The sequence below is a fragment of the Bufo bufo genome, chromosome 6 (assembly GCF_905171765.1).
Source record: "Bufo bufo chromosome 6, aBufBuf1.1, whole genome shotgun sequence".
Taxonomy (NCBI): domain Eukaryota; kingdom Metazoa; phylum Chordata; class Amphibia; order Anura; family Bufonidae; genus Bufo; species Bufo bufo.
The window spans coordinates 221604120-221748298 of NC_053394.1; the positions used below are offsets into that span (position 1 = coordinate 221604120).

The 144179-nt window shown below is 43.8% G+C and overlaps 1 protein-coding gene across 4 annotated transcripts; it reads left to right on the top strand.

Moving 5' to 3' along the window:
• The first annotated feature begins 31765 nt into the window (after nt 1-31765).
• Nucleotides 31766-102992, top strand: PRXL2A (peroxiredoxin like 2A). 4 transcript variants are annotated; one of them, XM_040437377.1, is made up of 7 exons: nt 54107-54116; nt 55936-55940; nt 72574-72753; nt 76500-76591; nt 89572-89712; nt 92222-92386; nt 102461-102992. In XM_040437377.1, the coding sequence occupies exons 3-7, from the start codon at nt 72576-72578 to the stop codon at nt 102563-102565; spliced, it is 681 nt and encodes a 226-aa protein (XP_040293311.1). In that variant the 5' UTR covers nt 54107-54116; nt 55936-55940; nt 72574-72575; the 3' UTR covers nt 102566-102992. The 4 variants fall into 4 exon arrangements, with proteins under 4 accessions (XP_040293309.1, XP_040293310.1, XP_040293308.1 ...); XM_040437375.1 differs by lacking the exons at nt 54107-54116; nt 55936-55940 and adding an exon at nt 31766-31868; XM_040437376.1 differs by lacking the exons at nt 54107-54116; nt 55936-55940 and adding an exon at nt 31786-31864.
• The last annotated feature ends 41187 nt before the right edge of the window (nt 102993-144179 follow it).

Genomic DNA, 144179 nt, shown 5'->3' on the forward strand with positions numbered 1-144179 from the left:
CAAAAGACAACTTTTCCCATTTTTTTATACAAAGTTGTCATTTGACCAAGATATTTATCTCACCCAGCATGGGTATATGTAAAAAGACACCCCAAAACACATTCCTCAACTTCTCCTGAGTACGGGGATACCAGATGTGTGACACTTTTTTGCAGCCTAGGTGGGCAAAGGGGCCCATATTCCAAAGAGCACCTTTCGGATTTCACTCCTCATTTTTTCCTGAATTTGATTTCAAACTCCTTACCACACATTTGGGCCCCTAGAATACCAGGGCAGTATAACTACCCCACAAGTGACCCCATTTTGGAAAGAAGACACCCCAAGGTATTCCGTGAGGGGCATGGCGAGTTCCTAGAATTTTTTATTTTTTGTCACAAGTTAGTGGAAAATGATGATTTTTTTTTTTATTTTTTTTTTTCATACAAAGTCTCATATTCCACAAACTTGTGACAAAAAATAAAAACTTCCATGAACTCACTATGCCCATCAGCGAATACCTTGGGGTCTCTTCTTTCCAAAATGGGGTCACTTGTGGGGTAGTTATACTGCCCTGGCATTCTAGGGGCCCAAATGTGTGGTAAGTAGGTAAATGACCTGTGAAATCCGAAAGGTGCTCTTTGGAATGTGGGCCCCTTTGCCCACCTAGGCTGCAAAAAAGTGTCACACATCTGGTATCTCTGTATTCAGGAGAAGTTGAGGAATGTGTTTTGGGGTGTCTTTTTACATATACCCATGCTGGGTGAGATAAATATCTTGGTCAAATGCCAACTTTGTATAAAAAAATGGGAAAAGTTGTCTTTTGCCAAGATATTTCTCTCACCCAGCATGGGTATATGTAAAATGACACCCCAAAACACATTCCCCAACTTCTCCCGATTACGGAGATACCAGATGTGTGACACTTTTTTGCAGCCTAGGTGGGCAAAGGGGCCCATATTCAAAAGAGCACCTTTCGGATTTCACAGGTCATTTTTTACAGAATTTGATTTCAAACTCCTTACCACACATTTGGGCCCCTAGAATGCCAGGGCAGTATAACTACCCCACAAGTGACCCCATTTTGGAAAGAAGAGACCCCAAGGTATTCGCTGATGGGCATAGTGAGTTCATGGAACTTTTTATTTTTTGTCACAAGTTAGTGGAATATGAGACTTTGTATGAAAAAAAAAAAAAAAAAAATCATCATTTTCCACTAACTTGTGACAAAAAATAAAAAATTCTAGGAACTCGCCATGCCCCTCACGGAATACCTTGGGGTGTCTTCTTTCCAAAATGGGGTCACTTGTGGGGTAGTTATACTGCCCTGGCATTTTCCAGGGGCCCTAATGTGTGGTAAGTAGGTAAATGACCTGTGAAATCCTAAAGGTGCTCTTTGGAATATGGGCCCCTTTGCCCACCTAGGCTGCAAAAAAGTGTCACACATGTGGTATCGCCGTATTCAGGAGAAGTTGGGGAATGTGTTTTGGGGTGTCATTTTACATATACCCATGCTGGGTGAGAGAAATATCTTGGCAAAAGACAACTTTTCCCATTTTTTTATACAAAGTTGGCATTTGACCAAGATATTTCTCTCACCCAGCATGGGTATATGTAAAATGACACCCCAAAACACATTCCCCAACTTCTCCTGAGTACGGCGATACCAGATGTGTGACACTTTTTTGCAGCCTAGATGCGCAAAGGTGCCCAAATTCCTTTTAGGAGGGCATTTTTAGACATTTGGATACCAGACTTCTTCTCACGCTTTGGGGCCCCTAGAATGCCAGAGCAGTATAAATACCCCACATGTGACCCCATTTTGGAAAGAAGACACCCCAAGGTATTCAATGAGGGGCATGGCGAGTTCATAGAAATTTTTTTTTTTTGGCACAAGTTAGCGGAAATTGATATTTTTAATTTTTTTCTCACAAAGTCTCCCGTTCCGCTAACTTGGGACAAAAATTTCAATCTTTCATGGACTCAATATGCCCCTCACGGAATACCTGGGGGTGTCTTCTTTCCGAAATGGGGTCACATGTGGGGTATTTATACTGCCCTGGCATTCTAGGGGCCCTAAAGCGTGAGAAGAAGTCTGGAATATAAATGTCTAAAAAATTTTACGCATTTGGATTCCGTGAGGGGTATGGTGAGTTCATGTGAGATTTTATTTTTTGACACAAGTTAGTGGAATATGAGACTTTGTAAGAAAAAAAAAATAAATTCTGCTAACTTGGGCCAAAAAAATATCTGAATGGAGCCTTACAGAGGGGTGATCAATGACAGGGGGGTGATCAATGACAGGGGGGTGATCAATGACAGGGGGGGTGATCAATGACAGGGGGGTTGATCAATGACAGGGGGGTGATCAGGGAGTCTATATGGGGTGATCACCACAGTCATTGATCACGCCCCTGTAAGGCTTCATTCAGACGTCCGGATGCGTTTTGCGGATCCGATCCATCTATCAGTGCATCCGTAAAAATCATGCGGACATCTGAATGGAGCTTTACAGGGGGGTAATCAATGACAGGGGGGTGATCAGGGAGTCTATATGGGGTGATCACCACAGTCATTGATCACTCCCCTGTAAGGCTTCATTCAGACGTCCGGATGCGTTTTGCGGATCGGATCCATCTATCAGTGCATCCGTAAAAATCATGCGGACATCTGAATGGAGCTTTACAGGGGGGTGATCAGGGAGTCTATATGGGGTGATCACCACAGTCATTGATCACGCCCCTGTAAGGCTTCATTCAGACGTCCGGATGCGTTTTGCGGATCGGATCCATCTATCAGTGCATCCGTAAAAATCATGCGGACATCTGAATGGAGCTTTACAGGGGGTTGATCAATGACAGGGGTGTAATCAATGACAGGGGGGGTGATCAGGGAGTCTATATGGGGTGATAACCACAGTCATTGATCACGCCCCTGTAAGGCTTCATTCAGACGTCCGGATGCGTTTTGCGGATCCGATCCATCTATCAGTGGATCCGTAAAAATCATGCGGACATCTGAATGGAGCTTTACAGGGGGGTAATCAATGACAGGGGGGTGATCAATGACAGGGGGGTGATCAGGGAGTCTATATGGGGTGATCAGGGGTGATCAGGGGCTAATAAGGGGTTAATAAGTGACGGGGGGGGGGTGTAGTGTAGTGTAGTGGTGCTTGGTGGGACTTTACTGAGCTACCTGTGTCCTCTGGTGGTCGATCCAAACAAAGGGGACCACCAGAGGACCAGGTAGCAGGTATATTAGACGCTGTTATCAAAACAGCGTCTAATATACCTGTTAGGGGTTAAAAAAAACACATCTCCAGCCTGCCAGCGAACGATCGCCGCTGGCAGGCTGGAGATCAACTCTCTTACCTTCCGTTCCTGTGAGCGCGCGCGCCTGTGTGCGCGCGTTCACAGGAAATCTCGCCCATCGCGAGATGACGCATATATGCGTGACTCTGCGCAGGGCTGCCACCTCCGGAACGCGATCCTGCGTTAGGCGGTCCGGAGGTGGTTAAAAATCCTACAATGTGATTTTACTGATTTTTTTTTATTTATTCTGTCTCTCAGAGTGGGAATGCACCTACAATGTTAATTTCAGACCCCTCCATGATTTCTAAGTGGGAGAACTTGCAAAATCGCAGGGTGTCTAAATACTTCTGTTCCTCACTGTATATCACAGCATATAAAATGCTGTTAAAGGGTTTCTGTCACCAAGTTTTGGGCTATAGAGCTGCGGACATGCACGACTAGATCGCCGCTAGCATGTCCGCAATATACCTGTCCTATAGGGCTGTGTGCTTTTATTTTCTTTAAAAAAGGACTTTTGAGATATGTAAATTAGTCTTGTAGCTGCCCAAGGGGCTGTACGAACCTTCTTGGTGCCCAGCCACGCCCGCCTGTGAAGGATCCCAGCACTGCCTATGTCCTCCGAATCTCCTCCTTTCATCACCGATAGATTGCCGTAAACTGAACTATGTTCTGCCTCTTCTTTACAGGAACTTATAACAATTGCTGATATCCTAGGCAAATAGATGGCATCTCATGTAGTGCCTTGGAGCAGGGGTACTGTGAAGTCTGGACATTTGTGGACATTTGCCCCTGTTTCCTCAACTCCTTCTTTATTTAACTTGAAAGGGTTAACATGCACTGTTTAATACTGTTTAAAGGGTTTCTGTCACCAAGTTTTGGGCTATAGAGCTGCGGACATGCACGGCTAGATCGCCGCTAGCATGTCCGCAATATACCTGTCCTATAGGGCTGTGTGCTTTTATTTTCTTTAAAAAAGGACTTTTGAGATATGTAAATTAGTCTTGTAGCTGCCCAAGGGGCTGTACGAACCTTCTTGGTGCCCAGCCACGCCCGCCTGTGAAGGATCCCAGCACTGCCTATGTCCTCCGAATCTCCTCCTTTCATCACCGATAGATTCCCGTAATCTCACGATGCGAGAGCTCGCGCATGCGCAGTTCTTTTCCTGAGACTGATGCCAGCACAGGGAAGGAACACTATACCGGCACTGCACATGCGCGAGCTTGCGCTTTGCGAGATTACGGCAATCTATCGGTGATGAAAGGAGATTCGGGGGACATAGGCGGTGCTGGGCTCCTTCACAGGCGGGCGTGGCTGGGCACCAGGAAGGTTCGTACAGCCCCTTGGGCAGCTACAAGACTAATTTACATATCTCTAAAATCCTTTTTTAAAGAAAATAAATGCACACAGCCCTATAGGACCGGTATATTGCGGACATGCTAGCGGCGATCTAGCCGTGCATGTCCGCATCTCTATAGCCCAAAACTTGGTGACAGAATCCCTTTAAACAGTATTAAACAGTGCATGTTAACCCTTTCAAGTTAAATAAAGAAGGAGTTGAGGAAACAGGGGCAAATGTCCACAAATGTCCAGACTTCACAGTACCCCTGCTCCAAGGCACTACATGAGATGCCATCTATTTGCCTAGGATATCAGCAATTGTTATAAGTTCCTGTAAAGAAGAGGCAGAACATAGTTCAGTTTATATGTACAGAAAATGTGACAAACAAAAGTTTTGTTAAGAGTTTGAAAAATAATGAACTTAAGTTAATTGACTTTAAGAAAGAAGGAGGGTAAAAAAAAAAACTACAGAATAGATGTGTAGGAAGAAGTGCGTGTCCAAATCAGCAAAGCAGAAAGAGCCTGGAGTATAGGAAATTGCTGAACAGAAATTCACACAGGCATGACTGGAACATTTATTTTGGCGACTTTGCTTGGAGCGTGGGCTTCGTCAAACCTAGTACAATTAAACAAGCTTTGTTATAATACCACCCCACATGGAGGATATTAAGCTGAGCTCACATTTGTGTTGGGAATTCCATTTTTTCTCTTCCCTCACAGAAGAAGAAAAATGGAATTCAAGCTGAAATGGGGTCCAGTAGGATCAATCATAGATGCCAGCATTTTACTGGAAAAAATAGCTCTGCATGCTGCGCTATTTTATCTGGCAAATATGGCGAATCTGTAACTTAGCCTCCAATGCAGAACCTTAGTTATATAAGCAGAAAAACAATAAGACTGCATCAAAACCATGAAAAGCATTCTTGGACAGTGATGGCCAGTTCGCAGTGTTCACCCGCGAACACATGTGGGCTGCCATCTTGATTCACAAGTCCGGCGATGCACAGGTAAGCCCTTACCTGTGCCTGTGCCGGGAGCCGGTCTGAAATCAAATGCCGTTACCGGGAGCAGGCAGTTGCGAGAACAGCCGCCGGGGGCCTTCATCTGGCTGTTCTCGGAACTGCCTGCTCCCGGTGACGGCATTTGTTTCAGACCGGCTCCCGGCACAGGTAAGGGCTTACCTGCGCATCGCCGGACTTGTGAGTCAAGATGGCAGCCCGCATGTGTTCGCGGGTGAACACTGCGAACTGGCCATCACTGTTCTTGGCTAGAAAGCTCCAAAAGCTGAATTTCTATTTTGCAGTGCTTTCTTTAGCAAAATTATTTCTATTGGTATTTTCAACTCATAATATATGATTTATATTTGTGATGCATGGTCCAGCAGCAATGCTGTTACCATTATTTCACTTTTTGTTTATTTCTATGGAAATGGGGAATGATCACCAAGTAATGTGTTAATACACATTAAAACATACCTAACCACTCTCCCGTTTTTGTGGGATTGTTCAGCAAAATGGAACTCAACGGGTGATAATTACACAAATGTGTTTCAAAATGTACATTTCTGTGAGGTTTAATGGATGCTTAAAAGTTTTTGGAGGGCTGTGGAAAAGTGGTTTTCCTACACAGCAATTCTCCCTCCAGCTTTTTTCCTGCACTGCAGCGCTCCTGGCCATGCCCTGTGCAGGTAACATATTCTTCACACTGGTGGAACCACAGAGGTCAGAACCCCACTGATTATAATGTTATGGCTTTTACTGTTCTAACGATAGTAGGATAGTAGTTGTCAGATGACGGCTTTGTTCCTTCTGTGACAATGTCTACAATTTCGGACAGTCCTATTAAATCCAGGGTTATTAATTGTAAATAATAGTAAATTAGCATGACGAATGTCTCATACTATGTAACGCAGCTCAATAGTATGATGAATCGAATGTACTTCAATGAATAAAATTCATTTTTTATTAAATCTTTTCCCACACAACTACATATCAGTCTGATTCAGCACCTTTGCTCTCTAACATGCCTGTAGATTGCACTGCATTTTATGGTGACAGGTTCCCTGGACCTCTGTTGATCAGCTGAGTGATCACTGCACCAGCTTCCTTTTAAAAAGGTTTTTATTTGTGAGACAAGCCTTTTTTTTAAAGAAGCAAATGATAGAGAGCATGTTTTGGGGATAACTCTACAGTCTGGGAAGTAATACAACCCCTATCCATAAGGTATAAAAGGCCCTGAGTGTCCACCAAGAGGAAGAACAAAGATTTTGTAATAAAAAGACATGTTTGCTGGTACTCGTGGTGGATGCTGCGGCTCATATTCTGTTTATGCATACAAATATGTTTATGCATCAAGTATTAAGCCTGTATTACGCCTGATGATTTTACAGCAGATGATTGTTACCGAGCACTTGTTATCGATCATCTAACAGTGTAATACTGCAACCGATTGCCCAATGAACGAGCACAACGCTTGTTTATCAGGAAATACAAATCTTTTGACATGTTAAAAAATTATCGTTTGCAGGCGGCAGATCGTGGTGTCTAATAACGATCTGCCACGGCAAACCACTATACAGCATGGGGACGAACAATGGCATAACGATCTCTCCTCCCCATGATGCGGAGGAGATTGCTACATGTAATAACAGTGTTCTCCTCCGCCAGTGAGCAGGCGATTGCCGGGAGAGAACACTACACTCTTGACAATCGTCTGCCACATCGGCTGTGTGATACAGCCTTTAGTCACTATAATCCCTTAAAATAAGCTTTCATCTGATCGGATCCACGCCTTCTTTTGTTTCAGCTGTTAGGCTAGGGCTACACTGCGACTTTTTGTAGCGCGACTGATTGATTTTTACTATTGAATGTCAGCTGCAGTCCACAAGATTGCATTCAACTGAATCCATTAATTTGGATTGCAGCTGTAGTTGAATAGTTAAAATCAATCAGTTGCGCTACAAAAAATTGTAGTGTAGCCCTAGCCCTAGAGGGACAATCATCCAGCCATGATTCATCCAGTACCATCATGCATACTAGGGATGAGCGAATCGACTTCAGATGAAACATCCAAAGTCGATTCGAATAAAACTTTGTTTCAATACTGTACGGAGCTCCGATGAACCGAAGTTATTACTTCGCGAAGTCTCGCAAGACTTTGCATAATAACTTCAGAAATTTTTTTTTTACTGTAAAAAAACATTTCCCAAACTCGGGTTCTGTTCCAAGGTACCACTTGGAACCAAACCCGAGTTCGGGAAATGTTTTTTTTACAGTAGAAATTAATTTATGAAGTTATTGCGCGAAGTCTCACGAAACTTTGCAAAGCAATAACTTCGGCTCATCGGAGCCAATACATTCTAATACAGTATGGAGCGCTCACTCCGTACAGTATTGAAACAAAGTTTTATGCAAATCGACTTCTGATGTTTCATCCGAAGTCAATTCGCTCATCCCTAATGCGTACCAGCATGTATACATGTTATTATGTCTGTGTGTGTGCCATCAGTGTGTGTTCTGTCTATATAGATCCCCTTCATACTTGTGCAATTAATAACTAAACTGGCCATTCTGCTACGTGTCTGTAAAGAAAAAAAAAGGGGGTCAGTCAGCACATCCCAATGCGCAGGTGCACGTTGCTGTGGCTGAAAACACAAGGTAAAAAATCCAATGCAACAGCTCTCTGCAAACCACATAAAGTACAAAAAAGTATTATACATTTTTTGTACTTTATTTGGTTTGCAGAGAGCTATTGCATTGTATTTTTTACCTACATGTCTGTAGTAGCGTTGTGGTGCAGCTCTTCTCTTCTCAGATCCTATCCCTCGCATCAGCACTGGCTACTTAAAGCTAAAAATGATAAAATCATGAAGAATATAATTCTTGGCTATTTCAGTATATCCAGCTTACCATGCATGCTTTTTCTTACAGGTATTTTAACACAGCATTATAATGCATTGAATAACACTGGTATATTAACATAGTGTGGTAATGGGAGCTGGAAGGCGTGTATGTCCCACTCAGGTACCTTAGCTAGGTGAGACAACTAAAATCCAGAGAGCGGCAGTAGTCTCAGCAAAGCATAGTTTGCTGAGACAGTTTTGTTTATTAATTCTGGGCTGAATTTTATTTGGATTGGCAGATAGGACTGGAAGTGGGATCTGCCAATCCACACCCTTCCAGGACGGGTATTCCCTTCTACCTGAGTTGATAGCCGGTGAGGCCTGCTGTAATCAGGCTGGCATAAAGCACCTCCCAGTATGTCAGTCTGGGGGAGAGTGTGATCCTGGAACAGAGGCCTACAGAGGCTTTGTGTGGTCTCAGCTAGCAGGGCTTAGGGGCCACGAGTCTGTGTAACCAAATCTCTTCCCGGGGTGGAACTGTGCTTGGTGTAGTTACAGCCTGGAGGCTGCTAGACTGTTTGACTGAAAAGCCGGTCCTGATGTCACGTGTGAACTGTGTTCTGTAGGTGAGTCAGGGATACCATTTATGTACTAGGTAGTGCCTAGACGGGCAGGGGTTTATTTGAATTATTTTTGTTTATGCTAATGTGCCACAATAAGGCACAAGTTTGGACCTTAATCCTGGTGTCCGTGAAGAAGTATGTGGTTGCGACCCCCTGAAAGAAAAGCGATCCCTTACAATATTAGTATAATGCTTTGATTTGAGCAGTTTATGACCACATACGTGGTACTTCGGTACTTGAAAGAAAATTGTGTAACAGAATATTTGGTGCTTTTTCTCCTTTTAACCCATGCAGAAATGAAAAAAAAATTGCTATTAGAAAATAAATAGAATTTTTATTTTCTTGGTCTAATGTTAATGAACTCTATGAAACACCTATAGGGTCAAAACGATCATTACACCTCTAGCTGAATTCTGTGAGGGTGTTGTTTCAAAAATGGGGTTATTTCTTGGGGTTTTACACTGTACTGGTACCTCAAGTTTGACATGTCACTCAAATCCATTCCTGTAAAATATGAGTTTCAAAAGCTAATCGCTGTTCCATCTGAGCCCTCCTATGTGCTCAAACAGCAGGTTACAACCAGATATGACATATTGCCACCGTAACAATTTTTGAGGTGCTTTCTTTTCCTCTTTCTATTAACCCTTGAAACATTTTGAGCTAAAACTGCATATTATTGTTAACATGTATTTTTTTATTTCAAAGCCCTGATAAATGAAATAACACAACTGTGGGATCGAAATGTACATGTACACCTCTATATTAATTCCTTGAGACGAGATATAGTTTCCAAAATGGGGTCTTTTCGGGGTGAGTCTTATGTTTTAGAACCTCAAGGCCTCTGCATCCTGAAAAACTTCCTAAAAAAGGGGAGACCCCAAAATCCGCACAGTGTTCCTTCAATTCTGAGGCTGGTATTTGGGTCAAGTAGAAATCTAGGACCACAATGGGAAGTTTCTAAAAGATTGGAGTATTAGTTCCATTTTACCACCTGCTGTGTTCCAAAAATGGATTAAAATTCAAAGTCTGCAAAAAAATAAAAATAAAATGTCACTGGTCTAAGTGGGGAAATGTCCCTATACGGCTTATGACAACTGAGGTCACTGAATGACTCCAGCGGTCCATGTGACCATAGGTGGGACCCTCAGGGGCAGAGATCAGAAGCAGCAGTGACAGCAGCTTTGGCGCTAAAACAGAGAGGCTTTCAAGAGGTAAATGTGTTTTTTTTCTCTTTCATTTAAACAGAATTCTAGCAGTCAGTATTTTTTTTGTTGGGGGAGGGGTAAGACAACCCCTTTTGGTTGAGCTGTGATGTACCACAGATATATCCTTTCTAGACATAGACATCATATACTACAGAGTCTTCTGGATGCAGTTGTTACAGTTGTTAAAGTCTATATAAATAAATGAAACCTTTGTTTCAGCTATAACTAACTACCCCTGGAGAAAGCTTGCACTGCATTTGGTTTATTACTTTCTACTCTGCTCTTTATAATGTAGTTCATGAGGTTGGACAGATCTTTGTTCAGCGGTAACTTCTGACACATTTTTGTGACAGGAGTGTACTTGCTATAGATAGTATAGATATCCGTTACCATGTAATTTTCTGACTGATAAAGATGAAAGTTTTCAACAATGTGTCACTGAGCATTAGTCATTCAGCAAACAGATACTTACCAAAGCATTGTAGGACGTGCAGCAAAATATGAAATGTGTTTTTCTTTTTTTGAAGAGAAAATACCTCAGTCAGGTTAACTAAAGACCAGATGTCACATTCCTTTCCAAATTATGTAAGCGACTAAATGAAAAAATGTTCTCAAACTGCTTATATCATTATTTTCACAAAAATTCTGTTACCAAACAAATTCGAAGTTTTCTCAATTTCCTTTGGAATAATTGCGCAAAATACTGTTACGCCAATTTAATGTGAAAATTGGAGGGAATCAGGGCAGGGAGGAGGAAGATGGATGATCACATTACCTTGGGAGGGAGGGGGCTTGCCATGAATGGCTCATAGGCTGAAAGCCTATGTGCCAATCAGGGGGCAGGATTTTGTTAGGTCTTTCGGGCTCTGGGCTAACTCGGAAGCATAGAAGCAATTCTGAGATTAGACGCCCATGTGAAAAGACGTGTGTTGGATGTCAGAAAACAATTACAGACACAATATGACAATCTTAGATTGTTGCAGGGGTAGTTGAGGAACATATTTAGTTAGATAAATTCTTAAATAGGTAGAAAAGTCAGGGTTTTGTCAGAGAGGGAAAGCGTAGAGTCAGTCAGAGTTCTGTGTGTGTTTTATACTGAGGGCAACTGCTGGCAAGTAAAAAGCTTCATGCAATGCATTGAATTCAGAAAAATCCTGCACAAACCTTTATTTTTTATACATAATCAGCCAGTGTATTGTACTACTGCACTAATATACCAGTTTATTTCAAAGCATTGTACTACTGTGCTAATATACCAGTTTATTTCAAAGCATTGTACTACTGTGCTAATATACCAGTTCAATTCAAAGCATTTTACTACTGCACTAATATACCAGTTTAATTCAAAGCATTATACTACTGTATTAATATACCAATTCAAAACATTATACTGCTGTATTAATAAACAAATGAGAAGAAGAATGCATGGTAAACTATATATACAGAAATAGCCAACAATTCCATTCTTTATAATCTTATAATTTTTAGTTTGAAGTAGCCAGGGCTGAAGCGTAGGATAGGATCTGAGACAGGAGAAGAACTACACCAGAACGCTACCACAGACACGTAGAAGGATGGCCAGTTTAATTTTCAATTGCACAAGTATGAAGGGAAACCATATTGACAGAACATACACTGAAGTTACAGACATAATAACATGCATGCTGATACGCCAAAACCAGGTGTGGGTCAAAAACAGTGAACAAGTGTTCTTTCCCTTATACCCAGGGCCGTAGCTATAGTGGAAGCAGGGGAAGCAGCTGCTAGGGGGCCTAAACTCAGAAGGGGCTCAACCAGGAGGAGAACTAAATGATTTTATTACCATGACATTATATACAGTGACATGACATACAGTATATACATGTAGGAAACTGTCAGAGAAACTGTCTGGCCATGTCTGAGAGAGAGATCTTGACTACCCACAGGAGTGGGGGTTGCATGGCAAGAGGGGGTTGCGAAGAAGTTGCTTGTTGTACAGTGCTGGTTATTTAGCCCACTTGGGGCTTAAATGTATGTTCAAATGCTGGAAATGGTTAAAAAGCTATCTATCTAAAATATGTTTTACAAATTTTCCAGCATTTTTAAATGCTTCTGAACAAAAAACCTGAGTTTCAACCATTTTTCATCGCATTTTCTACATGCATTTTGTTGGGTTTATCGTTTTGTTAGATTTATAACATGAATTTTTATGCTGTTTTTCAAGCTCTTTTGAGAAGACTATTGGAAAAACATCAGAAAAAAAGTCATACCTTGATCATGTTAGGGTGGGTTCACATCAGCATTATGGATTCCATTATGGCTTTCCGTTATAACATGGTTATAACGGAAAATAATGGAATCCATAAGACTGAAGTCAAAACGGAAGCCTTTAAGAGGCCTGTGGGAGAATAGGGGCCTAGAGGAATTCTTTAAAATCACTGACTTTGGTTACTGGGCACGTAAGGGTATTAATAGGGTCTCTCACCTTTTTTATTTGGGCCATTTTAAGTCATTTTCAGAATTTGGTTCTATAGATAGTTCACCACTAGACTTATTTATGTATACACGATTAAAACACATATTTGAAGCCGCTAGGAATAGGGGCCGTATTCATCCACGAGAGAATATATTTTTTGACTACTGTGACGCCCAGAAGTACGAGAAAGTGAAGCTATCTAGATTATATGCTAAACTCCGAACAGCATTGGCAACTGTAACACCTTTTAAAAGCCCAAGTAAGTGGGAGCAAGAGCTGAATTGTTCTCCACTGCAATGGTCCACTATTTATAGGAATGTGAGAAAGAAGACCGTTTCTAGTGCTCATAGATTAATCCAATTCAAGATCCTTCATCGACTGTACTATACCCCTAAAATTCAAGGAAAATTTCCCCAAAATAGGGGCCGGGAGTGTTGCTGCCCTAAATGTGGTTATGTTAATGCGGACTATGTCCATCTGATTTGGAGCTGCAGCAAAATAAAAAAATATTGGGATGAGGTTTTCTGTACCTTACAAAAGGAGTCTTTAACGAACCATAATCCGGGGATTATGACAGTGATTTTGGGATATGATTCACCTGAAATTGAAGTCTCACGCCAGGTTAGACAGCTCTGGATGAGGGGATTGATGGTGGCTAGGGCTATATTGGTTAAGTATTGGGGTTCTGTCTCCCCGCCCTCGATTAGGGAATGGGTTTCATCCCTTCAACAAATTAGAATTTTTGAGGATATTGAAAGAAAGCGGAGAGGTACACGCATAACTACGTAGCGATATGTATGACATTCAAATTTTAATACGGCATGGTCGACAGCCAATGGGGAGGGTGGGGTGGGATATATATTCAGATTTTCTATTATCTTAGATGCGAACTTAAGTTGACGTACATAATTCGTTCATAATGATGTTTTGTAATTGATACACTATTTTATGCTATTGTGTTTAATACTGATTTGTGTACTAATATCTTGATTTAAGATAAAAAAAATAAAAAAAAGAGGCATTCCGTTTTGATCCTTCATAATACAAGTCTATGGACAGCAGAACGGATCCGTCCTGGTTTCCATTATGCAGGAGTATAGTCCTGCATAAAGGAAACGGGACGGATCCATTATGCTGCCCATAGACTTGTATTATGACGGAATGCAAAACGGAAGCCTTTAAAAGGCATTTCGTTTTGCTTTCCATCATAATAGAAGTCTATGGGAACCATAACGGATCAGTCCCATTTCCGTTATGCAGAATGGAGAAAAAAGTCCTCTCGACAGGATTTTGTTTTCCGTCTTGCATACCGGGAACCAGACGGATCCGTTATGATTGCAAATTGACTTCTATTATGACGAATCAAAACGGAATGCCTTTTAAAGGCTTCTGTTTTGACTTCCGTCTTATGGATTCCGTTATTTTCTGTTATAACTATGTTATAACGGAAATCCATAACGGAATCCATAACGCTGATGTGAACCCACCCAAGACAAAGTCCTGTCGACAGGACTTTTTTCTCCGTTATGCATAATGGAAACGGGGCGGAACCATAATGATTCCCATAGACTTCTATTATGACGGAAAGCAAAACGGAATGCCTTTTATAAAGGAAAGCCATAACGGAATCCATAACGCTGATGTGGACCCACCCTTACATTGCATACAAAAAAAAGCCACCAAAAATGCCACAAACCAAAATCCTGTGTGTAGTGTGTTTTGCTACAAACTGTAATGAAACATCTGTGTTCACAAAAATATAAGAAAAAAAGATGATGGTGCTCAATGATGAATGAGCAGGATCATCAGGAGATCATGTCGTTCTCGGAACCAAAATCATTGTTCCTGCGCAGCCGATCATGCTGTCTAAACAACGATCTGCTACCCAGGAACAATGATTTTCTCCAGGGACAAGCCTACAGCAGAGGTGATTGCTGCATGTAAGTGAAGCCCTCATCTCTGCTGATGGTCAAGCAATTATTGGGAACGTCTGCATGCAAATTTTGTGTGTTTTTTCAGAATGGATTTTAATGCAGAAAAATTACTGCATATTACAGTCCCAGCAAAGTGAATAAGATTTGCCAAATCTCATCTACACATTGCATATTTTGTATGTGTGAAAATTGAGCTGCCATGTGGATTTTAAAACTTATTTAGAGTTGTTTCCCCATAGACTTCAATGTGGTTGTTAAATAGAAAATCCAAAACAAATCAGATTTAGGGCTCATGCCCACGACAGTATTTTGCGTTCAGTATACTGGCCGTTTTTTGAGTTCAGTATGCGGAACATATACTGGACCATTCATTTCAATGGTTCAGCAAAAAAAACTGAAGTCTCTCCGTGTGCATTCCGTTTCAGTATTTCCGTATTTCCGTACCGTGAAAAGATAGAACATGTCCTATTCTTGTCCGCAAATCACGGTGCTTGGCTCCATTCAAGTCAATGGGTCCGCAAAAAAAACGGAACACATACAGAAATGCATCCGTATGCCTTCCGTATCCATTCCGCTTTTGCGGAACCATCTATTGAAAATGTTATGCTCAGCCCAATTTTTTCTATGTAATTACTGTATACTGTATGTGGTATATGGAAAAACGGAACGGAAAAACGGAAACACAGCGGAAACAAAAAACGGAACAACGGATCCGTAAAAAATGGACCGCAAAAGACTGAAAAAGCCATACGGTCGTGTGCATGAGCCCTTATGTGTGTGTTTTTACATGGTTTTATGTGGTTTTCTTGCAAATTTTCTGCATACAATATATGTGCAGGGAACCGTAGGGAGATCTTTTGACTCTAATTGTCCTCTGAATCACATGTATACACATCTACTGATTTATTGGGATCAATGGCGAAGGTACAGTATGTCCAATGTCAGCTTTATTTAAAGAAGTTGTTTCAGGAAGACAATCCCTTTTTAAAATTCTGCAGTAGGAGAACAGTAACATGACACAACGTTGATGACATTTAAATAGTCGTCCCAAAGTGGAAGCCCTCTAAGGGTATGACTATGTTCACATGGCGGATTTTGATGCTATCAAAATCTGCCATGGTTTTTGTCACAGTTTTTCACTTTGATTCATGAATGAACACCATTCTGGTAGATAGGCATGAGCCCTCTAATAACTTCCATATGTTTCGATAGGCCATATGGATAGGGGTTGAGACCCTGAGACATACCTTTTCATGGGCTTGTTGCATGACTCAAAGACCAGGTTAAGTGAATCAAGGACAGCACACATCCGTCTCCACTGTCAGCACACTTAAGCCTCATGCAGACGTCCATGGAACACGGTCCGTGAGATACCGGACTGGCATTGCAGGAGCGCACGGCATCATTGGTTGCTATGACGCCGTGCGCTCCTGCAATGCCAGTCCGGTATCTCACGGACCGTGTTCCACGGACGTTTGCATGAGGCTTTACCCAATTATTTTAACCCTTAGATTCTCAGCGCCGTACATGTAAGCACTGAGAGGGTCTTTAAATATTGTAACCGCTGCGCTTGCTAAACAGCAGAGGTCTGCGGCTAATGTCTGAGACAGGCAATCATGCCGATGACAGGCATTTAACTCTTTAGATGCTGTGGTCAAGCATGAATGATGCCTATGTGCGCTCCCATGGTCCCGGTCACCAGAGAGGCTGATGCTTTTTCCTATAGTGTGCAAGCATGACCACCACTGATGGATTGCAGGGTGGTCGTAACCATGGAAACGAAGAAGTGCATAATGTGATGGAAAAATGAATCTAGCCAGCAAAGGAAGCAATATGGATAATAACAATACATTAGTAAGTGCCTTGTATTAACTTTCTCTACATGATAAATGCAACTTACTGAAGCGAGACAACCCCTTTAAGGCTATGTGAAGACAGGGAAGAAAAATGAAAACGCTAAAACGAAAAAACCTCCTGTATCCAAGGGGATATTGTGGGTCTGTGGTGACACCAAGGAAGCATGACCTATTTTTGTCTGCGATTACAGATCCCTCATGAACATTTCAGTCTATGGGTCGATGTTTGGTCTGTGCTTTTCATGGATTGTTGCTAGGAGATTATCTAAAAACCAGTTTTCAGCCTATCAGTGTCTGTGGAATTCGGATGACACTTGGAGGGCAAAAAACAAACACAAAGACCAAACACAGATGAACCACTTCAGTAACGGATGTCATCACAGGCACGTATGCGTGAAAGAAGCCTAAGGCCTTTTCCGCAATTTGCGGAACGGAACAGACGGCCCATTATAGAAATGCCTATTCTTGTCCCAAAAACAGACAAGAATAGGACATGATCTATAATTTTTGCGGGACCATGGAATGGAGCAACGGATGCGGACAGCACACGGAGTGCTGTCCGCATCTTTTGCGGCCCCATTGAAGTGAATAGGTCCGCACCCAAGCCGCAAAAAATGCGGCTCGGATGCAGAACCAAACCACGGTCGTGTCCAAGAGGCCTAAGACAAATGCATCTGTAGCCTTTAACCAAGTGCCTGGACCTCTTTTCACAATATTACAGATTTTCTTCAGGTTTAGTTGGTTATAAGTGATCATTTTATCAGCAAGGACACAGGTAGTGTTGAGCAAAGCATTTGAAGCAGAATTCGGTCCAAAGTTTAGGAAAACTTCGATTCATAACAAATCCGACTTTCCTTGCTCTTCGTGGTAACCAATCAGGTTTTCCTAAAATGGCGGCTGCACGTGTTACAAAGTTAAAGTAGCCCGGGAACGTGAGATCAGCCATAATGCCATGCAGCCAGCCAATCCGCAGATCCCCTGTGATGACACAGTGCTATAAAACCTTGATCCCACCTGGTCGCTGCCATTTCACTGTGAGCTTAGCATAGGGAGAAACGTCTCATGCACTAGGGACAGTGTTGCGGAAAACTGTTTTGAAAAGGAATATTGGAGAGGGAGAGTGCAGGGAGATCGTAGAGAGAGTTTTTGAGACTGTAGGGGGAGTGTAAGGGAGACAGCAGGGAGACTGCAGATTGAGTATAATCGCCGTTTGCATCACGTTCTAGTGCACCCATATTCAGAGTTAATCTCTTATTTTAGTAATACAGAAATGTTGCTTCCGTGTTCCAGGACGGTGTACTTTTTTGGCATGTACATGTGTGCAGTGGAGTGAAATTGATTATAGCAAATTAATTCTGGTTTTCTGTTAGCTGTTGCGTTACATAGCATCAGTATGACATCACAGTTAAATACTTTGCCCTGTACATGTGTGCAGTGGAACTAAATTGATTATAGTGACTGCCTTCTGTTAGCTGTTGTGTTACATAGCCTCAGTATGACGCCGCGGTAAAATACCTCGTGTTGTTCATGTGTGCATTGGAACTGAATTGATTATAGCGAATGACTTATTTTAGCTGTTGTGTTACATAGCATCAGTATTAGGCCATGGCTAAATAATTCACCCTGTACATGTGTAAAGTGGAGCGAAATTTATCATAGCAAATGACTTTCGTTAGCGATTCAGTTGTCATACACTACGGCCAACAGAACGTTGACTGGGCCCTCCAAAGGAACAGGCAGTAGCAAAAATGATGCTGTAGCCAGCACAAGTAGCAGCAGAAGAAGGGCTGGTGGTAACAGCTGCAGCAACAGGTAAGAGGTGCCACTGTTATCCAGCAGTCGTGTTTTGACCAACAATTCAGCTGTACAGCAATGGTTGACTCGCTCTTCACAATAATCTAAAGTTACAACAGATACACACAGCCAGCAATTGGTGGGTTCTTTTGACACCACGCTTAGTTGGCATGGCCCAGGAACTGCCTCTATGCACTCAACCTGTCCTGAACCTGCCTCTTGCTTTTGCTGCTGCGTCGGCTAGCCAAGTAATGTTTGCCACTGGCTCTGCTCCGTTTTTCAGCAACTGTGTCCTTTGTGGGGACAGTCCGCAGTTACAGGCCAGCACAGACTTGGAGGAGAGGTCTGCTGCAGACTCTTTTTCAGTGTGCAACTACCGATGATGGGAGCATATGTGGGAGCACATGTTGTGAGAGGTCACGGATGTGCACAAGAGACAAGTAAGGCTACTTTCACACTAGCGCTTGATCGGATCCGTTCTGAACGGATCCGATCATATTAATGCAGACGGAGGCTCCGTTCAGTACGGATCCGTCTGCATTAATAACTTAGAAAAATTTCTAAGTGCGAAAGTAGCCTGAGCGGATCCGTTCAGACTTTCAATGTAAAGTCAATGGGGGACGGATCCGCTTGAAGATTGAGCCATATGGTGTCATCTTCAAGCGGATCCGTTCCCATTGATTTACATTGTAAGTCTGGACGGATCCGCACGCCTCCGCACGGCCAGGCGGACACCCGAACGCTGCAAGCAGCGTTCAGCTGTCCGCCTGGCCGTGCGGAGGCGAGCGGAGCGGAGGCTGAACGCCGCCAGACTGATGCAGTCTGAGCGGATCCGCATCCATTCAGACTGCATCAGGGCTGGACGGAAGCGTTCTGCTCCGCTCGTGAGCCCCTTCAAACGGAGCTCACGAGCGGACAGCAGAACGCTAGTGTGAAAGTAGCCTAAGGGTGACACAAGTAACTTGCAAACATATGTAGATGATGATGTAGCTAATTGAATGTAGGAGCAGGGTGAAGAGGGTTCATCAGGGGGGCGAGGGTGACAGCGTGCCTGTGAGAGAACAGGGCGGAAGCATGCTCGAGAGACAGCAGGGTGGAAGTGTGCTTGAGAGACAGCAGGGTGGAAGCATGCCTGTGAGACAGCAGGGTGGAAGCACTGGAAGATCAAGAGCCAAATGCGGGAGGAGTACACCGTCTGCTACTCGGGAGACTACCTGCGAGGAACACACTAACAGTACTCGGGTTCATAAAAGGGGCGGCAGGCAGGCATCATGCAATAGTGGAGGGAAAATGTAAATGTGGGAATATTTCACACAGTCACTGGGGGACGTTAGCGTGGCATTATGCAGGATGTTGCCCCGACAGCCCTGCATCAACACATGGAGCATCACCATAAAGTGCAGGCCATAACAGCAATAATTTGAATATTGTGCCAACCACCTAACCAGCCAAACCCCATGCTAGCAACAGCCCATGTTTAGCTAACATATTATATGGCTTCAGTCCCTTATGTTCGGCCCATCTGGTTTTTACCCTTATACATTTTTAAAGCGAAATACCATAGTATATATTTGTATAGTTTTTGATTTTACACTTGGTATGTGGAAATCTTTTTTTATGCACCCCTTTTATGTACCCCTCAATAACCATCCTCATCTTTTGCTGGTTTTACTTCTTCCAAATCATCCCTTGCTGTCTCCATGTCTAAAAAAAAGTCAGCAAGATGCAGAGAGAGGAGGAGCTTGATTTTCCTGATGACAGATCATCGGTATTAGATGATGTGAAAAAGGAGAAAAAGCAGAAGAAAAGTCTCCACCTGTGGGGCAGGAGAGCGGTAGGGGTTGGAGAAGTGGGTTCACAACTATGGGGGGATAAGGGGGGTTCTTCTTTTGTCACTCTGGGAATGCCCCACGACCGTTTTTCTCTCCTCTTTTATCAGTTCGTTGGATCCAACTGCAGGTCACCTGCTGCACCACAAAGTACTCTTCATATGTAGTTTCAGGATGCAAGGGTTAAAAGTAAGTATAACTTTAATAATTAGGTAAGATTTATATAGTGATCATCTATTGGCCCCATGTGGCCCCTTTATGTAATTCTCATGCAAAAGGGGCATTAACAGCAATAATTTGAATATTGTGCCATGCACCTAACCAGCCAAACCCCATATCAGCAACAACCACTGTTTAACCACCTCAGCCCCCAGTGCTTAAACACCCTGAAAGACCAGGCCATTTTTTACACTTCTGACCTACACTACTTTCACCGTTTATTGCTCGGTCATGCAACTTACCACCCAAATGAATTTTACCTCCTTTTCTTCTCACTAATAGAGCTTTCATTTGGTGGTATTTCATTGCTGCTGACATTTTTACTTTTTTTGTTATTAATCGAAATTTAATGATTTTTTTGCAAAAAAATGACATTTTTCACTTTCAGTTGTAAAATTTTGCAAAAAAAAACGACATCCATATATAAATTTTGCTCTAAATTTATTGTTCTACATGTCTTTGATTAAAAAAAAATGTTTGGGTAAAAAAAAAATGGTTTGGGTAAAAGTTATAGCGTTTACAAACTATGGTACAAAAATGTGAATTTCCGCTTTTTGAAGCAGCTCTGACTTTCTGAGCACCTGTCATGTTTCCTGAGGTTCTACAATGGCCAGACAGTACAAACACCCCACAAATGACCCCATTTCGGAAAATACACACCCTAAGGTATTCGCTGATGGGCATAGTGAGTTCATAGAACTTTTTATTTTTTGTCACAAGTTAGCGGAAAATGATGATTTTTTTCTTTTTTTTTTTTTTTCTTACAAAGTCTCATATTCCACTAACTTGTGACAAAAAATAAAAACTTCCATGAACTCACTATGCCCATCACGAAATACCTTGGGGTCTCTTCTTTCCAAAATGGGGTCACTTGTGGGGTAGTTATACTGCCCTGGCATTCTAGGGGCCCAAATGTGTGGTAAGGAGTTTGAAATCAAATTCTGTAAAAAATGACGAGTGAAATCCGAAAGGTGCTCTTTGGAATGTGGGCCCCTTTGCCCACCTAGGCTGCAAAAAAGTGTCACACATCTGGTATCTCCGTATTCAGTAGAAGTTGGGGAATGTGTTTTGGGGTGTCTTTTTACATATACCCATGCTGGGTGAGATAAGTATCTTGGTCAAATGCCAACTTTGTATAAAAAAATGGGAAAAGTTGTCTTTTGCCAAGATATTTCTCTCACCCAGCATGGGTATATGTAAAATGACACCCCAAAACACATTCCCCACCTTCTCCTGAGTACGGAGATACCACATGTGTGGCATTTTTTTGCAGCCTAGATGGGCAAAGGGGCCCACATTCCAAAGAGCACCTTTCGAATTTCACTCGTCATTTTTTACAGAATTTGATTTCAAACTCCTTACCACACATTTGGGCCCCTAGAATGCCAGGGCAGTATAACTACCCCACAAGTGACCCCATTTTGGAAAGAAGAGACCCCAGGGTATTCGCTGATGGGCATAGTGAGTTCATGGAAGATTTTATTTTTTGTCACAAGTTAGTGGAATATGAGACTTTGTATGAAAAAAAAAAAAAAAAAAAAAACATCATTTTCCACTAACTTGTGACAAAAAATAAAAAATTCTAGGAACTCGCCATGCCCCTCACGGAATACCTTGGGGTGTCTTCTTTCCAAAATGGGGTCACTTGTGGGGTAGTTATACTGCCCTGGCATTTTCCAGGGGCCCTAATGTGTGGTAAGTAGGTAAATGACCAGTGAAATCCGAAAGGTGCTCTTTGGAATGTGGGCCCCTTTGCCCACCTAGGCTGCAAAAAAGTGTCACACATCTAGTATCGCCGTATTCAGGAGACGTTGGGGAATGTGTTTTGGGGTGTCTTTTTACATATACCCATGCTGGGTGAGATAAATATCTTGGTCAAATGCCAACTTTGTATAAAAAAATGGGAAAAGTTGTCTTTTGCCAAGATATTTCTCTCACCCAGCATGGGTATATGTAAAATGACACCCCAAAACACATTCTCCACCTTCTCCTGAGTACGGAGATACCAGATGTGTGACACTTTTTTGCAGCCTAGGTGGGCAAAGGGGCCCATATTCCAAAGAGCACCTTTCGGATTTCACTCGTCATTTTTTACAGAATTTGATTTCAAACTCCTTACCACACATTTGGGCCCCTAGAATGCCAGGGCAGTATAACTACCCCACAAGTGACCCCATTTTGGAAAGAAGAGACCCCAGGGTATTCGCTGATGGGCATAGTGAGTTCATGGAAGTTTTTATTTTTTGTCACAAGTTAGTGGAATATGAGACTTTGTATGAAAAAAAAAAAAAAAAAAAAAATCATCATTTTCCACTAACTTGTGACAAAAAATAAAAAATTCTAGGAACTCGCCATGCCCCTCACGGAATACCTTGGGGTGTCTTCTTTCCAAAATGGGGTCACTTGTGGGGTAGTTATACTGCCCTGGCATTTTCCAGGGGCCCTAATGTGTGGTAAGTAGGTAAATGACCAGTGAAATCCGAAAGGTGCTCTTTGGAATGTGGGCCCCTTTGCCCACCTAGGCTGCAAAAAAGTGTCACACATCTGGTATCGCCGTATTCAGGAGACGTTGGGGAATGTGTTTTGGGGTGTCTTTTTACATATACCCATGCTGGGTGAGAGAAATATCTTGGCAAAAGACAACTTTTTCCATTTTTTTATACAAAGTTGGCATTTGACCAAGATATTTATCTCACCCAGCATGGGTATATGTAAAATGACACCCCAAAACACATTCCCCAACTTCTCCTGAGTACGGCGATACCAGATGTGTGACACTTTTTTGCAGCCTAGATGCGCAAAGGGGCCCAAATTCCTTTTAGGAGGGCATTTTTAGACATTTGGATACCAGACTTCTTCTCACGCTTTGGGGCCCCTAGAATGCCAGGGCAGTATAAATACCCCACATGTGACCCCATTTTGGAAAGAAGACACCCCAAGGTATTCAATGAGGGGCATGGCGAGTTCATAGAAATTTTTTTTTTTTGGCACAAGTTAGCGGAAATTGATATTTTTTATTTTTTTCTCACAAAGTCTCCCGTTCCGCTAACTTGGGACAAAAATTTCAATCTTTCATGGACTCAATATGCCCCTCACGGAATACCTGGGGGTGTCTTCTTTCCGAAATGGGGTCACATGTGGGGTATTTATACTGCCCTGGCATTCTAGGGGTCCTAAAGCGTGAGAAGAAGTCTGGAATATAAATGTCTAAAATATTTTACGCATTTGGATTCCGTGAGGGGTATGAGGAGTTCATGTGAGATTTTATTTTTTGTCACAAGTTAGTGGAATATGTGACTTTGTAAGAAAAAAAAAAAAATTCCGCTAACTTGGGCCAAAAAAAAGACTGAATGCAGCCTTACAGAGGGGGGGGATCAATGACAGGGGGGTGATCAATGACAGGGGGGGTGATCAATGACAGGGGGGTGATCAGGGAGTCTATATGGGGTGATCACCCAACTGTCATTGATCACCCCCCTGTAAGGCTGCATTCAGACGTCCGTATGATTTTTACGGATCCGATCAGTCTATCAGTGGATCCGTAAAAATCATGCGGACATCTGAATGGAGCTTTACAGGGGGGTGATCAATGACAGAGGGGTAATCAATGACAGGGGGGTGATCAGGGAGTCTATATGGGGTGATCACCACAGTCATTGATCACTCCCCTGTAAGGCTGCATTCAGACGTCCGTATGATTTTTACGGATCCGATCAGTCTATCAGTGGATCCGTAAAAATCATGCGGACATCTGAATGGAGCTTTACAGGGGGGTGATCAATGACAGAGGGGTAATCAATGACAGGGGGGTGATCAGGGAGTCTATATGGGGTGATCACCACAGTCATTGATCACTCCCCTGTAAGGCTGCATTCAGACGTCCGTATGATTTTTACGGATCTGATCAGTCTATCAGTGGATCCGTAAAAATCATGCGGACATCTGAATGGAGCTTTACAGGGGGGTGATCAATGACAGAGGGGTAATCAATGACAGGGGGGTGATCAGGGAGTCTATATGGGGTGATCACCACAGTCATTGATCACTCCCCTGTAAGGCTGCATTCAGACGTCCGTATGATTTTTACGGATCCGATCAGTCTATCAGTGGATCCGTAAAAATCATGCGGACATCTGAATGGAGCTTTACAGGGGGGTGATCAATGACAGAGGGGTAATCAATGACAGGGGGGTGATCAGGGAGTCTATATGGGGTGATCACCACAGTCATTGATCACTCCCCTGTAAGGCTGCATTCAGACGTCCGTATGATTTTTACGGATCCGATCAGTCTATCAGTGGATCCGTAAAAATCATGCGGACATCTGAATGGAGCTTTACAGGGGGGTGATCAATGACAGAGGGGTAATCAATGACAGGGGGGTGATCAGGGAGTCTATATGGGGTGATCACCACAGTCATTGATCACTCCCCTGTAAGGCTGCATTGAGACGTCCGTATGATTTTTACGGATCCGATCAGTCTATCAGTGGATCCGTAAAAATCATGCGGACATCTGAATGGAGCTTTACAGGGGGGTGATCAATGACAGAGGGGTAATCAATGACAGGGGGGTGATCAGGGAGTCTATATGGGGTGATCACCACAGTCATTGATCACTCCCCTGTAAGGCTGCATTCAGACGTCCGTATGATTTTTACGGATCCGATCAGTCTATCAGTGGATCCGTAAAAATCATGCGGACATCTGAATGGAGCTTTACAGGGGGGTGATCAATGACAGAGGGGTAATCAATGACAGGGGGGTGATCAGGGAGTCTATATGGGGTGATCACCACAGTCATTGATCACTCCCCTGTAAGGCTGCATTCAGACGTCCGTATGATTTTTACGGATCCGATCAGTCTATCAGTGGATCCGTAAAAATCATGCGGACATCTGAATGGAGCTTTACAGGGGGGTGATCAATGACAGGGGGGTAATCAATGACAGGGGGGTGATCAGGGAGTCTATATGGGGTGATCAGGGGTGATCAAGGGCTAATAAGGGGTTAATAAGTGACGGGGGGGGGGGGGGTGTAGTGTAGTGGTGCTTGGTGCAACATATTACTGAGCTGCCTGTGTCCTCTGGTGGTCGATCCAAACAAAGGGGACCACCAGAGGACCAGGTAGCAGGTATATTAGACGCTGTTATCAAAACAGCGTCTAATATACCTGTTAGGGGTTAAAAAAATCACATCTCCAGCCTGCCAGCGAACGATCGCCGCTGGCAGGCTGGAGATCCACTCGCTTACCTTCCGATCCTGTGAACGCGCGCGCCTGTGTGCGCGCGTTCACAGGAAATCTCGCGTCTCGCGAGAGGACGCACCGGCGCGTCCACCCAGAACAACAGGACCGCCGCAAAGACGCAATCCTGCGTACGGCGGTCCTGAGGTGGTTAACTAACATATTATATGGCAGCTACTAGTTTTCAGGCTCCTGTCCCATATGGCAATAATCCTGAGGCCATGTTTGATCCATCCACCATGTTTGGCCCATCTGGTATTAACCGTATTACATGTTTAAAGCAAAATACCATCTGGTTCATAGTATATATTAGTAAAGTTTTCGATTTTACACTTGAAATCTGTAAATCATATTTTTTTTAAAGGGATTCATGTCTACAGTGTTAAAAATAATTTCTGTACTCTCAGTAGTTTTCCATTTGACAGAACAGAACTATTTACAATTTTATTGTGTACATTTTTATATTTATTCTCAGTCCATTTTTGAAAGTTCTTCATTGTTTGTAGTTTTTTCAGAGCATATAGTACAGGGCCCATTTTTAGTTTTGCATTTTGGTCCCCCCTAACGTTCCAATAGCCATTATATTTTTTAATTTTCCATTCATATAGCCATATGAGAGCTTATTTTTGGGGGGATAAGTTGTACTATTTACCCACTACAGGACCGCCGTACGCAGGATTGCGTCTTTGCGGCGGCCCTGTTATTTTGAGTGGACGCGCCGGCGCGTCATCTTGCGAGACGCAAGATTTCCTGTGGACGCGCGCACACATGCGCGCGCGTTCACAGGAACTGCAGGTAATCGAGTGGATCTGCAGCCTGCCAGCGGCGATCATTTGCTGGCAGGCTGTGGATCCGATTTTTTTAACCCCTTAAAGGTATATTAGACGCTATTTTGATAACAGCGTCTAATATACCTGCTACCTGGTCCTCTGGTGGTCCCTTTTGCTTGGATCGACCACCAGAGGACACAGGCAGCTCTGTAAAGTAGCACCAAACACCACTACACTACACCCCCCCTGTCACTTATTAACCCCTGATCACCCCATATAGACTCCCTGATCACCCCCCTGTCACTGATCACCCCCCTGTCATTGATCACCCCCCTGTAAGGCTCCATTCAGACGTCCGTATGTGTTTTACGGATCAGCGGATCCACAGATCAGGATCCACCAAACACATACGGACGTCTGAATGGAGCCTGACAGGGGGGTGATCAATGACAGACTCCCTGATCACCCCCCTGTCATTGATCACCCCCTGTAAGGCTCCATTCAGACGTCCGTATGTGTTTTACGGATCCGCGGATACACAGATCAGGATCCACCAAACACATACGGACGTCTGAATGGAGCCTGACAGGGGGGTGATCAATGACAGACTCCCTGATCACCCCCCTGTCATTGATCCGCGGATCCACAGATCAGGATCCACCAAACACATACGGACGTCTGAATGGAGCCTGACAGGGGGGTGATCAATGACAGACTCCCTGATCACCCCCCTGTCATTGATCCGCGGATCCACAGATCAGGATCCACCAAACACATACGGACGTCTGAATGGAGCCTGACAGGGGGGTGATCAATGACAGACTCCCTGATCACCCCCCTGTCATTGATCACCCCCCTGTAAGGCTCCATTCAGACGTCCGTATGTGTTTTGCGGATCCGCGGATCCGCAAAACACGGACACCGCGGATCCGCAAAACACGGACACCGGCAATGTGCTTTCTGCATTTTGCGGATCCGCACATTGCCAGAACTATATAGAAAATGCCTTTTATTGTCCGCAATTGCGGACAAGAATAGGACATGTTCTATAGGCTCTACAAAAAACGCAGTGTTCGCCCGATCAGGCCTGATCTTGTGCGCACACTTGCGTTCAGTCCGCCCCACCGCAGTGACAGAATTTTTTTTTTTATGATCACTGCAAAAACACTGTAAAATCGCTGCGGCGCTATAAAAAGATCACTTTTGAGGGGCATGGCGAGTTCATAGAAGATTTTTTTTTTGTCGCAAGTTAGCGGAAATTGTTTTTTTGTTTTTTCTTACAAAGTCTCATAGTCCACTAACTTGTGACAAAAAATAAAATCTCACATGAACTCACCATACCCCTCACGGAATCCAAATGCGTAAAAATTTTTAGACATTTATATTCCAGACTTCTTCTCACGCTTTAGGGCCCCTAAAATGCCAGGGCAGTATAAATACCCCACAAGTGACCCCATTTCGGAAAGACGACACCCCAAGGTATTTCGTGAGGGGCATGGTGAGTTCATGTAAAATTTTATTTTTTGTCACAAGTTACTGCCCTGGCATTTTAGGGGACCTAAAGCGTGAGAAGTAGTTTGGAATCCAAATGCGTAAAAAATGCCCTGTGAAATCGTAAAGATTCTCATTGGAATTTGGGGCCCTTTGCGCACCTAGGCTGCAAAAAAGTGTCACACATGTGGTATCGCCCTACTCAGGAGAAGTAGGGCAATGTGTTTTGGCGTCTATTTTTACACATACCCATGCTGGGTAAGAGGAATATCTCTGTAAATTGACAACTTTGTATAAAAAAATTGAAAAGTTGTCATTTACAGAGATATTTCTCTCACCCAGCATGGGTATATGTAAAAATACACCCCAAAACACATTGCCCTACTTCTCCTGAGTACGGCGATACCACATGTGTGACACTTTTTTGCAGCCTAGGTGCGTAAAGGGGCCGAAAGTCCAACGAGTACCTTTAGGCTTTACAGGGTTGCTCACAATTTAGCCTTGCCCAAAATGCCAGAACAGTAAAAACACCCCACAAATGACCCGATTTCGGAAAGAAGACACCCCAAGGTATTCGCTGAGGGGCATATTGAGTCCATGAAAGATTGAACTTTTTGTCACAAGTTAGCGGAAAGGGAGACTTTGTGAGAAAAAACAAAAAAAAATCTATTTCTGCTAACTTGTGCAAAAAAAATAAAAATTCTAGGAACTCGCCATGCCCCTTACGGAATACCTTAGGGTGTCTTCTTTCCAAAATGGGGTCACATGTGGGGTATTTATACTGCCCTGGCATTTTAGGGGCCCTAAAGCGTGAGAAGAAGTCTGGAATCCAAATGTCTAAAAATGCCCTCCTAAAAGGAATTTGGGCCCCTTTGCCCATCTAGGCTGCAAAAAAGTGTCACACATGTGGTATCGCCGTACTCAGGAGAAGTTGGGCAATGTGTTTTGGGGTGTCAATTTACATATACCCATGCTGGGTGAGATAAATATATCGGTGAAATGCCAACTTTGTATAAAGAAATGGGAAAAGTTGTCTTTTAGAGAGATATTTCTCATACCCAGCATGGGTATATGTAGAAAGACACCCCAAAACACATTGCCCAACTTCTCCTGAGTACAGCAATACCACATGTATGACACTTTTTTGCAGCGTAGGTGGGCAAAGGGGCCCACATTCCAAAGAGCACCTTTAGGATTTCACAGGGCATTTTTTACACATTTTGATTTCAAACTACTTCTCACGCATTAGGGCCCCTAAAATGCCAGGGCAGTATAACTACCCCACAAGTGACCCCATTTTGGAAAGGTATTCCATGAGGAGCATGGCGAGTTCCTAGAATTTTTTATTTTTTGTCACAAGTTAGCGGAAAATGATGATTTTTTTTTTCTTACAAAGTCTCATATTCCACTAACTTGTGACAAAAAATAAAAACTTCCATAAACTCACTATGCGTGTTTTGTTAACAGCGTCTAATATACCTGCTACCTGGTCCTCTGGTGGTCCCTTTTGCTTGGATAGACCACCAGAGGACACAGGCAGCTCTGTAAGTAGCACCAAACACCACTACCCCCCCCCCCCTGTCACTTATCAACCCCTGATAACCCCATATTAGACTCCCGGATCCGCAAAACACATACGGACGTCTGAATGGAGCCTTACAGGGGGTGATCAATGACAGGGGGGTGATCACCCCATATAGACTCCCTGATCACCCCCCTGTCATTGATCACCCCCCTGTAAGGCTCCATTCAGATGTCCGTATGTGTTTTGAAGATCCGCGGATCCGCAAAACACATACGGACGTCTGAATGGAGCCTTACAGGGGGGTGATCACCCCATATAGACTCCCTGATTACCCCCCTGTCATTGATCACCCCCCTGTAAGGCTCCATTCAGACGTCCATATGTGTTTTGCGGATCTGCAGATCCACGGATCCGCAAAACACATACGGACGTCTGAATGGAGCCTTACAGGGGGGTGATCAATGACAGGGGGGGGTGATCACCCCATATAGACTCCCTAATCACTCCCTGTCATTGATCACCCCCCTGTAAGGCTCCATTCAGACGTCCGTATGTGTTTTGTGGATCCACGGATCCGCAAAACACATACGGACGTCTGAATGGAGCCTTACAGGGGGGTGATCAATGACAGGGGGGTGATCAGGGAGTCTGTATGGGGTGATCACCCCCCTGTAAGGCTCCATTCAGACGTCCGTATGTGTTTTGCGGATCCGTGGATCCGCAAAACACATACAGACGTCTGAATGGAGCCTTACAGGGGGGTGATCAGGGAGTCTATATGGGGTGATCACCCCCCTGTAAGGCTCCATTCAGATGTCCGTATGTGTTTTGCGGATCCGCGGACACCAGCAATGTGCTTACCGCATTTTGCGGATCCGCAAAATGCCAGAACTACATAGAAAATGCCTTTTCTTCTCCGCAATTGCGGACAAGAATAGGACATGTTCTATAGGCTCTACAAAAAACGCAGTGTTCGCCCGATCAGGCCTGATCTTGTGCGCACACTTGCGTTCAGTCTGATCACTGCAAAAACACCATAAAATCGCTGCGGCGCTATAATGATCACTTTTGAGAGGCATGGCGAGTTCATAGAATTTTTTTTGCGGAAATTGATTTTTATTTTTTATTTTTCTTAAAAAGTCTCATATTCCACTAACTTGTGACAAAAAATAAAATCTCACATGAACTCACCATACCCCTCACGGAATCCAAATGCGTAAATTTTTTTTGACATTTATGTCAAATGCCAGGGCAGTATAAATACCCCACATGTGACCCCATTTTGGAAAGAAGACACTCCAAGGTATTTTTTATTTTTTTTTGTATATTTTTATATGTAAAATTGGGAAAGGGTGATTTAAACTTTTTAAATGTATTTTTTGTTTTACTATCCCAGTGACAACTTTTAACCCCCATAGGGGGCTTGAACCTGGGTCTTTTGATCCCTTGTCTAATTAACCCTTAGAGATCTATTAGGGTGAATAGCATTTTGACACACTCCTTGATGAGCTGTGCCTCGTGCCAGACTGCCATGGTAACCGATCGGAGCTCCAATCACTGCTGGGGCTCGGATCAGAAGGAAGATGGAGCCACATTCCTCTGCCTTACCTCACAAATGCCGTGACTAGAGTTGATCACAGCATCTGAGGGGTTAAACATCGGGGTTCGGCATTCCCCGTCATTGTGGCTGGGTGTCTGCAGTATGATACAGCCAGGACTTGCTCCATACATTCATTTAGCCACCATGACATAGTAATGAATTTCTTGGCAAACGTCGGCGAATTGATCAAATCAATTTTTTCAAAACTTCGCTTGTCTCTAGACACAGGTATTGACTTTTTTTAAAATTGTATTAGACTCCATTCACACGTCCGCGAATGGGTCCGCATCCGTTCCGCAAAAGCGGACCCATTCATTCTCTATGGGGACGGAATGGATGCGGACAGCACACAGTGTGCTGTCCGCATCCGCATTTGCGGAGCGCGGCCCCGATCTTCCGGTCCGCAGCTCCGCAAAGATAGAACATATCCTATTCTTGTCCGCAGCTGCGGACAAGAATAAGCATTTCTATAGGGGTGCCGGGCGGGTGTGTTGCGGATCCACAATTTGGGGGTCCGCAACACACCATGGACGTGTGAATGGAGCCTTAACTGAATTGTTAGGGTTATATTTTATCTGCAATTTATAAATAATAGTTAGAAAAAATATTGCAATCTCATATTATCTGTCTATGAAGTAAAAGAAATATGCACGAGGCAACTCAACTCAACCTGTAACACAAGAATGAACACTGACATGGGTTCTGAACTTGAGACAGTGTGAGCCTCGGTTTGACTCATTGCCACGCCCACTGAATAGGCTCTATGAGCTACACAGTGACAGTCAGCAGTGTCGTAGGGGCTCCCTGGGAAATTATGCTGCTTTAGCTCCACCAGACGCCTGGGATTTATCGCGTATGTAAGTAGTAACTTGTGATCTTCTCATTCTTACATAAGCCTCAATGATCCTGTATGTTACATGAGGGTACTGTAGGTTATACAATGATATGGCTCTCTAGTTATTGTATAACGACAACTCCTAGCATGGCTAGTGCATGCAGTGCATTCTGGGATCTGTAGTTCTACAATCCATTAGCGCAGTAATTATGTGCACACCAAAATTCTAAGAAGCTGTCTCATTGAATGTTTGCCTCGGCGTGTCTCCAATTGATAAAGGTGCGCTCTCTCCCAGGAAGGCAGCAGTCTCTTCTGTGACGTCTGCCCTCATTCAGTCCCCCCATCCCCCCCTTGTGTATGTATGTCAGCCGAATAGGGGGAACCACTCTAGACATCTCCCCCCACTGATCTCATTGCCTTGATGTACAATAATATTACTAAAATAATGACATACTATAGAAGAGAATATATCACTGGATTCTCTATCCGTAAAGTACAGCGGCATGAGGGTAGAAAATACAATACCACCGCTCGGAATACTTTTTAGAACTCTTTTTTTGCTAAAAACAGTTAAACATTTCTTATTTTTTCATATGACGCTTCACATTTGTTATTCAGTTTATGCCAAAATGAGAAAAATGTATTTGGCGCACAGTTTACTGCTACAATCTTTTTTATAGACTGGCCCATAAAATGCCAGTCAGCCAGGGTGGGAGCCTCTACTAGTCAGTGGATCTCTGCTGTGGGGTCCCAAAGTGGGAGACCCCTTCTATGGTCACTGTATTCTCTAATAGAACAACGCCGAGGAAAAAGCCTTGCCCTGGCGATGGCACTGCGGTATACGTCAAGGTGACTGGTAGAGAAAAATAAAAACCATGCAGATATGTCTATAATTAGGAGCAATTTCCCGTGCTCTGTCAGTCAGGCCTCTTTCACACGACCGTATGGCTTTTTCAGTGTTTTTCGGGCCGTTTTTTCCGGATCCGTTGTTCCGTTTTTTTTTTCCGTTGTGTTTCCGTTTTGGTTCCGTTTTTCGGTTCCGTTTTTCCGTATGGCATATACAGTATACAGTAATTACATAGAGAAGATTGGGCTGGGCATAACATTTTCAATAGATGGTTCCGCAAAAAAAACGGAACTGATACGGAAGACATACGGATGCATTTCCGTATGTGTTCCGTTTTTTTTACGGACCCATTGACTTGAATGGAGCCACGGACTGTGATTTGCGCACAAGAATAGGACAAGACTCAAAATCTAGCGGAACGGAATTGCGGACATACGGAAACGGAATGCTCACTGAGTACATTCCTTTTTTTTGCGGACCCATTGAAATGAATGGTTCCGTATACGGACTGTATACGGAACGCAATAAACGGCCCGTATACGGAACGCAAAAAACGTTTGTGTGAACGAGCCCTTAGTCTGTCATTTACTGTACTTATTGCTGTTATTCTCCTACTCATTAGCATGTTAGGTTCTTCGTCATAGGTGGCTCTTTATTGCTGCAATCCCCAATTTTTTTTTATAATGCCTTGTCTGAACTGTTGTACAGATGTAGCAGGGGTAACACACACTCCTAACTCAAATTTCTTAACTCATCACGTTATCCTGAAACAAAAGCCATTGAAAAGCAATTGCTTAAAGGGGTTGTCGGGGTTCAGAGCTGAACCCGGACATACCCTTATTTTCACCCTGGCAGCCCCCCCTGAGGCTAGCATTGGAGCATCTCATGCTGCGATGCGCTCCCGTGCCCTGCGCTAAATCGCGCAGGGCACAGGCTCTTTTGTTTTCAATAACACACTGCCGGGCGGTAACTTCCGCCCGGCAGTGTGTTCGGTGACGTCACCGGCTCTGAGGGGCGGGCTTTAGCTCTGCCCTAGCCATTTTACTGGCTAGGGCAGAGCTAAATCCCGCCATCAGTGCCGGTGACATCACCAGGCTTCTTGGCATCCCCATGGAGAGCCCGGTACGTCACCGGAACTCCTAAAAATGCCTTTGCCCTGCGCAATTTAGCGCAGGGCAAAGGAGAGCATCGGAGCATGAACTGCTCCGATGCTCATGTCAGGGAGTCTGCCTGGGTGAAAATGGAGGGATGTCCGGGTTCAGCTCTAAACCCGGACAACCCCTTTAATGCGTTTAGTTTAGATAACATGTCTCATAAAGCATGAGTGTTAACCCTGCTACATCCGTACATTAAAAACTGAAATGTGTTTGCAGTCCACATCTATAGTATGTACACATTGCACTTGGTGTTGCACTGCCTGTCCCTGACTGAACACACAGGAGATTATTATTCTTCTCTTCCGCAAAAAGAACCAGATTGTTGGAAAGGAGATATGCCTTTTGTCAAAGCTTGAATCTTTGCTGTATTGTATGTATCTTTGTGCCTTCTATTGGGGATTATAAATCTAAATCACACTGGATACATGAATTTCAGTGCTGTCCCTTCACTCTATAGACAAAGAGCAGTTGCCAGCTTATGTGAAGAACAATCAAAATGACTATTGCACTACATCTAATGAAAATATTAACCGTAAGGCTACTTTCACACTTGCAAGCAGTTCCGTCGTAATCCGTGATCCGGCAATCTGCATGCAAACGGACAGCATTTGTAGACTGATCCAGATGAGGATCCGTATTACAAATACATTGCAAGGATGGATCCTTCTCTCCGCATGTCATCCGGAGAAACTGATCCGTTATAGATTTTTTTTCATATTGGATGGATTGCGGTATTTTGAATGCCGAATCTGGCACTGATACATTTCAATGTAAATTAATGCCGGATCCAGCATTCCGGCAACTGATCCGGAATTTTGGACGGAGAGAATACCACAGCATGCTGCGGTATTTCCTCCGTCCAAAACGCCCTTCAGGGACTGAACTGAAGACATCCTGAACGGATTTCTCTCCATTCACAATGCATCGGGAAGAAACTGATCAGTTCTTTTCCGGTATTGAGCCCCTAGGATGGAACTCTATGCCGGAAAAGAAAAACGCGAGTGTGAAAGTACCCTAAATAATAAATCATGACAAAGTTGCCTTGGAAATAATAAAAATACTTGTGAAATGTACAGTCATGAGAAAAACAAAGTGCACCCGCTTTGAATTCTATGGGTTTTCATATCAGGAAGGACATAGTAATAAAACATCTGATCCTTAGAAGGTAAATACAACCTCAGATGAACAACACTCAACAGATCCTATCATTTCATCATTTATTTAACAGAAATGAAGCCATGTGTGAAAACCAAAGTAGACCCCATGAATCAGTAGCTCGTAGAACGACGTTCATCAGCTATAACTTGAAGTGATCATTTCCTCTATGACTTTATCAGTTTCTCAAATCATTCTGGAGGAATTTACAACAATGCTTTGGTTGATTGAGGTTTCTGGGCATTCATTTATGCACAGCTCTCTGAGGCTAGGTCTACACGACGATATTTGTCGCGCGACAGATAGGGCACAACTACACTGCAACATTTGTCGCGCGACATTTTGTTGCACCAATGTCGCACGACAATTTTTATAATGATAGTCTATGGTGTCGCACTGCAACATGCGACATGCTGCGACTGCGACACGACAGTCGCAGAAAAATCCATCTTGAATGGATTTTTTGCGGCTGTCGTGTCGCAGTCACAGCATGTCGCATGTTGCAGTGCGACACTATAGACTATCATTATAAAAATTGTCGCGTGACATTGGTGCAACAAAACGTCGTTGTGTAGACCTAGCCTTAAGGTCCAGCCACAGCATTTCAATTGGGTTGGGGTCTGGACTTTTTCGGCCATTCTGTTGTAGATTTGCTGGTGTGGTTGATGTCATTGTCACGTTGCATGACCTAGTTTCAGCCTAGCATTAGCTGTTGGACAGATGGCCTCATATTTGACTCTAGAATACTTTGGTATACAGAGAAGTTCGTGGGCAACTCAATGACTGCAAGGTCCCTAGGTCCCGTGGATGCAGAAAAATTCCAAATCATCACTCCTCCATCACTGTGCTTGACAGTTAGGGCTCATGCACACGACCGTATGACTTTTTCAGTGTGTTGCAGGCCATTTTTAACGGATCCGTTTTTTGTTTCAGTAGTGTTTCTGGTTCCGTTTGGTTTTTCGTATGGCATATACAGTATACAGTAATTACATAGAAAAAATTGGGTTGGGCAAAAAAAAAATTCCAATAGATGTTTCTGCAAAAACGGAACAGATATGGAAGACATACAGAGTACATTCCGCACGTGTTCCTTTTTGTTTGCGGACCCATTGACTTGAATGGAGCCACGGAACGTGATTTGGGGGCAATAATAGGACATGTTCTATCTTTGAATGGAACGGAAAAATGGAAATACAGAAACGGAATGCACACGGAGACACTTAATTTTTTTTTTGCTGACCTATTGAAATGAATTGTTCAGTATAAGTAACGCATACTGAACTAAAAAAACGGCTAGTATACTGAACGCAAAAAACGTTTGTGTGCACGAGCCCTAAGTATGAAGTGATTGTGGTGATATGCTGTGTTTGGCATTCTGCATTATAGCCAAACATCTCCACTTTGGTCTCTTCTGTCCAAACAACATTGTTCCAGAAGTCGTGTTAAGCTACTTTCACACTGCCGTTTAGGTTTCCGTTTGTGAGATTCGTTTCAGGGCTCTCACAAGCAGTCCAAAACGGATCAGTTTTGCCCTAATGCATTCTGAATGGATAGGGATCCGCTCAGAATGCATCAGTTTGGCTCCTTTCAGCCTCCATTTCAGCTTTGGAGGCGGACACCAAAACGCTGCTTGCAGCATTTTGGTGTCCATCTGACAAAAACTGAGCCAATGTAATTCAATGGGGACGGATCCGTTTTCACTGACACAATCTGGCACAATAGAAAACAGATCCGTCCCCCTTGACTTTCAATGGTGTTCAAGACAGAGCCGTTTTGGCTATGTTAAAGATCCGTTCTGAATGGATGCATGCGGTTGTATTATCGGTGCGGATCCGTCTGTGCAGCTCCATGACGCATCAGCACCAAACGGCAGTGTGAAAGTAGCCTTATTTGTTCAGATGTAACTTTTGAAAACTTAAGCCGTGCTGCCATGTTCATTTTAGAAAGAAGAGGCTTTCTCCTGACAACCCTTCCAAACAAGCCATACTTGATCACCTTTTAATTGTACTGTCATAAACCTGAACATTTACCATGCTGAGGCCTGTAGAGCTTGTATTTACCTAATATGAACCACTTCCAGACCGGGCCATTTACCCCCTTCCTGACCAGGCCTAATTTTGCAAATCTGACATGTGTCACTTTATGTGGTAATAACTTTGGAACGCTTTTACTTATCCAGGCCATTCTGAGATTGTTTTCTCGTGACGCATTGTACTTCATGTTAATGGTAAATTTGAGTCAATATGTTTTACCTTTATTTCTAAAAAAAATCCAAAAGTTTATTAAAATGTGAAAAAATTCACTGTTTTCTAAATTAGAATTTCTCTGCTTTTAAGGTCTTTTTAACATGAACATGTGTCCCCCGTGGCTGTGCTTTGAACTGCAAATTGCGGTCCGCAATGCACGGGCACCTACCATGGGCCAGCCGCATTCACTTGAATGGGTTCCGCGATCCCTCCATTCCACAAAAAGATCAAGTTCTATCTTTTTGCAGAACGGAAGAACGGAACCCCACAGAAGCACTCCGTAGTGCTTCCGTCCCGTTGTTCCCTTCTGCACCGCATCTCTGGATTTGCTGACCCATTCGGGTGAATGGGTCCGCATCCGTGATGCAGAATGCACACGGCCGATGCCCCGTGTATTGCGGACCCGCCGTATGCGGGCCACAATACGGCTACGGGGGACACACATTCGTGTGAAAGAGGCCTAAGACAGATAGTGATGCCTCATAAAATATTTATTAATTAACATTCCTCATATGTCTACTTTATGTTGGCATCATTTTAGTAATGTAATTTTATATTTTTAGGATGCTAGAAGGTTTAGAATTTTAGAAGCCATTTTTTTAATTTTTAAGAAAATTTCCAAAGTCAACTTTTTTAAGGACCAGTTCAGTTCTGAAGTCACTTTGTGGGGCTTACATAATAGAACCAATCCATAAATGACCCCCTTTTAGAAATGACACCAATCAAACTATTCAAAACTGGTTTTAGAAATGTTGTTAATAAAAAAAAATCCTGGAACACATCAAGGGTTAACACCAAAACAAACCTCAATATTTATTACCTTGATTCTGCAGTTTTCAGAAACAGCCCATATGTGGTCGTATACCGCTGTTTGGGCACACGACAGGGCACAGAAGGCAAGGATCGCCATATGGTTTTTGAAGGGCAGATTTTGCTTGATGGTCTTTGGGCACCATGTTGCATTTGAAGAGACCCTGAGCTTTCCCCACAGTGAAAACACCCAAAAATTGACCACATTTTGTAAACTATACCACCCAAGGAATTTTAAAGGGGTGTAGTGAGCACTTCACTCAACAGCTATTTCATAGAATTTTTAATACTTGGGTGTGAAAATGACCCAATATGCAATATGGATAATAACAATACATTAGTAAGTGGATTGTATTAACTTTCTCTACATGATAAAGGCCACTTTCTGAAGTGAGACAACCCCTTTAACCTCTTAAGGACATAGGGCGTACAGGTACGCCCTTGTGCCCTGGTACTTAAGGACACAGGGCGTACATGTACGCCCTGTGTATTTTCGATCACTGCCGTGCGGCTGGCAGTGATCGGAACCCGGTGCCTGCTCAAATCATTGAGCAGGCACCTAGGCTAAATGCGCAGGGGGGTCCCGTGCCCCCCCCATGTCGGCGATCGCGGCAAACCGCAGGTCAATTCAGACCTGCGGTTTGCTGCGATTTCTGCAGTTTCTGGTCCCCGCGGTCCCTGACCGCGGGGATCAGAAACTTTATATGCCTAAAAAAAGTTTTATTCACCCCGCCCTGCACCCCCGAATGATTTTTATGGTGGCGGGAGGTGCAGGGGGAGGGTTGCGGGCGGTGCGGGAGGCGGGCGGTGCGGCAGGCGGGATCGCGATCCCCCGCCCGCCTCCCCTTGAAAATTCATTGGTGTTCAGTGGGTATACCAGGGTGCCAGCACATTGCTGGCACCCTGGTATAAACGGCTGACATCTGCGATGCCATGTCAGCCGTTTAACCCTTTCCATACAGCGGTCCGTAAGGTTAACAGCGCAGGGAGCTCCCTCCCTCTCCCATCGGGGGGCTGCTGTGCCTTTGCAGCCCCCCGATGGAGAGGGAGAGAGCCCCCAGACAGCCCCCCAAGAGATCCCCTCCTTACCCTTCCCCGTCTGCGAAGTTCTGAGCAGACGGGGAAGGTTCCCATGGCAACAGGACGCCTCTCAGGCGTCCTGCTGTCCATGGTGCTGAACAGATCTGTGCTGAAAGGCATAGATCTGTTCAGTGTAAGTAAAATACAGTGCAGTACAATATATATTGTTCTGTACTGTATTATACAGACATCAGACCCACTGGATCTTCAAGAACCAAGTGGGTCTGGGTCAAAAAAAAGTGAATAAAAGTGAAAAAAAAGTAAAAATCAAAAAACACATTTATCACTGATAAAAAATGAAAAAAATAAAATTCCCTACACATGTTTGGTATCGCCGCGTCCGTAACGACCTGATCTATAAAACGGTCATGTTACTTTACCCGAACGGTGAACACCATAAAAATAAAAAATAAAAAACTATGATGAAATTGAAATTTTGCCCACCTTACTTCCCAAAAAAGGTAATAAAAGTGATCAAAAAAGTCGCATGTACGCCAAAATTGTAACAATCATCCCGCAAAAATCATACCCTACCCAAGATAATCGCCCAAAAACTGAAAAAACTATGGCTCTTAGACTATGGAGACACTAAAACATGATTTTTTTTGTTTCAAAAATGAAATCATTGTGTAAAACTTACATAAATAAAAAAAAGTATACATATTAGGTATCGCCGCGTCCGTATCGCCCGGATCTATAAAAATATCACATGATCTAACCCCTCAGATGACCACCGTAAAAAAATAAAAATAAAAACGGTGTAAAAAAAGCCATTTTTTGTCATCTTACGTCACAAAAAGTGTAATAGCAAGCAATCAAAAAGTCATATGCACCCCAAAATAGATGCCAATCAAACCGTCATCTCATCCCGCAAAAAATGAGACCCTACTTAAGATAATCACCCAAAAACTGAAAAAACTATGGCTCTTAGACTATGGAGACACTAAAACATTTTTTGGGTTTTAAAAATGAAATCATTGTGTAAAACTTACATAAATAAAAAAAATTGTATACATATTAGGTATCGCCGCGTCCGTGACAACCTGCTCTATAAAATTACCACATGATCTAACCTGTCAGATGAATGTTGTAAATAACAAAAAAAAAAACGGTGCCAAAAAAGCTATTTCTTGTTACCTTGCCGCACAAAAAGTGTAATATAGAGCAACCAAAAATCATATGTACCCTAAACTAGTACCAACAAAACTGCCACCCTATCCCGTAGTTTCTAAAATGGGGTCACTTTTTTGGAGTTTCTACTCTAGGGGTGCATCAGGGGGGCTTCAAATGGGACATGGTGTAAAAAAAAACAGTCCAGCAAAACCTGCCTTCCAAAAACCATATGGTGTTCCTTTCCTTCTGCGCCCTGCCGTGTGCCCGTACAGCGGTTTACGACCACATATGGGGTGTTTCTGTAAACTACAGAATTAGGGCCATAAATAATGAGTTTTGTTTGGCTGTTAACCCTTGCTTTGTAACTGGAAAAAAAATATTAAAATGGGAAATCTGCCAAAAAAGTGAAATTTTGAAATTGTATCTCTATTTTCCATTAAATCTTGTGCAACACCTAAAGGGTTAACAAAGTTTGTAAAATCAGTTTTGAATACCTTGAGGGGTGTAGTTTCTTAAATGGGGTCACTTTTATGGAGTTTATAATCTAGGGGTGCATCAGGGGGGCTTCAAATGGGACATGGTGCCAAAAAAACAGTCCAGCAAAATCAGCCCTCCAAAAACCAAACGGCGCACCTTTCACTCTACGCCCCGCTGTGTGGCCGTACAGTAGTTTACGGCCACATATGGGGTGTTTCTGTAAACAGCAGAGTCAGGGCAATAAAGATACAGTCTTGTTTGGCTGTTAACCCTTGCTTTGTTAGTGGAAAAAATGGGTTAAAATGGAAAATTAGGCAAAAAAATGAAATTCTCAAATTTCATCGCCATTTGCCAATAACTCTTGTGCAACACCTAAAGGGTTAACGACGTATGTAAAATCAGTTTTGAATACCTTGAGGGGTGTAGTTTCTTAGATGGGGTCACTTTTAGGGAGTTTCTCCTCTAGGGGTGCATCAGGGGGCTTCAAATGGGACATGGTGTAAATAAACCAGTCCATAAAAATCAGCCTCCCAAAAACCAAACGGCGCACCTTTCCCTCTACGCCCCGCTGTGTGGCCGTACAGTAGTTTACGGCCACATATTGGGTGTTTCTGTAAACGGCAGAGTCAGGGCAATAAAGATACTGTCTTGTTTGGCTGTTAACCCTTGGTTTGTTAGTGGAAAAAATGGGTTAAAATGAAAAATTAGACAAAAAAATGAAATTCTCAAATTTCCTCCCCATTTGCCAATAACTCTTGTGCAACACCTAAAGGGTTAACAACGTATGCAAAATCAGTTTTGAATACCTTGAGGGGTGTAGTTTCTTAGATGGGGTCATTTTTGGGTGGTTTCTATAATGTAAGCCTCGCAAAGTGACTTGAGACCTGAACTGGTCCCTAAAAATAGAGTTTTTGTAAATTTCTGAAAAATTTCAAGATTTGCTTCTAAACTTCTAAGCCTTATAACATCCCCAAAAAATAAAATATCATTCCCAAAACAATTCAAACATGAAGTAGACATATGGGGAATGTAAAGTCATCACAATTTTTGGGGGTATTACTATGTATTACAGAAGTAGAGAAACTGTAACGTTGTAATTTGCAAATTTTTCCAAATTTTTGTTAAATTAGGTATTTTTTGGTGCAAAAAAAATTATTTTTTTGACTCCATTTTACCAGTGTCATGAAGTACAATATGTGACGAAAAAACAATCTCAGAACGGCCTGGATAAGTCAAAGCGTTTTAAAGTTATCAGCACTTAAAGGGACTCTGGTCAGATTTTCAAAAAATGGCCTGGTCCTAAGGTGTAAAAAGGCTGTGTCCTTAAGGGGTTAAGGCATTTTAAGGATCTGATACTTTTTTTCTGCCCTAATACATACAATTATAGAATTCAATATGGGGTACTTTGTTTTTATTTATAGATAGAAACTAAAAGGATATATATGATATGAAGCCATAAAGTTGTACAGGGATGTACAATGTCACTCTCTAAGATGTCACATAAGGAGTAGTTGTTCAGACATCTCAGGAGTAATCAATTAGCTCTGGGTTGCAAGCCACCCCCATCAGCATCAGATGAATATGCAGTGCCCAAATGAAGAAGGGGCCGCTACACCTCGCCTTACTGCCCATGTGCCACTCAAGATGGCTGGCAAGTCAGAACTACATGACTAACGTCCAGGATTGATTTGATGAAATAAACAACACTTGATTGAAGACACGTTTGCTGGGATCTTCTTTGTACATTCGTGGAGACTGCTTCCTATTCCGTGCAACGTGCAAACTGAGTGAGTGCCGACTGTTTCTTTTGGGAGAACTACATGACTGACACATCTGAATGACTACTCCTAATGTGACATTTTAGAGAGTGACATTTAGAGAGAGAGACCGGCACCACCCCTACATGACTATTCAAAGGTAGCATGTTTTTCCTTTATGCCGAAAGTGACATTTTAGACAGCGATATCTGTAGAAACATATTACCATCTTGTACAATGCTATGGTGGCTGTTTATGGACTTCACATGTGATGACAAGGTGTGTGTCTATATGTCCCCCAATAACCTATAGTAATGGTCTGTTTCCTGAGAGCCTTACTGCTTCTTTTTAGTGCACGCCAGTGTATCATAGAAAATCAATGAGGGTTTAGTGCACAATACTGGAAAAGAGGAAGGTTCTGAGAAAATAGCCTACTCACTTGTCTGTACTTTCCAGTGAATTTCTTCTTTATAAAAAAAAAAGAAAACATTGGACACAAAGCATATCATAAGTTGTGAATAGTGCAGGATCAAACAATAGTAAGTATTGTTAATAACAATATCCACCGATAATTAACTGAAAGTCTACAATAAAGAAGCGACTATCGGCAAAAGATAGTTCCTCCTTTCTTTATCAGACCTTTTGATATTTTGAGGAAGTCATCGTGGTTCACCAGATAGTTGAATCAGCTATCTGCTGTTGCATTATAATACTTTCAGGTATGGAATACATTTTACCACAGATATTCATGTCTAAAAGGAGCACTGCTTAATACCCTTAAGCTGTAAACATAAACAGGAACAGGGAGTGTCTGGTAGTATGAGTCATCAGTTTAGCTTATGTGAACCTCACACCATCTGCTTCCATGTGTTTCTAGCCAGGTGTGCGCTGGTGTCTTGGCAGAGATGTCTGGTAAGTTAAAAGATTTTCCACATAATGCACACATTACAGAAAACTGATCAGTAAACCGTATTACTGCAGTATGGCAATGATGTATTATATATTATTTTCCCTGGCGCCTCCCCCAATGGCACTGACAGGAGGGTGCTCCCCGCCCCCAGTACAGGAAACAACACGGAGGCTCAAACTTTAAAAGGGCCTCCTCCCCTTACCTAACCAGTGTTGTTTCCTGTCCAGGATAGCGTGGAAGCACCTCCTGTGTTCCTGAGCAGGTTCACTGTGAAGATAGCGCACAGCCTGGTCTCTTTCGCCACTAGTTGGGAGGGCCGTTGCAGTGGTCAGGGGCTCCGGGGATGCGCAACCTCCCTTCCCTGTACCTTTGGCATGTCCTCATGAAAGGCAGCCCCGGGCTTTATTTGGCTCGCTCCGTTTGGGGAGCGCAGCAGTTTCCTTGCGGCATCCGGTGGGCGGAGACTCCCTGGGCAGGAGTTGCTTGCGTCGTGACATCATTACGCTGCGACGCATGCATGTATGAATGTCATGATGTCACGGAAGTCTCTCAGGAGGTGCTGTTCCCTTCCCTGCAATGTCGGCACCTACTGACCCAGATACCGCCCGCAATCCTCTGGATTTGACCGCAAGCACCATCAGCCCGGTAAGCCTCCTTTCCTGACTTGGGCAGATATGGGTGTATGGCAATGTTATGCCTATTATCCACCTTGGGTGCCTGGTGCTGGTGTCTATTCCTGAGGGAGTTCTTAACCCTACTTATTTCTCAAGGGTTGTCTTGAGAAAGCTGTATAGTGAAACGTACGTCGGGATTGGAGGCTTTGGTCTGTATGCTTTTGATTATTACGGGTTATATTCTGGCTTGTTAGTATGTGATGTAATTCGATGTGCTTGTTTAGCTGTCCTTTTGTTCTGTTCTCTTTTTAGGACATGTATTATTTTTAATAAGTATTTCAACTTGCACTATGCCCTTTAGACGTATTTTTGTACAAATTTTGTGATCCTGAGATAGACTGGGACGCTATATTGAGATGGATGTAGCTCATTGAATATATATAACCATTTACTGCAAAAAGAGGTTGAAAGAAATCCAGCTCCACTTGGATAAACGAATGTGCGTTTATTCAGCTTGCGGTTAAAAACTCATCCATGAATTACAAAAATTAGCAGTCTTGTCTATGCGTTTCAGGCTACCAGAGACAATTCCAGCCCTTCTTCATGACACAGAAAGACATTAAAAGTGAGACCTTTTAAAGGGGAAGGTGCACCTGTGTTCACTGATTGTTTCCACAGGCCTGTAACCGCCCCCAAGAGAAGGTGCCACACCTTTAGTTAGCTCTTCTCATGAAAATTAAATAAAAAAATATATATATATAACCATACACATGCATAGAAAAAAAGATATATATAGTAGCTATGCAAGAGCTATGCTATGCAGAAGAGTATACATATAAGAAGGATACACATAGGGTATATGCTGAATATATAGCAGTGATTTAGCAGAATATGGTGGAACGTGATGGAAGTCAGATCAACAGAAATTTGGTTACTATAAAATTCCCAGAAAAAGGAGGGATTCATACACCAGATTATTGGTATATAGATTATTGCTGCAAGATCAGATCTAGGCGTTTATTAAGCCCCTCAGGTTGGCGCGTATTCAGCGAAAAAATCTTATGTCTAGAGAGCTCCGTACATGGTGGGATCTTACTTCCTTGAAAAAATATACGGATAAAGGAATGATCCCTAGAGGGCTCAGACTAAAGAAAAAACCTACCACTATATTTTCGGATACCTTTTTGAAGGAATGGGAAGTCATTTTGTCAAGGTGCTCTCTGAAACTGATGGACTTAATTATTACTAATGAGAGTCAAGCTCTTGTGAATTACAGGGCTAACATCAAAAAAACACAAGAAACTCTATGCACACAGATCAATAACCCTGAATTCATCAACCTGGATAACAAGTTAAAAGATGATCTTCAAAAAATGGAGGACGATCTCATTAAATTCAAGCAAAGGAAATTTAACCGTGATCTGCTTGACTATCAGTCCAACCAGGTGTATACATGGACAGACTCCAAACAGAATACACCTCGTTCAATCTCAAAAAAGCTGCGTAATAAAAAGAAAAGAAACAATCAGCAAAGGGTCTCCTTCAGCTCAACGGATTTGGACTCTGCCGACTCCGAACAGGATTTCACCTTGTCATCGACGCATGCTGTACAAAGTCGAGAGACTGTTTCACATAAAGCGGTTTCAAAAAACGGAGAGCAGGCCGAAAACATGGCAAACCGCCGATATCCGACAAGATACAAAAAGGACAGGATGAACTGGAAGTAATCAACTTATCCGCTTCCATATTGTCAGCTGATGATATCAGCATACTTAAAAGAGGTTTAACTTTTTCTCCTACCTGTCAATTTGATCTGTACAGGACGCTTCTGGATGTCAACAGGCTGGCCCGCGCCCTCACTCTCCGTCGGCATTTTCAGGTGGGTGGTAATGAGGTTTGTGCTGCGGAGGCTGGGGACGCTGATCACCCTGTTGCATCCACTAGTGATCCCACTGTCTGTGTTGATGCGAATACTTTAAATAATAGACATATGAGTTTCCATGAAATGATGCATGTATGTGAATTACAAGAGTCTAATACAGTTCTGGAGGATCTGGATCTGTATAACAGGTCTATGTATTTTCACACAAAGAATCAGGATTTTTATCCGATTCAGTCCAGATCTCCAGCACTGGATAGATACCAGGATTTGGTGGAACGTGATTTAGTTTTGCTGCATGATCAGATTAACCATGATCCTGGGGGTTGCAGCAATATTACTAAAAAAGAAAAAAAGGCACTCCAGGATTTGAAAACCAGTGTTGATGTTGTAATCAAACAATCTGATAAGGGGGGCGGAGTTGTCGTGCTGGACAGTGGTCTATACAGGACTCTGATTGAATCCATGCTCAGTGACACATCAGTTTATGTCACTCTTCGCGACAACCCTCTTCCCTCTTTTCAGAAGGAGCTTAGAGCCATCTTGGATTTAGGGATCCAATCAGGCTTCCTAACCAATAAAGAATCAGAGTACATCTACACTATGTCCCCGGTTATCCCAGTGTTTCATGCACTTCCAAAAACACATAAAAATGTTTTTCCACCTCCCCTCAGGCCAATTGTAGCGGGCATTGGCTCCTTTTCGGAAAGAATGTCACAATGGGGTTAATACCAGGCTATCTCAGGGACACTACGTCCGTTTTGCAAACAATTGATAATACTGAATGGTCCTCAAATTATGTTTGGATCACAGCGGACGTAGTGTCCTTGTATACCAATATTCCCCATGAACTGGCCATTAAATCCCTAACTTGGTTCCTACATGTATATGGGAATATCACTGTAGGTTTGCAGGAATATGTCCTGATGGTGGTGGACTTCCTCCTCAGGCACAATTTCTTCATGTTCAACAATAAATTTTATCTTCAGATATCGGGGGTGTCGATGGGGGCTAAATTCTCTCCCTCCATCGCCAATATTTTCATGGCATGGTGGGAGAGGTGTTTTCTCTTCATCGACACCCACCCTTTCTGGCACCACATCAGGTGGTATGGCCGTTACATCGATGACCTGATCCTGATTTGGACGGGCGATGTGGCGGCCATACCATACTTTTGTGGTTACATCAATTCCTGTGTGGACACGATTTCTTTTAGTGTCCACCATGATACATTGGTGGCTTTTTTGGATTTGCGCCTGAGGGGGGACCCCGCCACCAATCGGGTCTCTACCTGCACATACAGGAAACCTATGGCAGGTAATACTACATTACATGCGACATCTTGTCATCCAAAACATGTAACTGCCAATATACCCAGGGGGGAAATAATCTGTGCAAGAAGGAATTGCACGGAAGAAAAAAGCTTTATGGAGGAGGCTAGATATATTTCCCATAGACTGGGTAAAAGAGGCTATGGTGCAAAACATGTAGAGGATGCCATAGTACAGGTCTTAACCATTGAAAGGGGATCCCTCCTTTATCCTAGACAGGAACATCTATTGCAAAAGGAGGCTCCTTCATCTGATATAGGCACTAATAGTAAAAATAAAAACCATAATATCAAGGATAAGGGCAGAAGGAATAATCTGTTTGTGACACAATATAGTACAGAGTACCAACAGATATGTCATATTATAAAAAAGCATTTTCCTGTCCTGTCTTATGATAGAGAATGGACTGACATAGTTGCAGATGGGGTTAAATGCGCAGCTAGAAGGGCGCCCACAATTGCAAACTATGTCAGCCCCAGCCTATATCAAGAAGAGAAAAAGTCGCAACCAGTGTGGCTTAGGACCAAGGGGAGTTACAGGTGTGGACACCACAGATGTATTTGCTGCACACATATGATAAAATCCAAAACTTTTTCCTCAACTGCAAACAACAGAGTTTTTCCAATGAAAGCGTATCTTAACTGCAATACAACCCACGCTGTATATTTGATCACCTGCACAAAGTGCAAACTGCAATACGTGGGTTGTACTATTAATGCAATAAAATCTAGAATACGCAAACACATCTCTGATGTGCCCCACCATGGCAGTCGCAATGTGTCTGCAGCTAGTCTGCATTTTGCTGTCTGCCATGGTGGGGACACATCAGATATGGTAGTACAAGGCATAGAAAAAGTTTTTTTGCCTAAGCGTGGAGGAGACTATAGAAGAAAATTATTAAACAGAGAATCGTTTTGGATTTTTTCGCTGAATACACGCCAACCTGAGGGGCTTAATAAACGCCTAGATCTGATCTTGCAGCAATAATCTATATACCAATAATCTGGTGTATGAATCCCTCCTTTTTCTGGGAATTTTATAGTAACCAAATTTCTGTTGATCTGACTTCCATCACGTGCCACCATATTCTGCTAAATCACTGCTATATATTCAGCATATACCCTATGTGTATCCTTCTTATATGTATACTCTTCTGCATAGCATAGCTCTTGCATAGCTACTATATATATCTTTTTTTCTATGCATGTGTATGGTTATATATATATATTTTTTTATTTAATTTTCATGAGAAGAGCTAACTAAAGGTGTGGCACCTTCTCTTGGGGGCGGTTACAGGCCTGTGGAAACAATCAGTGAACACAGGCGCACCCTCCCCTTTAAAAGGTCTCACTTTTAATGTCTTTCTGTGTCATGAAGAAGGGCTGGAATTGTCTCTGGTAGCCCGAAACGCGTAGACAGGACTGCTAATTTTTGTAATTCATGGATGAGTTTTTAACCGCAAGCTGAATAAACGCACATTCCTTTATCCAAGTGGAGCTGGATTTCTTTCAACCTCTTTTTGCATTGCTGCCCATACCTGACACGTGCCATCCGTGCTCACAACTAAAGGAAGGGCAGGTGAGGGCTGCTAAACTTCTCTTTTCTTCATAACCATTTACTGCAGTACCAATGTATTCTCTTTGCTTGCACATGTATGCTGCTGTTGTGACTGTTTTTATATGTTCACGATTTTCATAATTTATTAAAGATATAGATTTTTGGTATTTGATTGTTCTTTATTAGTGGGGGGACATTCATTCTTTTTGGTGTATAGATTAGTCTGGCCCCACTGGATCCCACTGACAGCAATAGTATGTGAAGAGGTTAATGCTGCAGTGGAGTCTAGGTTACCTCCCTCTTCACCGCAAGCCTCTACGTCTCAAAAATACCAGAGTTCCCAGTTATTCGGATTGGATTTGGATGAAGGGGAAATTGCTTCCGACATAGACTCTGATTTATCTGACGATGCGCAGGGGAGACCATTGTTTTTCCCGGAAGATAGAGACAGTCTCTTAAAAACTATAAGGCCTGTGACGTGAACGCATAGCACCCGCACTGAATCCTGATCCATTAATTTCAATGGGTGAATGGGGCTTCAGTGAAAAACACATTGCATCCACAATAAAGTGAGGATGCAATGCCTTTTTTTCACTGATGTTTGCTAAGAGATGTTGTTTGTAAACCTTCAGTTTTTTTATCACGCGCGTGAAAAATGATATGAAAAAGCATTGCACCCACGCAGACAAAACTGACTAAACTTGCTTGCAAAATGGTGTGAGTTTCACTGAACGCACCCTGAACGCATTCGGAGCCAATGCGTCACGCTTGTGTGAAAGAGACCTAAGAGCTACTATGCACCTGGAGGAGTCTAAAGAAAGTCCCTCCATCCTGGATCAGATGTTTCAGGGTCTAGGAGAAAGGAAAAGACATGTCTTTCCGATCCATAATAATGACAAGGCCCTAATCTCGAGGGAGTGAAAGGGGCCCGAAAAGAGAACCCTGATTGCAAACACTTTTTTAAAAAAAGTGTCAGTTTTCGGACTCTGACTCAAATCTTTGGGATAAAACTCCAAAGATTGATGCTCCAGTGGCACAGATATCCAAAAAATCCTCCCTCCTGGTTGAGGACATGGGATTACTTTGTCATTCGATGGATAAGAAGTGTGAGAACTTACTAAAAAAGGCTTGGGAAGTAAATACAGCCATGTTCAGACCAAGCTTTGCATCCACCTGTACCACCAGATCCCTATCAGTATGGCTCAATCAGCTAGAGTATCATCTTGCAGCAGGAACCCCTAGGGAAGAGATTTTGGACTCCTTGCCCATGCTTAAAGAGGACCTTTCATGGGTCCGAACATTGTAAGATAACTATCTGGACATATAGAGCAGTGCCCAGGGATCTTACTGCACTTACTATTATCCCTGGGCGCCACTCCGTTCGCCCGCTGTGGCACTGTTACCTTCTCCCGCGCTGTATGGTAATTGCTACTATCGGGTCACCAGGGAGAAAAAAAACTCCCAGGCTGTGAGCTCTGTGCTGCGATTGGACAGTGCTACAGCCAGGGAGAAGGAACGCCCAGGGAGAAACAGGGAGAAGAAGTCGTCCCTTCAACTAAAGGTAAATCGGTTTTGCAGTCTAAGATCGACTACTATCAGAAACGTCATGACAATCCTGGGAATTCTGACATCCTCAATCCCTGCTGTCAGATGGGCACAAATCCACACCAGAATTCTGCAAGCCTTTCTTCTAGCATCTTGGGATGGCAACAGAAACTCTCTGGACAAAAAAGTTTCAATTACACCGTTCATAAAATGTTCCCTGGGTTGGTGGAGGATAAAAAGAAATCTGCATAGAGGTGTCTTCTGGCGTCAAGAAAATCTTCTAGTGGTGTCTACAGATGCTAGCAGACAAGGCTGGGGAGGCCATGCGGGGGACCTTATGGTTCAAGGAGTCTGGGACGATTCCATGTTAAATGCATCATCAAACCTAAGAGAGCTCAGAGCAGTCTACGAAGTTCTTTTAGCCCTTCACTCAAGAACCTCTCTCCATCATATCAAAATCCTTTTAGACAATATCACGACAGTCGCTTATATAAACAGGCACGGAGGTACCCAAAGCCGATCTTTGGCAGCAACATCAAGGGATATCTTTCTTTTTGCGGAAAAAAACACCTATCCTCTCTAACGGTCATGCATTTAAAAGGAAGCAGCAATATGGTGGCCGACTTCCTCAGCCATCAAACTCTAAAAGAGGGAGAATGGATTTTACATGCCTGGACTTTACATGCCTAAGTATTCCGGTTCTGGATTTATTCGCAGACCGGATGAACAGGAAAGTAGAAAAATTTTGTTCCCTGTCCCCCCTAGACAGTCCAGAGATAGTGGTCTACTATATGCATTCTCTCCATTCAGCCTGATTCTGAGAACCCTGATGAAGATGGCGGAAGAGGGCGCACAGGTCATCATTGCTCAATGTTGGCCAGAAAGGTTTCCCCTCTTACTCAGGCTATCGCCTGTTTCCAGGCCTTCTTCAACAAGGGCCAGTACACCATCCAGGGGTCTCTCAGCTGAAGTGGACGGCATTGAGATTGAACGCAAAAATCTGAAAAAGAAGGGTCTCTCTGACCCTGTAATCTCTACCTTACTAAAGGGTAGGAAAGTCATAACCTCCAAGATCTATCTCAGAACGTGGAAAGCTTTCCTTTTCCTTTTGTTTTCTAGTAACAGGATCCAGCAAAGTCCCTTACTCAACATACCTGTCATTTTAGAGTTTCTGCAGGCAGGTTTAAACAAGGGGCTTAAGCCATCCACCCTTAAAGTTCAAATCTCCACTTTAGCAGTTTTTCTAGACACAAATCTATCTGATCATCCTCTAATCAGGCGATTCATCAAGGGAGCAATCAGAGATTTTCCCAGATTACACTCTACCATTCCACCTTGGGACTTGAACTTAGTCCTTACGGCGCTGATGGGCTCTCCGTTTGAGCCTATTGAAGATATTTCTCTCAAACTTCTGACCTTAAAGACTACCTTCCTCCTGACCATAACAACGGCAAGAAGGGTGGGGGAAATACAGGCCTTCTCTTGCTGTCCTCCTTATCTTAGGATTCTAGACAACAGGATAATCTTAAGACATTGTACATCCTTTCTCCCGAAGGTAGTATCCAGATTTCACTGTAATCAGGAAATCATTTTACCATCATTCTGTCCATCACCTTCGACAGACCTGGAGAGGCGCTTTCATAATCTGGATGTGAGACGTTGTGTGCTTGCCTACTTAAAAATCTGGAGAAAAGAATAGAAAATCGGATCACCTCCTCCCTCAGTTTCAGGGGCCTAACAAAGGTCAGGCAGCCAGTAAAGCCACCATTGCAAGGTGGATAAAGCAGGCAATTTCTCTTTGTTATGCTCAAAAGAACTTAGATCTTCCGAAGTGACTCAGGGCCCATTTAACACGGGCTATGTCGACCTCTTGGGCAGAAAATGCAGCCATCTTTATTGAACAAATTTGTAAAGCAGCTGTGTGGTCAAATCCAATGACTTTCTTTAACCATTATAAATTAAATGTCATGCATAATCAGGATTTATCCTTTGGGCGCAGAATTCTTTCTGCCATAATCCCACCCTAGTAAAACTCCTCTGTTATTCCTCCTATCAGTGCCGTTGGGGGAGGCGCTGGGGAAAAGGGTTAATTACTCTTACCGGTAATTGGATTTTCCAATAGCTTCCCCAACGGCACTGGGGATTTTCCCACTCTTAATTATGGTTTTCCAGTTGGATTAATATAATTTTGTTCTTGCATCACTACCGTGTACTTTGTTATTTACTGGTTAGGTAAGGGGAGGAGGCCCTTTTAAAGTTTGAGCTTCCGTGTTAGTGCTGTTGGTGAGGCTATTGGAAAATCCAATTACCGGTATGAGTAATTAACCCTATGTATTTTTTGTTATCATTGTGTCTGAACTTCCAGACCTCTTTGGGTACCTAAGGCTGCCGCACTTCTAGGTTATGTACCAAGAGCTGGAGTGTTTCCATGCCAGGGGTGGGCACAGACAGTACGGGGAACCTGTGCAAAAATGTTAGGTGGGCCCCTTACTTTTAAGGCTCCCATGCACTTTAGTGTATAGTCAGACGATACTTTCTCTACTTTTAAACTGTTAACAGAGGGATTTGAACTCACAACCTCCCCTTTGAGAGACAAAATCCTTACCAGTTGTGCTACTCAGCACATTGTTGTCTATGGAAAAAATTTCTCTAGCTAAAACCCATTAGTATGAATGTACAATGCTCTATATACCAGTAGATATTAGTTAGAAAAAGTCCATCAGCTGGTCGTATGGCATAAAATGTATATATTACAGCTCCATATAAATGACATCAGCCCCTCCAATGCAGCCCCTGTAAATCACATTACTCCTTCCTCTCTTCAGCCCCTCCAACATACAGTCCCAGAAGCAAAGTGTACATGAATGAGATTTATCACATTAACATTGCTTGTACTGTATTAAGCTGCAGTTTCTCCATGGAGAAAAAAAGGATGCTTCCCACATTGTATGCAGGTAGCCTAATGCTAGCCAGTGCAAGCCAGGGGCTTATAAACCTGCAGCAGTCTAAGGCTCCATTCACACGTCCGCAAATGGGTCCGCATCCGTTCCGCAATTTTTCCCATTCATTTTCTATGGGGACAGAATGGATGCGGACAGCACACCGTGTGCTGTCAGTATCCGCATTTGCGGAGCGCGGCCCCGATCTTCAGGTCCGCAGCTCCGCAAAAGATAGAACATGTCCTATTCTTGTCCGCAGCTTGCGGACAAGAATAGGCATTTCTATAGGGGTGCCGGGCGGGTGTGTTGCGGATCCGCAATTTGCGGGTCCGCAACACACCATGGACGTGTGAATGGAGCCTAAGGCTGGGTTCAGGTCGGCATTGTGAACTCTGGCAGTCTGTTCCAGCAGAGGGTCAGACTGCCGGAGTTTACCAGATCCAGCATTGCCGGTTAAAACTGTTCACTGCTGGACCCATAAACTGTTATGGGGTCTGGCAGTGATGTGGCCGCTTTCCGGCATAAATGTCAGCGTTCAGCTAGACAAAAAGTGCATGCTGCAGCATTTTTTGTCTGGCTGACAGCCAGCATCCCTGCTGGAGCAGCCGCAGGCAGGGCTCAATAGGAGCTTTGCTATGGAAGGCCTGGGAACCTTTAAAAGGTTCCTGACTGCCATAGCAACTGAATGGCTCCTGCGATCTTGCCATGGGGAAGCCGTTTGGTCACCGGAAGCAGCCCGCTCCCAGTAAATGACCCTCAGATGCTGTGGTCGTAATTTACCATAACAACTGAAGGTTTAAATGTCAAGTATATCTATACCTGGCAGTGCAAAGTAGGGATCGACCGATTATCGGTTTTACCTATATTATCGGCCGATATTCAGGATTTTGACAGTTATCAGTATCGGCATCTATTTTGCCCATATACCGATAACGTATGGGGAACACAGAACGCGCTGCTCCTCTCAGCGCTCTCCGTGTTCCCTCAGCAGCACAGGGGAGAAGGAAGCAGTGTCTCCCTCCCCCTGTGCTGCTGCTGCCGCTGCCGCCAATGAGAGGAGAAAGCACAAAAGAAGGGGAGGGGCTGTGGCCACCGCTCCACCAATGAAGATAAGTCTTTCATTAATTCATATACAGGAGGCGGGAGCTGGCTGCAGAATCACATAGCCGGCTCCCGACCTCTATGAGCGGAAGCTGTGATCTGCGGTAGTTAACCCCTTAGGTGCCGCGGATCGCAGCTACTGCTCATAGAGGTCGGGAGCCGGCTATGTGATTCTGCAGCCAGCTCCCGCCTCCTGTATATGAATAAATGAGAGATTTATGTTCATTGGTGGAGCAGTGCGCCCCCCCAAGACCCCCAGTATTAATCATTGGTGGTGCAGTGCGCCCCACACCCCCATCCCAGTATTAAAAACGTTGGTGGCGCAGTGCGCCCCCCCCCCCCCACCCAGTATTAATCATTGGTGGCAGTGGCCACAGGATCCCCTCTCCCCTGCTCCTCTGATCGGAGCCCCAGCTTTGTAATCCTGGGGCTCCAATCGGTTACCATGGCAGCCAGGACGCTACTGAAGCCCTGGCTGCCATGTTCAGCTCCATGCTGCTGTGTGCACAAAGCACAGAGCAGCAGGGACAGTGTGAGCTCCTATTCACCCTGATAGAGATCTATCAGGGTGAATAGGACAAGGGTTCTAGTCCTTAAGGGGGCTAAAAGTTATTTTAAAAAATATATATATTAAGGATAAATGAAAAAGAAAAAAGATTTACAAAAAAAAATAATACACGTTAACAATAAACATATTAATTTTCAGCAGATTTGTGTAGGAATTTTTTTTTTTTCAAAAATGAGAATTCCCAGAATATCGGTATAAATTATCGGCTATCGGCCTGAAAGTTCACAAATTATCGGTATCGGCCCTAAAAAAATCAATATCGGTCGATCCCTAGTGCAAAGTAGCCCATTTAAGTGAACAGGGCTGGGAAAGCCAGACACAGTCTTACTCATGTCTTTCATTTGGTATTGCAGCGATCCAGCGAATGCTGCTGTCCATTATTTCTGCTGATCATTGCCATTTCTTGGAGTGGAATCCAATCATACATTGACGGCATATCCCAAAGAGTTGACAGCCAATGTACTTCATGCAGCTTTTCACACTACTGCCCTGACCCATGCACGTTTACTCATGTAGCCAATATGCAACCTGCTCTGATTTAGACTTTGGTATGACTACACTTATGTCATCTTGGTACCACGTTTTGTATTTCCAACCTGTTTGCAAGACAGCTGTTTGAAGAGACATCCAGTGATGCGATCTCAGGATTCTCTCTAGGAATGTCTATACTTCTTTGAAGTGATACATAGTGCCTTAAACTCTGATTCCCAGGTTAGCCAATGAGTGTCCTATCTTTCTGCTGGTAACTTTGTGTTTTCTGTTCCTGCTTTTTGTGTAAGAATTGTTATAAGTTCAGCGGTCTGCTGCATTTTCATCAGGAACACTTGAACAGCATGTTGTCTTTTTAGACACTGAGTCATCTGTCCATACAAATCTCTGGGCAAGTGTCATATTCTATTGATTATACAGGGTAAATAGTTTGTACACCCATTTAGTGAAGCATTGGGGTACCTGGTTGTACTATCTTGTTCTGGAAATAGAAGCCAGACCGGTCACCTATGAGAGTATGTTGTAGAAAACATTTCTGTTTTAGATTTCCCATATGGTAAAATTCCCTAATTTTGGGATAGTTTTCTACTGACGTTTCTAGAAGTTTGCAAATTAAACTTGTCCATGGATTGGTCTGTCTAGCACCTGTGCAGCGTACTCAAGTTAGGGTTAATAGTGTTCCTGGGTGTTGTAGTGCAATAGACACTAACCTGAGACGGCTGACTCTCTGCAAGGGCAGGTGATGATGAGAAATGTTCGTGACGCCAGTGCCAATTAAACGGTGGCACGCCGTTTGCTGATAGCAGGAATAACTGAGGAACCACGTGATGTTAAAGCAGAACTCAAACTTTAGTAGTCATCATATAGGGACATTAACGGAAACACAGTTCCTTTGCAGACAGTTGATTTTCAATACAATTGATGCAGGCAATATATGTATAGCAAGGTGACTTTAGAGTGTTAAACACAGGACTTGCAGTACAGGCAGCTTGCACTCTATTCCTGACTGATCCTGGAACATAGAAAATCTTCTCCAAGGCCCAATACCCTAGCCCCTAGCTCTGGCGTATATCCTTGGTTTTATCTTTATCAAGTACCTCCTCTGTTGTCTTGAGTACCTCTTGCTTTTCTGAGCTTTGCCTCTGTCTCTCTCTCAGCTTCCTCAGGCTCTTTAATTGAGGGGTTCCTGCTTCTGCATAGGTGAACTCAGGAGGGGAACCTTCTCTTTGAATCTGGAACCCGGTTACAGGGACTGCAATACCCTCTCCTGGTCTGCAGGCTTCAGGCCTGGACTTGACTCAGACATAGTCTGATCTCTAACTCAGTCTAAAGTCTCCTTCAACTACTCCTCCTTTCCCTGACTGGGCCTTATATAAACTAGGGCTCCCTAGCTCCCTCTAGTGACTCAGAGCTGGAATGACATCCCTAGCAGGCCTGTACATGCAAGTTTCACAGTAACAGGGAAATACATAGCATTACAGTTTATAAAGATGACTTATACCAACTTCCCCATAAATAAGGGGGGGAACGACAGCACACAAGTGACCCTCCTGTAGTGACGGGCATTACAGTCCCCGTACACTACACCTGCAGTGATGTATTGGTAAGCTTTGTAGAGGTAACGTCACATGTTATTTTGCTGTTTAACATTATTAAATTTCTTCTAATCCCAGTGGATTTATACACGCTCGGAATCGGGTTTTGTATTGAAATAAAGTTGATGTGGAATAATACTGGACATCAATAAGAGGCGTTAGGACAGTCTGCTCCGATGATTCTGTTTTTACCTTAAAGTTGAACAAACCAGCTGGATTGGTTTTGTATTTGAGTTTTAGTGATTTAGTGAACAAGAACAATTGCAGAGTACATTAGGCTTTCAACCATTTTAAGACAATATATGAGGGAGGTAGATTAAAAAAAAAAAATTCTAAAGTGGTGTAATGAATTTTGCATTCTTGTAGTATTAATGAATGATATGTAAAAGGATATAACATTTGGCCTGGTATAGCTCATAGAGTCCCATGGATTTCAGTATCACTTTTAGGCCCCTTTTACACGGGCGAGATTTCCGCGCGGTTGCAATGCGTGAGGTGAACGCATTGCACCCGCACTGAATCTGGACCCATTCATTTCTATGGGGCTGTGCACATGAGCGGTGATTTTCACGCATCACTTGCGTGAAAATCGCAGCATGCTTCTCTTTGTGCATTTTTCACGTAACGCAGGCCCCATAGAAGTGAATGGGGTTGCGTGAAAATCGTGAAGGATCATGTGACGGACCATGTGATGAGCGTAGTGATGTCATCAAAGGTCCTATTCCTCACAGAACAAGACAGAAGAGATGCCGGCTGCGCGAACAAGTGGATTAAGGTGAGTTAAATTATTTATTTTTTTAACCCCTCCAGCCCTATTGTACTATGCATTCTGTATTCAGAATGCTATTATTTTCCCTTATAACCATGTTTTAAGGGAAAATAATACAATCTACACTACAACTAACCCAAACCTGAACTTCTGTGAAGAAGTTCGGGTCTGGGTACCACAGTCAGTTTTTTATCACGCGTGTGCAAAACACATTGCACTTGCGCGATAAAAACTGAACATCAGAACGCAATCGAAGTCAAAACTGACTGCAATTGCGTACCTACTCGCGCAGGTTTGCCGCAATGCACCGGGATGCATCCGGACCTAATCCGGACACGCTCGTCTGCAAGGGGCCTTATGCTGACAACATGCAAATGTATCTCTCTGGTACAGATATCCCCACTGTACTATCTAGAATCCCACAATGCCTATTTTCTATATCCTCCTTCTCCCCTCACTTTCTAAAACGTAACATTGATAAAACATAATTTATCATCTTTCCCCATCTCACTCAAACCCCTAACAGACCTATCTATCACAATCAAAGGCTGCACACTCTCCCTAGTCAACCAAGTCTGCTCTCCCTAGTCATCCAAGCCCTTTCCACCACCTGCCGCCTCCAAGTCAAAAATATTTCTCTCATCCACGCGTTTCTCAGCCATGAGTTTGCAAAATTGCTTGTAACTGCCCTCATCATCTCCCACCTAGACTATTGTAACATCCTCCTATGTGGCCTTTCATCTAGCACCCCCGCACCCGTCCAATCTATCCTCAACTGTGCTGCCTGACTAATACACCTCTCCTCCCCCATTACTCTTCTGCCTCTCCCCTCTGCCAGTCCCTTCAATGGCTCGCTATTGCCCAGTGAATTCAGTTTAAAATACTAATAAATACATATGAGGCCGTCCACTTCTTGTCCCCTCCATACATTTCTGATCTACTTTCTCAATATATCCCCACACGTAATCTCCGATCCTCACAAGACCTTTTTCTCTACTCTCCTCTACACTCTGGAACTCTCTACCCCAACATAACGACAGGACTATTTTTTCTGTCATGTGTAATGGAACTAAACGGAACCGTTATGTGTCCCCATAGACATGTATTAGGACGGAGAAAGATGGAATGCCTCTACAAGGCTTCCGTTTTGCTTTCCGTCCTAGAATTCTGTTATAACTCTGTTATAACGAAACCGAAAACAGAATTCCAATGCCAACCCGCCGTTACCTGTTCTTTATTCTAGACATACTCCAATGCCACAAAAATGCAGAGTTGCTAGGTAATTTAGGCTACTATGAATTTTTTTTATACCAGTGCGTTGATATGATCACATGGCTGGAAAAATCCCAAGAACCTGGTAGTAAATGTAATGTGAGACAAATTTTCACAGAAATTTGTGACTTTTTTCCTTACTCGTTAGACAGCACATGCAAAGCACACAGATGGAGCAATTCTCACATCAGTTTTTCTACATGACCGTTGAAATCAGGAATAGTAAGTGGGGTTGAGAGCAGGGCCGGTGCAAGGATTTTTGCCAACACAAGCAAAGCTACATTTTGGCACCCCACCCCCCCCCTCCCCCCTCACAGCTCACCTGGCCCTGGTCCCGTCTGCAGCAGCTGGCTTCTCCTCTGTGTAGTCCTGGTATTTTCTCTCTGCTTCAGACCATCGCTAGTTTGAGGACCGTATTTTTTGCCCTCTAAGACGCACCTAGGTTTTAGAGGAGGATAAAAAGAAAAAAATATTTTCAATTACATCTCAGGTCAGACCAGCAATCAGACCCCCAATGTTAATCAGACCTAAGATCAGACCCCCAGGTCAGATATCAGCCCCCATCCATCAGCCCCCCATGTCAGCCATCATGCTCCCATGTCTGCCATCAGCCCCCCATGTCACATTTCTCCCCCTCCATGTCAAATCACCCCCCTATGTCACATCAGCCCTCCATCTCATTTCCCCCCTCCTTTTTACATAATCCCCTCTGTCACATCACCCCCATGTCACATTTCTCCCCCATGTCACATTTATCCCCCTTCATGTCAACTTTCTCCCCCTCAATGTCACATTTCACCCCCTCAATGTCACATTTCTCCCCCTCCATCCATGTCACATTTCTCCCCTTCCAAACCATGTCACATCACCCCCTTCGTGTCACATCATGATCACATCATTACACCTATTGTGTCACATTCCCCCCCCCCCCCTCCATGGCACATCATCCCCTTCCCCCCTGGCCGGCCCTGGCCCCATCCCCATGTCACAGACTACAGACGTTGTCCCCCCTCCAATCATGTCACGGTCACCACCACCCACCCTCCATTTATGATTGTTGTTTGTGTAATAATTTTTTTAAAACACATTTATGCTCATCACATCAGTGATCACCTACCCACCTGTCCTGCTGCTACGGCAATCTGGCTGTGTGTGAGTCAGACTCACAGAGACAGTCAGCTCCAGTCCCTGCTGCTGCCTGCCGCCGCTGCGCCACTCGCCAGTCACACTCCTCTGGCCTGACCCCGTGAGCTTGTTGCCGTGCCCGTGCCGCTCTGTGAGTGAGGGCCGCACGGTGCACGAGGGCTGGGGCAGGCGGCCGGTGGCGCTGTGGCGCAACTCACAAGTAAGTGATAAAAAAAAAAAGGTTCATTTTTCTGCCCTCCCCCAGGGTGCGCCCTAAGGCAGCCGCTTGGTCTGCCTTATGGTAGCACCGGCCCTGGTTGAGAGAATCAAAGTATTTGAAGTGAACTTCGAATTTCAGTGAAAATTTGATTCTCCGCAAAGCCAAATTTCCTTGTGCTTTGTGGTAACTAATCAATTTTCCCTGAAATGGTGGTAAAAAAAACCACATACTCACCTCATCCATTTGAGCGCAGAGATTAACCCCTGAAAGCCCTCACTATTATTCTCAGATGCCGCAATCAGCAATGAACGTGACTTTTACTGATTATAGAATACCAAACAAAATTCTCCAAAATGACATACATAATAAATTGTGTATTAAGAAAATACATAGCACCCAACACCCCCTAGCCTTTACCGCCAACAAGTAAAAAAATAGGATAAAGCTGATTATTAACAGCAAACTATTTTTTATTTAATTTTAACTAAAATCTTCCCAAGTGATCTATGATGCTGTGAGTTTCAGCCTGACCTTGGGTCTAATTTCCCAATGCTTTGAGTACAGGACGCATTGTATTACTGCAAGATACTGTAGAGTTCAGTTGCAGCAAAGTTTCAAAAGCAATTTTACTGCAAAAACGCCATTATTATAGTATAGTATAGTATTAGCATAGCAGTTATATTACTTCAAGATATTGTGTAGTTACTAGTGTTGGGTGCAAATATTTGAATAGCGAATATTAATCGCGAATATCGGCACTTCGAGAATTCGCGAATATTTAGAATATAGTGATATACACTCACCTAAAGAATTATTAGGAACACCATACTAATACGGTGTTGGACCCCCTTTTGCCTTCAGAACTGCCTTGACCACTTGCCGCAACTGTAACGCCGAAAGGCGTCATCGCGGCGGCTCCCCCAGGCTACGCTAACGCCGATTGGCGTCATCTCGCGTGAGCCGAGATTTCCTGTGAACCCGCGCACACAGGAACGGAAGGTAAGAGAGTGGATCTCCAGCCTGCCAGCGGCGATCGTTCGCTGGCAGGCTGGAGATGTGTTTTTTTTTAACCCTTAACAGGTATATATACCTGCTACCTGGTCCTCTGGTGGTCCCCTTTGTTTGGATCGACCACCAGAGGACACAGGTAGCTCAGTAATATGTTGTACCAAGCACCACTACACTACACCCCCCCCCCCCTGTCACTTATTAACCCCTTATTCACCCTTGATCACCCCTGATCACCCCATATAGACTCCCTGATCACCCCCCTGTCATTGATTACCCCCCTGTCATTGATCACCCCCCTGTAAAGCTCCATTCAGATGTCCGCATGATTTTTACGGATCCACTGATAGATGGATCGGATCCGCAAAACGCATACGGACGTCTGAATGGAGCCTTACAGGGACATGATCAATGACTGTGGTGATCACCCCATATAGACTCCCTGATCACCCCCCTGTCATTGATCACCCCCCTGTAAAGCTCCATTCAGATGTCCGCATGATTTTTACGGATCCACTGATAGATGGATCGGATCCGCAAAACGCATACGGACGTCTGAATGGAGCCTTACAGGGGCATGATCAATGACTGTGGTGATCACCCCATATAGACTCCCTGATCACCCCCCTGTCATTGATTACCCCCCTGTCATTGATCACCCCCCTGTAAAGCTCCATTCAGACGTCCGCATGATTTTTACGGATCCACTGATAGATGGATCGGATCCGCAAAACGCATACGGACGTCTGAATGGAGCCTTACAGGGGCGTGATCAATGACTGTGGTGATCACCCCATATAGACTCCCTAAACCCCCCTGTCATTGATTACCCCCCTGTCATTGATCACCCCCCTGTAAAGCTCCATTCAGACGTCCGCATGATTTTTACGGATCCACTGATAGATGGATCGTATCTGCAAAACGCATACGGACGTCTGAATGGAGCCTTACAGGGGCGTGATCAATGACTGTGGTGATCACCCCATATAGACTCCCTGATCACCCCCCTGTCATTGATTACCCCCCTGTCATTGATCACCCCCCTGTAAAGCTCCATTCAGACGTCCGCATGATTTTTACGGATCCACTGATAGATGGATCGGATCCGCAAAACACATACAGGCGTCTCCCTGGAGCCTTCCACGGGGGGTGATCACCCCAAATAGACTCCCTGATCACCCCCCTGTCATTGATCACCCCCCCTGTCAGGCTGCATTCAGATGTCCGTATGATTTTTACGGATCCACGGATACATGGATCCAATCCGCAAAACACATACGGACATCTGAATGGAGCCTTATAGGGGGGGTGATCAATGACAGGGGGGTGATCACCCCATATAGACTCCCTGATCACCCCCCTGTCATTGATCACCCCCCTGTCATTGATCACCCCCCTGTCATTGATCACCCCTCTGTCCTTACATTTTCACCCCTCTGTTCATTCAGACATTTTTTTGGCCCAAGTTAGCGGAAATTATTATTTTTTTCTTACAAAGTCTCATATTCCACTAACTTGTGTCAAAAAATTCAATCTCACATGAACTCACCATACCCCTCACGGAATCCAAATGCGTAAAAATTTTTAGACATTTATATTCCAGACTTCTTCTCACGCTTTAGGGCCCCTAGAATGCCAGGGCAGTATAAAGAAGACACCCCCAGGTATTTCGTGAGGGGCATATTGAGTCCGAGAAAGATTGAAATTTTTGTCCCAAGTTAGCGGAAAGGGAGACTTTGTGAGAAAAAAATAAATAAAATCAATTTCCGCTAACTTGTGCCAAAAAAAAAAAATTTCTATGAACTCGCCATGCCCCTCATTGAATACCTTGGGGTGTCTTCTTTCCAAAATGGGGTCACATGTGGGGTATTTATACTGCCCTGGCATTTTAGGGGCGCTAAAGCGTGAGAAGAAGTCTGGGATCCAAATGTCTAAAAATGCCCTCCTAAAAGGAATGTGGGCCCCTTTGCGCATCTAGGCTGCAAAAAAGTGTCACACATCTGGTATCGCCGTACTCAGGAGAAGTTGGGCAATGTGTTTTGGGGTGTCATTTTACATATACCCATGCTGGGTGAGATAAATATCTTGGTCAAATGCCAACTTTGTATAAAAAAATGGGAAAAGTTGTCTTTTGCCGAGATATTTCTCTCACCCAGCATGAGTATATGTAAAAAGACACCCCAAAACACATTGCCCAACTTCTCCTGAATACGGAGATACCACATGTGTGACACTTTTTTGCAGCCTATGTGGGCAAAGGGGCCCACATTCCAAAGAGCACCTTTAGTATTTCACAGGTCATTTACCTACTTACCACACATTAGGGCCCCTGGAAAATGCCAGGGCAGTATAACTACCCCACAAGTGACCCCATTTTGGAAAGAAGACACCCCAAGGTATTCCGTGAGGGGCATGGCGAGTTCCTAGAATTTTATATTTTTTGTCACAAGTTAGCGGAAAATGATGATTTTTTTTTTTTTTTTTTTTCCCCTTACAAAGTCTCATATTCCACTAACTTGTGACAAAAAATAAAAACTTCCATGAACTCACTATGCCCATCACGAAATACCTGGGGGTGTCTTCTTTCCAAAATGGGGTCACTTGTGGGGTAGTTATACTGCCCTGGCATTCTAGGGGCCCAAATGTGTGGTAAGAAGTTTGAAATCAAAATGTGTAAAAAATGACCAGTGAAATCCGAAAGGTGCTCTTTGGAATATGGGCCCCTTTGCCCACCTAGGCTGCAAAAAAGTGTCACACATGTGGTATCTCCGTACTCAGGAGAAGTTGGGGAATGTGTTTTGGGGTGTCATTTTACATATACCCATGCTGGGTCACTTGTGGGGTAGTTTTTATTTTTTGTCACAAGTTAGTGGAATATGAGACTTTGTAAGAAAAAAAATCATCATTTTCCACTAACTTGTGACAAAAAATAAAAAGTTCTATGAACTCACTATGCCCATCAGCGAATACCTTAGGGTGTCTACTTTCCGAAATGGGGTCATTTGTGGGGTGTTTGTACTGTCTGGGCATTGTAGGACCTCAGGAAACATGACAGGTGCTCAGAAAGTCAGAGCTGCTTCAAAAAGCGGAAATTCACATTTTTGTACCATAGTTTGTAAATGCTATAACTTTTACCCAAACCATTTTTTTTTTACCCAAACATTTTTTTTTTATCAAAGACATGTAGAACAATAAATTTAGAGAAAAATTTATATATGGATGTCGTTTTTTTTGCAAAATTTTGCAACTGAAAGTGAAAAATGTCATTTTTTTGCAAAAAAATCGTTAAATTTCGATTAATAACAAAAAAAGTTAAAATGTCAGCAGCAATGAAATACCACCAAATGAAAGCTCTATTAGTGAGAAGAAAAGGAGGTAAAATTCATTTGGGTGGTAAGTTGCATGACCGAGCAATAAACCGCTTAAGTTGTGCCGATTTGTAAAAAAGGGCCTGGTCTTTAGGGGGGTATAAACCTGTGGTCCTTAAGTGGTTAATTCTACGTGGGGCATTGATTCAACAAGGTGCTGATAGCATTCTTTAGAAATGTTGGCCCATATTGATAGGATAGCATCTTGCAGTTGATGGAGATTTGAGGGATGCACATCCAGGGCACGAAGCTCCCATTCCACCACATCCCAAAGATGCTCTATTGGGTTGAGATCTGGTGACTGTGGGGGCCATTTTAGTACAGTGAACTCATTGTCCTGTTCAAGAAACCAATTTGAAATGATTCAAGCTTTGTGACATGGTGCATTATCTTGCTAGAAGTAGCCATCAGAGGATGGGTACATGGTGGTCATGAAGGGATGGACATGGTCAGAAACAATGCTCAGGTAGCCCGTGGCATTTAAACAATGCCCAATTGGCACTAAGGGACCTAAAGTGTGCCCTGAAAACATCCCCCACACCATTACACCACCACCAGCCTGCACAGTGGTAACAAGGCATGATGGATACATGTTCTCATTCTGTTTACGCCACATTCGGACTGCCATTTGAATGTCTCAACAGAAATCGAGACTCATCAGACCAGGCAACATTTTTCCAGTCTTCAACAGTCCAATTTTGGTGAGCTCGTGCAAATTGTAGCCTCTTTTTCCTATTTGTAGTGGAGATGAGTGGTACCCAGTGGGGTCTTCTGCTGTTGTAGCCCATCCGCCTCAAGGTTGTGCGTGTTGTGGCTTCACAAATGCTTTGCTGCATACCTCGGTTGTAACGAGTGGTTATTTCAGTCAACGTTGCTCTTCTATCAGCTTGAATCAGTCGGCCCATTCTCCTCTGACCTCTAGCATCCACAAGGCATTTTTGCCCACAGGACTGCCGCATACTGGATGTTTTTCCCTTTTCACACCATTCTTTGTAAACCCTAGAAATGGTTGTGCGTGAAAATCCCAGTAACTGAGCAGATTGTGAAATACTCAGAGCGGCCCGTCTGGCACCAACAACCATGCCACTCTCAAAATTGCTTAAATCACCTTTCTTTCCCATTCTGACATTCAGTTTGGAGTTCAGGAGATTGTCTTGACCAGGACCACCCCCCTAAATGCATTGAAGCAACTGCCATGTGATTGGTTGACTAGATAATTGCATTAATGAGAAATAGAACAGGTGTTCCTAATAATTCTTTAGGTGAGTGTATATTTGTAATTTTGAATATTCTAGATTTTTTTTTTTCATCAGGAACCTCCCTTCTTGCTTGTGGGACAATGAGAAGGCTGCAATGTCTTTGTTTGAGCTTCGCAACATCCTTAGCAACCATTAGGAAAGTTGCCTACCCCTTACTATATAAGAACCTCCCTATCAGCCCTTGTATGTAGTATTTTGCAGATCTGAGAGAGACAGCGGTGTTATTGCTGTGCTCTCTGCTTTCCTGTGTCATTACATTAGATAGTTAGTTAGATAGTTAGCTTATATATATATAATACAGATAGTTATTGTAGTGGGAGATAGTCAGTGTAGGTTAGATATTGTAGCTGATAGGTTCTGCTGTCCATACATGCTACATGCATAGTGCTGTATGTATGTATGTATGTATGTATGCTACATACATACATAGTGCTGTGATGTCACAAGTTCACAACAATACTTAGTGCACCAATCCCTAATAAGTAGTCAGACCTGTTAAAATGTGAAGTTGCACGTATTGCACCAAGATATTTGCATCATTAGTGCCGATTTCACAGTCGCGAATATATTGGAGCACTCTATCTGCATATAAAGCTACTGTAATGTTCTGGCATGCCAACCATTTTCTCCAGTCTTAGGAAACTTCTAGCAGCTTGAAAAATTTAGCTATAGTGACCCACGCCTGTATTTTGCGCGCACTACGCGAATATTAGAGTGACGATTTTTCGCGATCAAGAAAATAATCTCAAATTCACGAATATATGACAAATATTCTACCAAATATTTGCAAAATATCATGAATTCGAATATTGCCCCTGCCGCTAATCACTAGTAGTTACAGCTAAAGCATTTTAATACCAAAAACTGCATTATAATACCTGTGTAAGTGAACATGTTTTGCTGCAAAAACTGCTTTACTATACCTGTGTTAGTAAATGTGTTTTACTGCAAAAACTGCATTAATATGCCTGTTTTAGTGAACATGTTGTATTACTTCAAGATATGGTGTAGTTACAGCAAAAGCACTTTACTGCAAAAACTGCATTATTACTATTACAATTATTATAATTGTCAAGACCAGTGTGCAGTGTGTTTGTAGAAGGGGAGGGACATTTAATTACACCTCTGTCTTTAAAGAGGACCTTTCATCGGTCCAAACATTGTGAACTAAGTATCATGATATGTAGAGCGGCGCCCAGGGATCTCACTGCACTCGCTGCTCCGTTCTCCTGCTATGCTCTCCGGTATGTTCGGTCACTTGGTTATAGTAGGAGGAGACTGCCCTTGTTCTCCTGGGCGTCTCCTTCTCCTAGGCTGTAGCACTGGCCAATCGCAGAGCAGAGCTCACAGCCTGGGAGAAAAAAAACTCCCAGGCTGTGAGCTCTGCGCTGTGATTGGCCAGCGCTACAGCATAGGAGACGGAGACGCCCAGGAGTCCCCTAAGTCTCCGCCTACTATAACCCAGTGACCGAACATACCTGAGGGCATAGTGGGAGAACGGAGCGGCGCCCAGGGATAATAGTAAGTGCAGTGAGATCCCTGGGCGCCGCTGTACAGATCATGACACTTAGTTCACAATGTTTGGACCAATAAAAGTTCCTCTTTAAATTACAGAATTTTTTTTTGCAATTTTGCTAGGACCGATTAATAATCTGTGTATCAAACCTCTGACTTTTGATTTATTGGCCTCATAATAAAATGTCCAGTAAATGGAAGTGTGGAAAGCTAAAGACCGTGGCCTTGTCACCCAAGAGTCAGAATGTGGGCAGAAGTGCAAACAGCAGTAGCAGCACCAGCAGTTTGGCTAGTAGAAGTAGTAGCAGTTCTCCCTGGATTCCGATTCTGATATTATTGAGGAAAAAGAGGATGACATTGTGGAATGGATAGCTCACTCCTCCTCTGAATCACAGCACAATGACACCGTGCCTTGGAGCCAGGGGTTACAGCTAGAGATGAGCGAAGTAATCAAACATTCAATTTGGCTGCTTCGCCGAAGTTCACAAAGATATTCGATTAGCTACTAAATACTTTGTCACGAATCGCATTCCATTGTATGTAGCGGGTGCAATGACGAGGAATAGCGAGCACGCCGCTCCCCTTCATTAAACCCCTCAGATGCCGTGTTCAACGCTGATTGCGGCATTTGACAGTCACATTGAGGCCTTTCAGGGGTTAATCAATTTTCTCATGGAGAGGCCCTAACGACTTGATTAGATCAATGCGCCTGCCCAGCATCATAACGTGGTGATGACACACGTCAGCGCGCACAAAATTTGGTGCGTTTTCTTTATTCAAGATGGCCACGATGTTATGTATTTTTTTTTACTGCCATTTCAGAAAAAAATTGATTCGCTACCACGAAGCCTGAAGAAATTCGGCTTCATGGTGAATAAAATTTTTCCTGAAATTGGAGTAGAAGGCCACTTCGTTAACTTCGATTTGCTCAACATTAGTTACAGCATTCCTCCTGCTAATCTGCCTTGCAGCCCCAGAAAAGCCTTTCAGTTGCATCATCTCTGTCTTTATTGCCCCCTTCGAGTGGGGGCACCTTCATTTTTCCAAAGAAGAGGCAACAAAAATCAATGTGCTCCATATGCTACGGAAGACACTCAAAAGAGTCTCCCTGTTGAGGACTTGTGTGAGTTTTGACTACCATGAGGAGGAGGTTCAGGTGGAGGTGAGGTACTCTATGCATAGCTGTATTGATGGTTGTAGTCGTGGCACTTGAAGCCACGGTGTTGGCAGTAGGAGCAGTGGGAGTGACAGTGGCACTCGGGGAAAATACAGAGCAGGGAATCAGGATGAGGGCCAGGGAGCAGATGATAACATATCAAAGTTTGATAAAAGTATTGTAGGGGACGCTATGAAGATATCTGTGTGTTATGACTGGGTGCTAATGAGGAAGTGACATCTGAGGAGGAAGGTTTTGGCCTCAGCAGTGTCTAAAGAACAGAGGCAACATATGGCCGAAACCTCAAAAAAAACTTGCCAGGGCCAGATCTGCTTCTATTATGGTCAGCTCCCATCTGGCAGTTTTTCTCCACAGTCCCGTCAGACAAAGGCACTGTGCTGCCCAAGGCACTGTGCTCCCCATGGCAGCAGCTGCTACTGCCGGCTGCTAATCGCCCTACTGTCACTCCCATTACCCCTACACAGCTGCCACTATTATTCCACTAGCCCAATACAGTCACACACACTACTGCATTCCTTGTCAGTTCCATTATGTGCTGCTGCCAGTATTGGTCATACACAGCTTACCATTTCCACATCCACACCGTACTGCTGCTGCTGCTCCCAAGTAAAAGGAAGAATTTTTCTAGGCTTGTTGAACATTTGTGGGTGTGTAAATATGGGCAGGCATTCAGCACGTAATAATGCATAATTTTCAGTTTCTTGTGCAGAACAAGGCACTGTTTCTTATGACATTAATATATATGTGTGTGTATAAAGAGGGACAGGGATCTGCCCCTGGTAAGACATAATTTTTAGACGCTTGGTCCTAACAAGCCACAGTTTTTTTTTTATAACACTGTGTGTGTTTAAACATCATCTGCCCCCAATAAGGTACAATTTTTGGAGTGTTTCTTAAGTGAAAAAGCATAACAAATACAATGACGTAGTGTGTCTTTAAACAGGCTATTTAATACCGTCAACCATGGGTCTACCGAAAGCTATATTTGTCAGTGTCATTCTGACATTATTTATTATTGCTGTCATTGCATTAAAGAGTTTTAAGGGGAGAGCAAAATTAAAAAAGAGAGACCGACAAGATACTAGTGTCACATACCAATTTTCAGGCCCATTAGATTTGTGTACAATCGATTTGGACACAAACTGATGTTTTTTAAAAAATTATATGAATTAGACACAGAACTAATATCAAGACATTCATTCATCCCTAATATTGATCTAATGTGTAAGGACAGCTAGAGGCTAATGTTCATTATGTTACCCCTTTACCTGCTGGCTCAGACAGCTAACTGTTTCTGCACTTTGTTCTTTGTATCAAGAATAGTTGATTATTGATTTCTTTTGTTTTGCATCTTGCATTACTGCCTTTCATGTTGTTATGAAAGCTGATGGTTGAACTGAGTCATTATTTACATAATTTGTACACCCAAGCATTTGAATTTTCATATGCACCCTGACAATGAAGCTATTGTCTTTGTTCCTTCAGCTGTTTAATGATTTTCTAAACTATTGTCACTAATCAATTACTACACATTTTTAAAGGGAGTCTGTCAACAACGCAGCCCATTTTTAACCATTTCATTGCACTTTAGCGCTCCTCTTTTTTTGGACACGAAAAACAGTTTTTTATAAATATGCAAATGAGGATAAAAGAGCCCAAGGGCCTGTATCAGTAAGGGAGCCCAACCATGCCCATTAGATCGGAGTCCCACTCTCCCCCTCCTCTTCTTCTCTCCACCCCCTAACCTTAAGAAGGGGTTAGATACTGTATCTTTTTTGTAAAACATAATTACCAGAATTAATTTAGAATGTTGAACCAGGGATCTGTCTAATTGCTAGGAGGGTTCAGGAAGGAATTTTTTCCACTTTCAAAAAAAAAATGGGTTTCTAAATATTAGACTTCTGAACTTGATGGCCCAACTACCTATGTAAGGCTATGTTCACATCTGCAGTAAACATTTTCAGCAGAGAACAGGCTGCCGGAGTTCACCAGATCAATGGGATTTGGACGTTTTACAGCAAAATGCCAGGTTTCGGCCAGAAAAAATGATGATTTAAGGGTCTGCACAATCAATTTTATCCAATGAATGATAATTTTGCTCATTCATTGAGTAATCGGCGGCACTTTTATACTAGCAGATTATCATTAAAAGGATAACTGTCGTAATATTATTTTTTGGAGTATTGGATTGTGGTGATTAATATCACCTTGGTGGCCCTATTTCAACTTTTCACTGTGTATTCATTTACCCCTTAATTCCACATTTTTGTTCCCTGTACTGCCTGCTTTTACCTGTGCTTAAAGGTAACCTGTCATGTGGATATTTGATTTTAATCTAACTAATTATATACAATAATGAACTACTAAAAAGTACCTTAGATATATTACTTACTGGTGTGACAGATGGTTACCTCATAATATACACATAAAGATGCCACATGCCGCATGCTAATGAGCTGATTTGAGTCCAGCGTAATGTCATTGAGTCCAGCGTTTTTTTTTTATTCAGAGCTATAGCCACTCCCCTGCCCACCTGCTGCTGATTCATATGGAAACAAACTGTCATTCAGCAGCAGGTGGGCGGGGAGAGTCAGGAGCTCATGAATATTCATGACTCATCATTATCAGCTGGAGCTTTTCAATACAAGATGTTAGCAGATTGACTGGGTCAATTAAAGAAAGTGACCCAGCATTTTGCTAAGAGAATCAGTCACTTATTTATGTTGCCCTTAGTTAGTACACCATAGAACTGGTGACAGGTTCCCTTTAAAATAGGGTTGCTAGGCATGGTCCGTCTATCTGTTGAAGGACGAGGACGCTGCATGCAAGGTCACATTACTGACAGCCAGGGACTGTAAGTAAATTATTAAAGTCAGGTCCTCCCCAGCAGCTAACAGTGCCTGGGCTGTGTGCACTTCTCCCTGTCCCTGCGCTTGGCAGACGCTCCCTCACTCAGCAGAGCTGGAGAATGCAGAGTTGAAGCAGCGCACAACAGGGAAGGGAGATCTGCCATCTGCTCAGTGTATAAATGAAAGCAACATGTGGTACGAGGACCTCTTTGTGCTGCAGGAGATTAACCCTTTAGGGGGGAGGGCTCTGGTTACTGACACTTTTGGGGGGCTATTATTACTGGCTAGTGAGGGCAGGCGGGATTAGCCTCAGGAAATTGCAGTTTTATGCAGACTGGTTGCTAAGGGCTGAATCTTATTAAATATGGGGTAAGTCAGTCTAATAGTAACTGATTCTGGAATATCATGTTATTAGTAACTACATATATGAAAATTGAAATTAGGGTCTAAATGTGACAGTTATCCTTTAACAAGCGTTCTAATGCTCGTTAGAGATAATCTGCCAGAACATCGGGCAGTATAAAAGGGCCTTAAGTGATGGCTTGTCATCAGGATAGGCCAGTACTAGCTGATTGGTGGGGGTCTGACACCCCTGCTGTTCAGCCGTTTGGGTTTATTGCCAGACATTAGTGCTGGAACTACACAGCTCCGACAACATGGTAGTGGACAGTGCTGTCACTGCAGCTATTTGCTTCAATGGGAGCAGCGCTGAAGTGCCGTCCACTGCGTGGTTGACAAAGTTGTGTAGTTCCGCTGCTGACTTCCAGTGACAGAGCTACACTTGCACAGCTGATGGGGTTCAGGGTGTCAGACTCCCGCCGATTATCTAGTAATGGCTTATCCTATAGGACATCACTTAGTAAAGGCCAGACAACCCCTTTACATGTGTGAAGACAAGCCTGCAATGTGACAGTAAAACATGATTAGTAAATGTTCAATAATAGCTACACATTGTAAGTTTATACAATGACATTTGTGCAAATATATTGTTTCAGAGATGTGGGTTGTGCCAGAGTCTGACATTTTCACGATGGGATTGTGGTCAATCAGCATTGGAGCTCTTGGTGCAGCAGTGGCTGGGATCATTCTGGCCAACACAGACTATTTCCTGCCTACGACAGAAAAGGCTAACTTGGAATATTTAGAAGACGCGGAATTGAAGTCTATAGAAGATGGTAAAAACATTATATGGTCCTAATGCTGGGTTATTGTTCAGTCTGATCTTAAACAGGGTCAGTCTGTTTTCCTAAAATGTATGTTTTAGTAAATATGCAGTATGCATGCCCGATGAATAGCAAACGAGGAGCATTTTTTAATAAAACTCTGCATTGTGTGGTTCCTTTGTTATTCCTCTTGGAAATGTATATTATCATTCTCTTTGTCAACAAGGCATGGCCATATACACTGTCCAAACAATGCCTGCTGTGATTGCAGTGGTGGAACTTCACATAGGCAAAATCTTTAATCCTGGGCAACCCCTTTAATAGTATCAGGCCTCCCAAGTTGGAGGGACAGTCCCTATTTTTGACCCAAGTCCCTCTGTCCCTCTTTGCTCCTTAAATGTCCCTCTTTTTTATCTGAGTTATAGATTTACATTATTACAATTATTATTCACAATATTGACCCAGAAAGTGTTTGTCTGGTTCCTCTCTGTATATTAGAGCCCTCCTTGTATATTATTTCATTTTTTGATGCAGTTGGGATTTAGTAGATTTCTATATTCAGATTATTTTTGCCTCATTTCCTTAGAGAAAACTATTTAAGTGTATAGATATGCAGGAAAAATGTCTCTTTCACACAATGAACTGTAAGTGTCGCTCTTTGACCGTCCAAAAGTTGGGAGGTATGTAGTATTGTTCTCCTTATATGGGATGGTGGGACCTTCTGGGCCCCCTCAAGCTCCGTCACCCCCTTTTGTCACTGCTACCACTTTGTTACCTATAATTACACCCTTTATGAGCTTCTCATAGGTTGGTTTCTGAACCATTCAGTGGTATGCAGAGGCAGGCTTCCCTGGTCCGGTGCAACCATATAGGCGAACTAGGCGTTCACCTAGGGCGCCGGCCTGCTGGGGGCGCCCTGGTAGGCTCCCCCTGACTGGGACTGCAGCCCTGGGCGACAGGGCGAGCGGCTCTTGAGCCGCCCCCGGTGCCGTTACAGGGGGGCCAGGAGGTGGAAGTCCTTCTTTAAATATGGCAGAGCAGGCATCTGCTTACCCTAATAGCAGGTGCCTGCTCTGCCAGTAAATTACCGGAAGAGAGGAGGCGGGCGGCAAGGGAGGCTGTTTTAGCAGCCCCCCACTCCTCCCTCATGCGCCCTCTGTGATACCGGAATATGACGTCATTCCGGCCCCGGCATACTAAACGGCGCGCTGGAGGACTGAGGAGCTGCACCACACTGGACCCCAGGGAGGTGAGTGTTTAAGTGTTTGACTGAGTGAGTGTCTGCCTGTGTATTTATGTTAGTGAGTGAGTGTATGTATGTCTGTCTTTCTGTTAGTAAATGTATGTGTGTCTGTCATTGAGTGTCTGTGTGTGTATGTCAGTGAGTGAGTGTATGTCAGTGAGTGTGGATGTCTGTCTGTCAGTAAGTGTCTGTGTGTTTGTCAGTGAGTATGTGTATGTTTGTCAGTGAGTATATGTGTGTGTTTGTCTGCCAGTGAGTGAGTGTCTGTCAGTGAGTTTCCGTGTGTGTGTGTGTGTTTCAGTGGGTAGGTGTATGTCTGTCAGTGAGTGTCTGTCAGTGAGTGTATGTGTGTCTATCAGTGAGTATGTCTGTCAGTGAGTTTCTGTGTACGTCATTCAGTGAGTGTCTGAGTGCGTGTCTGTCAGTGAGTGTATGTGTGTCTGTCAGTGAGTATATCTGTCAGTGAGTTTCTGTGTACATCATTCAGTGAGTGTCTGAGTGCGTGTCTGTCTGTCAGTGTGTGTGTGTTTGTCAGTGAGTGAGTGACATGAGGGGGCGGCAAAATGGATCTTTGCCTAGGGCGGCAAAAATCCTTGCACCGGCCCTGCCTGGATCCCAAGGCAGGGGTTTCATAATGCACTCCCTTCCTATCCTGGGATTCTGAAGTTCAGCATGAAAGATGTCAAACTGACCAGGAGTCAGATCATTTCAGTTCTAATAATTAAGATACTTATAATGTATGATAAGACCTACAGTATTACAAAAAATGTTTGTATACCAAAACTAGGATGAACATTGTAAGATATATATACATATATACTGTATATATACAGTCAGGTCCATAAATATTGGGACATCGACACAATCATAACCTTTTTGGCTCTATACACCACCGAAATGGATTTGAAATGAAACGAACAAGATGTGCTTTAACTGCAGACTGTCAGCTTTAATTTGAGGGAATTACAACAGTTTGCATATGTGCCTCCCACTTGTTAAGGGACCAAAAGTAATGGGACAGAATAATAATCATACATTAAACTTTCACTTTTTAATACTTGGTTGCAAATCCTTTGCAGTCAATTACAGCCTGAAGTTTGGAACACATAGATATCACCAGACGCTGGGTTTCATCCCTGGTGATGCTCTGCCAGGCCTCTACTGCAACTGTCTTCAGTTCCTGCTTGTTCTTGGGGCATTTTCCCTTTAGTTTTGTCTTCAGCAAGTGAAACGCATGCTCAATCGGATTCAGGTCAGGTGATTGACTTGGCCATTGAATAACATTCCACTTCTTTCCATTAAAAAACTCTTTGGTTGCTTTTGCAGTATGCTTTGGGTCATTGTCCATTTGCACTGTGAAGCGCCGTCCAATGAGTTCTAAAACATTTGGCTGAATATGAGCAGATAATATTGCCCGAAACACTTCAGAATTCATCCTGCTGCTTTTGTCAGCAGTCACATCATCAATAAATACAAGAGAACCAGTTCCATTGGCAGCCATACATGCCCACGCCATGACACCACCACCACCATGCTTCACTGATGAGGTGGTATGCTTAGGATCATGAGCATTTGCTTTCCTTCTCCATACTCTTCTCTTCCCATCACTCTGGTACAAGTTGATCTCTCCATAGGATGTTGTTCCAGGATGTTGTTCCAGAACTGTGAAGTCTTTTTTAGATGTCGTTTGGCAAACTCTAATCTGGCCTTCCTGTTTTTGAGGTTCATCAATGGTTTACATATTGTGGTTAATCCTCTGTATTCACTCTGGTGAAGTCTTCTCTTGATTGTTGACTTTGACACACATACACCTACTTCCTGGAGAGTGTTCTTGATCTGGCCAACTGTTGTGAAGGGCGTTTTCTTCACCAGGGAAAGAATTCTTTGGTCATCCACCACAGTTGTTTTCCGCGGTCTTCCGGGTCTTTTAGTGTTGCTGAGCTCACCGATGCGTTCCTTCTTTTTAAGAATGTTCCAAACAGTTGTTTTGGCCACGCCTAATGTTTTTGCCATCTCTCTGATGTTTTTTTTTTTTTTTTTCAGCCTAATGATGGCTTGCTTCGCTGATGGTCACAGCTCTTTGGATCTCATCTTGAGAGTTGACAGCAACAGATTCCAAATGCAAATAGCACACTTGAAATGAACTCTGGACCTTTTATCTGCTCATTGTAATTGGGATAATGAGGGAATAACACACACCTGGACATGGAGCAGCTGAGAAGCCAATTGTCCCATTACTTTTGGTCCCTCAACAAGTGGGAGGCACATATGCAAACTGTTGTAATTCCTACACCGTTTACCTGAATTGGATGTAAATACCCTCAAATTAAAGCTGACAGTCTGCAGTTAAAGCACATCTTGTTAGTTTAATTTCAAATCCATTGTGGTGGTGTATAGAGCCAAAAATGTTAGAATTGTGTTGATGTCCCAATATTTATGGACCTGACTATATATATATATATATATATATATATATACAGTATATGTTAAATTGAGTATTGCCTTTCTCCAACAGAGTCAAAGAAGTGCAAAGCAAAAGACCTCTGGGAAAAGAATGGAGCAGTGATAATGGCTGTGCGTAGGCCTGGATGTTTTCTATGCAGAGAGGTAATTCAGCATAATGAAGACAGAATATAATGACTTTCATCTAACTAACACTCTAGTCTACTGCATGTTTGCCTTGAAGTTTGCAAGCTTTGCTCAGATGGCAGTGTAAGGCTACTTTCACATATGCTATTTTCTTTCCGGTTTTGAGATCTGGCAGAGGGGGACAAAACTGAACAAACCAGAATGAAGTGCATCAGAATGCACTCCGGGGTAAGGTTTGTTGTGTTCTGTGACCAGACACAAACTGCGGTTTTATGTCCGGTTTGCGAATCTGAACAAGCACTAAAAACAATGTACGTTAATCGTGTCGGGTCCGTTTTTTGTTCATTTTCGATTTTATGCAACCACATCCGAATGGAACAGAACAGAATGGATGCAGCCTGTTGAATTAAATGAAACTTAACCATTGTGAAAGTAGCCTAACATTGTTTTCAATACATCATATATTATCTAATATGAGCCATTTTATATTCACCTAAAATTTCAGGTTAGTCACCTCCATCTGACATAATACCAGCATGCCATTTCTAATCTGCTGTCACTTAAAAGTTTTATTGGAGGTTAAAGCAAAAAGTTAAGATTTTTTTTACTTTGGAAACTGTCCTCCATATTGGGTTACATGCTACACAGCCAGATACAAGGGTAGAGAAAACTGGATAGATTCAAGTTACGGGATGCAGGTACAATATCAGAAGTTTATACTCCAAGGGCCCCTTTCCCGCAAAAACAACCTCAATTGTGAAGGTTTATCAAAAGTGGTGTAAAGGAAAACTGTTGTCCACAGCAACCAATCAGACTAAACCTTTCATTTTCCAAAGGGGCTCTGAATAGTGAAAGGTGGAATCTGATTGGTTGCTATGGGCAAGTAAGACAGTTTTCCTTTGCACCAGTTTTGATAAATCTCCCCCAATGGATTTTAAGGATGCAAGGTCCAGGATCAGAGATTAGGTACAGGGTGCAAGTAATTATAGGGTGCTGGATTAGCATGGAGCGTGGTAGTGGGAGATACAGCAGAGCAGGTGATAACAGAGCATATAGCGTGGGTTGTGACTAGAGATGAGCGAATTTCCGCTTATGAAATTTGTTCACACTTCGTTTGTTGGTAAAAGGTGAATTGCGTTTTGGATTCTGCGATAACGCAATTCTATGACGGAATGCATAGAGCAATACCTTTAGAGGCATTCTGTTATTCATTTCGTCATAATAGAAGTCTGTGGGCTGCAAAACGGATCTGTCCCGTTTCCGTTATGCAGGAGAGGACTCCCCTCGTTTTTCAGCCCATAGACTTCTATTATGATGGAATGAATAACGGAATGTCTCTAAAGGCATTGCCTTATGCATTCCGTCATAGAATTGCGTTATGGTCCGTGGTAACAGAATCCATAACGCAATTCATCTTTTACCAACAAACGAAATGTGAACGAATTTCAAATAAGAAATTAGCTAATCTCTAGCGGTGACAATTACTAGGCCTCCATTACTATATTCTATGACTAACACCCGACCTTTGAGCAGTTTATATGGCACCTCCCAACCATCAGTAAAAACAGCTCAAGGTTTAAATAGAAAACGAGATTCTTATTAACACTGCCATGAGCATTTAATAGCTACTGTTGACTATAGAGTATATCCTCGTATAAATCCCATATACCCTAAATTATTAGACGACAATGCCAATTAAAATGCATTCATGTGTATATACACTGTATATATCTATATGCAATCAGCATCTACGTACAATAACTGCATTATTGGAAATTTTATACGAGAAGAACTCAAGGGCGGAACAGAGTCCAAGAGAGATAAAGAAGACCAAGGTATAGAAATGTCCTATAGTAGTGTAGCAATAGTGCAAACCAAATTCAATGCACATACAACTTTCTGCAGGGCCCCACGGCCCTGATGTGACGTCTACCTCCGCACCTCTATAGCTACATGTGTTATGTGAAAAGCCACTTCAAATACAGTAATTTGTCATCTACAGTAATAGAAGGAAAGCATAAGGGGTGACAGGGGGGTTGCTGGGGTCATAAAACAGGGGCACAAGCCCTAAGGCAAAGGTTCCCTCATAAAAAATAATAATAATAAGTCCAGCTCACTGAACAACATGGGCTACAACTGAATTTTTTATAGCAAATTTTTTAAATGTTTGCATGGAATATCATTTTTTATCTAATGCAGGCACAGTAAAGGGGTAAATCTCAGTGAACAACTTTACTGCATAGATGTTGATGGACAGGATAGGGCATAAGTTTCTGTTTGCTGAAGGGTCCAACCGCTGAAACTCCTAATGATCACATAAACAGAATCGCTCTAAGAATGGAGCGATGGTGTGCACGTGTATGGGACTGCTGGAGATAGCCCAGAGCTGTACTTGGTAATGGCAGGATCCTATTCTTATGATCACTGTGCGTCCCAGCGTTAGGAAACCCCACCAATCACATACTACTCCTCTATCCTGCTAAAAGGTTCTTACAAAAGTCTGATAAATGAGCCAGTCTTGGCAGCGGCAGCACCCAAAAGCCTCATACACCTTCCCCAAAATAGTTGTATATGATGAAAATAATGGTACAGAGACTTCATAAAAATGGTGTCCAGCCCAGTTATGTATTTCAATGTATTTACATCAGAAATCTAGTGTTAAAGAGTTTTCAAGTGTTTAGTATGTGATCGGTGGGGTCCGACACCCCCACCAATCAGATGTTTGAAGAGGCTGTGGCTCCTCACAGGTTACCAAGCACAGTGCTGTCCACTGTATAGTGGCTATGTGTGGTATTGCAGCTCAGCTCCATTGACTTGAAGTGGATTGAGCTGTGCCTAGGAAATGTGACTTATGAACAGCTGATCGACAGGGGTCCAGGGAGGCAGACCCCCCCCCCACTTATGAGATACCGATGACCTATCCTGGGGTAGGTCACCAGTTTTAAACATTTGGACAATCCCTTTAATACACTGAAATCTGTTGTATCGTCTGCTGATAACTCATATATTTACATATGTATATATGCATATATACTGTACATACACTGCCCCTATTCATTTACACACTGTTCACACCAGTGATACTACAATCCCACTCCTCTGCCTGGTTATCTGAATAAGCTTCTATTCTTTTCCCATCCACTGCAGCATAGGAGGCCGGAAGCTGTTGCAGGAGGGAGAGGAGGCACTGGGCTGAGCGGCAAGATTCTTCAGTGGTCATGAACTCCATGGAGACATGACCTCTGGGCTGCAGCTATACAGTTGCAAGAAAAAGTTTGTGAACCCTTTGGAATGATATGGATTTCTGCACAAATTGGTCATAAAATGTGATCTGATCTTCATCTAAGTCACAACAATAGACAATCACAGTCTGCTTAAACTAATAACACACAAATAATTAAATGTTACCATGTTTTTATTGAACACACCATGTAAACATTCACAGTGCAGGTGGAAAAAGTATGTGAACCCTTGGATTTAATAACTGGTTGAACCTCCTTTGGCAGCAATAACTTCAACCAAACGTTTCCTGTAGTTGCAGATCAGACATGCACAGCGGTCAGGAGTAATTCTTGACCATTCCTCTTTTACAGAACTGTTTCAGTTCAGCAATATTCTTGGGATGTCTGGTGTGAATCGCTTTCTTGAGGTCATGTCACAGCATCTCAATTGGGTTGAGGTCAGGACTCTGACTGGGCCACTCCAGAAGGCGTATTTTCTTCTGTTTAAGCCATTCTGTTGTGGATTTACTTCTATGCTTTGGGTCGTTGTCCTGTTGCAACACACATCTTCTGTTGAGCTTCAGCTGGTGGACAGATGGCCTTAAGTTCTCCTGCAAAATGTCTTGATAAACTTGGGAATTCATTTTTCCTTCGATGATAGCAATCCGTCCAGGCCCTGATGCAGCAAAGCAGCCCCAAACCATGATGCCCCCACAACCATACTTCACAGTTGGGATGAGGTTTTGATGTTAGTGTGCTGTGCCTCTTTTTCTCCACACAGTGTTGTGTGTTTCTTCCAAACAACTCAACTTTGGTTTCATCTGTCCACAGAATATTTTGCCAGTACTGCTGTGGAACATCCAGGTGCTCTTGTAAAAACTGTAAACGTGCAGCAATGGTTTTTTTGGACAGCAGTGGCTTACTCTGTGGTATCCTCCCATGAAATCCATTCTTGTTTAGTGTTTTATGTATCCTAGATTCGCTAACAGAGATGTTAGCATATGCCAGAGACTTTTGTAAGTCTTTAGCTGACACTCTAGGATTCTTCTTCACCTCATTGAGCAGTCTACGCTGTGCTCTTGCAGTCATCTTTACAGGACAACCACTCCTAGGGAGAGTAGCAGCAGTGCTGAACTTTCTCCATTTATAGACAATTTGTCTTATCATGGACTGATGAACAGCAAGGCTTTTGGAGATACTTTTATAACCGTTTCCAGCTTTATGCAAGTCAACAATTCTTAATCATAGGTCTTCTGAGAGCTCTTTTGTGCGAGGCATCATTCACATCAGGCAATGCTTCTTGTGAAAAGCAAACCCAGAACTGGTTTGTGTTTTTTATAGGGTACGGCAGCTGTAACCAACACCTCCAATCTCATCTCATTTATTGAACTCCAGTTGGCTGACACCTCACTCCAATTAGCTCTTGGAGATGTCATTAGTCTAGGGGTTCACATACTTTTTCCACCTGCATTGTTAATGTTTACATGGCGTGTTCAATAAAAACATGGTAACATTTAATTCTTTGTGTGTTATTAGTTTATGCAGACTTTGATTGTCTATTGTTGTGACTTAGATGAAGATCAGATCACATTTTATGACCAATTTGTGCAGAAATCCATATCATTTCAAAGGGTTCACATACTTTTTCTTGCAACTGTATATGTTATCATCATCACAGGCAACACACTGTGTGTTAATGACCAGAATAGATGCCAGTACAATAAACAAAGTGTGAACAACAGCTTCTGCTAGCTAGGTCTGAGTATGATTGTGCCCCGGATCTATAGGACTAGCAACGTCCCTATGGGGTGATGTCACCCCACCCCAAACAAATAAAATACGTAAAGAGTTGTATTGATGTACAAAATATTTAGCAGTTAATGTGATGTAGGTATTTATGTAATTGTTATTTTATTACCTATAGTTATAGCGTAGTAATAGTTACATATAGTTCCAATAGTTGAAAAAAAGGCACAAGTCCATAAAGACCATATCAATTATACAATATTAATTGTTATATTAAAGGGTATTTCCTTGAATTAAATATTGTTATCATCAATATTTAAGTCCCAGAAAACACCTTTCATTATAACCTTCGATTCCATTTGCTTTTAGATAAGCATCTAGCCCCTTTTACTGATATACAGTCCTGATCAAAAGTTTAAGACCACTTGAAAAATGGCAAAAAATCATATTTAGCATGGCTGAATCTTAACAAGGTTCCAAGTAGAGCTTCAACATGCAACAAGAAGAAATGGGAGTGAGACAAAACATTTTTTGAGCATTCAATTTAATGAAAACAACGTTTAAACTGAAGCAGGCTGTTTTTCAGCTGATCAAAAGTTTAGGACCACACCTCCAAAAAAAAAACTAAACCCCCCCAAAACAGAAATCCAACTTCCAAACATGAACTCAGTAATGAGTAGCTCCGCCGTTATTGTTTATCACTTCAAAAATTCGTTTCGGCAGGCTTGATGCAAGCGTTTCCATGAGGTGAGTGGGAACATTTGTCCAAGTGGTGAAGACGGCCGCACTAAGGCCATCTACTGTCTGGAACTGTTGTTCAGGGGAACACGCAGGATGGGCCAAAAGAGTGATGTTCTTCTCCTGGAATAAGTCCCTTGTCCTGCGGGCATTGTGTACTGTAGCGTTGTCCTGTTGAAAAACCCAGTCGTTACCACACAGACGAGGGCCCTCAGTCATGAGGAATGCTCTCTGCAAAATCTGGACATAGCCAGCGGCCGTTTGACGCCCCTGCACTTCCTGAAGCTCCAGTGTTCCACTGAAGGAAAAAGAACCCCAGACCATTATGGCGCCCCTCCACTGTGGCGCGTAGAAAACATCTCAGGTGGGATCTGCTTGTCATGCCAGTAACGTTGGAAACCATCAGGACCATCAAGGCTAAATTTTTTCTTATCAGAGAATAGAACTTTCTTACACCTTTGAATGTCCCATGTTTGGTGCTCTCTTGCAAAGTCCAAACGAGCAGTTCTGTGGCGTTCAAGGAGACAAGGTCTTTGAAGACGTTTTTTTGTTTTTGAAGCCCTTCAGTCTCAGATGCCGTCTGATGGTTATGGGGCTGCAGTCAGCACCAGTAATGGCTTTAATTTGGGTCGAGGATCGTCCAGTGTCTTGACGGACAGCCAATTGGATCCTCCGGCTCATTGCTGATGAAATTTTTTTGGGTCTTCCACTTGACTTTTTTGTTCCATAACCCTCAGGATCATTTAAGAAATTCCAAATGACTGTCTTACTGCGTCCTACCTCAGCAGCGATGGCGCGCTGTGAGAGACCCTGCTTATGCAGTTCAACAACCCGACCACGTTCAAAAAGGGAAAGTTTCTTTGCCTTTGCCATCAGAACGTGTGACTACCTGACAGAGAATGACAATGAATCCACATCTTTGCACAGATTTGGCCTTTTAAACGCATGTGGTCCTAAAATTTTGATCAGCTGAAAAACAGCCTGTTTCAGTTTATTCGTTATTTTTATTAAATTGAATGCTCAATTTTTTTTTTATCTCACTCTTATTTCTTCTTGTTGCATGTTGAAGCTCTACTTGGAACCTTTTTAAGATCCAGCCATGCTAAATATGATTTTTTTTAAGTGGTCTTAAACTTTTGATCAGGACTGTATCTACCATTACTACCTCTTGAGGTGGAACTACTCTAACCGTAAGGGTATACTCACATAACCATGTGATGGCTGCTTTCAGAATCATTGCAGTCTATATTCCTATTCACATAACCGTTTTTTAATGGCCATCAAAAAATAAGATTCTATTTTGTTTTGTTATTTTGTTCTGTTTTCATGGACAGACAGCCCTCATACAATTCAAGCAAGACAATTTTAATGGCTGTTTATCAGAAAGGCATATGTGAAAAAACAGCTGTTAAAAATCAATAGTTCTACGATTTTTAATGAACTTTTCTTTTGTGTGAATGTAGCCTAAGTAACCCTACTTTTGGGTAGTGTACCTCTTGGTGAGGGATCACTGACTGCTAGACATGTCCCTATGATGTACTCAAAAACATTTTGTCCAGTTGACAGACTTCAAGAGAGGGAAAACATTGGACTGAGAGAAAAAGGATGATTGCTTCAACAAATTAACTGCCATCTAGACCATTCGGACCTAGCTGTTATGAGCAGTGGTTTTATAAGGGCATGTACAAATAGCAAACAGGCTCTAAACAACCTAGACAAGCCACCAGAAGAGAGGACCATTTGATCCACTGCTAATCACTAGCAGCTCTCACCCTAACTCTGGCCGGATCATTTCCAGATGCTAAGAAGAAAGAAACTTGGGGGTCATTTATCAAACTGATGTAAAGTAGAACTGGCTTAGTTGCCCATTACAACCATTCCACGGGCCCAGCTGCAACATCTGTGGCACAGTATACCATAGGGAACCTGTATGCCTCCATGCCCAACCGTATCTCATCCTGTATACAGGCTAGAGGTGGCACAACAAGGTGCAAGAGCATCCGTTGAATTGCACAGTTTTTCACACATGCTTTTGCTCTTAATGTAATAACATATATCACCATTATATTCAATTCCAACAACTCTTTCTTGGTGCGTTATTTTTTTGTCAATGAATACATATCACCTGAGCCACATGTATAGTCAGGTCCATAAATATTGGGACATTGACACAATTCTAACATGTTTGGCTCTATACACCACCACAATGGATTTGAAATGAAACAAACAAGATGTGCTTTAACTGCAGACTGTCAGCTTTAATTTGAGGGTATTTACATCCAAATCAGGTGAACGGTGTAGGAATTACTACAGTTTGCATATGTGCCTCCCACTTGTTAAGGGACCAAAAGTAATGGGACAGAATAATAATGATAAATCAAACTTTCACTTTTTAATACTTGGTTGCAAATCCTTTGCAGTCAATTACAGCCTGAAGTCTGGAACGCATAGACATCACCAGATGCTGGGTTTCATCCCTGGTGATGCTCTGCCAGGCCTCTACTGCAACTGTCTTCAGTTCCTGCATGTTCTTGGGGCATTTTCCCTTCAGTTTTGTCTTCAGCAAGTGAAATGCATGCTCAATCGGATTCAGGTCAGGTGATTGACTTGGCCATTACATAACATTCTACTTCTTTCCTTTAAAAAACTCTTTGGTTGCTTTTTCAGTATGCTTTGGGTCATTGTCCATCTACACTGTAAAGCGCCGTCCAATGAGTTCTGAAGCATTTGACTGAATATGAGCAGATAATAATGCCCGAAACACTTTAGAATTCATCCTGCTGCTTTTGTCAGCAGTCACATCATCAATAAATACAAGAGAACCAGTTCCATTGGCAGCCATACATGCCCACGCCATGACACTACCACCACCATGCTTCACTGATGAGGTTGTATGCTTAGGATCATGAGCAGTTCCTTTCCTTCTCCATTCTCTTCTCTTCCCGTCACTCTGGTACAAGTTGATCTTGGTCTCATCTGTCCATAGGATGTTGTTCCAGAACTGTGAAGGCTTTTTTAGATGTTGTTTGGCAAACTCTAATCTGGCCTTCCTGTTTTTGAGGCTCACCAATGGTTTACATCTTGTGATGAACCCTCTGTATTCACTCTGGTGAAGTCTTCTCTTGATTGTTGACTTTGACACACATACACCTACCTCCTGGAGAGTGTTCTTGATCTGGCCAACTGTTCTGAAGGGTGTTTTCTTCACCAGGGAAAGAATTCTTTGGTCATCCACCACAGTTGTTTTCCGCGGTCTTCCGGGTCTTTTAGTGTTGCTGAGCTCACCGATGCGTTCCTTCTTTTTAAGAATGTTCCAAACAGTTGTTTTGGCCACGCCTAATGTTTTTGCCATCTCTCTGATGGGTTTGTTTTGTTTTTTCAGCCTAATGATGGCTTGCTTCACTGATAGTGACAGCTCTTTGGATCTCATCTTAAGAGTTGACAGCAACAGATTCCAAATGCAAATAGCACACTTGAAATGTACTCTGGACTTTGTATCTGCTCATTGTAATTGGGATAATGAGGAAATAACACACACCTGGCCATGGAACAGCTGTGAAGCCAATTGTCCCATTACTTTTGGTCCCTTAACAAGTGCGAGGCACATATGTAAACTGTTCTAATTCCTACACCGTTCACCTGATATGGATGTAAATGCCCTCAAATTAAAGCTGACAGTCTGCAGTTAAAGCACATTTTGTTTGTTTCATTTCAAATCCATTGTGGTGGTGTATAGAGCCAAAAATGTTAGAATTGTGACAATGTCCCAATATTTATGGACCTGACTGTACAACATCCAGATTTGCCTTTACTTCCTTATAGGAACCAAGCATGTTGGTTAGGCATTGACCTGTTGTCCATAAAGTCATGCTGGTTATTAGATTATTCACTGCTATACAGGGAGTGCAGAATTATTAGGCAAATGAGTATTTTGACCACATCATCCTCTTTATGCATGTTGTCTTACTCCAAGCTGTATAGGCTCGAAAGCCTACTACCAATTAAGCATATTAGGTGATGTGCATCTCTGTAATGAGAAGGGGTGTGGTCTAATGACATCCACACCCTATATTAGGTGTGCATAATTATTAGGCAACTTCCTTTCCTTTGGCAAAATGGGTCAAAAGAAGGACTTGGCAGGCTCAGAAAAGTCAAAAATAGTGAGATATCTTGCAGAGGGATGCAGCACTCTTAAAATTGCAAAGCTTCTGAAGCGTGATCATCGAACAATCAAGCGTTTCATTCAAAATAGTCAACAGGGTCGCAAGAAGCGTGTGGAAAAACCAAGGCGCAAAATAACTGCCCATGAACTGAGAAAAGTCAAGCGTGCAGCTGCCAAGATGCCACTTGCCACCAGTTTGGCCATATTTCAGAGCTTCAACATCACTGGAGTGCCCAAAAGCACAAGGTGTGCAATACTCAGAGACATGGCCAAGGTAAGAAAGGCTGAAAGACGACCACCACTGAACAAGACACACAAGCTGAAACGTCAAGACTGGGCCAAGAAATATCTCAAGACTGATTTTTCTAAGGTTTTATGGACTGATGAAATGAGAGTGAGTCTTGATGGGCCAGATGGATGGGCCCGTGGCTGGATTGGTAAAGGGCAGAGAGCTCCAGTCCGACTCAGACGCCAGCAAGGTGGAGGTGGAGTACTGGTTTGGGCTGGTATCATCAAAGATGAGCTTGTGGGGCCTTTTCGGGTTGAGGATGGAGTCAAGCTCAACTCCCAGTCCTACTGCCAGTTTCTGGAAGACACCTTCTTCAAGCAGTGAGACAGGAAGAAGTCTGCATCCTTCAAGAAAAACATGATTTTCATGCAGGACAATGCTCCATCACACGCGTCCAAGTACTCCACAGCGTGGCTGGCAAGAAAGGGTATAAAAGAAGAAAATCTAATGACATGGCCTCCTTGTTCACCTGATCTGAACCCCATTGAGAACCTGTGGTCCATCATCAAATGTGAGATTTACAAGGAGGGAAAACAGTACACCTCTCTGAACAGTGTCTGGGAGGCTGTGGTTGCTGCTGCACGCAATGTTGATGGTGAACAGATCAAAACACTGACAGAATCCATGGATGGCAGGCTTTTGAGTGTCCTTGCAAAGAAAGGTGGCTATATTGGTCACTGATTTGTTTTTGTTTTGTTTTTGAATGTCAGAAATGTATATTTGTGAATGTTGAGATGTTATATTGGTTTCACTGGTAAAAATAAATAATTGAAATGGGTATATATTTGTTTTTTGTTAAGTTGCCTAATAATTATGCACAGTAATAGTCACCTGCACACACAGATATCCCCCTAAAATAGCTAAAACTAAAAACAAACTAAAAACTACTTCCAAAAATATTCAGCTTTGATATTAATGAGTTTTTTGGGTTCATTGAGAACATGGTTGTTGTTCAATAATAAAATTAATCCTCCAAAAATACAACTTGCCTAATAATTCAGCACTCCCTGTATACTTTTGCAGCTCTTCTTAAAATACTTTGAAATATTTTACATATTACCAGGGGTGGGATTAAAATTTTTAACAGGTTACCTACTCAACGGCGGACACGCAGCGTCACGACACATGTTAACATATACATACACCATATATATGCAACACACATACACATAAATACACCATATATACACTACACACACATACCACCCAACTTTTAAAAAGCCTAAGGAGCTACACTATGGAATGGAAGCACTCATCTCCAGCTGCCGCTGTAATTTTAACAACCAGATCTGGAGAACCTTAGGAAACTGGCTGAATCCCATGCCTGCATATCACAGATGTCACACTTACCAGACTGTAGTTACATGCTTCCAACTGCAATTGTATTTTTCTGTAGCCTCTAGTAGAATATACTGGATTATTTTTACTTATTGACTGGAATTAGAAGGGTTTCCTAATGCATAGTGCTCTTTTGTTCCAAATGAAATGTGTTTTTTTACCCTTTCCCCATTGAAATAAACATGCATGATTAACCAAGCAAAGTGTGCATGTTTATTATGGAGGGGGGAGAAGTTGCTATCTTAGGTGTATGGCTGGATTTTGTCTGGAAAACAGTTACTACTGACAGGTCTACCATGTTACAGGCAGGTATGGGGCAGAAGCAACACTACTGTATTTGAAGACCTCACCAAACAACTCTATATATAGATGTGTCCGTTCTTACCGGTCCACTTTGCTCAACATAACCTGAGAAGTCTGTCACAAGATGATCAGCTTTGGAAAAAAAAAAACTTGATTTTGCAATAATTTGTCAAGAGATGTCTATATTATATTGGGGTCGTTTATCAAACTGGTGTAAAGTAGAACTGGCCTAAATGCCCATAGCAACCAATCAGATTTTACCTTTCATTTTTGATAGCTCCTTTGGAAAATGGAAGGTGGAATCTGATTGTTTGCTATGGGCAACTAAGCCAGATCTACTTTACTCCAGTTTAATAAATTACCCTATATGTGTCTATATGCGACCACCTAGTAGCTGAGATATGTATTGCAGCCTGTTAAGGGTTTTGCTAGCACGATATTGTGTTGAATTTGGTTTTAGAGAATTTGGGGTCCTTAAAGCAATGGACCAGGAAATTACTATTAATAGCCATTCCCGAGGACAGGTTATCAATATTAGATTTTGGGGGTCCATAGTGGATGGAACTGGCAACTGTAGTGCTGCTCCCATTCACTTCAATCAGCCTCATTCACTACACAAATTAATGGAGCTGTATAGTTCTGGCCCCTCTGAAACTGCTGCATTGTAGGGGTGCTGGTGTTGGACCCCCACCAATCAGATACTGGCCATAAATAATAAAGTCCTGGACAACTCCTTTAAACCAAATTCAAGTAAAGGCAAGTATGCATACAATTCATCTTTTAGTGCTTGTGTTTTTTTTTTGTTTTTTTTGCATGTGCCATTATTTATATGGATGAAGAAGGTTTCATATCTGGCACATCATTATTTGCAGACGTACCAGAATAATGACATTTATTCCACTAGTATTCTATTATTAGAATTGCGGAAGCTATCATATTACTAAACTTCTTAAGCATTATTTCTCTCAATTCCTGGGATTATGCAAACAATAAGGCTCATCATCACAGGCATGTCAGAGATTTCTTCAGTGAGAAATGAGGCAATGGAATTAAGGTAATTCTTAACCTGAAAGCCTGGCGTGAACTCTAGAACAAAGTATGCAGCTGTGTTTAGAAGAACGTTTACTAAGGAAATGTAAGGTTACTAGTGAAACTGTATGTGTTTCCTACTTCAAGTCATGCATGTCTAACTCTATTACAGGAGGCCTCAGAGCTCTCTCAACTTAAGCCTGAGCTTGACCAGCTAGGAGTGCCACTCTATGGTGTGGTGAAGGAGAAGATTGGGACTGAAATCGAAGCGTTCCAACCTTACTTTAAAGGAGATCTTTTTCTTGATGAAAAGGTACTAATGTTTTCTTATTTTTGTGCATTTTTAATCACAAGTGTGTTCCCCATTTAAAGTAAAATGAACATTAAAGAGATTGTCTCACATTGTGTCCTTGTTCATAGACCCAATGAGCCAGATCACAATGTAAACAACAAATAGCTGTCCTAATTCAAGCGGACTAGAGCAAGCCTTGTATTACATGGACCGGCAATTATCTGAACGGTCGCTCAGTCATACTACATGGTGGCTTCAATCAGAAGAGGCTATTTTTATGCAACACTTATGATGCATTTACAATACATGCACCGGCCGAGCGGGCAGTTATCAGGAAGGGGTTGTTCTTTTTTTATAGCAACCTGATCCTCAGTGACGGAAAGAACTGCATTTACATGCAACAATATACTCCATTGCATGGGGACGAGGAAGGGCTACTGCCATCACTCGTACTCATAGAGATTTACTGTTTCTGGGCAGCAGATCCCTGTTTATACAGCACAATCTGCTGGCCAGAAACAATGATTTAATGGGTTCCAAAAAATGATTACATGAACCTTGAAATGGTTAACTTTGTGTAGATATTACTCCTGAACTGCCCTGGAGGTACTGTGTTGGGTAAGGGCATCTGTGCGACAGACACCTATTGAACAGTCCAATCAACAATACTCGCTCCACCTGTATTTCCACCTACGATCTGATTCAGAGCCTCACTTTGGCTCCACTCATATAAACTCTGTTCGGTCATGTCAGTCTTATTCAAATTTATACGTGAGATATAAATAATACTCACTCTTTAGAAGCGTGACTTGCACTTTTCCATTTCTTTATTCTTTATATACAATCATAGCTACAATGCTTCATAATTCTGAGACCTCTGAACTGATTGCTATCTCAAGCTGCGCAATGATTCGGGGGTCACGCCCCCTTACTCACATGAAAAACGCATGTATTCTGCACAGAAAAACCACATGTATTCCGTAACATGTGCAGGTGGCCTTAAGGTTGTCCAATCTCTAGTAGTATTGAGCAAATCAAAGTTCACAAAGTGGCCTTCGCTCCGAATTTCAGGTAAAAATTCAATTTGCAGTTAAGCAGAATATCCTCGTGCTTCATGGTAACAAATAAATTTTCCCTAAAATGGCGGTAAAAAAAAATTCATTTGTGTGTGAAGAGGCTGCGGTGGCCATCTTGATTGAAGATCCTGTGTGAAATCTTGTATTGTGGTGACTTATGACTGTCACCATGCTGGCCAGCGTGATGACGTCATCATGCACCCCACATTTCACGCTGGATCTTCAATAAGATGGCCACGGCGGACTGGGTAAGGTGAGTATTTTTCATTTTTTTATAGATTAACCCCTGACAGCCCTCAATGGTCATCTCAGATGCCACGATGAACGTGTCATCTGAGGGGTTCAATTACGGGGAGTGCCACAATAGTCATTACTTGTCATTGCACCCACAACTCACAAAAAATGTGCCTTGTTATGAAGTAATTCGTCACAAGGTGAATTTCTTTGTGAAATTCAGCAAAGCACTCAAAACAAAGTTTTGAGAACTTCGCTCATCTCTAGTAACCAGCAAAGGTGATTTGTTGTCTGAATACCTGTGCACCGAACCTTGACTGTCTACCGATTCTGCTCCTTGCTGCCTGCCCTGACCTTGGAACTGTGACCTGGACTATGCACATACTCTGCCTGCCCCGACCTTGGAATTGCAATTTGGAATATGCAAGTACTCAGCCTACACTGACTTTGGACTGTGTTCAGACTAAGTTTTTGCCTGAGTCCTTGGTGTTTCACACCAGTGACCCCCCCGAGTCAGCAGCCAACTACACCAGAACTACTCCAGAAGGTAGTGGCCTGGGTGGTTCCCTGTGGAAAAGACAAGATCTCTGTACAGGGGTTAAACGGTGGATACCAGGGAACCACTAAGACAATGCCCTTAGGTTTAGCCCAAAGTAAAACTGGCGATGATCTGACAGTGTAATACTGCTGCAGATTACCCGATGAATGAGCAAATGAGCTTGTTCATCGGGAAATCCAGATTTATAAACTGGCTTAAAAATCATTGCTTGCCTGCGGCAGATTCCACGATCTACTGCTGGAAAACAACTAGTTAGCATGGAGACCAGCGATGGCATAGCCATCGCTCCGCCCCAAACTGTAGAAGAGATCGCTCCATGTAATAGCAGTGGTCTCCTCCACTAACTAGCAGGTGATTGCCAGGAAGGAACCCTTCCCTCCTGACCATCGCTCTATGTAATACAGCCTTTATTTTCTTGACATGCGTATATGTTGCTGATTTAATATTGCAATATAATAAACTATACCGTTTTTTTTACTATCACCTTTTTGAAAAGTGGTGAGGGCAACGTCTAATTTTTGCCCAAAATCAGTGTGCACAAAATGCTGTGACTTTATGTCAGAAAACTGGCAAAAGTGGCATAATAATTTGCAGTTAGAGGTCCTCTATCCAGCAGATGGTATGCATAATTGTATCTATGTCTGTTCATTGTACTCTGCAGAAACGCTTTTATGGACCCCAGAAAAGGAAAATGATGTACCTGGGATTCATACGATTGGGAGTATGGCAGAATTTCCGCCGAGCCTGGAAAGCAGGCTATGATGGAAACCTTGAAGGAGAAGGCTTTATTCTCGGTGGGGTATTTGTGATTGGCTCTGGAAACCAGGTAATTCTTTTTTTTACAACTGTTATGGCGGATTTACACTGTATAATTGCACAAGATTCTCAGGAAGGAACGTTACTATGAATGCTCCTTCCCGATAATATGCCTATGTAAATGTGCTGCCGCTCACCTTATAAATGAGCAATACACTTGTTCATATGGTGAAATAACCTGTCATGTGGACACCTCAGTCAATGTCTTGTGGCAGCAAATTGTGCTGTGTCAAAATCTGCTGCCGAGAAACAATTAGGGTCATTTATCAAACTGTTTCAAAGTAGAACTGGCCTAGTTGCCCATAGCAACCAATCAGATTCCACCTTTCATTTTTGACAGCTCTTTTGGAAAATGAAAGGTGGAATCTGATTGGTTGCTATGGGCAAGTTTGATATATGACCCCAAATAAATTTATATGAGGACAAGCGATAGCAGTAGCCATCACTCGTCACCAAACAGTGGAGGTGATCACTGCATGTACAGTAAAGGCAGCTCTTCACCTCCACTGATGAACAAGGAAGGGTCCCTTCCTGATAACTGTCTGCTTGCTCTGCACGCCTATATGTGCCTTTATGCATTTGGTATTCTAGTTACATATATATTGATACAATGTCATTTGACACAAAAGGTAACATGGTTATTCACATCTGAGGTTGTTGTAGGACTGTGCAGTTCTCTCCACTTCTTCACACTGTTTTTCAGTCTGTAGTATTTTGTGCAAGCTCCTGAAACATTCACAGCCTTTTACAAATCTTGCAAAGAACACAGTTACATTTTTTCTGGACCCCTCCTGGCAGACTGATGAGGGTGGTGAGGGGTAAAAGGGTTAAGTGATGTATCACACCTGCAATAAAATATTCTTAGGATTTTTATGTACATTTTCTTCTCTGGTATTGCCCTCGGCTGCTTCTCATGTCATTGAAGATCTGGTCCTCCTCCTGCTTTCAGTGGTGAAATATGCTCAGCAGCTTCCCTGCTCCCTCCTTCCTCTCCGTACCAGAGTAGTGAGAAGCAGCCCAGATATCTTTCACTCAATTTTCCCCACTTCATGGGTTAAACACCACTCAGAAACAGATTCTCAGGTGGCCCATACCATTCATCACTTCCAAATAAGTGCCTGCCTGTTATCTACAATGTGATCTCCAAGTTGGAGGCTCGCCAAATTGTTTCCATTTCACAAGAAAACCTTACTTCTATCTTCCTACCGCAAAGAACCTTGTAGAAGGGGTGGGAAAAGAGGTTTCCCTTTACTACTCTAAAGCTGCTATTGTGGTCCGAAGTACCCCTAAACAGATTCTCAGAAACCTGATGGTTCCAGGGATTTCACTGGTCTAGGTTTTTTATGAACAGTACCTTTCTATCCAGCTTATGGCAGAAGGAATGGTAAATATCCATCAAGAGCCAGTTAAAACAAACAAAAAGACTTAGATAAGTAAGTAAATCATATATAGTATTAAAGTTATAATGCAGCCACTTGAAGTATTACGATGGGACAACATGGGCATAGTTCTGGAAAGGCTGTGCATATCTGCTCTTGATGGGTGGTAATCTCTATGGGAGTTACAGTGCAGGTCATATTGGTTGTTTCCAGGTTTTCCCAAAACAAATATAATTATCAGAAGAGCATTTTACAGCTTGAAGAAGTCAACAATTAACATTTAACAGTGATTTTTATTTTATTTTACAAGGCTATGCCCTTTTTTGTTCTTCTATTACTTCCTGTTCTATAGTACCATAGGTCTAATGTGCAAATGTAGCAGCTACTTGAGGGTGCTCGAGTGAAATTCTAGAAAACCAAAATTTGCATTTACTGTTAAGCTCATGGATTTTAAAAGGTATCAGTGAGTATTACAGAATGTTCAGAATGAGTACCAGTAATTACTGTATAAAGGCATTTCAGTTGGGTGATTGGGGGGGGGGGGGTTGAAAGCTCATTAACAAGTTTACATACTCACTATTCCAAATACACTTAAGCCACAATTACATGGGTCTACGGAGCAGGCAATTATTTGTAATGAACTCTTTGCTCCCGATAATTGCCTGCTTATCAGGAGGCGAGAGCTACATTTACATTTATCTTTACTGTATGGGGACACGTGATCAGTACTCCGATTGCTCTTCCCCATACAGATTCATTGTTTCTGGGCAGCAGATTCCTGTTTACACAGCACAATCAGCTGCCAGAATTAATGATGTAGGTGTCCGCATCAATGATGCTTGCACTAGATAAATGAGTGCATCAGTTGATCTGCATTACCTCCTATGATTAGCAAAAATAGTCAGCCTATGAAAAGGGATCTTAAAGGAGTTGTCCATTTTCTATTTCATGATAGCCTAACCTTAGAATAAGCCAACACTAGCTGATCAGTGGAGGTCTTATTCCGAGCACCCCCACCAATCAGCTGTTTCAGTGAAGCATCGGAGGATAGGCCATCACTTAGTACAAACTGGACAACCCATTTAAAGGGGGTTTCCCACAAAAAATATTCTACAGTTTTTAAACCAGTACCCAGATCTGAATACTTTTTAAATTGCATGTACCATATTTTTCGCCCTATAGGACGCACCTGCACATAAGATCCACCTAGGTTTTAGAGGAGGAAAATAAGAAAAATAAATATATTTTTCATCAGACCCCCAATCAGATCTCCAAATGTTAATCAGACCTCAGATCAGCCCCTCAATGTTAATCAGAACTCAGGTCAGACCAGCAGACTTCTGATCAGACCCTCAATGTTAATCAGACCCCCGAACAGACCTCAGTTCAGACCTGCATTGTTAATCAAACCCCAAAACAGATCTCAGATTAGACCCCCAGTGTTAATTAGACCCCAGCTCAGACCCCCAATCCTCCATAATGGAAGCGCTGAGTAGTATTCGCTCCATAAGATGCACTGACATTTTCCCCTTCACCTTTTATAGGACACTAACTACAGTAATTTTGTATAACCGCTGAGTTATTCAATGAGATCTATCTATATGGTGCCACCTGCTGTTTGCTCTTTCTCCAATTTCTCTGTCCTCCTTACTGAGGTGGACATGCATGCTTAGTTCCATCCTTCAAATGGCAATAGTTGCAACAGACAGGGCACACCCCTTGAGCTACCAGATTGAAATAAATCTAACAGATCAATTGGAGCAAAGAATGGGGAGATCCCTGGATCCAGGTGAAGCATGTTAGAAATTGGCTGCAGCAACACAAGACTTCTTGAGACAACTTCTTCTTGAGAAGATTCTTTCATTTATTCAGAGATAAGAGCAGCAAGACAGCAATTAAATAAATATAAAAGTCAGGCAGAATATGCATGATGTAGATGGAGGTGTGAAGCAGTAGTAGAAAAAAGGCAGCGCTGTATGTGTATATGTCCCCAAATACACTTTTTTAAACAAAGGAATAATTAGTATATAATATAGGTTTGCTGCAGGAGTTAATGGTGACACCTAAATTACATCATTGCATCGTTATTATACATAACATGTGACCTCACAGACACTTTACTATTCATAACCATTGACGCACCTAAGTTGCACCTCCAACATCAATATGCGTAATGAAGACTTACGCCTCTTTATACTTCATGGTAGTTAATTGGCTTTTTCTAACACGTATAAGAATGAATATCTAATGTATATTTTACCTTTGATCCATCGTCCTCTGATTCTATTATCCTTGAAAGTGTTTGTTTGCTATAAACTAAAAGAAGCTCTGGAGAACATAAATATGTCACTAAGACTCCATGATCTCATAACTAGCTAGTCCTGAACAGAAAACATAGGTTTTAATTGATCACCTAAGGACCTCTATGTTCTTAGCAACAGTACATCAGTATTCAAGGTGACTCTTTAGCTAAGCTTTAAGTTAGAAATATAAGATGTCTGACCAAGACAACATGGCTGACCATCAGATCTAATCCTGATTCTCCAACAAAGCACAGGGCTGTTTCTAGCTCTGTTAGAAAGAGATTATCATGTCCTTTATGATATTTGATTTTATTTTACCTTAATTATGGGATAGCCCTTTTAAGTTTAAGGTTTGTTTGTTGTTTGTTCTGTTTTCTTTGACTTTATATGGTTTAAACATTGTTTTATTTGCTATCTGATCGAACTGGTGAAAATAATGTAAGTGCAATATTTATAACAAAAAATGTAGCTGTATAGGTTTATATACCTAGAGTGTTTACTGATTTCTGTATTGCTTCTTTTATTTTCAAGACTCTTGTGGCTCACAAGCTCTGTGCTCAGTGGACCTTCTTTGTGAAGCATGATCTATGTGTTTGTGTCAACTGTCCTCCCTCTCACACTGACATTACTGCCATAACCATGTGAAGCTTTTTAGCCTTTCAGATTTAATTAAAAATCCTACTAATTATTTAATGAACAGCAGGAAAAAATTGGGGGCTCCAATTTCTCCTAATAGACAATTTATTAAATTGTTTTTCCTGCCTTAGTCATGGTAATGAACTTGAGCCACAAACATGGGCAACAAGGTCTTCATATACTTTTTAGCCTGTAGAAGCCAAAGATTTATTTGGCTTTTATGTCAGGAGTCAGAGGAACCCTATAATCCAAAACTTGTAGCAAAGATCGATAAGTAAAAAATCCTCTACAAAGTTTATTTGCAACCAGGGGCGTAGCTATAGGGGGTGCAGAGGTTGCAGTCGCTACCGGGCCCAGGAGCCTGAAGAGGCCCAAAGACCCTTGTGCCACATAAAAAAACACTGGCATTATAGAAAGTGCATGCTGGTCAAGTTACCCTTCTGGCTGGAGGGAAGGGGTTAGGCCAAGAATTTGGCATGTCAGGAGTGAGGGTGAGGTTTTTGTCTCCGGCAGTACGAAGGCTATGTGCTTCCCTGCCCCTGGCCAACAAGCACTGAGGGAAGGGGGGGCCCAAGCTGAACTTTAGCACCAGGGCCCATGAGCCCATAGATACGCCCCTGCTTGCAACCATTAATTATCTATACATAATATTAACATATAATCATGGTCTAGAGGTTGCCAAAATCCTTTAAAGAGGACCTTTCATACCTCTCCTGATAGGTCTATTTACTGAATTGTATACCCTTTGAAATAACAATCCTGGAGCATCTTTCTTGTAACTTTACATGGTGTTGTCTTCTGTTTTTCCTCCTAGACATTTTTTTTATAAATTGACAACTGGATGTCACCATTTCTCTTTTCAATGGGGTGCATCCCTCCATCAGTACTGAACAGTATCAGAATGTGTAGGGACAAACCCCTAACTAGTAACACAGTTATCAGCTTATTCATAAATTTGTAAGGGCAACAGCATGACTGAGAGTTATAAGTAAATATGCTCCAGAACTGTTCTTGGGGAATGAAGTCATTTAGTGAAACACACATATCAAGGGAGGTGGCAGGTCCTCTTTAAGGGCATCTGCTGGGAAATTGGTTTCTTCATTATTGTTCTTTGGTACTTTAGGGTACTTTCACACTAGCTGCAGGACGGATCCGACAGGCTGTTCACCCTGTCGGCTTCGTCCTGCCGCTATTTCGCCGTGCCGCCGGACCGCCGCTCCGTCCCCATTGACTATAATGGGGACGGGGGCGGAGCTCCGGCGCAGCACGGAAGTTCGCTGTGAGAGGCCGCCGGACTAAAAAGTCGGACATACAGTACTTTTAGTCCGGCGGCCTTTCGCCGTGCACTGCCGTGCTGCGCCGGAGCTCCGCCCCCGTCCCCATTATAGTCAATGGGGATGGAGCGGCGGTCCAACGGCACGGTGAAATAGCGGCAGGACGGATCCTACAGGGTGAACGCTAGTGTGAAAATAGCCTTACACAGTTTTACAGTAAGGAGATATTTGACATTAAGCAATTTCAAATAAATTTCTCCAAACTGGAGGAAGCTATAAAACCTGCATATTTAAATGATTAACTTCTATAAAAGCAAAAAAATTGCCTTAGTGCAACAGTTAAAATGTCTGATGTAATTAGACACGCCTGTTTCATTCCACTACCTTTTTCCTATATTCTACATTTGCTTGAGGCTTATTTGTTTAGTATAGATCTAAAAGGTAATGAATGGGAAAATGGTTGCTACTTAATTGTTCCTCTCGTGGTCTCTAACACTAAAATAAAGCCACTATCCAAAGTGGTTACATACAAATATCAGAATGGCAAATCCTTCAAAAGTTCACTTTTTTATTCAATACAAGTTAAAACCATAATACTTGATTAATAATGGTTAACACAAAACCAAATGTCAGACTGGGAGTTAAATTCATGGGGATTGAGTTAGTGCGTCCATCGGTCAGACGTGGGGATTGGGACAGAGACATACTGATAGGGAATTTAGATTGTGATCCCTATTAGGGACAGCTTGATGCGGAAAGTGTAAAGTGCTGCGGAATATAGAAGCGCTATATAAGTGCATAAAATAAATAATAAATAAATACATTCGGACAGGAGAGTGTTAGAAAGGGATACGTGGTGGATCTTTAATCTGAACACATCTAATCTGAATGGCCTTAACCTCTTCTGGACACATGACGTACCGGTACGCCATGTATAGTTACGATCACCGCCGGGCGGTGATCGGAATCCGGTTGCCTGCTCAAATAATTGAGCAGGCACCTTGGCTAAATGCGCGGGTGAATCCCGTGACCCCACGTGTCGGCGATCACCGCAAACCGCAGGTCAATTCAGACCTGCGGTTTGCGGCTTTTACCTGTGGTTGCGGCGGTAATCGGGCGTGCCATCGGGTCCCCATGCGGCTGTAGGGGGGACCCGATGGCATGGAAGGCAGCGCGATGCCTTCCTTAGGCATCTGTTCTGCCTTCCGGTGACGAGCCTGTGAGATCCAGCCCCCTGGATCTCACAGGCAGGAAGCTGTATGAGTAATACACACTGTATTACTCATACAGCCAATGCATTCCAATACAGAAGTATTGGAATGCATTGTAAAGGTATTAGACCCCCAAAAGTTGAAGTCCCAAAGTGGGACAAAAAATAAAGTGAAAATAAATTGAAAAAATAAAGTTTTCCCCCCCAAAAATTTAAAGTTTCAAGTAAAAATAAACAAAACCATAATTTCCCCCAAATAGAGTAAAAAAAAACATAGGGGGGGGGGGGGGAGTATACATATTAGGTATGGCCGCGTCCATATCGACCGGCTCTATAAACATATCACATGAACTAACCCCTCAGATTAACACCGTAATAAATAAAAACTGTGCTAAATTAACAATTTTTTTGTCACCTTACTTACTTTACAAAAAGTACAACAAGCGATCAAAAAGGCGTTTGCTCACCAAAATATTACCAATCTAACCGTCACCTCATCCCGCAAAAATGAGCCCCTACCTGAGACAATCAACCCAAAAAAAAAAATATGGCTCAGAATACGGAGACGCTAAAACATCATTTTTTTTGTTTTAAAAAAGCTGTTATTGTGTAAAACTTACCTAATATCTATACTTTTTTTATATTTATGTATCGCCGCGTCCGTTTCGACCGGCTCTATAAAAGTATCATAAAAGTATCACATGACCTAACCCCTCACATGAACACCGTAAAAAATGTAAAATAAAAACTGTGCTAAATAAACCATTTTTTGTCACCTTACATCACAAAAAGTGTAATAGCAAGCGATCAAAAAGTCACACGCACCCCAAAATAGTGCCAATCAAACAGTCATCTCATTCTGCAAAAATCATACCCTACCCAAGATAATCGCCCAAAAACTAAAAACATTATGGCTCTCAGACTATGGAAAAACTAAAACAATTTTTTTTGCTTCAAAAAAGAAATTATTGTGTAAAACTTACATAAATAAAAAAAAGTATACATATTAGGTATCACCGCGTCCATGACAACCTGGTCTATAAAAATACCACATGATCTAACCTGTCAGATGAATGTTGTAAATAACAAAAAATAAAAACTGTGCCAAAACAGCTATTTCTTGTTAGCTTGTCTCACAAAAAGTGTACCCTAAACTAGTACCAACAAAACTTCCACCCTATCCCGTAGTTTCTAAAACAGGGTCACTTTTTTGGAGTTTCTACTCTAGGGGTGCATCAGGGGGGCTTCAAATGGGACATGGTGTCAAAAAACCAGTCCAGCAAAATCAGCCTTTCAAAATCCATATGGCATTCCTTTCCTTCTGCGCCCTGCCATGTGCCCGTACAGCATTTTTCAACCACATATGAGGTGTTTCTGTAAACTATAGAATCCGGGCAATAAATATTGAGTTTTGTTTGGCTGTTAATCCTTGCTTTGTTATGGGAAAAAATTGATTAAAATGGAAAATTTTCCAAAAAATTTAAATTCTGAAATTTCATCTCCATTTGCTAATAACTCTTGTGGAATACCTAAAGGGTTAACAACGTTTGTAAAATCAGTTTTGAATACCTTGAGGGGTGTAGCTTCTTAGATAGGGTCACTTTTATGGAGTTTCTACTCTAGGTTTGCATCAGGGGGCTTCAAATGGGACATGGTGTCAAAAAACCAGTCCAGCAAAACCAGCCTTCCAAAAACCGTATGGCATTCCTTACCTTCTGCGTCCTGCCGTGTGCCCGTACAGCAGTTTATGACCACATATGGTGTGTTTCTGTAAACTACAGAATCAGGGCCATAAATATTGAGTTTTGTTTGGCTGTTAACCCTTGCTTTGTAACTGGAAAAAAAATATTAAAATGGAAAATCTGCCAAAAAAGTGAAATTCTGAAATTATATCTCTATTTTCCATTAATTCTTGTGGAACACCTAAAGGGTTAACAAAGTTTTAAAAAAATAAAATATCATTTTCAAAATGATCCAAACATGAATTAGACATATGGGGAATGTAAAGTAATAACTATTTTTGGAGGTATTACTATGTATGATAGAAGTAGAGAAATTGAAACTTGGAAATTTGCAATTTTTTACAAACTTTTGGTAAATTTGGTATTTTTATATAAATAAAAATAAAAAATCTTGACTTCATTTTACCAATGTCATGAAGTACAATATGTGGCAAAAAAACTATCTCAGAATGGCCTGGATAAGTCAAAGCGTTTTAAAGTTATCACCACTTAAAATGACGCTGGTCAGATTTTCAAAAAATTGCCTGGTCCTTTAGGTGAAATAAGGCTGTGTCCTTAAGGAGTTAAAAGGGTTGTCTCACTTCAGCAAGTGGTATTTATTATGTAGAGACAGTTAATACAAGGCACTTACTAATGTATTGTTATTACCCATATTGCTTCCTTTGCTGGCTGGCATTTTTTCCATTGCATTATACACTGCTCAATCCCATGGTTATGACCACCCTGCAATCCAGCAGCGGTGGTCATGCTTGCATACCATAGAGGCGCCTGCCTCTCTGGTGGCTGGAACCATGGGAGTGCGCATAGGTTGGTGCCTTTTTCTATAGTGTTCATGCTCATCCACCGCTGCTGAACTGCAGGGTGGTCGTAACCATGAAAATGAGCGGTGTATAATGTGATGGAAAAATGAATCCAGACACCAAATAAAGCAACAGAATCATTCATAATACATTGGTTAGTGACTTTTATTAACTTTCTCTACAAAATAAATGAGCTATTTGCTGAAGTGAGACAACCCCTTTAAATGAACAACTACATTACGGTTGCTTTCTGTAATATTGATATGCTATGCTTCTAATGATACAGGGATATATGTGATCTTTCTCCTGTGAATAAAATGTGGCGTTATTCTATTTAACACCCCTTATAGCCCATTCTGCTCTTTTCTCTTCCAATGGTTCTTACACTACATGCCTGGCATTTTGGATCAATGTGTCAGCCTACCCCTCCTTGTCTTAGATATTGTACATCTCACTTTCCTCCTCGTTTGCTGTCACTTCATCTTCGTACTTGGGGATATGGTCTATCATATACCTTTTCCCCACTTCTAGTATCCACCTTTTCTCCCTAGTAACAGTACTCACTCTACTTGGAATACTGCTAAAAGAGGCCATTGTTTTCTTTAGCACCTGTAGTACACATAAAAAAGTCACATTGTTATTCAATACTAAAATAAGTTCAGATGTAAGGTATGGCCGCTAAGATCGAGTGCAAATGCCACAGCCTTGATTTTTAACTTCTTGCATTTTACCATTTTCAGGGAATTCTCCTTGAGCATCGTGAGAAGGAATTTGGAGATAAAGCAAATTTGACGGCTGTCCTTGAAGCTGCTAAAAAGATAAAGAGGAAGAATGAAGTCCATTAAAGTTGCAGATAGTTTTCCACATAAAGTAGTGTGTAGCATATTACAATTAATATGAGATTCTATGGGTGATATTCATTTTTAGCTGTTAAATGGAACTTATTTATTGTTCTGATGATGGAAGCAATGTTGGGTTTTTAGCCATGATTGTGCATAAGACAAACTGAGGGATGCAAAGTGCAAAGGAAAAGAAGAGGAGTTGATGGTAACAATCAATTTGATTGCCTCTTTCATTTTCAGAAGGAGCACTGAAGTTGGAATCTGGCTTCTATAGGCAGCTGCTCTACTTTTCCATTGCACAGGATTTTTAAGGGGTATTCCCATCACAGACAATGGGGACATATCGCTAGGATATGCCTCCTTTGTCTGATAGGTGTGGGTCCCACCTCTAGGACCCACACCTATCTCGTAAACGCAGCCGGTAAAGTGAAGGAGGGTGCACCGCGCATGCGCAGCTGCCCTCCATTCATTTCTATGGGGCCGCCGAAAATAGACGAGCGCTGGCTCGGCTATTTCAGTCGACCCCATAGAAGTGAATGGAAGCGGTAGCCACACAAGAGCAGTGCACTCCCATTCATTTCTATGGGAATTCCAAAAGAAGCCAAGCATGCTGCTCGGCTATTTTCAGCAGGCCAATAGGAACTCTTGGTGGTGGCCAGACCCAGCACTGCCAGCCACCACTTTGCCGGCTTCGTTTTCAGCTCATTTACAAGATAGGTGCGGTTCCCAGCGGTGGGACCCACACCTATCAGACAATGGGGGAATATTCTGGCGATATGTCCCCATTGTCTGAGATGGGAATACCCCTTTAATAAACCTGTCTAGAAATACTTCCAGCTTATATCTTTCTTTTCCCTGTCCCTACAGTGTTGTCTTAGTTTTGAACACAATATGTGGTTCAATTTTTTTTGTTTACTAATTCTACTTAATTTTGAACAGTTTGGTTAATATTTTTATGCAATTATTTGTTTCTAATATCACTTCAGATACAATAAAGATTTTTACCTCTTTTTAGTTAGTGTACCTTCCTCTGCGATGATGCAAATAAAATCTTAACCAAGTCTACACGTAGGCTGTGGCTAACTAAACACTGAGTCAGGCATAGTACTTAGCTCTACAGCGCTTAATGTGTACATTTGGAGATATGATATGATGCCATTGTCTGACCATCATTTTGAAAAATCAACATGAGCAATCAACTGTTAGCGGTAACTGATCACTCCTCCTCATACTATGGAGGAGAGGGATGCATGTAATATCAGCAGTGTCCTCCGCTGACGAGCAGGTGATTGCCGTGGCGGAACGCTTCCTTCCCAACAATCGCCTGCTACATCGCTAGATGTAATACAGCTCTTAGCTAGTTTAAGATTAGTCTTAAATGGTCACTGCCTTCTCACACAACTTTGTGTAAATCAAAGTGCAATGGGGGGCGTTAGAAGCTGAGAGGCGATCGGCGGGAGGCCCGTGTGTGGAGCAGAGCGGCCATCTTGCGACAGGACGGAGCACGCCCGCAGGCGCAGTCAGTGTGCTACAGAAGTCCCCGGATAGCAGCCGCATGGTGCGCTTGGTGGAGGACCAGTGCCACGCATAGAAGGACTGACTGAACGGCCATCCCGCTCTCTGGTAAGCGTGGCAAGTGCACAGGAGCGGGGCTCCCGGCAATGGGCCTAAGTGGGAGTGAAGCAGGGCGGCTGGATAAACAACAGAGACGGGCCCTTATCATACTCTGAGGGGCTGTGCAGGATTCATAAATAGAACTTAATACCAGCAACACGCATTAGGTGGCTCAGAGATCCCCACCGTGACATAGGCCAGCCAATAATCCACCAGAGGCCTTGGCTTAAAGGGCTCCTTACACCTATTGACCCTATCCGCATGCTCATTGTGTAAGGACTCTCTCTAGACCTTCCTCCTGGCTAAGGACTGTGTCTTCGGCAGTTATATACAAAAACAGATTTTCTCCTATAAGTACTTATGGGCTGCAAAACTGCATCATCGGCAGGTCTTACTCCAGTGAAGGAGTTAGTAGATAACACGAGCCAGACCAACATGGAGGCAGAGCAGTGTACGTCTGCAGGCTCTGAGGCACATGCTGATAAGATAATGACGGCCATTGCAGCGTGTCAGGCAGTCCTGACCACAAAGATTGACCATTTGCAGAGTGATATCAACTGTCTGCGGCATGACATGGACAAAATGAGAGATCGTACCAAAGAAGTAGAATGTCGCCTGGGCGATGTGGAGGATTCTGCAAATGTCACCTCCGCAGCCACTAGAACCTTGCAACAACAAGTTAAAATCCTAATGGCTCGTGTGGAAGACGCAGAGAATCGCAATAGGAGGAATAATGTCAGGATCTTGGGTCTGCCTGAGCACGTCTCCGGGAGCTCAGGATTAAATACGCCATGATATATCCGGCCAAGCTGAGGATCCAAGAGGGAGACAGATCCAGGTTTTTCCAAACTCCGGAGGAGGAGGCTGAGTGGATCGATAAACAGCATCCACGATGAAGTGTGGCGGCGTAAACTGCAGGGAACTCTCGCAAGTAACTGACGCCCTTGGTGGGCCACTGATTTAACAGTCCTGGCTGGTTGAGGACGTTTCCTCATTCTTTTTGTAGTTGCGTCTGTTAGTGTAACTGGCAGGACTGTTTTCAACATTGTGATATACAGTACAGACCAAAAGTTTGGACACACCTCATTCAAAGAGTTTTCTTTATTTTCATGACTATGAAGGCATCAAAACTATGAATTAACACATGTGGAATTATATATATAACAAACAAGTGTGAAACAACTGAAAAGATGTCATATTCTAGGTTCTTCAAAGTAGCCACCTTTTGCTTTGATTACTGCTTTGCACACTCTTGGCATTCTCTTGATGAGCTTCAAGAGGTAGTCCCCTGAAATTTTTTCACTTCACAGGTGTGCCCTGTCAGGTTTAATAAGTGGGATTTCTTGCCTTATAAATTGGGTTGGGACCATCAGTTGCGTTGAGGAGAAGTCAGGTGGATACACAGCTGATAGTCCTACTGAATAGACTGTTAGAATTTGTATTATGGCAAGAAAAAAGCAGCTAAGTAAAGAAAAACGAGTGGCCATCATTACTTTAAGAAATGAAGGTCAGTCAGTCAGCCGAAAAATTGGGAAAACTTTGAAAGTAAGGACTATTTGACCATGAAGGAGAGTGATGGGGTGCTGCGCCAGATGACCTGGCCTCCACAGTCACCGGACCTGAACCCAATCGAGATGGTTTGGGGTGAGCTGGACCGCAGAGTGAAGGCAAAAGGGCCAACAAGTGCTAAGCATCTCTGGGAACTCCTTCAAGACTGTTGAAAGACCATTTCAGGGGACTACCTCTTGAAGCTCATCAAGAGAATGCCAAGAGTGTGCAAAGCAGTAATCAAAGCAAAAGGTGGCTACTTTGAAGAACCTAGAATATGACATATTTTCAGTTGTTTCACACTTGTTTGTTATGTATATAATTCCACATGTGTTAATTCATAGTTTTGATGCCTTCATAGTCATGAAAATAAAGAAAACTCTTTGAATGAGAAGGTGTGTCCAAACTTTTGGTCTGTACTGTAGGTTATCCTTATTGACAAGGGTTAAGTTCTACTTAGAGTTAGATAGTTCATTTTCGTATTCAATACTACTGATGGACTCAAGTTCTATGCTAAGTTATGTTCTAGCTAGATAGACTGTATTTTTTAGTCTATAAAGCACACGTTTCTGGTTAGGGTATTGAAGCTTAGACAGGTTGGGGATGTCTGGGCAGGGTGGGTACGGGTTGGGAAGTTCTATTGGGGTTGATGTGATGTGTGTGTGCATGTGTGAATGGGGCAGTGACACTGGGGTACCAGGAGGGCAAAGGCATTTCTGGAATACGAAAACATGGCGGTATGCAAGCTGATCTCCTGGAATGTCCCGGGTTTGAATGACAAGGTTAAGAGAGCATTGGTGTTTAACTATGTTAAAAAATATAACCCTGATGTTCTTATTTTCCAGGAAACTCATCTCAAGGGCTCGAAAGCCCTAGCAGTGAAGCGACCATGGGTAGGATGCGGGTATCATGCCACATACTCCAACCGCACCAGGGGAGAGCCGTCCCCGAAACGCGTTTGGTTCGAAGATCTAACATGAGATCGTAATATGACCCTTTTGTAAGAAGAATTAATTCCATTATGCGAAATAACAGTGCACTGTAAAATCGATATAAGATTTTTTCTTCAAAATATTGGCTGTTGAAGCGAAAACTGAGATCGAAAAAAGATTGACAATTCCAGTCCTGTATGCTGGACACGTCATCTCCGGAGCGACGAGCACCTATCCAGACCCTTTGTTCTGCAGAGGGGCACCAGACAGGAGTGCCCACTGTCACCTCTCCTGTTTGAATTGGTGATTGAACCTCTCTCGATCAGCATTGGACACAGCCCTGTGATACGGGGGTGGGAGATTGCGGGTATCTCTGAAAGAATCTCATTATACGCGGACGATATGTTGATTTACTTGGGAGATGTGGGTCCTTCACTGGAAGCCCTTCTGCAGACGGTTGACTCCTATGGTTCGTATTCAGGACTCCGGGTCAACTGGTCGAAATCGGCATTGTACCTAGTGGATGACATTCCTCCCCAAAACATATCAACTAAGTCCTCTCTGCAGATAGTTAAAAAATTCACTTATCTGGGGATCGTGGTACATAAAGATGTCCCCCAATTCAATGTGCTAATTGTGCAGCCCGCAGTGCAGTATGTTACACATAAATTGAAGGCCTGGGAGTCGCTACCACTTTCTCTGATTGGACAGATTAATGTCTATAAAATGGTACTCCTACCCAAGCTGCTGTACTTGTATAGGGCAGCTCCACTAATGTTGCCTAAATCTCAGAGCCTGGAGCGTTTGATATTACCCTTCCTATGGAATAAGTCTGTGCCTCGCATAGCTAGGGATACTTTACGAGCCCCATATGAAAGAGGGGGGCTGGCACTGCCTGACATATACCTATATTATATAGCTACTCAACTAAACTATGCGACTTGGTGGATCAAGGCAGATTCGCACAATCCGGCGGTGGTGTTGGAGGTAGCCCTGATAGGCTCATATGAGGCCATGTCGAACCTGGTATATCGGGCAGGGAAGTTTCAGGTGAAGCATCTTACTACGCTCATGACAGGGGTGATCAAGGCTTGGAATATCTTCGCGGTAGGAAAGAGGAGAGCCGAACAGAGCACTGTTAAGTCTCCAGTGATGCCTCTATGGGGCAATCCTGAGCTAGTGGAGTTATCTGCTCTGCCCGACTGTATTCTGGCCAAAGGCAGGTATTAAATACCTCACCCAACTCTATGATGAGGGAGTCTTTAAAACGTTCTCGGCTTTACAGGCAGAGTATAGTCTGTCGCGAACTAACTTTTTCAGATATTTGCAGCTGCAGCATGCCTGTGAAGCACAATTTGGGAACGGCCCCCTGAGGTTAGAGTACGGTGAAGTGGAGAAGATAGCCAGAAGGGAGACCCATTACAAAATGGTCTTGTCTTTCTATGGTTTCCTTATCTCATCCCGACCTTCGCCGCTAGCGAAGGCTTTTCTCAAATGGCGGGGGGACATACCTATACTGGAGACCTCACACGAGAAAGAGCTGACTGCCTCCTGGAGAAGGTCAGTGATTGGTGCACGGGATCAGCTGATTCAGAATAAATGGTTACATAGAGTATACCTCACCCCTGTGCGCCTTGTGCGTATGTGCAGACTTGATTCAGATACTTGTACACTGTGCGGTGGGGGGAGGGGGACTCTGTTTCATATGATTTGGGAATGCTCAGTTATTAAGGCGTTCTGGATGGCGGTGCACAGGTATCTTAACGCTAGGTTGGGACTCCCAGCGGTGGTTGCACCAGAAGTTAGCTTGTTAGGTTTGGTTAATGACATTCTTCAAACCAAATATGATAGAATTTTTTATAGGCTATTAATGTTCTATGCAAGGAAGTCGATGCTACTCAACTGGAAGCCCCCCAAAAAGCCGAGTGTGTCGCACTGGATCCAAATTATTAACGAGGCCCTTCCCATGTATAAATTAACATATGAAGCTAGAGGGGTTCCGGAGAAATTCCAGAAAATTTGGGGCACCTGGTTAAGTGCAAATTCGGTTTCAGAATGTTGAACTAAATCAGCTAGGAATGGTCCAAGTCACTGCCCGGGTGAATGTGTGTGTGAATGGTGATTGTAGACGCAAGTTGGGGGAATACCACCAACGGACTTGCCAATCTAATGGGTGGGCAATGATTTTGATATGTATCCTACTTCTAATGACTGATACTGTTTTTCCTACTATGGTGGATATTCCCTGTGTCTAGGATTGGTTGTACCTTTGATTTTCAAAATAAAAATAAAGCCTATAAAAAAAAAATCTAAAGTGCAATAGTAAGAAACTTTGCAATATATCTTATCAGAGAAAAATGACTTTTATCTGATATCATCTTTTCCTCCTCCTGCTTCCCTTTCCTAAACTGAGCATCCAGTTACATTAGTCGATGCCCAGCGCAATATTGGGAGTAAACCATCTGTTGCGGATTATTGCCAGCTGTTTCTGCAGTATTCATATGCAGTAATCATTCCCTGCTTCACTTCTTATTAGTAAGTATTGGCGTCATGATTGACCCTGTTCACACATTCACCTGTTCACTCAGTCTTAGTGCATTTAGTAGTGTGCTGCTACTTAATTTTGTTTGCAGTAATCAATCCCTATATATAGGGATGGATTATTTACTCATTATCTAAACATTCACCCCACACAGATAGGCAACACCTCACTGTTTACACAGGGTAGTTTGTTATCCATTGGGTGATAGTCGTCACCTTTACATGGAGCAATTATCAGGAATGAGCATTTGTATGAACATTTGTCCCTGATTGTCCAGATCTTTGGCTTGTGTTAATAGGCCTTTGAACTCATAATTAATTATTAGCTGAATGTGTCTTGCAAAACAATCACTGACTGTCAGTAAAGGATCAAAATACAGTTGTCCATTGAAGTCTGTGGAGAGGGGAGGGGGAGAAAGATTAGGCACCAGTGATAGTGACACAGGTACAAGACTGTAATAATACGTTTTTACTTAAAGGGAATGTGTCACCTCATCAGAAAATGACCTGCTGTTTAAATCACTTTTTATGTTTAACATATATTTAAATAATGTTTGATTTTATTTTTAATTTTCCATGTCACTGTTTATACGTAAACTAAACCTAAAAATCCTGCAGTTTTTGCACTGGCCACTATGTCCAATGATTGGCGCTACTTCAAGGTTTGTACAGATTAATTTACTGCAGTTAACTCATTCTAATCCTGCCTGTAATGATATCACCTCTGTATAGATAAGACAGGATCCACTATTCACAATAGGTGATTGTCAGTAGTGATGGACGAACATCGGCCGGGACGTTTCACGAACGCGCGTTCGCGATCAAATGTTCACGAACCACATTCACTTTAATGGCAGGTGAACCTGAAAAACCTTCAGGTCATATTTGCGGCCAGCAAATACTTACTAGAAGTGCACAAATAGTCCCACAACATGGACAGTGACATACCAAAGGGGGATCAATGGCAAAAATTCCCACAAAAAAATATGTATTTTAATCAGGGGCCATTTTTATGCATCTTAAAGGGAAACTCAAAAATGTGCCCTGCTGGAGCCTAGAAAATTTATATTTTAGGCCACGGGAGTACAGGCCCCAAAAATTAGGCATTCACCTGACAGAAAAGAACAAGTGATTATGTGGCTGGAGGTACATTAGGCGGTCACTGAATAACAATTTTATTGTAGGCCAGTACAGGCCCCAAAAATTAGGCATTCACCTGACAGAAAAGAACAAGTGATTATGTGGCTGGAGATATATTAGACTGTCAGAGGATAAAATTTTTTACCTTAGGCCAGTACAGGCCCCAAAAATTAGACAATCATCCTGAAAGAAAAGAACTTGTGATTATGTGGCTGGAGGTACATTAGGCGGTCACTGACTAAAAATTTTACTGTAGGCCAGTACAGGCCCCAAAAATTAGGCATTCATCTGACAGAAATGAACTTGTGATGATGTGGCTGGAGGTACATTAGGCGGTCACTGGATAAAATTTTTACTGTAGGCCACTGGAGTAGAGGCCCCAAAAATTAGGCATTCACCTGACAGAAAATGCCTTTTATCCATAAGACAAGGACCATTCTTTGTTCTGTGTGGTGGCGGATATGTGTAGGCTAGCATGAGGAAATTTTATTACACATGGTCGTCACAGGTGTTGAATTCCTCCGAGATCCATACCTCATTCATTTTTAGAAATGTGAAGTAGTCCACACTGTCGTGAGCTAGGCGAGTGCGTTTATCGGTCACAATGCCCCCTGCTGCGCTGAACGTCCTTTCGGACAGGCCACTCGACGAGGGGCAAATCAAGAGTTTTTATGGCAAATTGTGCCAGCTCTGGCCACAGGTAAAGCCTGCACACCCAGTAGTCCACGGGGTCCTCTCTTCTCAGAGCATCCACATCGGCTGTTAACCTGACGTAGTCGGACACCTGTCGTTCTAGGCGTTCCCTGAGGATGGATCCGGAGGACGGCTGTCAATGGGTTGTTTGCAAGAATGATCTCATATCCGAAATGACCAACATATCTTCAAACCGCCCTCTTCATGCAGGCGCGGTAGGATTGGTACCCGCATCTGTTTTGCTGTGGGTGGAAATTCCTCTGCCAGCGCCCGCAACAGCAGAATACAGCGTCTCTCGCAGCAAGGCCTGGAAATGCTGCATTCTGCCAGCCCTCTGTGATGCTGGTAACATGTCCGTCATTTTGTGTTTGTACCGGGGGTCTAAGTACATTGCCACCCAGTACTGGTCCTTGCCCTTTATGCTTTTTATACAGGGGTCCCTCTTCAAACACTGGAGCATGATGGCCCCCATTTCGACTAAATTGGAAGCGGTGGAGGGACCTGGCTCCTGCTCATCGCCCAGGAGAATGTCATCCTCGGTCTCCTCCCCCCAGCCACAGACAACACCAGGGATCCCCGAAAAGTTTAAAGTCCCCCTCAAAGTCTGCTCTTATTGCTCCTCCTCCTCCCCCAGCCACCATCCTCCTCTGACTCCTCTTTACACTTCTGCTGATTTGTCTCAGATGGAGTAGCCCCCTGGGAATTCGTTTAGCATTGCGACTTCCTTATCTTCCAGCTCCTGCTACTGCTCCTTGACGGCTTGATCAATGACACGACACAATGCACGCTCCAGAAAGAAGGCGTAAGGTACGATGTCACTGATTGTGCCCTGCCTGCGACTGACCAGTTTGGTGATCTTATCAAATGGCCGCAGAAGTCTGCATGCGTTGCGCATGAGCAGTCACTGGCACGGTGAAAATAAACCAAGCTCCCCAGAACCTGTCCTGCTGCAGAGTTTGTACAGGCAGTCTTTATCGGCACGTTGCTGCTGGAGCAGCCTATCAAACATATACAAGGTGGAGCTCCAGCGCGTTGGGCTGTCACAAATCAGATGTCTGAAGGGCAGGTGGTGTCGCCGCTGAACGTCAGCAAGGCGAGCCATGGCCGTGTAAGAGTTTCTAAAATTTTCCTGGCCTGCTGCAAGATGTCCTGGACCCCGGGGAATTTGGCAACAAATCGCTGCACGACTAAGTTCAGGACAAGTTCCTGTTTCAGCGTGCTCAGCAGATTGGCACCGTTGTCGCACACCACTTTACCAACTGTCAAATTGAGCAGGGTTAGCCACTGATCGGCCTGTGACTGCAGAGCTGAAAGCAGTGCAGGTCCAGTGTGGCTCTTGGCTTCCAGGCACAACAGCCACAGCACAGCATGGCAACGTCTCACCTGGCATGTCGAATAGGTTCTGGTGAGCTTGGGGTGTGCAGTGGAAGAGGCAGTAGAAGTGGAAAAGGAGGAGTCAGCCAAGGAGGAGACGGAGGATGGAGTAGGAAGAGGAGAAGAAGAGGCAGGCCTGCATGCAATCCGTGGCGGTAACACCAAATCCACACGGGTGCCACGGGTTACATACTTGATGGCTGTCAGAAGGTTCACCCAGTGGGCAGTAAAAGTTATGTACCTTCCCTACCCATCTTTGCTAGACCATGTGTCTGTGGTCAGATGTATCTTGGCACCGACACTGTGTGCCAGAGATATATTCAAATAACCGCTGAACGTGGCCATATAGATCTGGGATGCCCTTCTGGGAGAAATATTTCCTTCCAGGGAACTTCCATTGCGGTGTGCCAGTGGCCACAAATTTTCGAGTCCACCAGTTTATATGGCAGTAGATGGCGGGCTCGCAGTTCTGACAAGCCAGCGGTCAGCTGTTGGGCAAGAGGGTTATCCGGCGTCATCAACTTTTTACGCTCAAACATTTGGGCCACGGAAGCCTGCCTTCTGCCAGATGAACGCGATGACGGCACAGTGTAAAGTTAAGTGGAGGACAAATGGGAGAAGAAGGAGAAAAAGCAGGACGTGGAGCACGAGGAGTGTGGCTTTGTGGGTTCTGACGGCGTTGCTCCCACTGGGCTCGGTGATGGGAGGCCAGGTGCCTTCTTAAGGCAGTCGTCCGTAGGTGAGTGTTGGGCTTACCGCGACACATGCGTTGACAGCACAGGCTGCAGATGGCAACACTATTGTCAGCAGCTGACACATTAAAAAAGGCCCACACTGCAGAGCCATGTGTCGGCGTCCTGGGAGCGCAAGATGTGACCGTGCATGGTGGATGGCTCGCTCCAGATACATTTGCAGTCTGCTTTTTGCCTCCGGTGCACTTTGAGTTCTGCCTGCTTCTCCTCCCAAACTGCTGCTCAGTCTCTCCCTCTGAACTCCCCACCTCTTCCTCTCTTGTGGGCACCCACGTGACGTCCATCGACACGTCATCATCGTCACCTTCGACACCACTGACAATAGAGATCTTGGAGTAGGTAGCAACAGCAGGGACCACCCTCCTTGGGGCGATCTGGGTACTGTCGTCAGACCGCTGAGTGGTGGCTGTTGCTACCTCCTCTTCCTCATCCGATGCCAAAAATAGCTGTGCATCAGTAAGGTCTGGGAATGGATGGGAAAATATTTCCTCTGACTCGAGTGGAGGGGCTATGGTGGTGGTGTCTTTGGGGTTGCACACAGCAGAGAGTAAGGAGGGTGCAGATATAGAGGATGAGGAGGGTACAGAAGCGGAAGGCTGAGTGAGCCTCTCAACCAACTCTGGTGTGTCCTTTGACGTAATCGCATGCACCTTCTTCAACTTCCCACTTAGGCTCTGGCCTGGTGCACCTGCCCGACCCCTACCACCCCTGCCTCTTCCTCTGCCTGTCATTTTCAAAATGACCCTGTGCCATGCCAAAGTCCCTAGAGAAGAGCAGTATTTGTGGAAGCAGGTATATTGCAGGCCTCAATCACTACTTGGTGGAAGCCGGTATATCAAACCCCTTAATCAGTATTTTGTGAAAGCAGGTGTATCGCAGGCCTCAATCAATATTTGGTGGAAGCAGGGATATCAATCCGTTTAATCAGTATTTTGTAGAAGCAGGTGTATCATAGGCCTCAATCAATATTTGGTGGAAGCAGGTATATAAATCCACATAGTCAGTATTTTGTGGAAGCAGGTGTATCGTAGACCTCAATCAATATTTGGTGGAAGCAGGTATATCACACCCCTCAATCAGTATTTTGTGGAAACATGTATATAGAACCCCTTAATCAATATTTGGTGAAAGCAGGTATATCACACCCCTCAATCAGTATTTTGCGGAAGCAGGTATATAGAACCCCTTAATCAATATTTCGTGGAAGCAGGTATATCGCACCCCTCAATCAGTATTTTGTGGAAGCAGGTTTATCGCAGGCCTCAATCAGTATTTGCTGGAAGCAGGTGTATTGCACCCCTCAATCAGTATTTTGTGGAAGTAGGTGTATCGCAGGCCTCAATCAATATTTGGTGGAAGCAGGTATATCGCACCCCTCAGTCTGTATTTTGTGGAAGCTGAAATATAGAACCCCTTAATCAATATTTGGTGGAAGCAGGTATATCGCACCCCTCAATCAGTATTTTGTGGAAGCAGGTATATAGAACCCCTTAATCAATATTTGGTGGAAGCAGGTATATCGCACACCTCAATCAGTATTTTGTGGAAGCAGGTGTATCACAGGCCTCAATCAATATTTTGTGGAAGCAGGTATATAAATCCCCTTAATCAGTATTTTGTTGAAGAAGGTATATTGCACCCCTCAATCTGTATTTTGTGGAAGCAGTTATAACAAACCACTTAATCAGTATTTTGCGGAAGCAGGTATATCGCACACCTCAATCAGTATTTTGTGAAAGCAGATGTATCGCAGGCCTCAATAAGTATTTTGTGGAAGCAGGTGTATCGCAGGCCTCAATCAATATTTGGTGGAAGCAGTAATATCAATCCCCTTAATCAGTATTTTGTTAAAGCAGGTATATTGCACTCCTCAATCTGTATTTTGTTGAAGCAGTTATATCAAACCCCTTAATCAGTATTTTGCGGCAGCAGGTATATCGCACATCTCAATCAGTATTTTGTGGAAGCAGGTGTATTGCAGGCCTCAATAAGTATTTTGCAGAAGCAGGTACATCGCAGACCTCAATCAATATTTGGTGGAAGCAGGTATATCAATCCCCTTAATCAGTATTTTGTGGAAGCAGGTGTATCGCAGGGCTTAATCAATATTTGGTGGAAACAGGTATATCGCAACCCTCAATCTGTATTTTGTGGGAGCAGGCATATCAAACCCTTTATTCAGTATTTTGTGGAAGAAGGTATATCGCACCCCTCAATCAGTATTTAGTAGAAGCAGGTATATTAATCCCCTTAATCAGTATTTTGCGGAAACAGGTATATAGAACCCGTTAATCAATATTTTGTGGAAGCAGGTATATCGCACCCTTCAATCAGTATTTTGTGGAAGCAGGTATATAAAAACACGTTAATCAGTATTTTGTGGAAGCAGGTATATCGCACGCCTCAATCAGTATTTTGTGGAAGCAGGTATATAGAATCCCTTAATCAATATTTGGTGGAAGCACGTATATCGCACCCATCAGTAAGTATTTTGTGGAAGCAGGCATATCGCAGGCTTCAATCAATATTTTGTGGAAGCAGGTATATCGCACCCCTCAATCAGTATTTTGTGGAAGCAGGTATATCAAACCCCTTAATCAATATTTTGTGGAAGCAGGTATATTGCACCCATCAATCAGGTTTTTTTTGGAGCAACAGGTATATCACACCCGTTGCAAATAGTTTTTCCAATAGCACTTGTCCCTCTATATAGCTGCTGTACACAGTCAACTTGGCTGCATTCCAAAGTTGTAGGTTGTTACAGGTGTGGCAATTGTGTAGCTTGGAAACATACACAGGCTACCAAATCTTTTACCAGCTATATTACCGGTAAGACCTACTCCATTTCACATTTCATCAACTGTAAATCCAAGGGAGTGATCTATCGTATCTCTTGTGAATGTGGCATGGAGTATATCGGTAAAACCATGCGTGAACTCCGGAGGAGGGTGGGCAAGCAACTGGGGGACATTTTACACAAAAGAGACACTCCTGTAGCTAAACATGTACATCTAATTCATGAAGGGAGAGTCCAAATACGATTCACAGGCATTGATCTGGTCAAACCCCCACCCAGAGGTGGCGACCGGGATAGGAACCTTCTCCTGCGTGAATCACTTTGGATTTTCTATCTAAAAACATCAGCACCTTTGGGTCTCAATGAGAGACTTAACTATGGTTGCTTCATAAATCACCATGCCCAGCTACAACCATGTGTGATTTATGATACTAAGTTTAACTTTTTGTTTGACATACTGTACTATTAACCAGGTTTTTGTTGAATTACTTTTCAATAAGTCCACACATTCATCTAATGGGCATATATTAGACGGCTCACTTTCATCCTTCTACGTCCTGTTGCCCGATAATTTTGCCAAATAATGTCAGTTACAATTTTCTCTGGTTGCTATTACCAGATTACTATGGACGCATATCACTTGCGCGTCCCCCTTGGTTTCCTGTTTACTTTTGTATCCAGGCAACTACTGAGCGCAACCTCTCCTTATCTTGCTATTGGCTGCCTCCACCCGGGGCGCTGGCTTCTGAGGTCACACGTGGGGAGGCGGTCCAAACAGAGAAGCACGCGCAAGTATACTTTAAAATCCACTGGCCAGGTGCATTACTGTTGCTGGTAGTTTCTTTTCTCCCCCAACCATAGGGGACCCGCACAGCATAGAATTTTCATATCCTCCTGACCTGATTAGTGTAGGATTATCATATCCCCTGGACTCATGCCACCTCCTACCTGATGGGCATTTATTCATTTTTGACCCATATGTCGCTGCAGGCTGTATACCTGCGGCGTCCTTTTTCTTTTTTGTACGAATTCCCCTGAAGAGTCGACACGGACAGAAACGTGGCACGTCAGGACGTCATCAGGAGCGCATACAGCTGGTCACATTAACCTTAAGATTTAGGGATCAGTCCCGAGTAGGGACAGGTATCCCGACGGAGTCACCCCTGTCGGGGCGGGTGCTCTGTATAGATAGGTAGAATGAAACTAGCCACCTTCCCCTTGAGTAGGGTATAGTAGGGTACAGAGCTCCTTCATCTATATCCCGTCGACTACCTTGGCTATCCATTGGACCTACATCTGATGTCCTCCGGATTCGCCTCCCTTGCAACCTCTCCTGGTCCCATCATACGTATTGGTCTGGTAAGACTGCTCGCACCTCTCTCTAGGTGGAGCAGGATTTTGCTTTATCTACCAGTGTTGGGGTACCATGCTTGGACCCCTTATTTATTTAGATTATTGCATCACAGTGGTGTGTTTTATCCTAATATCCAAGTAAAAGTTATGTTTTAAATACTGACACTCTCCCCTTGTGGGCTTTTCAATAGCTGCGGTATCGCAGCAGAACCGCACACAACTGCTGCACAAAACAAATGCACTATATTATACTATGTTAGAAAGTATATTATAAGTATATCACACCCCTCAGTATATCACACCTATCGATAGCACACCTAAAGGACTTTGTGGCCCTATTAGATAGCGTTTGGTATCCCTAACGGTCTGTCCCTGCTCCACAAAGCAACCTCTCCCTACACTGGCAAAATAGAGAATGTAAAATGGCTACCAGATCGGTTTCTGTTATAGGGTGGGGGTGCGAAATGTCTCAATTGCCTGTCCTGTCCCACCTGATGGATGTGTCATGGGTCAAAGTTCGGCGCAATGCAAAAGAATATGGCGCATGTGAACATCGCCATAATGTTCGCATGTTCGGCAATCACGAACGACCAAAGATCACCGCGAAACGACCGCCGGGGGCGAACCGCAATGTCATCTCTAATTGTCAGAGCTTATCTATTCTTTCTTTGTACAATGACCTCTGCCCAAGACACAGAGCATGCCTAGAACTCTCCCCCATAGAAGTCAATGAGTCCCCTCCTAGTGTCTACAGCCCATGTGGCTGCTGTTAAATGCTTTCTAAATACTGTTAAGAAACTTGCAGGCAAGATGGATGCTCCTATAATAATGTTCAGGAAATAAAATTAAAAAAATCTACAATCAGAAAATAAAAGCAGATTAGAAACAAGGAGATGTGCTACTATCTGGTTTCAACTGGCAGATAAAATGTTTGGTGACACATTTCCTTTAAATCACATCAATACTATTCTGTAGTCCTCTATAATCTCCTATGTGGTGCCTCTGAATGAGAGCATGAGTGATTGAGAGAGAGTTAGGCCCCTTTCACACGGGCGAGTATGCCGCGCGGATGCGATGCGTGAGTTGAACGCATTGCACCCGCACTGAATACCGACCTATTCATTTCTATGGAGCTGTTCACATGAGCGGTGATTTTCACGCATCACTTGTGCGTTGCGTGAAAATCGCAGCATGCTCTATATTCTGCGTAGAAGTGAATGGGGTTGCGTGAAAATCGCAAGCATCCGCAAGCAAGTGCGGATGCGGTGCGATTTTCGCGCACGGTTGCTAGGAGACGATCGGGATGGAGACCCGATCATTATTATTTTCCCTTATAACATGGTTATAAGGGAAAATAATAGCATACAGAATGCATAGTAAAATAGCGCTGGAGGGGTTAAATAAAATAAAAAATAATTTAACTCACCTTAATCCACTTGCTCGCGCTGCCGGCATCTCGTCTGTCTCCTTCTTTGCTGAACAGGACCTGTGGTGACGTCAGTCCGGTCATCACATGATCAATCACATGATCTTTTACCATGGTGATGGGTCGTGTGATGGATCATGTGATGACTGGAGTGACGTCACCACAGGTCCTGTTCCTGGAATGAATGCTCACCACAGGTCCTGTTCAGCAAAGAAGGAGACAGACGAGATGCCGGCAGCGCCAGCAAGTGGATTAAGGTGAGTTAAATAATTTTTTTATTTTTTTTTAACCCCTCCAGCGCTATTTTACTATGCATTCTGTATTCAGAATGCTATTATTTTCCCTTATAACCATGTTATTAGGAAAAATAATACAATCTACAGAACACCGATCCCAAGCCCGAACTTCTGTGAAGAAGTTCGGGTTTGGGTACCAAACATGCGTGATTTTTCTCACGCGAGTGCAAAACGCATTACAATGTTTTGCACTCGCGCGGAAAAATCGCGGGTGTTCGTTACGCACCCGCACATTTTCCCGCAACGCCCGTCTGAAAGAGGCCTTAGGGAGAAATCACAACTAGTCACCACCCACCAGCTCTGAGGAAACTGAGAAAAAGATATACACACAGCTTAATCAGAAAAGTCATCTGAAAATGTATAAATGCTTTAAACTTAACCCCTTTGCGACTGCCATACGGCTATATACGTGCTATCTGCACATACCCCATGCAGCTTGTACGTGTATAAACGGCATGGCAGCTCTTTACTTCAAGCGCTGCAAAACGCTTGGATTAAAGCTTCTGCCCCTGCACTGCTGCTGTCACCAACAGCATACAGTCCAGTAATGCCGGCAAGGGTCCAATCAGAGTGGTCCCTTGTCACCGATCGCTCCGATTGGTTAGTCTGTGCAGACTAACCAATCAGAGTAGGGCCGTGTTAAAATGCCAGTTTCAGGCTCTGATCTGCTGATCTGTGCCCCCATCTGTGTGCCCTAATATCTCCTGCCTCCACTGTCTGTACCCTATGCACAGTACCGTTAATGTTGCCGGCCGTGTTTTCAACTGTGTCCCTTACTGTGTCAGTCTGTGCCCCCTGCCCTCATATGAGCCCCCTGCCCCCACCCCTGTTGCGGTCCTCCTGAATTTGAAGGCGGCAGCTATATGCTGATACTCTGCTATAACCCCTTAGATGCCACAACAGCGGCATCCATGAGGTTAATAGAGGGAGGGGGCTCCCTCTCTCAACCATCAGGCTGCTGTGCCCTGATTGCAGCAGCCTGATGGTTGACATGGCAACCGAACGCCTTGCAAAGTCCTGTGTTGCCATCTACCAGGAAACCTGATAGTACTATACTTTGCAATGCAAGAGCATTGCAAAGTATAATACAGCCATCAGCTCCACTTGATATTCAAGATCCAAGTGGGACTTAATAAAAAAAAGTGTAAAAATAAAAAAAGTAACAAAATAAATGTAAAAAATAAAAATGAAAAAGAAAATAAATAGCCTTTTCACATATCCACTCATTTATAAGAGATTATTTACACATATTAGGTATCACCGCGTCCGTAACGACCGGCTCTATAAATATATCACATATCCACCTCGTCCGATGAACACCATAGAATAAAAAAAATATGCTAATATTGTGTTAAAGTGAAATAAATTTAAAGGGGTACTGCAGTTTTTTTAAACTGATGATCTATCCTCTGGATAGATAATCAGCATTTGATGGGCAGGGGTCCGACACCCGGGAACCCTGCTGATCAGCTGTTTGAGAAGACAGAGTCGCTGGCAGTAGTACCTTCTCGCTGTTTACCGCAAGCCCAGTGACGTCACGACTAGTATAAACGGAGTGGCGTCACTTTAAGACTTTGTTGGTTGCCCTTTTCCCCCCCCCCCCCCCCCCATTGACTTGCCCTGTGTGCTCCTATGTGTCCCCCTGTCCCAGGACCATGTCACTTGTCAACCTAAAGGGAAATGTGTTGTGTTTCTGTGTATTCCCCACCCCCCAGCGGCCTCACATATCTGAGAGATAGATAAGGAAGTCAGAAATCTAAAGCTTCCCTATCAAACTCAGAGGCACCTGGGAGTGGCTACAAGGTTCTATCTGTTTGTGCCCTGCTGTGTCCAGGGGTATATAAGATGTGTGTTTTTTAATAAAAGGAGTGCATTCTGTCTGATTCAAAGAACCAAGGAAGTCGTGTGCACTTATTTAAATCATTACAGCAGGGATCCAGACTGGCTCATTCTAAGAGAGCTATCCAAGGAAGAAGAAATACAGAGAGCCATCCAGGTTGGAGGATAATTTTTAAAGGCACAGTGCAAGAACTGTACCCAGACAAGTAAACCCGTTACATTGGTGGCAGCAGCGGGATTCTCCTCAAACAAAGGAACCTCAGCGCAGAGAGATGGCAGAAAGCTACAAACTGATGAACGTAGCAGCACTTCAAGATCTACTAACGCAGAGAGGGGAAGATGCAGCAGAACTCAAAAAAGCGGAGCTAATTGCCACCCTCATAGATCTTGATCAGCGAGAAGAAAGACAGCATGACACGGATGAAAGAGAAACAACTCTGAGCCAAAATGGCTATAAAGCCACTCCCCACATAGAAATGGATGTCGCCTCCCAGCGGGTAAGGAGGAGACTGGCAGTATATGGGCCAAATCCTCTCTTTGAAGTGATAGACCGGGTAACTCAAATGGCGGAGAGAGAAAGGGCTAACGAAATAGAAAGCAGCCGTAGCAGGAGCAGTTCTGGAGACACCACCTCCAACCTGAGCGCAACTTTCAACAATAGTCTAAAGGTGACCCATCAATCCTTCAAAGTGTTTAAGGACAACCCTGGGGACATTGATGGATTCCTCCAGGACTTTGAGTGGCAGTGTAAACTACACAACATTGCCGACTCTGAGTGGGTCCCCATCCTGGCCGGCAAACTAACAGGCCGAGTAGCGGAAGCATACCGGGCCATTCCAGATGAGCAAAGCAGAGACTATGCGGAGGTCAAAAAACGCCTCCTAGCCAGGAATGCCATTACCTCCAACACGTACCGGCGACGCTTCCGAGAGACACTCACATGGAATGGGCGCACAGGATGAATCGTGCCGCCCACAGCTGGTTACAAGGGTGTAAGGCCAACACCTTTGAAACCGCACTACAGCAAGTACTAATGGAGCAATTTTTTATCAACATTGCATTGACTGGGTCGGGGACCACAACCCAAAGACGCAGAAGCAGCAGAAATGGCTGACAAGTTTATGGACATCAGGAGGCCCCCCCACCAGGATCAGTAACACCTACCCCCCGCCTTCGGGACCTACTTTTCCTCGTTCCCGAGCACAGCCACTGGCACCCCAAAGACATGTTCCAGTCCCCTCACAATGCCAGTACCCGGCCCCAGCCCGTAACAATACCCCTGCAGATGGGTGCTTCCATTGCAACCAACCTGGACACTTAAAGAGGAACTGTCCCCACACCCAGCTAAGGCCATGTCACAACCCACACCAAGCTTCACCGGCACCCAGACAAGCTTATTGCCTCCTGGAATCAACTAGAGACCAGGACACCTACCCTGAGGAAACCTACGACACCTACCCCATGCATCAATATACATATGACAAATGGGGCTATCCGCATGAAGTCTCCCTTGTCCAACAACCAGCACTAGACAACAGGGGGCACCACTACCAGCCCATCTGGGCTAATGAGCAACAGAAGGAAGGACTCAGAGACTCTGGGGCTACCCTGACCCTGGTACAACCGAGCACACTGCTGCCAGCCCAGCCGCTAGGACACAAGGTGGATGTAAAGGTAGCTGGCAGACAGGTCCACCAAATTGATATGGCCCTGGTCTACCTAGACTGGGGTGCAGACAAAGGGTACAGAAAGGTGGGAGTCATGCCAGGTGTCACGGATGTAGTAGGGGAGAACACCAAAAGACAACAAGACGGAAGGGAAAAGACACTAGGCCTCACCGCTAGGGAAGGAAAAGGGTTACCACCTATGAAACCCTGCTCCTGGCCCTAACTCCTATCCGTATGGGCACCTCTCGATGGTAGAGATGCCAATACAAAGTAACCTAGAAAATCCTGGTGGCCCTCAGATACCCTAGACTTAATGACAGGGCAGAGACAACCCGCTCCTTCCCCGGTGAAGGAACCAGCGTCTCACTGAGGCCTAGTAAACAACAGAGGGGGGGGGGGGGGGAGGAATACAAAACACAACAAGCGGAACACTTAACTTCTAAGGATGATGGATGATCAGGACTTCAACTAGAACCACACTCCAGCTCTTCCAACACCAAATTAAGCTATCCAGAGCAAAGAGTGATGGGTGAAGTCAAACTAAATAAAGGGAGGTAAAGGTCACATGATCCACACCTGAACAGGAGGTGTGGACATACAAGCAACACACAGACAAAGTGAAACCAAAAGATGCTGTCAGATCACTAATGAGCAGATAATCTTTCAGACCTTCTCAAACCTGTCACCGGTGTGACAGTACCCCCCCCCCCCCTTCTATGGGTAACCTCCGGGCACCCAGGACCAACCTTATCAGGATGAGCTCTGTGGAATGCTCTCACCAGACGACTAGCATTAACATTGGTCGCTGGAACCCACATCCTCTCCTCTGGTCCGTACCCTCTCTAATGAATGAGATACTGGAGGGATCTCTGGAGAACTCGGGAGTCCACAATCCTGCTGATCTGAAATTCCAAATTGCCGTCCACCATGACAGGAGCGGGAGGCAAGGAGGACGACTCAACAGGTTCAACACATTTCTTTAACAACGATTTATGAAATACGTTATGGATTTTTAATGCCTGAGGAAGTTCAAGACGGAAGGCTACAGGGTTAACAATGGCAGTGATCTTATATGGACCAATAAATCTTGGTCCCAACTTCCAAGAAGGTACCTTAAGTTTAATGTTTCTTGTAGACAGCCACACAGAATCACCCACTCTCAGGTCCGGACCACTCATACGTCTCCTGTCAGCCGCACGCTTATACCTGTTGCCCATCTTTTCCAGGTTATTTTGGATTTTCCGCCAAATAGAAGACAAAGAAGAGGAAAATCGTTCCTCCTCAGGAATGCCGGAATTATGAGCACCACAAAATGTACCAAACTGTGGATGGAACCCATATGCCCCCAAAAATGGCGACTTATCAGTGGATTCCTGTCTACGGTTATTTATAGCAAACTCAGCTAACGACAAAAATGAAGACCACTCTTCCTGATTCTCTGAAACAAAACATCTCAAGTAAGTCTCCAGATTCTGATTAGTGCGCTCCGTCTGTCCGTTCGACTGAGGATGAAAAGCCGAGGGGAAGGACAATTGTACACCCAGACGAGTACAGAACGCTCTCCAGAATCTGGAAACAAACTGAGTCCCTCTATCGGACACCACATCAGAGAGAATGCAATGTAGTTTCACGATGTCGACAAACACCTGCGCAAGAGTTTTAGCATTGGGTAGACTAGGTAATGCAATAAAGTGTGCCATTTTACAAAAACGATCGACAACCACCAGAATCACGGTCTTTCCTGAAGAATTCGGTAAATCCGTGATAAAATCCATGGACAAATGGGTCCAAGGTCTGGATGGGATGGGCAATGGAAGCAGAGATCCGGAAGGCCGAGTATGAGTCACCTTAGCACGTGCACAGGTACTACGGGCTGACACATAGTCCTCAATACACTTATGCAACCCCGGCCACCAGAATCTGCGAGAGATGAGATCGATAGTCGATCTGCTCCCAGGGTGCCCAGCAATCACCGTACAGTGATGTTCCTCGAACACCTTGTGACGTAATTCGGGGGGAACAAACAATTTCCCCTGAGGACAAGAGTCCGGAGCATGCTCCTGTGCCTCCAACACCCTGGCCTCAAGATAAGGATAAAGAGCGGAAATAACTACCCCTTCAGATAAAATGGGACTAGGGTCATTAGACTCACCCCCCCCAGGAAAGCTACATGACAAAGCATCCGCCTTGACGTTCTTAACCCCAGGGCGGTAAGTGACGATGAAGTTAAATCTGGTGAAAAATAATGACCATCTGGCCTGCCTTGGGTTCAGTCGCTTAGCCGACTCCAAGTAGGCCAGATTCTTGTGATCCGTAATTACCGTAATAGGATGAATTGCTCCTTCCAACCAATGCCACCATTCCTCGAATGCCAACTTAATGGCCAGCAATTCCCTATTCCCCACATCATAATTCCTTTCAGCAGTCGAAAGTTTTTTAGAGAAAAATGCACATGCGCGCCATCTACTGGGTGAAGGACCCTGCGACAATATTGCTCCTACTCCAACCTCTGACGCGTCAACCTCAACAATAAATGGCTGAGACACGTCCGGTTGCACCAGAATAGGGGCCAAAGCAAAACATTCTTTCACAGCAGAAAAGTCCTGTAATGCCGCATCAGACCAGATAGAAATATCAGCACCCTTCCTAGTCATGTCTGTTAAAGGTTTAACCACCGATGAATAGTTCAAGATAAATTTACGGTAGTAGTTGGTAAACCCCAAAAACCGCATAAGAGCTTTCAGATTTTTGGGTCGATCCCAGTCCAACACGGCACGGACCTTCTCGGGATCCATACGAAAACCTGAGGATGATAGCAGGTAACCCAGAAATTGCACTTCCTGTACAGCAAATACACACTTTTCCATCTTAGCATACAACTTATTCTCTCTTAGGATCTGTAACACCTGTTTCACATGATCCTGATGAGTCTCCATATTAGGCAAATAAATTAGTATGTCATCAAGGTATACAACGACAAACCTCCCCACCAGATGATGAAAGATGTCATTGACAAAGTGTTGAAAAACCGCAGGAGCATTGGTTAACCCAAAGGGCATGACCAGGTTTTCAAAATGACCCTCAGGGGTATTAAAAGCGGTCTTCCACTCATCCCCCTCCTTGATCCTTACCAGATTATATGCCCCCCTCAGATCCAATTTAGAGAACACCTTAGCACCAACAATCTGACTAAACAAATCCGGAATCAAAGGAAGGGGGTAAGGATCACGGACGGTAATACGATTGAGCTCACGGAAGTCCAGACATGGTCTCAGGGTACCATCCTTTTTCTTTACAAAGAAAAATCCAGCAGCCACTGGGGACTTGGATGGTCTAATATGTCCCTTTGCCAAACTCTCGGTGATATACTCTCACATAGCCTTTCTTTCGGGTTCCGAAAGATTATACAACCGAGATTTGGGCAATTTAGCTCCGGGAATAAGATTGACGGGACAGTCATACTCCCGGTGCGGAGGCAACTCCTGATTACCATTCTCAGAAAACACATCAGAAAATTCAGAAATGAACGAGGGTACAGTTTTAGTGGTAACCATAGAGAACGATGCATTAAGACAGTTGTCCATGCAAAAATCACTCCACTCGAGAATCTGTCTCGCTTGCCAATCAATGTTAGGGTTATGTTTGCTTAACCATGGTAAGCCCAACACCAACGGAGCAGGCAGACCCTCCAACACATAACAGGAGATAGATTCCTGATGCAAATCACCCACTCTTAAATGAATGTCATTCACTACCACCACCCACACTTCCAATAGCAATTTGGGGATTAAACTTTTTTTTTTCTTTGGTTTACACCTTGATGCTGCAAGTACGGACAAATATTCACAAAATGTCCCTTCTTGCCACAACAAAAGCAGACTCCTTTCACATGACCCAAGCTTTTGCCAGGAGTAGCTCCTCCTAACCGCATAGGCTCATCACAAGGCACAACCACCCGAGTCTCTCCACCATAAGTACCCTTATTGGACAGTACGTTCTGAAGGTGAGGATCCCTAAATCTCTCCAACAGGCGTCTATCAAGACATACAGCAAGGGACATAGCTGCTTCCAATGATTTTCATGAAAATCCAATGCGTCCTGCAGTCTCTCAGAGAGACCCTAACAGAATTGGCTACGGAGAGCAGAATCGTTCCACTCTGTATCCGTAGCCCATCTCCTAAATTCAGAGTAAAAGGTCTCCGCAGAACGTTCTCCCTGCCGCAAACCCCGTAACTTGGTCTCGGCCTGAGAGATCCGATCCGGGTCATCATAGATAAGACACAAGGCTCTAAAGAATTCATCTACTGACCGGAGGGACGGTGATCCGGTCGGCAGAGAAAAAGCCCAAGCTTGGGCGTCCTCTTTAAGTAATGAAATAATCATACCCACACGTTGACACTCATCACCAGAAGAGTATGGACGAAGCCTAAAGTATAATTTACATGACTCCCTGAACCGGATGAAATTGTCACTACCCCCGGAAAACCTGTCCGGGAGAGCTACCTTCGGTTCAGGGCAGGCCTGGAACCCACTACCGGAACCAGCATCCTGTGGGCTCTGAATCTGCAAAACCATCGCACAGAGGTCTGCTACCTCCAAAGTCAGATTCTGCATCTGTTCGACCAGTGCAGTCATAGCATCCATAGCTGCACAGATCAGAACAAAAAATGGCGGTATTGGCTCTGGATAATGTCACGGATGTAGTAGGGGAGAACACCAAAAGACAACAAGACGGAAGGGAAAAGACACTAGGCCTCACCGCTAGGGAAAGAAAAGGGTCACCACCTATGAAACCCTGCTCCTGGCCCTAACTCCTATCCGTATGGGCACCTCTCGATGGTAGAGATGCCCATACACAGGAACCTAAAAAACCCTGGTGGCCCTCAGATGCCCTAGACTTAATGACAGGGCAGAGACAACCCGCTCCTTCCCTGGTGAAGGAACCAGCGTCTCACTGAGGCCTAGTAAACAACAGAGGGTGGGGGGAATACAAAACACAACAAGCGGAACACTTAACTTCTAAGGATGATGGATGATGGATGATCAGGACTTCAACTAGAACCACACTCCAGCTCTTCCAACACCAAATGAAGCTATCCAGAGCAAGGAGTGATGGGTGAAGTCAAACTAAATAAAGGGAGGTAAAGGTCACATGATCCACACCTGAACAGGAGGTGTGGACATACAAGCAGCACACAGACTAAGTGAAACCAAAAGATGCTGTCAGATCACTAATGAGCAGATAATCTTTCAGACCTACTCAAACCTGTCACCGGTGTGACACCAGGGCTCCCCACGGATGTATTATTGGGCAATGATCTGGAGTGCCTAGCAGCGACCCGGAGCCAAGCCCTCTGCACCAGGACCCAGGTATGCTCTGACCCAGACCCCCCTCAAATGACTGATCCCACACCATGGCCAGACCCCGACCTATTCCAAGACCAGACCCGTACTGACCAAACCTTGAAACGGTACAGCGAACCAGCAGAATCAGGAGGGGTAGGCCCGTATGCTGACCAGATAGTCTGGAAAGGGGGCCTACTCTGCTGATCCACCCCCGGTGATGCTAAGGGCCACACAGCTGTCCCTAAACGCCAACTAGTAGTCCCAGCCGCCCACCGTCCCGCACTTCTAGCCTTAGCCCACGAAGTTCCACTAGCCGGCCACCTAGGGATTGCTAAAACGACTGACAGCCTATCCAAGACATTTTTCTGGCCCGGGCTGTCCCAAGAAGTGGCCAAGTATTGCCGCTCGTGCGATCTGTGCCAGCGGGTAGGAAAGCGTAATGACTCCTCCAAGGTGCCCCTTCAAACCCGACCCCTCATAGGTGAACCCTTTCAGAGGGTAACAGTAGACATTATTGGCCCCCTCAAAAAACGCAGCAAGTCAGGGAAACAATACATCCTTACCGCGGTAGACTTTGCTACCCGATACTCCGAAGCCATTGCGCTCCCCAACATTACGGCCACCACTGTAGCAGATGCACTACTCAAGGTATTCTCCCGAGTAGGGTTCTCCCAAGAGGTCCTCTTCGACCGGGGCACTCAGTTTACGTTCAAAATACTCCAGCAGGTAAGGGCGCTCTGCGTGGTCAAAGCCCTCCATACAACCCCCTACAATCTATAGGCCAATGGACTCTGCGAAAGGTTCAATTGAACCTTGAAACAGATGCTCCGAATGTCTGTAGCCCAGCACACTGACTGGGACCGGTTCTTACCCCATTTCCTATTTGCGTACCCAGAGGTCCCACCAGGAATCGACCGGGTTCTCTCCATTTGAATTGTTATATGGCCGGCGGGTCCAAGGGCCCCTAGATATATTACGAGAGTTTGGGAGAAAAAGGGAAACCCTGAAGAAATGCCAACCATTACTTATGTAGTTGAACTCCGGGCGAAACTGGCCCGACTCATGAAACTAGCCCAAGGCAACCTGAAGGCCGCCCAAGCCAAACAGAAAAAGCAGTATGATGCCCACACCAGACCCCGGGAATTCATCCCGGGGCAGAGGGTACTGATGCTCAGACTCACGCGCCAAAATAAGCTACAAACGGCATGGGAGGGACCCTATGAGGTATTAGAAAGGAAGGGAGAGACTACCTACATTATTGCCAAGGGGGCGCAACAACAGGTCAAACGCATCACGTGAATGCGCTCAAGGCATATATAGATTGCTCTGCGGGCGTAGCGACAATTTGCACTCCTTCCAATAACGAAGCAGGCGATAGGACAATCCCAGATATGCTAGCCGAAACACGGAATGCTAGCAGCCTAGAGCAGATTAAACTGGGCGACCGTCTGAGCCCAAGAGAGCAGAACCAGTTACAAGCAATACTGCACGCCAGGGCCCCCCTCTTCTCAGCCCACCCCGGGGCCACAACCCTGACCAGTGACAAAGTAGAGACCCCAGGTCAAGCTGCCCTACGCCAACCCGCCTACCGAGTCCCCGAAGCCATGCAAAGGCACATTCGAGCTGAACTTGACGAGATGAGAGCCCTAGAAGTAATAGAGCCCTCCAAAAGTAGCTGGGCCTCCCTGGTAGTTTTAGTCCCCAAAAAAGATGGGACTACAAGATTCTGAGTAGACTACAGAAAACTCAATGATAGAACCACGACTGATGCCTACCCCATGCCCCGAGTAGATGAGCTCCTAGACCGATTAGCAGGTGCCACTTGGGTCACCACCCTTGGCTCCCAACGCCATCCCCAAATTGGCCTTCATCACCCCGTTCGGCTTATTTCAATTTAAAGTTATACCGTTCGGAATGAAGAATGCCCCAGCCACTTTCCAGCGGCTAGTAGATCAGCTGCTGGAAGGCCAACAGGAATTTTCCTGTGCTTACCTGGATGACATAGCCATCTTTAGTGGCTCTTGGGGAGAGCATCTGCAACACCTAGATGCAGTCCTGGGTAGGATACAGCAGGCAGGAATGACCATACGTCCTGACAAGTGTCAGATAGGGATGGCCGAGGTCCAGTATCTAGGCCATAGAGTGGGAGGGGGAACCCAACGACCCGAGCCAGCCAAGATAGAGGCCATTCTCAATTGGCCGATCTCCCAAACCAAGAAACAGGTGTTAGCTTTCCTCGGGACAGCTGGATACTATAGAAAATTTGTACCCCATTACAGCACGACGGCCAAGCCCCTGACTGACCTAACCAAAAAGTCCCTTCCCCGAGCTGTCGTGTGGTCCCCCGAGTGCAACGAGACTTTTGAAAAACTGAAGACTGCCCTAGGAGGCGGCCCTGTACTGGCTGCACCTGATTTTGTCACTACCAGAGCTTTGAGACGTTCTCACAGCTCTGTTTCTCCACCCCTGTGATGATGTCACTACCAGAGCTTGGAGGAGTTCTCACTGCTCTGTTTCTCCGCCCCTGTTTCCTTCCTTCCAGCTGTTCCTCCTATGTTTGATTTCTCTGTCTTTAAATCACCCCTCCTCCTTTTGTAGAGTGTGGATTATATTTCTCATTTGAGTTGTAGCTCTTGCTTGAGTATCTTCACTTGTATGCTATCTTTTCACTGGACCTTTGTTCTGCTGCAGCAAGTACTCCGGATATTGCCACCTGTCTTTGGATCCGTCTTCTCTGCTGCCGCAGCACCTTCAGCTAAGTGTGCAGACATTGTAGTGTTTCTGTTTGTTTTCTGACCGGATCCGAGGCGACCACGGTTCCCTCCATATACTGAGCAGGGCACCGGTGGCCGTGCCCCTTCCACTTCCACTATTGTAGGGGTTACAGTGGTCATCAGTCTTAGGTACACGGGCATGCCTCGTTCCACCATTAGGATCCGGGTATGTGCTTAGCAGCATAGGGAAAGCTTTGAGGGTCTGACAGGGGTCACCCTTTATCCTCCCTAGTTTGGGTCCGGTCAGTGGCTCTATTTTCTGTGTATGCTCTAGTTGCTCACTTACAGCCCTGACATTATAATCCACCAAAACCGTCTCTTTTGACATGGATCCGCTTTCTGGCCTGGTTGACCGCATGCAGGGTCTTTCTTTGGAGGTAGCGGATCTCCGTCAATCTATGACTCAGCTTCAAGCATTGGGCTCTGCTCCGGCCCATGGAGTCTGTTGCGAGCCAAAGGTCTCACTTCCGGAAACGTTCTCCGGGGGCAGTGAGAATTTTGTTCGCTTCAGAGAGGCATGCAAACTCCATTTTTGCTTGTGTCCCCATTCCTCTGGTAATGAAGAGCAGAGGGTGAGGATTGCCATCTCCCTGCTCAGGGGTAATGCTCAGACTTGGGCATTTTCGCTGCCATCAGGGGATCCCTCCCTTCGATCCGTGGAAAGATTTTTTGTGGCCCTGGGGCAGATATATGATGACCCGGATCGTGTTGCGCTGGCCGAATCTAACTTACGTTTTTTATGCCAGAACAAACTGTCTGCGGAGTTTTATTGTTCTGAATTTCGGAGATGGGCAGCTGATTCAGGTTGGAATGATGCTGCACTCCGGAGTCAGTTCTGTCATGGTCTCTCAGAGAGATTGAAAGATGCGTTTGCTTTCCATGAGAGACCAACGTCCTTAGAGTCTGCCATGTCATTGGCGGTACGCCTTGACAGGCGTCTAAGAGAAAGAAACGAGACCTCTCTGTCCAGCCATTGTCAGTCTAGGGGCAGTGGTGCGGACTCATTCAGTGTGCAAGTGCCTCATCCTGTCTCGGTCCCCTCTGAGGAGGAGCCCATGCAGCTAGGTCGACTTGCCCCTGATAAAAGAGGATTTAGTCCTCAGAGTATGGTGTGTTTTTGTTGTGGGGGCATAGGTCATTTGGCAAATGTTTGTCCGTCTAGGAGATTCTTGAACTGTACTAAGAGCGATAATAAGAGAAAAACCTCAAAAGGTAAATTATCAAACTCTGCTTCATCTGCTACTTTGGGCAAAGTTGATGTAGGAATTGATGCTTTTCCTCTGACCTGCAGTTCCCTGACAGATTTTAACCGCAAATTTCTGGTCCATACAGACGCCTCCCTGTACGGACTCGGGGCGGTGCTGAGCCAAGTCAACGACCAGGGGGAAGAACATCCCGTGGTCTACCAAAGTCGGAAGCTGCTGAACCAAGAGGTGGGGTATGCCGCCATAGAGAAAGAGTGCCTAGCCCTCGTATGGGCCCTCAAGAGCTTCCAGCCTTACCTCTATGGGCGAGAGTTTACTGTCCTAACAGACCACAACCCCCTGGTCTGGCTCAATCGGGTGGCTGGAGATAATAGACGTTTGCTACACTGGAGCCTTGCCCTCCAAACTTTTAACTTTCCAGTACAGTACCGGCCTGGGAGATATAAGAATGCCGATGGCCTGTCCCGGCAATTGGATGTATAAGTAACCCTGCACCCCTGACACAAGACCACCTAGCGACCAGTCACAAGGTTACCCATCAAGCCAACCACGGACTGGCACTCCAAGAAAGGGGGAGTTATGTCACAGAGCGCCGTGACTTTAAGACTTTGTTGGTTGCCCTTTGCTCCCCCATTGACTTGCCCTGTGTGCTCCTATGTGTCCCCCTGTCCCAAGACCATGTTACTTGTCTACCTAAAGGGACATGTGTTGTATTTCTGTGTATTCCCCACCCCCCAGCGGCCTCACATATCTGAGAGATAGGGTAGCTTTAGATTTCTGACTTCCTTATCTATCAGACTCAGAGGCACCTGGGAGTGGCTTCAAGGTTCTATCTGTTTGTGCCCTGCTGTGTCCAGGGGGGTATATAAGATGTGTGGTTTTTAATAAAATGAGAGCATTCTGTCTGATTCAAAGAACCAAGGAAGTCGTGTGCACTTATTTGAATCATTACAGCAGGGATCCAGACTGGCTCACCCTAAGAGAGCTAACCAAGGAAGAAGAAATACAGAGAGCCAACCAGGTTGGAGGAGAATTTTTAAAGGTAAGCACTGTACCCAGACAAGTAAACCCGTTACAAATGGTCTGGGCGGGGCTAAGCTCCATTCAAGTGAAAAGAGCTTATCCCCGCCCAGGCCATTGATACTAGTCGTAACGTCACTGGGCCTGCGGTAAACAGCTAGAAGGACACTGTATTCTCAAACAGCTGATCGGCAGGGATCCCGGGTGTCGGACCCCCGCCGATCAGATGCTGATAGATCATCAGTTTAAAAAAACTGCAGAACCCCATTAAAAGAGTAGACATATTAGGTATCGCCGCATCCGTAACAACCAGCTCTATCAAAATATCACATGACCTAACCCCTCAGGTGAACACCGTAAACAACAAAAAAAAAAAGTGCAGTTTTTGTCACATTATATCACAAAAATTGCAACACCAAGCGATCAGAAAGGCCTATGCCGCCCAAAATAGTACCAATCTAACCGTCACCTCATCCCGCAAAAAATGAGACCTAACTAAGACAATTGGTCAAAAAATAAAAAAGCTATGGCTCTCAGACTATGGAGACACTAAAACATAATTTATTTGGTTTCAAAAATGCTATTATTGTGTAAAACTTGCATAAATAATAAAAAGTATACATATTAGGTATTGCCACATCCGTAACGATCTGCTCTATAAAAATGTCACATGACCTAACCCCTCAGGTGAACGCTGTAAAAATAATTAAATAAAAACTGTTCCAAAACAACCAATGTTTGGTCACCTTGTCCCATAAAGTGTAATAATGAATGATCAAAAAATCATATGTACCCAAAAATGGTACCAATAAAAACGTCAACTCTTTCTGCAAAAAACGAGCCCCTGCACAAAACAATCGGCAGTAAAAAAAAAATTAAATGAGGCGTTCTGAAAATGGAGACACAAAATTTTTCCAAAAATGCTTTATTATGTAAAACTGAAGCAAACAAAGAAAGTGGACATATAAGGGTCCATTCACACGTCCGTAAGTGTTTTGCGGATCCGCAAAACACGGACACCTGCAATGTGCGATCCCCAATTTTCGGATCCGCACATCATAGACACTATAATAGAAAATGCCTTTCCTGGTCCGCAATTGCGGACAAGAATAGGACGTGTTCTATTTTTTTCATGAACTAAATTGCGGATCCCGAAAAAACGGATGCGGATCCCGAAAATGCAGATGCGGATCCAGGAAATGTGGATTTGCATTCGTTCCAGCCCCATTGAAAGTGAATGGGTCAGCAAATTGCAGAACGAATGTGGACCCAAATTACGGACGTGTGAATGGACCCTAACAACCTGATCTATAAAAATAGCACATGATCTACACTGTCAGATGAATCTTGTAAAAAATAAAAACGGTGCCAAAACAGCCATTTTTTGGTTACCTTGCCTCACAAAAAACATAATATAGAGCAATTAAAAATCATATGTACCCCGAAATAGTACCCATAAAACTAGCACCTTATCCCCCCGTTTCCAAAATGGGGTCACTTTTTGGGAGTTCCTACCGTAAGGGTGCATCAGGGAGGCTTCAAATAGGACATGGCATCTAAAAACCAGTCCAGTAAAATCTGCCTTCCAAAAACCATACGGCGCTCCTTTTATTTTGCGCCCTGCCATGTTCCCTTACATAAGTTTCCGACCACATGTGGGGTGTTTCTGTAAACCGCATAATCAGGGTAATAAATATTGAGTTTTGTTTGGCTGTTAACTCTCGATGTGTTAAAGAAAAAAATGGATTAAAATGGAAAATCGCCCAAAAAAGTGACATTTAGAAATTTCATCTTCATTTTCCTTTAATTATTGTGGAACACCTAGAGGGTTAACAAAGTTTGTAAAATGAAGGTTAGCATTTGGAGGACTAGCGAGGCTAACACAGGGTCAGCCCAGTAATTAGCTAATAGTGCTTAATGTTCCCAATACAATGCTCAATTGTACAATTGTCGGGAAGGAAGCATTCCATCCCGGCAACTTATAAGCAGTGATCTCCTCCACAGTATAGGGAGGATCAATCACTAATGCCATCACTCGTCGCTATACAGAATTATTGTTTGATGGCAGCAGAGTGTTGTTTAGATGGCGAGATCTGCTGCTGGTGTACGATGATTTAGGTGTCGACACAAACGTTCTTATTACCAGATGAACAAGAGTTTCGCTCATTGATTGGGTTATTGTCGACACCTTTACGGCAGATTATCACTAAGGAGCGTTCCTACAAATGCTTGTTAGTGATGATCTGCCTGATGTTCCACAGGCCTTAAGAAGGGAAATTCCCATGCATGAGGTCTTCACAGCTCCTCAGATTGAGAATTCATGTATACTGGGGAACCCCTCTTGTACATACACTCCAATATGGCATATGGATATCAGCTGTCCAAAAGAGTAAACCCTGAAAGGATACCCAGTGCATTCTTGCTTATATAATCCCACTGAATCACTTAAAGTACACATCTGTATAAGTTGGCTATAGTTTACCTAATATAAAACCGTATTGGTTAATTCCACATGGAATAAAATCATAGAGATACTTCTTTGCTAAATGGAAGCTATTCAAACAGATTATGTGACAGAGAAAGTTCCCTGATACTGGCTGAAGACTTTGAGAATTTGTGTTGAGTGGTTTGCTTTGGGCTATTTACGGTACTATGTTGAGGGTTCAACATGCCCAGAAAACAAAGCATTTCTTCAAATCTTTATCTTGGCGTAACAGGTATGCTTCATATTTTCCTTTTGAATTGCCAATCCTTTTGTGTTCATGTGGCTTTGGAATGAAATACAGTAACCAAATATAGTAACCTGAGGCTAATGTAAAAAATACTGAAGGTTGCTACCATTAATTACTCTTCTTAACGTTCCAAATTTGCCTTTTTGCTGGCACGGAAAACTGTTTTCCATTTGACATAAATTATATATGTATTGAAATCAAGATAACAATAGAAAGATTGATCCCTTTAATGTGAAAAAAAACTTGGCTTTGGTGATCCAGATAAAATGTACTGTACTTCAAATAAGAATGTACTATAAAAGATTATCTACACAAATAATTACAGCCTCAGCATCTGCTAACACTTCATAAATTTCAGAAGGAGGGACATTATAGAAAACAATTAGGCAGCTGCTGTAAAGGTTTTCTCATCAAAAAGAATAGATAGCATATTACTAGTATTGAATGGATGTGACCTGCAATATGCAGAGGGCATACTGAAGGGGTTGTGCAAAAAAGGGGTGTTGGCAAACCCTTCCCCCCTTTTTGGGTGGACCTGTAAAGGAAAGATTACTTACCTGGCTCCCTGCTCCTTCGCCTCCAGGCCTGCGATGCTCCATTGGGCTCCCTCGATATCAACATCTGGCTTGACATCGCTACAGACAATCACTGGCCAAATGGCCACCTGACGCAAGGAGATCTCAACAACTAACAACCATCGCAGCCAATACAGCGCTCCTGCAGGTAATCTCCTCTGCAGATTTTGGACCCAGATTGTCTTCTCCCCCACACAATGAAGTAGATCCAACTCTTCTTGACCTTTTTTTTGCTGAATATTTGAAAAACCAGGGCATGCCTCCTACGCAGCATCCTTGCTACTACGCCACCACCAAGGCTTCCTTACTCTGGGCCAGTATACAATCCAGTTTTGGCTTCGGAACTGGGCTGGAATAAAGAGGCACTGGTAGCAACTTTCTGGGAGGGGCAATCTGGAAAATTAAAGATGAATTGACTGCTCAGGACATACTTACCTCTAAGGATGCCTTGGTAACCCTGACCATCTAACCGACATGCAGTTTCAAGAACAAGCCAAGGAGATAGGGAGTGAAAAGTGACCTATTTGTCTGGTACTTAAATTTCAAAAATCTTTCTCTCCTTGGCCTCTGTAGTTTAAACCTGAACCGATGCAGGTGGATAGGTTAAGGCTGTCTGAGGAGAAATGTAATAAAACATAAAAACACAAGGTGCTCCATAGTGTAAACCATTCACAGACAGTGGATAGAAATACACTCTTCAATTACGGTATTGTAAAGAATGGCATGACTCAGTAATTAGACATGAGTTTATAACAGGAGACTGAAGATTCCATCTCGTTCCACACAGAAGCCATAAGATCAACCCAAAGAAAAAGAAGGAAAGGTCCAGAGCTCTGTCCAACCCAAAAATTTCCATGTATAACGCATTTCAGAGGCAGTCTGCCTCCTTCATCAGATACAATAAAAATGACATAATCAAAAGTTTAAATATCATCACACCAAGCAAAAAGTAAAACAAGGTAAAAGCATGGTATAAAACATGGCATGGATCCATAGATAAATATATATATATTGTGACACAGTAAAGGAAATTGTATGTGGAGACAGGTATTTTCTTGCCAGTGTGTGCTGCTGGACTAATTAGCAGTCAGGTAAGGTCAAACACCGGTCCGGCTTTTTGTTAACACCTAGTTGCCGTTAAAAGGGGCTCTCTGTATTGGGATCTGAGGCTTGTGGAGGGCTGAGACCCATGTGAGGGGAAGGCTGACTAAAGCCTGCTGATGAACCTTTGTTCTGTGAAATTTCTAACATGTGAACTTTTGGTTTACAAACTGGTTGGTGCCTCAATACTGCGCCGCTAACCTGCCTACCAGAGCAAATCCCCACATTTGGTGGCTTGGAGCGGGCAATCGCAGTGAGGCTGGCACAAAGCCAAAATATTTTTGTTGCATTTTTTTTCGGGCTGTATTGTATGTCCTGGATTAAGCCTGCTAAGTTGCAACCAGCATCACGGGACAAGATGGAGAAGATGATGAAGCAGCTGGTGCAGGCCAACCTAAGGCAACAACAGGCCATGGAGCAGTAGCAGGAGACTAACAGACAACTGCTAGAGGCTAATCAGTGACAGCATGAAATGAACCAGCGGCTGCTGGAGAAGACAGGAGTATCTCAGGGAGTCCACGATGCCCGGAAAGCTGTCTGCACGGCGATCCCCAAGATGGCACCGACGGATGATGTCGAAGCCTACCTGGCGGTGTTCGAGAAGGTGGCCGTGAGGGAGAGTCTACCCCAAGACCAGTGGGCTGAAGTCATAACTCCGTTCCTGGCATCAGGACCCCAACAGGTTTACTTTAATTTACCGGACGAGCAAGTGACAGACTACTATAAGGTCAAGGGTTAGATCCTGGTGAGACTGGGGGTGAATGTGTTGGTCTGGGCCCAGCCGCTGCATCAGTGGGAGTTTAACCCGGCTGAGCCAGCGAGACCCAGTATTATAATTTGCTGCATCTCTTGCAAAAATGGTTACCGCCTGACGTACTGAGTCCCACTGCTATGCTGGACCGTATTGTAGCTAAAAAATCCTGGAGTGCATTGCCACCACCCCTCCAGAGCTGGGTTGTCCAGATGTCTCCTACTACTGCCCTGGAGATGGTGGAACTGGTCGAACGGTATGGGGCTACTGAGGAACTCCAGTGGGTAAATCTGGGGAAGGGTGTAACAAAATCCAGAAAATCCCCGCCCCAGACCTGAGCTGAGAAAGACCACACGGGATGTGCCCTTTGGGGATCAGAACCCGATAATCTGCTGGCAGTGTCATGAGCCTGCCCATGTACAGGCCGACTGTCCCCACCTGGTCGAGCCCATGGACGTAAACTTTGGGTATCGAAAGTCATGGTATGCCAGAAGGGTCGGTGCATCAGACACTACAGAAACTCTCAATAATGAACCTGTCAGGTGGAGGTGGGAGTCACTCCCGTGGTGGCTCTGCTGGACTCAGGGAGTAGAGTGACCCTTGTGAGTGCTTCCCTGGTGCAACCCACCGCTCAGCATATATGGAGATTTAAAAGAGTACCCCACTGCTCTGGTGTCCCTAAGCACGTGTGCCAGCAGGCAGATCCATGAGGTGGCCGTAACCACCAGCATGGGCACTATGGGGAAGTGGGGGCTCTAAAGGGGCCTTTTTTATTAGCACATTATGGGGGCACTATGGCATTTGGTGGCACTAAGGGGGCATTTTTTACTGGCACATTATGGGAGGCACTATAGGGGAGAGCAGCACTATGGGGCATTATTTGGGGGCACTATGGGGGAGTGGAGCACTATTGGGGCATATGGTGGCACAAAGAAGGGGCATTTTTTACTGGCACATTGTGGGGGAGAGGAGCACTATAGGGGCATCTGCTGGGGGCACTAAGAAGGGGCATTTATTTACTGGCATATTATGGGGGACACTATGGGGAAGGGGGAGAGGAGCACTATGAGGGCATTTACTGGGGCACTATATAGGGGTATTTTATACTGGCATACATTATGGGGACATTAGCTTAACTGCGGGCACTAAGCGGGGGTATTTCATGTACTGTCATATTATAGGGATAATTATTACTACTAGGGGGTATTATGGGGAGCTTTACTACTACTGGGGGGCTATGAGGAACATGATTACTAGTATGGGCACTATAGGGGCATTATTACTACTAAGTGTGCTCTGGCAGAGAATTATTTCTATTGGTGGGATTTTGGGGAGCACTGTTACTTTGGGGGCACCCTGGCATAGTATCAGCTTAGCACAATTATTTTTGGGGGACATTATCTTTATACTATTAGTGTCTGGGCGCAGTTATTTTTTAGAGCACTGTGTCCCAAAAATTGTTGAAGGGGGCACTATCTGTGTGGTAGTAGCATTTCCAGGGGGACTGTATCTGCAGTATAGTATTGGGGGCACAGCGGGCACAGTATTGGGGCACTATCTGTGTGGTATTAGTATTTCCAGGGGGACTGTTTCTGCAGTATTGTATTGGGGGTGGCAGGAAAGGGTGTTCAGAAGATGTGAAGATGATGGAAATGTGGGAAACTAATGTCTGCTTGTCAATCTCTGCAGAGACGGGAGATGGCAGAAAAATCATCATGGCGGTCTGGTCTGAATGGAGATGAGGAAAGAGAACGTCTACAACAAAGGTGACATCACAGGATGTAAGAGGTATGTGGCGCTATGTAGGAGAGGAGATGCTCCGGCTCCTCCCCCTGCCATTTGCAGAAGGAGGATTCAGAGCTAGGTGAGGACGGCAAAGGGGGATAGCAGGCCACGGGTCGGTGGCAGATGGTGGGGGGAACCACAGCCAATGAGCAGGATCTGGGGAGGGAGGAGAGCGGAGGAGCTGCCTAGCTGTAGCCTGCTGTTTATTGTATAATGTGAAGCAGGCAGTGCAGCCAGGACAGGCCTCCCCTCTCCGTATGATGTGTAGAGACAGGCCTCAAATATAGAATGTCAGCTGTACAGTGTTTGTTGGGAGTGGCCTATTATATGTAGGAGGGGCTTTTAATAATGGGCGGGGCTAAAATGGGCCACTTGACTGGATTTGCCCTCCAGGACTAAGGCTGCCAGCCCTCCCCTGGGTTCCTGGCCCTGAAAGAACTTCTCGAAGGATTGTCTTATTGTCGCATCTTCCAGGAGAGATGAATTCAATCCACAAACCTCTGCCCATACAGGGGGTCTCTGCAACATTCAAAGAAAAACGAATTAAACAGTGATCGGAGAAAACCACTTCCTCAGTCTCCAAGACCAAGAAAACAGCTTCCCCCTTCAAATAAAACCTATCTATCCTAGACCTTTGGCTACCTCGATAAAAGGTGAAGTCCACGTGGTCTGGCTTATGCTTTAAGTGAGCATCCACCAGACTAGCTTCCTCAACTATCTTACTCAATACGACACTATCAGTATCCAGCCTGACTTTGGAGCCTCCCCTATCACAGACTCTTGTCACATTGTTGAAGTCTCCACCAAAGATCACCTGACGGCTGGAAAAAAGGTAAGGTTTAATCCTCATGAGAAGACATTTACGGCCTCACACAGTTTGTGGACCATAGATGTTAATGAGCATCAGCTCTTGTCCTCCCATGAGCACATCCAGGATCAGGCACCTTCCCATTTCTAGTTCAATTACTTTCCTGCATTCCACTCTTCCAGCGGTTTTAAAAAGTACCGTGGTTTGGCCGCAAGAGACCAGAAAGATGTACCATGCCTCCACTCTCTCTTTGCTTTCTCCATCAACTCCGTGGAAGTCAACCAGGTCTCTTGCAAAAATAAAATAGCATCAAAATGGCTGGAAAGAAAAGGCCGCATAACGAGCCACGTCTGACTTAATGCTAACAACGTTAATGCTTGCTAGCGTCAACGGGGTGAGTTCCGCCATCATAAGTGATTGAACTTGATAGCTTTCTTCTTAACCCCACCTCCACTCTCACCATCATAACCATACGACTCCTCACTTTCTTTCTGCCTTTTCAGGCATTTGGAGACAGCCATATCACATTTCTCTTTGCCCACAGGATCTGACTTGGCCCCCCCTCTAGAAGGTTTCCCCTCTGAAGGGCAGGGCCCGGCAACCCGCGAAGAGGCCTTCTCACCCTCGGGCACTGCATCCCCCACTTCCCCCTCGGCCAAGCCAGCCTCGGAGGTATCACTTAGGATGCCATACCGGTTGAAGACCTCCACAAGAGGGGCACCAGCTGAAACCTTCCTTGGTATCTGGTCAAGGGAGAGTGGGATGGACGGATCCCACTCAAGAGAGGCCTTCCTACCCTCTCTCTTGCTGTTTCTCTTCTTACCCTGCTTGTTCCTCCTCCTCACCAACCATTCACCGTCCTCCTCATCCACACTATCCCCACCTGATAAGACAGAGACAGTGGAGAGGTCGGCCTCTTCGGGAAGAACTCTGGGGTTCCCATCATCATCATTGTCATCTTGGCCACCATCGGCCGGATTCTCAACTAGGGTACCAGTTGAGGGATTAGCTGCCTCCTGCTCCCTCTGTTTGCGGCGTTGTTCCTGCCGCCTGGCCCTATCTGCCGTATTTTTTTTTACCTTATCAGAATCCTTTTTGCTTCCTTCAGTGCTGGGATTCCTAGCACTTGTCCCCTCACCAGCCTGCCCAGTCCCGGCAGCAGACTCTTCACCAACTGCAGGCCCAGCCTTGCGGCTAGTATCTGCTTGGTTCTGAGCCTGTCCCTGAGCCTGTTTGGCAAAGGCAAGCGGGCAGTGACTAAACGAGTGACCCAGGTCTCCACACAGGTTACACCTGATCTTCTGACAGGTTGCAGCAAGGTGGTCACTCCCTCCACACCTCACGCACCTCTGGGTCTTACACTGTGCACTGAAGTGTGTGGGGTCGCCGCACCTGTGGCAGACCTTTGGCTGCCCCTGGTAAAAAAACATTATCCGATCCCTCCCTATGAAGGCCGAGTAGGGGATATGGGTAACAGAATTTCCCTGGGCCCTCAACGTCACGTTAAAGGTCCAGGCCCCCGACCAAATACTGTGCTCGTCCAGGACCTTGGCTGGGTAGCCCACTTCACCATAGCGACTCAGCCAGGTCGCTATGTCTACACTAGAAAGAGACTCATTACAAGTTAACACAGTCACTTTCTTCACCTTGTTCTGGCGGGTGATGGCCTGGACGGCAAAACCCTGCTCAAGCCCCTCTGGCCGGACAAAGCTGACGTTAAAAAACTTGGTCCCGTAGGGATGGATGAGGGCATAGATGTCTTTCGCCTCAAAACCCATCTGCAGGAAAAGCTCCACAACAGTCTTCCTGGAAGGTGTTGCTTCCTTACCTTTCCAAAACAGACGGGCCACATTCCTACGGTCCCCCCCGGGTGTGGGCTGAGTCCAGACGGTCTCACCCCCCTTTTTCCTCTTGGAAGGTTCTCAGCCCGTGTCTCTCTGTCCAGAAAGACAGGTCAACCGATTCACCCTCTACTTGTATGGAGGTCACCTCACCTTCTTTCAAGGCCCCCAAGAGGCGCCGTTGCAAGTTACCCTTGCCAGATCCTGTGGGCAAAGAGTCCCTTGTTCCCTGATGAACGATATTTGAAAAAGTACGTTTTGCATTTTTTCCCCTGTCTCTCCTTTTCTTCCTCCTCCTCCTCTTTTCTCAATTTCTCCATATCCTCAGCAGTCAAAATCCTTTCATAATATTCTTCCATATCCACATTTTCACCACCTACAACATTCCCACTTACATCATTTCCACTCACTTCCATATTTTCACTTACTTTTGCATTCCCACTTGCATCCACACTTGCTCCTGCATTACTGACTCCATTCTCCCCTTTTTTCATACTACCTTTCATATCTCTTTTTGCATCGTTCACTCCACTTTTCACCACATGCTTAGCACTTTTTCCCCAGGAACCACCACTTACTCCCCCTAGACTGGCCGGGTTCTCCCCACTTCTACCCTTAATCACCACTGTATTCTGTACTGGCTCCATCACTTTTTTTTATCTTTCCTTGCTATTGTCTCTCCTGACCTCAGTGCAGGCACCACCACCCCCTCTACCGCAGAAGGAGCCACATTGTCCGCCCTTTTCGCGACCTTGTCCGCCCTCACCTCGTCCGTCTTATCCTTGTCTGCAGCCAAACTCTCCCGCTCTGTACAACCTAGCTCCACATCAGGAGCTAGGCCGGGCTCAGCAGCGGGTTTTGAAGTGTTTAAAGGGCCATACACCAACACCTCTCTCTCCATAACTTGGGTTATATTTCTTTTTCCTTTTACTTTCTCCTCTTCAGGTATCTCCTCATCTCCAAAATAGAGCCTACCTACCGGGGATTCCAGCTGCCTGATGCTTTGCAATATCAATCCACCACCACTTTCATCCCCGGAGGCTGCTCCCTGACTCCAAGAGGGTTCCCCCTGCCCTGCTGGCAAGGAGTCCTGCCCAGAATTTTCGGCCACTATTATTTTACTCGGGCTCCTGATCCGCAGCCCTGATGGATCAGGAGAGCCAGACTCAGCATCTGACATGTTTTAAAACCGTCTATCATTTTTGAATTTTTCCATAAATGGACCGCCATTTTTTTCTATGGCCAGTTTCTTCTCTTCTAGGATCATTATCTCCTCCTCTAGCTTATCCAGCTTAGAGGAGAGAAAAGTTTTTTTTACGCTTAGGCAATAAGCCCTCCTGTAGCTTCATATTTTTGTGTTCCAATTTAGCTTTTCTCAAGTCTTTTTTAATTTCATCATATAGCTTTAGATAAAAAAAAACACTCTGGAAGCAAAAATGTCTGTAGTATCTGTGGGGCCTTGCACACCCCAGTTGCGGATCACCTTGGACACATCCACACCAGCCCCGCCTAGGTGAGACAAACCAGACTCTCCAGGGAGAGATATACCGTATTTTTCGCTTTATAAGACGCACTTTTTCCCCCCCAATAGTAGGGGGAAAATGGCAGTGCGTCTTATAAAGCGAACACTGCCATGTTTACTTTGCTGACGCTGATACATCGCAAGCCGCAATGTATCAGAGGGGTGGGAGGAGGGGACGGAGGCTG

Bases quoted from the DNA above. Each gene is read 5' to 3' on its own strand.
- PRXL2A (XM_040437374.1), top strand. The intron at 72,754-76,499 runs GTAAAAACATTA...TTTCTCCAACAG, and splicing joins ATTGAAGTCTATAGAAGATG to AGTCAAAGAAGTGCAAAGCA. The intron at 92,387-102,460 runs GTAATTCTTTTT...TACCATTTTCAG, and splicing joins TGATTGGCTCTGGAAACCAG to GGAATTCTCCTTGAGCATCG.